General features: G+C 38.3%; 2 protein-coding genes and 2 pseudogenes across 2 annotated transcripts; 1 reads left to right on the top strand and 3 right to left on the bottom strand.

The window, feature by feature from the left end:
- Positions 1 to 62898: 62898 nt before the first annotated feature.
- Positions 62899 to 65771, top strand: LOC122022287 (50S ribosomal protein L18, chloroplastic-like). The gene is made up of 3 exons (XM_042580244.1): positions 62899 to 63222; positions 65053 to 65214; positions 65510 to 65771. Exons 1-3 carry the CDS (start codon positions 63010 to 63012, stop codon positions 65657 to 65659), a joined length of 525 nt encoding a protein of 174 aa, XP_042436178.1. The 5' UTR covers positions 62899 to 63009; the 3' UTR covers positions 65660 to 65771.
- A 362-nt stretch (positions 65772 to 66133) lies between these two features.
- On the bottom strand, positions 66134 to 67032 carry LOC122022995 (annotated as a pseudogene).
- An 8871-nt stretch (positions 67033 to 75903) lies between these two features.
- On the bottom strand, positions 75904 to 105101 carry LOC122022994 (annotated as a pseudogene).
- Positions 105102 to 105453: 352 nt separating this feature from the next.
- Positions 105454 to 109272, bottom strand: LOC122024776 (ABC transporter G family member 22-like). The gene is made up of 11 exons (XM_042583472.1): positions 109231 to 109272; positions 108737 to 109127; positions 108324 to 108406; positions 107999 to 108246; positions 107724 to 107879; positions 107377 to 107560; positions 107002 to 107310; positions 106628 to 106915; positions 106261 to 106545; positions 105872 to 105979; positions 105454 to 105797 (listed from the first exon to the last, which is right to left on the bottom strand). The coding sequence occupies exons 2-11, from the start codon at positions 109119 to 109121 to the stop codon at positions 105546 to 105548; spliced, it is 2298 nt and encodes a 765-aa protein (XP_042439406.1). The 5' UTR covers positions 109122 to 109127; positions 109231 to 109272; the 3' UTR covers positions 105454 to 105545.
- Positions 109273 to 144179: the final 34907 nt, after the last annotated feature.

The following is a 144179-nucleotide window of genomic DNA, read 5'->3' as shown; positions in this document are numbered from 1 at the left end:
ATCGCGGCAAGTTTGATCGATCCGTAGATCGATCAGCAGGCCGGCAGGTAGTTGGGAAGTTAGTTTCTAGCCCCTAGCTCAGTTGGGGCGTTCAGGTTCCCCTCCGTAGCATATGTACACCAGCAGAGAAGGTTTTTGGACCTTTCTTATCAGTTGTATCGGTCATTAGTAGAGTAAAATTTTAATTAGCCCAGCTTTCCGCACAGTATAGTTTAGCAATATTGTGACAATTCGCCTTACAGTCTAGTAGTAGAAGGTGGGTCGTTTACAGAATGGTATCAGAGCAGTGTTCCATACTTCCTACACACACATCAGCATTGTACCTGCAGCTTCCAAGTAAGAACACCTCTACTTTATTTATGCTTCTTGTTTATTATTACAGTTCATGTTTATATACCTACTGCTTGTTAGTATGTGATAGTTTAAACATGATATCAGTAGTTAGATAACTGTGATAGTGTTAGTTATACCTATGTTCTCTATGTCTTTAGAAATGGCACGAGGGCGCCGGAGGGCACTAGCTCTGAGCCCCAAAGAAGGCGGGCGGTTCGGTGCCTCCTCCGGACCTTCTGACACTAGTGGCTCGATTCTGACAGAGCAACAGGAGATAGCCACCTTAAAGGCTAATCGTGAGAATACCCCCACCCGAATCGACGACTCCCGAAGTCTTAGAGGTTCCACCACCAGCCTACAGCACCAAGCAGCCCCAGCAGGTGAGCCAAGAAAGGAAGCCTATCGATCCAGTGGCAGAGAGTCAGAACTTCTCAGCACTAGTGAACCATGGGATGCCCAAGCATGGTTCAAAACACCGAGAGCACGATGGAGCTTCTAGACCGCCGGAACACGAGAAGGTGAAGTGTGCCTCCTTCTGGAGACGCACGCATGTGGTGGGAAAGAATCGGAACGAAGCCAGATGACATGGGTGACTTTGAGAAGGAATTCTTTGAGGAGTTCTTTCATATCGGGTTACAAACCGCCACTATGACGAGTTCACCGAGTTTCGGCGGCAACCTCTCAGTTGAGGAAGCCGTGAAGAAATTCAACAGGTTGCTCGTCTATGCCCAGAGCTAGTCGGCACGGAAAAGGAACGGATCAGGTTGATGCTCAAGATCCGAGGCCGAGATAGCGATGAGCGTGGCGGGTGGCATCATAGGCCACAAACCACGGAGGAGTTAGTGAGCGGTGCCTTGACCACGAACAGCATGAAGCAGCAGAAGCAGGTCTCCTCGAGCCCAAGGGCCAAGGAAACTCTCACACTCAAAATAGCAAGGCCACGGCTCCAACCGGAAAGGGAACTCCAGCAAAGCGCAAATCGGGAGTGACTCAAAAGGAGGACCATCTAGCAAGCGACCCAGTTATCCAAAGTGTGCTGTGGGAGATTCCACCCTGGGGTTTGTCGCAAGGGCACACGAGGATGCTTTGAATGTGGACAAGAAGGGCACATGGCTAGCTAAGCAGTCCGAACAAGACCGGTCTTCCTCGCGCAGATCCAAGATGCAGCCACCGACATCGATGGGCCGCCTAGAAGGTCCACTCATCGCGGGGCGATTAGAAGCCCCTCCTATGGCGAATGCGAGGATCTACTCACTCACCGAGAGGGCGAGCAAATGCCTCGGCAGTCGATTAGCATTTTTCAAGATAGTGCTCTTTATTTGATCGGGCAACCCATTCATATATAGTCGGGTGTTCTCCGAGAAATTAGAAATACCCCCAGAGGTCTATTTTGACGGCACTACCTTCGGGAGAGGTCATGGCATCGACGCACTGGCTCAGCGGTCATTATAGCAGACAGAGAACTCTTACGTGATCCGATCCTGGAAATGATCGACTACGACGTCATCCTTGGAATGGACTTCCCGATCGATACGGTGCTTCCATAGAGTCCGTAAATAGAAAGTCGTATTCCAACCCGGCGAGTACATCGGAGAACCAAAGAGAAAAGCCGAAAATTTCTCTCGGCTATGAAGGCACAAGTTGATGGATTCAGGATGTACGGTACCTAGCACATGTAGTCACTACCAGCCAGGACGAGGACCAGCAGAGGTCCGAGTTGTATGTGACTACCCTTCAAGAGTTACTAGCCAGGGAGATTGAGTTTGAGATAGAGCTCTTCCCCGCACCAATCCTATTTCCAAAGCGCCCTACCGCATGGATCAAGGAGCAACTACAAGAGCTACTTGACAAGGGCTTCATCGCCTAGTCACTCACCATAGGGAGCACTGTGTTGTTCGTGAAGAAGAAGGATGGAAGCATGCGGCTATGTATAGACTACAGAGCACTGAATCAGTCACAATCAAGAACAGTATCCTGTTCGACCAGTTAAAAGGAGCAGCAGTGTTCTCTAAGATTGACCTCGGATCGGGATATCACCAAGTCGAGTCAAGGAGGGTGATATACCGAAGACAGCATTCAGGACCGGATACGGACATTACGAGTTCGTAGTCATGCCTTTTGGCGTGACAAATGCTCCACTACATTCATGGATCTCATGAACAGGGTATTCAGGGAGTATTTAGATAAGTTTGTTATTGTGTTTATCGATGACATTCTTATCTACTAGAACAGGAAGAACACTCAGAGCACCTGAAACTAGTATTGCAGACCCTTGACAGAAACCGACTATACGCCAAGTTCACGAAATGTGAGTTTTGGCTAAATCGTGTCTTCCTAGGTCACGTCATCTCAAAGGATGGTATTATGGTAGATCCCAAGATAGAAGTAGTAAATGAGGAGACCTAAGAACGGATCGGAGCTCGGGATTAGCGGATATTACGAAAGTTTGTAGAGGACTTCTCCAGGATAGCCTCCCACAGCTCTCACCGGGAAGAACAAGAAATTTCGATGGACAGAGGACCTTCAGCGAACTCAAGAGGAGATTGACTAGTGCACCTATTCTGACCTATACAGATATCTTCGATATATATAGTGACGCCTCTAAATTGGGATTAGGAGGCCGATGCAAGATGGCAAGGTAATCGCCTATGCCTCCGACAACTCAAGGATTATGAGAAGAACTACCCTACTCATGATCTTGAGCTTGCAGCAGGAGTGTTCGCTCTCAAAATTTGGAGACATTACTTGTATGGAGCTCGGTGCAGAGTGTATACTGATCATCGAGTCAAGTACTTCTTCACTCGGAAGGATCTGAATATGCGACAGCAGTGGCTAGAGCTAGTCAAAGATTATGACATAGACATCCTCTACCCAGGGAAAGCCAATAGGGTAGCAGATGCACTTAGCGGAAAATCCAGCTACCTTATTATCTCTAGCGACCATGTCACCACCCCTACAGAAGGAGATCGCGGATTTTGGCCTCGAACTCATCGTCGGACAGCTCTCTACTATGACCTTAGAGTCTACCTTGCTTGGTGATATTCAGTCAGCTCAGGATCGGGACCCTGAAATTCAGAAAGTCAAGCAAGGGCTAGCAGAATCAGAAAGTGGAGAATTCAGAGTGTCCAGTAGCGGGGTGTTGTATTTTGGTGATAGACTACGTGTTCCGGATCGGGAGGAGCTACGGAGAAGATTTTAGATGAAGCTCACAGGACTCCCTATGCGATGCATCCAGGCTCCACTAAAATGTATCAAGACATGAAGAAACATTTTTGGTGGCCCGGGATGAAGCGAGACATCGCCAGATATGTTAGCATCTGCCTCACCTGTCAGAGGGTCAAGGCAGAACATCAGCGACCAGGAGGAGTTCTGCAGCCTATACAGATTCCAGAATGGAAGTGGGAGGATATCTCGATGGACTTCATAGTGGGGCTACCCAGAACCACGAATGGTTTTGATGCCATCTGGGTAATAGTCGACAGGTTGACTAAATCAGCTCACTTTTTAGCTATCAAGATATCCTACTCCATGGAGAAGCTAGCTCAGTTGTATCTCCAGGAGATCGTCAGACTACATGGAGTCCCACGAACCATCATTTCAGACAGAGACAGCAGATTCACATCACACTTCTGGGAGTGTGTACAGTCAGCATTGGGCACCAAATTGAAATTCAGCACAGCCTTCCATCCTCAGACAGATGGTCAGACGGAGCGAGTAAATCAGGTACTCGAAGATATGCTCCGAGCGTGTGCCCTAGACTTCAAGGGAAGTTGGTGCAGATAGCGAATTTGCATACAACAACAGTTATCAGGCCACTATCGGCATGGCACCTTATGAGGCACTCTATGGGCGGAGGTGCAGATCACCAATCTGTTGGTATGAGAGTGGTGAACAGAAGGAACTAGAGCTTCAGACAGATCTAGTGGCAGATACCACGGCAGCCATCCAGCAGATCCGCCAGAGGATAGAGACAGCACAGAGCCGCCAGAAAAGCTATGCTGATACACGACGCAGACCCCTAGAGTTTTCAGTTGGGGATACAGTTTTCCTCAGAGTAGCTCCCATGAAGGGAGTCATGCGTTTTGGGAAGAAGGGCAAGCTAGCTCCCAGATATGTGGGACCATACCTTATCACGAAGAGAGTGGGCAAGGTAGCATATGAGTTAGAGCTACCTCAGGAGATGTCAGCCATCCACGTATTTCATGTCTCCATGTCAAGAAGCATATTCGACGCCGCCGGTGATTGAGCCCCAGTACAGTCGTGATGATCTCAATGATGATCGGCCTATTCGGATAATAGACCGAGCGAAAGAAATTACGGAACAAGGAAGTACCATTAGTCAAAGTCATTTGGCAAAATCAGCAGCAAAGGCGACTTGGGAGACCGAGGCCAACATGAGACAGTAGAATTGTTCTAAGTTCGAGGACGAACTTTTATAAGGTATGGGATTGTAATGCCCAAAATTCTCAAAACTATTTTAGAATTATTCTATGACTTTTCTGGAATTTTAGATATTTTTCCGAATTTTTAGATCGGAAGTAGCAAAAATAATTAGACCCGTAAAATAGCTTAGGCGGGAATCGAACCCGAGACCTATGGTTTACGATGAACCAGCAGGGCCGTGCTGAAAGAAAGGAGAACCAAATATATTTATATTAGAGTTGGGTTCATTAAACCACTTAATATAAATAATAAACTTAAGTTGGAGTTGGGTTATTATTATTTTGGTTCGGCACCTTCTCCTCTCAAACCCTCACACCGGCGCTCCTCTTCTTCTCCTCTTCCTCACGCACGGCACACCAAGCCCAAGGTCCATCGGTTCACCTTCCGGCGACGACTCCAACACGAAAGAGGTTCTTCTCCGCGAGAGGAACGCGAAGACGTGATCGGATCGTCGAGAGGATCACCTCCACCGGAACTCTAGCGAATAGAATCGTAAGAAATTACGATCAAGAGGTAAGAAACCCCTCACCTGCGGTATAATAGCTCCGTTTGGTTTCCTACACATTAGTTTTAGCTATATGCAGTTTTTTTCGGCACATAGGGTGTGTTTAAACCCTCCTCGAGGATTAGGGATTTAGTTGAGCACCTCTAGAAGGGCCGGACACGTTGTTCTCCTTTAGTTGGAGATTCTAGACGCTGTCGGGTGCCTAGAGGTGATCTCCCTATTAGAGGAGAGAGTTGGAGCACACCAAGTGTTCGGTAAAATGTTAGGATAGCTAAATACCACCTCAGTTATGTTTAAAAGCTCAGTTAAATGCTTTAGAGGCATTTAAACCAGCACATTAGTTTAGTGCAGTTTTATGGGACTACGGTCCAATGGGTGGGCTCCCACAGTCGCCTCTAGGTTCAGATAACCTAGCTCTAGGTTCAGATAACCTAGAGACAGCATGTTATAACAGTTAGCTATAGATATCAGTATTTTATTTTCAGTGGCACTGTACTGGATTAGATATCCATTGGGTTGGACTCCCACAGTCGTCCCTAGGTTCAGATAGCCTAGACAACCCTGCTAAATTCGGGACTTGCAACCCCGCGCACAGCAAGTACAGTTGCCGGGCCCAACAGCATGTTTAGTATTTTCACCTATTATGTATTAGATTTCAAAACTCAAAAATCAATTATGCTAGTTGAGTTTGTTTCCAGTTACAGATTTAGTTTCAGTTAGTGTAGCCTATATTCAGTTCAGTGTTTATTTGGTTGCTTTGCCATGATTCAGTGCTTATGCCATGCTTATATGTTATGCCTTATGATTTCAGTATGCCATGTCTTAGCAAGTTCAGTGCATATTTTCAAATAGCATGCTTTAAAAACCATATTGCACCGAATGCATGTTTTTGTGAGGTAGATGGTTTCTTACTAAGCTTGATAGCTTACAAATACTACTTTTCTTATACTGCAGATAAAGGTAAAGGAAAAGTGGACTAGCAGTGGAGGCTGGAGGTCAATGCAGATGAGGACGTGTGTGTATGGAACTGGAATCAAAGATCCTTAGGGGATTTAGCAAGTTTAAACGATTGGACTTTTAATATTTCTGTTTTTATGCACTTTCAGTTATTAAATGCTACAAATTAGTAGACAATGTTTATATTCAGTTTAGACTGCTAGTTTTATGTCATTAGAATATGTTCTATAGATTTTAGAATTGTTGTGTGAGGTTTTGGCACGCCAAAGTGCTGAAATCCGAGTCCCCGGGTGAAATCAGACTCTGATCGGTCTCCCGACCGATCAGGGCCTGGTTGTGTCACTGGATCGGTCAGCCGACCGATCCAGACATATACAGTATGCTACTGTATCCTCCTGGATCGGTCAGCCGACCGATCCAGCGCGATACAGTAGCGATCCCAGCGTCTCCAGGTGCCTGGATCGGTCTGCAGACCGATCCAGACCCACCTGGATCGGTCTTGCCGACCGATCCAGCCTCTTCTGGATCGGTCCGCAGACCGATCCAGCCTCTGCTGGATCGGGCAGCCGACCGATCCAGTTGGGAGCAGGAGCTCCCCCAGTTTTGATCGATCCGTAGATCGATCAGCAGGCCAGCAGGTAGTTGGGAAGTTAGTTTCTAGCCCCTAGCTCAGTTGGGGCGTTCAGGTTCCCCTCCGTAGCATATGTACACCAGCAGAGAAGGTCTTTGGACCTTTCTTATCAGTTGTATCGGTCATTAGTAGAGTAAAATTTTAATTAGCCCAGCTTTCCGCACAGTATAGTTTAGCAATATTGTGACAATTCGCCTTACAGCCTAGTAGTAGAAGGTGGGTCGTTACAGTAGCCGAGCGGCCTATGCGCTCGGCTCGGGATATAGGATGTCAGCAGAGACTCGTCTGATGATTAGGCCGTACACAAGATCGCATGATGGAGGATCTCGCCGTTGCATCATGGAAAGGTGGATACAGTAACGGTATGGCCTTAGGGATGTCCTTCTGACAGACCCATACCTGGGCATGGTCGAAATCAGGTGGTTGCCTTGATTGGCGCGCCCAGTCTTTTTCGAGGGGTCTATATAAGGTCTCCATTTCTTCACCGGAGGCAAGTCTTCATCTTGAGGCCACCTTTTTGTTATTCCTCGCCTGACTTGAGCGTCGGAGGGCCGTCGCCGGGACACCCCTCCTGGCTCGGTTTTTGCTGCAGGTTCGCCGGAGCATTCGAGGATTCAGCAGGGAGCGCCACGTGCCCAATGTCCGTTGACTCCTGGTTCGGACAGGATCAAATACTATATATAAATCATTTATATAAAAAAAAAATCAAAATTTATAAAATCGGGCTTCTATTCCCCATTAAAATTAAGGGAATGTCTCATTTAACATAAAATTCTCTTATACTATTTAATCATAACATAGAATGTAGAAGTTAATTGCTAGTTTCCATTATTTCAACGAGTAAAATAGATGATAGAAAATCTATGACATTTACTATATTTTAAATGAATATTATTTAATCATGATGAATCATGTGAAAGTTAACTGCTAGCTTCTATAATGATGATTTTATATCATTTTAATTTTGATTTTATGTAAAATAAATATATAAACTCTATAACATTCATTATATTTAAAATGAAAATGATTTAATCATCATCGAACGAATAGAAGCTTGCATGTAGCTTCTACAACGTATAGTATGTACTTGTTTAGCTTCTACATGTTGTAGAAGTTACTCGGTAACTTTTACAACGATGAATTTATATCATTTCAATTTTGATTCTCTGAGTGATAATCTAATTAAAACAATAAAAAGACATGTAGAGTTCTAAGGCATTGTCAAACACGTAAGCATGTGTATCTGTAGCTACTAAAATTTAAGATGTATCTAATGATGAAGTGGATTGAGTATAAGACACTAATAGTCGATCTATAAGAAGAAAAACATGTGGAAACTTCTCAAGTCCTAATATATTCGGATCCTCAACTAGTAGCTGAGTAATTAGTAGGAAATTTTGAAATAAATAATGATCGGTTGAGGTTGTATGCTGAAGCATTCAAGAAGTTAAAAGTGGGATTTCAAGATGTGGTACTACAGAAAGCTCTCTGATAGAAAAATCAGTATGCAGACGAGCTAGCCAAGTTGGCTAGTTCCCTAAGTCTCTGGACACTGGATAAACCAATCAAACTAACATTACTAATAGCCTACAATGAATGACAAGCTAAAGTACAGATGCAAGGTGATTAGTGAGCACCTCTAATTTTGTTTCTCCAATACAGAATTCTACCGTCTGAGTGGGAGAAAGTGCCAATAATAAAGAAGCAAGTCAGTCAGTTCACATTAGCAGGAGATCATTATACAAGATAGTCTTTTCTCGTCCGCTCCTCAAGTGTGTCGGGTTGAATGGTATATAGTACATTCCACAAGAAGTGCATCAAGGTTCATGCGGAAGTCATCCAGGCGGTGAGTCACTTGCTCGTAAGGCTCTACTAGCCGGGTATTTCTGACCCACTCTGCAAGAGGAATCGACTCAAATAATAGCCACTTGTTTATCATGTTAAAAATACCAAAACATTCTACACTGACCCATAGAACTATTGAAGACCTCTATTGTCTCTTGCCCATTCGACCAATGGATATGAATATTATAGGGTCCTTTCCAATGGCGTCCAATTAGATAAAATTTCTTCTAGTAGTGGTGGATTATTTTTTCAAATGGGTGGAAGCCAAGGTGCTAGACAAGATAACCGAGCGAATGGTCATCAAGTTCATATGACAAAATTGTTGGTGCAGGTTGTACTGATAATCATGTTTTGATGTATGACAAATAGGTTAAAGTTAGATATATTATTTGTCTAACCTTTTTACTAAGTGTGCAGGACTTAATAGGTCTAGAGGACTAGAACACCAGGCTGAAGTCCAACTACATTGATAGCTAGTACGAAGTCCAGATTGGTTGAGATTTGGAAGGAGGAAGTCCGGTTAGGTTGATAGCTGGCACGAAGTCTAGATCGGTTGAGATTTGGCAAGAGAAGATTTAGATTGGTTGAAATCTACAGGATATATTGGTGGGTCCAGGGACTTGAAGTATGCAATTAGTAAGTGGAGGTAAGCAATTGTAGGAGAAATCTAGTGAGGACGCATTCCCGATTGAGGGAACAGTAAGCGTAGATCCAGCTTAAATCTATTTGAAAAACCTAAGCTGAGACCTTGATTAGATCATGGTCCCAGGGAGACAGAATCTAATTAATACTTTTATCTTATTGTGCTAATTTTATTTTGCAGGATAAATATATTATAGTTGTCTGGACTGACTCTTTATTAAGGAAAACAAGGGTGAAAAAGGTTTTCTGGACCCTCGGAAGAGATCCGGGCGCTTGGACTCCAGGAACCTGAATCGAGCGCCCAAAGTCGGGGGGGGGGGGGCCAAAGTTAGTCCTGGTGCCTTGACCAGTTTTGCCTAGACCTTTGCCTGGCTAGGCACCTAGGCGGTTTAAGCGCCCGGAGGTGCTCCAGGCACTCGAACCAGCAAAACTCATCCAGAAGCTTATTTGAAGTGCGTCAACTGGCCAAACCAACATCAATGGTCTAGGTGCTTGAAGAGGCTCTGGGCGCCTAGAGGTAGATAAACTTTGAGGATGAAGTTTCGACAAGAATTCGCCACGTCAGTACAGTCTAGGCGCCCAGACTGGCAATAAAAGAAGCCTTCGACTAGCATCTTCTGTTGGTGCAGGGAGCACCAGATAAAGTTCAAGGATGAAGTTTCAATGAAAGTTCACCATGTCAGCTTCCAGACAACAAGTACTCCAACTTTCACTCTTGCGCACTACTCCAAAAAAGCTTCTACGGCGTTGTAACGCTCCTCTGACAACCGCAAATCAAGTTCTATTTACTTTCTCTATTGTCGGTAACCTTTCATTATAGTTTTTGTACTTAAATTTTATAACATTTCTAACTATTAGTGGATTATTTAACAAAAACACTCAATGAGTGCGGGCCTTGGAGTAGGACTTGTCGAAAACTCCGAACCAAGTAAAAAATTACTTGTGTTAACGCTTGTCATTCTCTTTCTTCCTTCTTTTTCCTTAACTTTATTTCCGCTGCGAACTCGATGTTTTTAAAATCACGTGATTCACCCCTCCCTCTCATGTGTTCACAATCCAACAAGTGATATCAGAGAGAGACACCACTCTGAATTAGTGCAACCGCTAATCAAGCAAAGGTGGGGGGGGGGGGGGGGGGGTTATCTTGTTTTTTTTTTTTTTCTCGTTCGGTTTTAAGATTTTTGACCTAGTTCAAATTAGTACAATCACCACTTTGGACAGTTTTTTTTGTTACAAAACACTTTGAATTGGTGCAACATCAATTGAGTTTTAATACTTTTATTATCTCCCACATTGCTAATCCAAGACCTAGTCTTGGAATTTCTTTATTCCTTTGCTTTATGTGTAAGGTTCTATCTTTAAATGGCTCAAACCGAAAGATACAACATCATTTGTCCCCCGCTCTTCAATGGGGACGATTTCCCGTATTGAAAGAAGTAAATAGAAGTGTACCTAAAGACCGACATCGATCAATGGTTCACCATTCGCGATGAGGATACAAGGTGCCAGTAGGCGAAGTAATTAAGGTACCTCTCGACCCAAAAAGATGGATTCCACAGGACAAGAAGAAGGTCAAGATCAACTCAAAGGCACTGAATACACTTTAGTGTGGTTTAACGAAAGAAGAATTGAACCGCGTCGACCCACACGGGAATGTAAAGGAGCTGTGGGACAAGCTAGTTGAATTACACGAGGGCACGACTGATTCAAAGGTGAGAGACTTACTTTTGAACAATTTATTTAACATTAAAATATAGGATGGTGAGACCGCAACTCAGCTCTATGCCATAATAAAGAATATCCTAAATGGGCTCCACTTAATCGACCACCAAATGAAAAACTAGGATATGATCAGGTATCCTTAAATTCCTTTCCTCAAAACAAATTGTGGGCATCTATAGTTGATGCCTAAAAGGTTTTGAAGAATTTATCTAAATTAAAATTAGACAACTCTTTTGTGAATTTGAACTCCATGAGCAAACTAACTCCAAAATGATCAAGAAAGGTATTGCACTTCTTGCAAGTTTCTCAAAAGAAGTCAAGAATAAGAACAAATCAGAGCCAGAATCTGAATCTGACTCAAAAGCCGACGAAGAAGAACAACTAGTGAACATGGTTAGAAAAATATTCACTAGAGAACAACTTCACAAAGAAGGACTTACAAAAGGTGATCAAATCAACATCTAATGAAGCAAAGGCAAAGATGACATGCTTCGGATGCAATAAGAAGGGTCATTTCAAGCATGAGTGTCCAAAAATGAAAGAGGGCAAACATAAGACAATAAAAAAAAAGAAGGCACTCAAAGCGACTTGGGACGAGTCATCATCGGAAGAATCAAACAACGACAAATCGAAGCATCACAACTACCTTGCGCTGATGGCAACCGAACTCGAATCGGAAAGTGACTCAGATAAAGACGACAAGTCTGAACACGAATTAAGCCATGAGTCCACACTTGTTTACAAAGGTTTGAACGAGGTATCATCTATCTTAACTGCAAAATTCTTTAAAATTATTGCTTATCTTATAAATAATTAATTAAATATGAAAACAAAATAACACACTCCTTAAGGAAAATCAACAACTTAAGGAATAATTTAACTCCCAAACAGAAAACACTAACTCAACTCAAGTTGAAAGACTTGAGAAAGAAAACTCTAAATTGAAAACTGAAGTAACCAATCTAAAAGAATTGTTAGAAAAAATCACAACCAGATCCAAGTACCTAAATATGATAAATCACAAAGAGTTGTGTACAATAAGTCCAGACTCGAATACAAGTCCAACTTGACTAAAAAAACTTTTATATCTCTAGTCACCCAAACTAAGAATCAAAGCAAAGTCTGGGTTTCGAAAGCGTGCCTAAGCATGTAAGTAGGACTCAATCAATACTATGTGCCTAAAAATACACTGCCTAAAATCAAACCAAAATAAATCAAAAACTAAACCTAAATTAAATAAATACAAAATTAATCTAAACTCAAACTATAAAACCAAGTCTATTAAAACTATAAAGCAAATCAACATAAATCTAAAATCTAAACCTAAAGTTAATAATTCAGGAGGAAGCTCCAAATTAGTTTACACCTCCAAAATAATAATTTATCTGACTAGGTAATTAGGACTACGATAAATAGAGACAAAAATTTAACTTGATGAACGGTACTAGAGAAGTTTTAGATGATACTCGGTTAGGGAAGCTCTATGTCTATTCATGTCTAGGAAGATATGGCTTTGACCTAGTACATTTGGCATAGTAGAACTAACTAAAGCTACTCCTTACTAATCCTAATTGGTTAGACCAAAGTTTTGTATTAAGTTCAGTGGATAGGATAGGACTATTTGAAAATTTTCAAAGGCGTAGTTACTTTAATGATGTCCAGGCGACTCGCCACAACTTAGATGTTTATCCAAAGAATATCTATTTGTTAAACATAAAGTAAAACTTGAATCTAACACAAGTTAAATCAAACTCTGAAAGTTAACTTTACTCATCGCACAAAATTATAGGATTTCCTGATTGAAAATATAGATCGGATGAGATGAATAAGGTTAAATTAAATTAAAATTAAAATAAATTAAATTAAATTAAAATTAAATTAATTAAAATTAAATTAATTAAAATTAAATTAATTAAAATTTCAAATAAAATAAAATAAATTCAAATTAATTAAATTAAAATTAAAATTAAAATTAAATTAAATTAAATTCAAATAAATTAATTTAAATTAAGTTAAATTAAAATTAAATTAAATAAAAATAAATAAAGTAAATTAAATAACTAAAACTTAAAAAGCTTTAAAATTAATTGAATTAAACCTTAAATATTAATCCACTTAAGATTTAAAATTAAGTTAACTAAACATTAATCTAACTTAACATAAACTTAACTTTAATTAATCTATCATTAATTGGTAATTTAGGATAACCTTGAGTAAAAACTCAAGTTAAATAATGTTGGATCGAGAAGTGTTGCACAGCGGAATAAGAAAACAAACAAGACACCAAGATTTACTTGGTTTAGAGCCTTGGGCGACTCCTACTCCAAGGCCCGCGATCGTTGATCGCTTTCGGTGGGCAATCACTATCAATCCGTAAATCTTTTACACCTTTAAAATACAAGTGCTGAAGTAAAGAACTATTATACCGACAATACAAAAGATAAAGAGAATGGTCATCAGTTGTTGGAGTAGCAAAGCGCAGTTGAGACGTTCAGAGCAGCGTACAAGAGCACAAGTTGTTTTGTTCGAGTTTTTTTTTGAAGCTGTTTCCCGAGGCTCCTTTTATAGGCTCCGCAGGACTGATCCAGATCCTCAAAGCCCGGGATCAGGTTTGACCCAAGGTGGATCGGTCGACCGATCCCCACGTTCGATCAAGCGATCAGATGATCTCCTCCTCATCCGATCCGCCCGATCCGCTAGCTTCGCTTCGATCTGGTTAACTCCTATCTCCAGTTCAGTCGACCGATAACCAGTTCAGTCAACTGATCCCCTGGTCGAGCCCGGTCCACTCGCTGTAAAACTGTCCTGCTGGTTGGGGGTTTGGTCGACCGATCCAAACGTTCGGTCGACCGATCCTGGTCAGTTCTACCCCTGCACAAAATGTTAGTCTCCTGCAAAACAGAGTTAGAACATAACAGATAATATATTAGAAAAATAAGTTTGACAGTCTTCGGACTGTCTGGTTCTGACTTCGAATTTTCGACCGAAAATCCTAGGTCGAACCGACGCCTACTGTTCCCTTTTTAGGGGAGCGTGTCCTCACCTACTCCACTCAGGAGAAGTTACCTTTTGCCAGTTCGATCCTCTACACCGACTAAACTTTTACTCAGCATCCAATGCTTCCGGTCTTCATGCTGGGCGTCCGGTCCACGACCCGTTCAGACTTCCACCTGGTTCGCGACACCAGGATTTCAACCTAGAGTTACTGCTTTTTGCCCGAAGCTCCGACCCGCCAAGACTTTCCGCCTAGGGTTACCACCCCTTAGGACCTAGGGTTGCCGCCCCCTAGGGTTTTCAACCAGCCTAACCGTAGCTAGGACTTTTGCCTAAGTACACTTAGGACTTTCCTGCAAAGCTCAATCAATATATCAGATAACAAAGCAACTTAACTTTGAATCCTTTGACATAATCAAAATACAGGTTCGATCGTCGGATGCTTCCGCACCAACAATCTTTACCTTTTTTATTATGACAACATGGTTTAAAGTTAAGTAAAAATATGACAGTAAATGCAGAAATTTAAACATGAGCATAAATGAAATAATTTGAATTGAAAACAAAATCTTATACTCCTCCTTTCATTATGTTTAAATTCTTAATTCTTAGCTTAACTTTGACTTTTCTCTCCCCCTTTGACATAAATCAAAAAGACAAACGAGTAGAGAGAGAGTTGTTCAGCTCCCCCTGAAGGGTAGCACTTTATCTAATCTTTAACAATTGAAAATGATTTAGCATTTCAAAAAGAATAGTTTTGAAAAATACTTAGCTCAACTTGAAATTTTAGCTAAAAACTCAGCTTAGCTTTGAAAACATTTAACTTCTAGAAAGGTTTTGATAAATTTGCTACTTAGCTTTCAAAACTTAGTTTTTAAAAAGGAGTTGATTAAAAACATAGATTTAAAAATATTTTTTAAAAAAACTCAATTAAGTACTTATATTAAAAAAAAAATCAAAAGAAACTTAGTTAAGTACTTGGTTAAAAGAAACTAGATAAAAATCATAGTTAAGTATTTTATAAACTTAAAATTTTTTCAAAAGTATTTTAACTGGATTTTTTTAAAGAAAGATTGGGCAACACTTAATAAATTTGATTTTCAACAGAGATTTAGCTAAATTTTGAAAATAAATATTTTAGTCAAGTACTTAGCTTAACTCAAAAAGGATTTTCAAAGGATTTTAATTTTTTTAAAAAAAAATTAAAAAAAAAATTTAAAAGATTTTTAAATAATTTTTATAAACAGTTTTTTAAAAGGATTTTAAATAATTTTTAAAAATTGTTTTAAAAATTATTTTAAAAACCTTTTAAAAATTATTTTAAAATATTTTTAAAAATTATTTAAAAAATTCTTTTAAAAATCCTTTTAAAAATTATTTTTAAAAAAATTAAAATCCTTTTTAAGTTAAGCTATGTACTTGATTAAAATATTTATTTTCAAAATTTAGCTAAATCTCTTTTGAAAGGATTTTAAAATAATTTTTAAAAGGATTTTAAAATGATTTTAAAAGGATTTTTAAAAGGTTTTAAAATAATTTTTAAAAATAGTTTTTTAAAAGGATTTTAAAATAATTTTTAAAAGGATTTTTAAAAGGTTTTTAAATAATTTTTAAAAGTATTTTTAAATGGATTTTAAATAATTTTTAAAAGTATTTTTAAAAGGTTTTAAAATAATTTTTAAAAATAGTTTTTTAAAAGTATTTTAAAATAATTTTAAAAGGATTTTAAAAGGTTTTTAAATAATTTTTAAAATAGATTTTTAAAAGGATTTTTAAAATAATTTTTAAAGGTTTTTAAATAATTTTTAAAAATAGTTTTTTAAAAGGATTTTAAAATAATTTTTAAAAGGATTTTTAAATGGTTTTAAAATAATTTTTAAAAACAATTTTTTAAAAGGATTTTAAAATAATTTTTTTGAAAAAAAAATAAAAGGATTTTTAAATAATTGTTTTTAATAAAATTAAAATAAATTTATCTTAGATCCATCTCACCCGATTCTAAGTAATCAATCAGGGAATCCTATGTAGTTTTGTGAGATAATTATCTTTAATTTAGATTATGTCTAAGGATTGATTTATATTTGTGTTAAACTTTGATTTTCCAATTAGTTAATTAAATATACATTTCAAAGATTGGCTCTGAGGCAGTGGTGAGGCACTAGACCTTCTTGGGTATAAGATCATCCACCACTTTCTAGACAGAGCCTTTCAAAGAAATATATATTTAATTTTTTTTTTGAAACCCCTAGGTTTAACTAACAAGTGTAAATTATGTCTAGATCCTTAATCTATCCTAATCTAAACATGCATATCACAAAAAAATAAATAATCATCAAGCAATTTTATCTATTTATCAAGATAATTTTTCTATTGGCTCCCCTTGGATCATAGCCTCGATATGGTCTATCAAGGTAATGGACTTGATCCTTAGGGACCCAATATTGTCCAAGTCCGACTTGATTAACCAAGTTCGACTTGGGAGTTCATGCTTGGACTATGTTTTTGTTATTTCTATTAACTAGGGATAAATATGATTTGTATTTTCTTTTAGTTTTAAATCCAAGTCCGGTTTTATTGTAAGAGTAATGATATGCTCAAGGAAAAAAACTCAAGGAAAAGCTCAAGGATAGACACATAAAGTCATGACCTACCATTTCACTTTTTGTGGGCCCCATCATTTTATGTGTCTATCCTTGAGCTTTTCCTTGAGTTTTTTTCCTTGAGCATATCATTTTTCTTATTGTAAACGGCTCGCTATTTTCCAAGAATCAGATTAAGATTCTTGGAACCCAGGGTGAACTGTTCAACGTGTCCTTGAGTTCTTTAACTTGAGTTTTCAAATTAGAATTTTCTTCCTTAAGTTGTTGGACTTGAGTTGAACTTCCAATTTGAACCAACTCAGTCAAAGAACTCAAGTCAGTCACTTCCTTAAGGGATGTTACCTCCTTTTGGAGTGACTTGACCCGGACGTTGGATTTAGCCAATTTCTTTAACAAATAAGGAACTAAGTTTTGTAAATCCTCTAATTGAGTCTCGGCGAGTAGAGAACTTACAGTGGGGTTAGGTCCTTCGGAAATGGATACGGATCCATGGCTTTGCTCGGACTCGATTTCTGATTCGCTCTCGAATTTTCAATCAAACTCGGTTTCAACAACATATGCTTGCACTGGTAAAGCGAGGAAGCTTGCCGGTTCTTCTTCATCGGACTCGGATTCATCTGATGACTCGAACCAAGTTGCCTTCAACACTTTCTTTCTTCATTTCTTCTTATTTGGACAATCCGACTTGTAGTGCCCCTTTTGGTTACAACTGTAACAGTGACTCCAGTCTTGACTTTCGTGTTCGTTTGAGTTGCCTTTTTCATTTTACATATCTTTCGTGCGAGCCTTATTAGTTCGGAGGTAATCTCATCGTCGTCTTCTGAGTCCGATTCATCTTTAGACTCGGGTTTGATTTTGTGCTTTGTTTTAGCTTCCTGAGTTCTGCTTGTACCTACAATCAAGGCAATACCCTTCTCGGCTGGACGTGCATTAGTCTGTTCATGTAATTCGAACTCGGAAAAAAGTTCATCTAGTTTAATTATATTAAAGATAAATCCTTGGAAACATTGTAAGCATCAACCATGGATGCCCACAAAGTGTTTCTCGAAAAAGCGTTAAGCGGGTACCTTATTACGCCGCGGTTTTCTATTCTCTGGCCAATTGCGTGAAGACCATTCAGCAGGTCTTGGATGCGCACGTAAAGTTAGCTTGCTGTCTCTCCTTCCTGCATTTTTATGTTATAAAATTTGTTTAAAATTAAATCGCGCTTGCTTACCTTAGTGTCGAAGGTGCCCTCGTGCAGCTCGATTAGTTTTTTCCATAGCTCTTTCGCGCTTGAGAATGACCCGACTCGATTCAGTTCTTCTTTTGTTAGCCCGCATTGTAGCATGCAGGTTGCTTTGGCATCGTCTTCAACTTTCTTCATTATGCTAGCATCCCAGTTGATGCATGAGACTAGTTCTCCAGTGCCGTCACGTGGAAGCTCAAGACCGGTCTGGATAATTAATGATCCACATCTCGACTTGTGTCTTGAGGTGGTATTCCATCCGATTCTTCCAATAGCCAAAGTCCTCGCCAGAAAAGAGCGGTGGGCAGACTCTGCTGTAGTCTTCTTGATGAGCCATTAATCAAAAACAGATATCTCGCACACACAAATACAAAAAAAAGTTCCAAGACTTGGTCTTGGATTAGTAGTGTGAAAGTAAGAATAAAATAAATAAATTATGATCTCGAGTGGTGTTGTACCGACTTCTAGAAGAGAATTCGATTACGAAAAACTAGATTGGAAGACAACAAAAATACCGATTTTGATTGACTCCGAAAAACTTAAAAACACCACGAAAAATGTGCTTGACTGGTGGTTGCACCAAATCGAAGCGACCCCGCTCTGATACCATTTGTTCGATCGAGAAGCGCTAGAGGAGGGGGGGAGTGAATTGCGCTCGTGGCTTTCATGCATTTCACATTCATAACGAGTAAATGCACAGCGGAATAAGAAAATAAACAAGACACCAAGATTTACTTGGTTCGGAGCCTTAGGCGACTCCAACTCCAAGGCCCGCGATCATTGATCGATTTCGGTGGGCAATCACTATCAATCCATAAATATTTTATATCTTTAAAATACAAGTACCGAAGTAAAGAACTATTATACCGACAATACAAAAGATGAAGAGAATGGTCGTTAGTTGTCGGAGTAGCAAAGCGCAATTGAGGCGTTCAGAGCAGCGTACAAGAACACAAGTTGTTCTGTTCGAGTTTTTTTTCGAAGCTGCTTCCCGAGGCTCTTTTTATAGGTTCCGCAGGACTGATCTAGATCCTTAAAGCTTGGGATTAGGTTTGACCCGAGGTGGATCGGTCGACTGATCCCCACGTTCGATCGACCGATCAGATGATCTCCTCCTCATCCGATCCGCCCGATCCGCTCACTCCGCTTCGATCTGGTCAACTTCTATCTCCGGTTCGGTCGACTGATAACTAGTTTGGTCGACCGATCCCCTAGTCGAGCCCGATCCATTCGCTGGAAAATTGTCCTACTGCTTGGAGGTTCGGTCGACCGATCCTGGTCAGTTCTACCCCTGCACAAAATGTTAGTCTCCTGCAAAATAGAGTTAGAGCATAACAGATAATATATTAAAAAAATAAGTTTGACAGTCATTGGACTGTCTGGTTCTTACTTCGGATTTTCAATCGGAAACCTTAGGTCTAACCGACGCATACTGTTCCCTCTTCCGGGGAGTGTGTCCTCACCTACTCCACTCAGAAGAAGTTACCTTTTGCTAGTTCGGTCCTCCAGACCGACTAGACTTTTGCTCAGCGTCTAATGCTTCCAGTTTTCATGCTGGACGTCCGGTCCACGACCCGTCTATACTTCCACCTGGTCCGCGGCACCAGGATTTCAACCTAGAGTTACCGCCCCCTAGGATTTTTGCCCGAAGCTCTGAACCGCCAAGACTTTCCACCTAGGGTTACCACCCCCTAGGACCTAGGGTTGCCGCCCCCTATGATTTTCAAGCAGCCTAACCGCAGCTAGGACTTTTGCCTAAGTACACTTAGAACTTTCCTGCAAAGCTCAATCAACATATCATATAACAAAGTAACTTAACTTTGAATCCTTTGACATAATCAAAACACAGGTTCGATCGTCAGATGCTTTCCGCACCAACAAATAATACCTTAATTCAACCGAATTAAAATTTTAAACTAACTTAATTCAAAATCAATCAAATTACCAATCAATTAACTTGAATCTCAATTAAATATTATCAATCCAAACATAAACTTATTAGATACACTTACTTTGAAATTAACTTTAACTTAATGTTAGAAAACTGGGAATGATAGACTAGGATTCTTGTTATTAAATAAATTTTCAAGTAATTTGCAAATTCCAAAAAAGTTATTTACTTATGTTTTCTAAAAATTTCCTATTTCTCTAGTGTTGCAAAATTAGTTTGGCCTTATTCTAGATTGAACCCATAGAAACCATGATCATATAGTTCTAGGAAATGAACATCTCACAAACACACTAAGTCTACCTTGATTGTGTATTCAAAAACATAAAATGGCATGAGAAGCATAAGCCTTTTGCCTGGACTTTAGATGTTTATATCAGTGTATCAAAACAAGTTTGAGCTATAAATATAACAGCACATTGATCAAGTTAAGTAGTCCTTCTTAAGCAAATTTTTAACTGGACATTAATACTTAACTTGACATTTAAGGATAATTTTTAGGTGAGTATTTTTTTTTAATATCAGGTTCAGGGGGAGGATATTTGAAAACTCCTTTCAAAAGACTTCTATTTCAAATTTTTTTGCAAAGTGTTAATTTAAAAATTCTTTTGAAACCTTACTGAAACTTACTTTGCAAATGATTAAAAATAATATCTATTTTGAAAAATAAAATGAAAATATTTTACAAATTGCATTGAAAACTGTTTAAAAATACTTTAAAAAATATTTTGAAAGATGTTTTCTAAAATACTTTGAAAAGTTTTATCAAATTCTTGTAAAATTTATCTTTGCAAAATAATTTATTTTTGAAAATACCTTTCAAAATTTCCTTCATTATTTTAAAAATCTCTTTGAAAGGTTTTTGCAACGTCTTTTGTTTTGGAAACTATTATATAAATTGTTTTAACAAACTTGCTTTAAAAGACATTCTTGAAAAATACTTTCTAAAAATTATTTAGAAATACTTTGCAAAATGTTTTGCAAAATTTAATTTTCAAAATTTTGTAAATCTTTTATTTTGAAAAACTCATTTCAAGTTACTTTGAATTTTTTTTAACTCCTCCTTTCAATAAATCTGAAAGTTTTTTTTTGAAAACACTCATCTTTGTAAAATTTATTTACTTGAAATAATTATTTTCAAAAACTCATTTTAAAACTACTATTTAAAAACTTGAAATCATTATTTGAAACTTGTTTGAAAAACTAAGTTTGCAAAATCTATTTATTTTGCTAAAACTTTACTTAAGTTGTTCAAAAACTAGCTTTAGTTTGGTAAATAGACCAACTCTTTGATTGAATTGCTATTATTTCTACTTAATGCATTGTATTATTTTTTTGATGTATGTCAAAGGGGATAAATAGTGGGTTATTTTAAAAAAATCAACTCACTTTACTCAATTTTAAATGCTTGCTAAATTGTATTTCTTTTCTAAATTTAATATAGATTGTCATTACATCAAAAAGGAAGAGATAGTTGGTGCAGGTTGCACTGATAATCAGGTTTTGATGTATGACAAATAGGTTAAAGTAAGATGTATTATTTGTCTAACCTTTTTTATCAAGTTTGTAGGATTTGATGGGTCTAGAGAATCGGAACACCAAACTGAAGTCCAGCTAGGTTGATAGCTGGCACGAAGTCTAAATTGGTTGAGATCTGGCAAGAGGAAGTCCAACTAGGTTGATAGTTGGTACGAAGTCTAGATTAGTTAAGATATGGTAGAAGGAAGTCTAGATTTGGTTGAAATCTGGTAGAAAGTCCTGGTGGGTCAAGGGACCTGAAATTTGTAATTGGTAAGTGTAGGTAAGCAACTGAAGGAGAAATCTACTGAAGATGAGTTTTTAGTTGAGGGAACAGTAGGTGTTGGTCCAACTTATGTCTATTTGGGAAACCTATGCTAAGACCTTGACTAGATCCTAGTCTTGGAGAGATAGGATCTAATTAATACAACTACCTTATTGTGCTAACTTTATTTTACATGATAAATATATTATAGTTGTCTGGACTAACTCTTTTTTATAGGAAAGACAAGTGTGAAAAAGGGTTGTCTGGGCGCTTGGACTTTGAGCGCCCAAAGTTGGTCCAAGCGCCCGGACCAATTTCGCCCAGACGGGTGCTTGGCCATGCACGCGGGCAGTCCGAGCACCCGAAGGTGGTCTACGCACCCGAACCAGCAAAACTCATCCAGAAGCTAAGTTAGAGCCCGTCGACTGACTGAACCCACGTCAACGGTCTAGACGCTCGGAGAGGCTCCAGGAGCTCAGAGGTAGATAAACTTCGAGGATGAAATTTCTAGAAGTACCCATTTTTTGATGTGGTCAACTAAATTAAGTTAGGTTCTGTGTATTTGATCCTTATGCCTAAGTGTATAGGACCTTAGAAACACAAGAAGTTGAGCGAAAGACGTAGCTACCGAGAAGGATGACACGAAAAAAGGAGTTGATGGGCTTGGTGCATCTGAGGGATGAAATACTGTAGAAGAGTACACTGGTGGATTAGAAGGATTTTTACGACATTAGAGGGATGAGAAGTCAAGGAGGAAGCTTGCTCAAGGAGAAAGTCGGAGTTAGGTTCAAGTAAGCTCAACTCCGGTAACCAGAGCATCACCCATATGAAGAAGATAAGGCAACTTCAAATGCTTAATGGGTTGGAAGTCTGCTCTGCGAAGACTACCTTGTGGAAGGAACCTTCCATGGCTTGAAAGGTGCCTTCTATGAACAGTGAGAAGGCACCTTCCAGCCCATGGAAGGCGCCTTCTCTAGTTGTTACCCGAGGATATAGTTTTATCCTCTGGAGATAGAATTTATTTGAAGGAATGCGCTTTAAACCACTCTGAAGGTGCCTTCAAGCTGCGGACAACATTTTATAGGGATTACAAAAATACCCTTAGATCTAGGAAATATTTAACAACTCTTATATTCATTTCCTAACACATTTCTAAGCATTCAATGAGTATAACAGATTTCTCCGCCTATACAAAGGAGATCTTTTTAGTGCTTTCTTTTGACTTGGATTAACAACCACCTACGTTGTAACAAAATAATTTCTTAGTCTCTTTTATTTTATTAATTATTCAATTTTATTTTTATAAGTGTGTACTATAATCTAAGTTTAAAGATCGAAAAAGGTTTAGCTTTGTTTTGTACAAGCAATTCACCCCCTCTTGTTGGCCCCGTTGTTCCAATAGTTTCAATGAGAGTTTGTCATGTCAGCATAGTCCAAGCGCTTGGAAGGGGATACAGGTGACCGAATGGGGCTATAAAAGAAGTCTTCAACTAGCATCTTCCAGACAACAAGTACTCTGGCTTTCTCTCATGTGCACTGCTCCAAAAATGCTTCTACAATGCTATAACACTCCTCCAACAACCGCCAATCAAGTTTTATTTACTTTCTCTATTATTAGTAATCTTTCATTATAGTTCTTATACTTAAATTTTATAATATTTTGAACTATTAGTGGATTGTCCAATGAAATCACTCAATGAGTGTGAGCCTTGGAGTAGGAGTTGTCGAATGCTCCAAATCAAGTAAAAATTACTTATGTCAGCGCTTGTCATTCTCTTTCTTCCTTCTTTTTCCTTATCTTTATTTCCGCTACGAACTTGATGCTTTTAAAATAAAAGAACAATTTCAAAATCACGCGATTAAACCCCCCCCCCCCCCTCTCACGTGTTCACGATCCAACAATATCATCATGTGTCATTTCAACATTCCTTATAAGCTTGTCTCAAATAATGGAAGACAGTTCCATGGGAGAAAAATCCAAGAATTATGCTCCAGTTATGACATTCTATAAGCTTTTACCTCCGTGGCTTATCCTCAAAGCAACGACTAGGCCAAGGTCGCCAATAGGGAAATCATCAAGGGGCTCAAAACTAGACTCGATCATCTTGGGAGAAGTTGGATTGATGAATTGCCTAGTGTGTTGTGGGTTTACCGCACTATGCCCACAGAGGCCATAGGTATAACCCCTTTTCATTTGGTGTATGGGGAAGAAGCAGTTGTACTAGTGGAGGTTGGCATAAAGTCCAATCGAAGGCAAGTATATGATGAAGATAATGTCGAGCGGTGACTTATGGAGCTTGATCTTATAGAAGAAATCAGAGATAAAGCAGTTGTCTGGCTAATGACGTATCAACAACAAATGAAGCAAAACTACAACTGAAGAGTCATCCCCAGATATTTTTCAAGTCGGTGATTTGGTCTGGAAGTGGATCAAGCCGATAGGTGATGTTAACAAATTGGAGCCACAGTGGGGCATGCCATACAAGGTGGCACGAAAGCTCACCTCAAGTTCTTATTATCTCCAAGACTCGGAAGGAAAGAACTTGGATCGGCTATGGAGTGTGAATCATCTACAACCCTATCAGACTTGAGAATATGTATGTAATAAATTGATGTAGATTGTGAGAAATTATACTTAATGAATGTAGACAAATTCAACTCAAAAGACTAAGTCCCAGAATCTCGAGCCAATCAGCCGAGTTATAAGTGAGCTTGCTCTTATGACTAAGTCCTAGATTTCGAGCCAATCAGTTGAGTTATAAGTGAGCTTTCTCTCATGACTAAGTCTCAAACTCTTGAGCCATTCATCCTAGTTATAAGTGAGCTTGCTCTGAAAATTAAGTCCCATACTCTCATGTCGATCTATCGAGTTATAAGTAAACTTGCTCTCACGACTAAGTCTCAAACTCTCAAATTAATTGATAACTAGCATTTTTTGTGCATTATTTTGACTCTTATTATTGTCATTTTTACCTTCTCACATGCTTAATTTTATGGTTATATTACATTTTGTGAGGAGAATCTATTTTTGGGCTTAATTGTAAATTTCCTACAAATTGTGAAATTTAATTTCATATTTTTATGTGATTTTGTAGGGAATTCAAAAAACCATGGATTAGGGTCGAGCTGGATCAAATTGGGCTTAATTTGGAGGTCAAATGGAGGAGATCAAGTTTAATTAATATGGAACATTGATCAAGATCCAGTGAGATCCTGCTCCTTCACTCAGATCTAGTCATCCAGCCCTCCATCAAGATTTAAAGTGATCTGGGTCGTTCATAGAGATCAAGGCATCCAAGGGTTCATTTAAAGCTTCAATTAAATTTGGATAAGAGAAGTATCCAATTTCAAAAACTCAATCCAATTCTCAATCTCACTCTTAAAGCCCAATTTCAAAAGCCCAATTTCATCCTTATTGATTATTGGATCCGGATCTCACTCAAACTCCTCACCTCCTTTACCTGACCCGACCCATTAAGAAAACCCCTTTTCCTTCCTCACGCACGGCACAGTCCCGAACATCATCTTCTACTCGCGCGTTTCTTCTTCTAGCAGCTAGGGCACACGAGCTCTCCACCCCGCGCGTCCTCTTCTTCCTTTCTTTTCCCCACCGGCCGACGGCTCTTCCCTTCCCTTTACTGCCACCGACCGGACCTCCACAACCCACTTCATCTTCTTGATTTCCAGCGGCAAGTGACAGCAGCAAACTCGGCTAGGGCACAGCGGCGACAGATCCGATCATCCACTGACCGGAGGGGTTCTCCGGTAAGATCCTTCACCTTCCTGCGTTCTTCCTGCACTTCTTCCTACTGGGGTTCAGGCGGCAGAGGCAGAGGTGAGCGACGGCAGTCCATCTCCATCCATTTCCAACAACTTCCAGCGAAGGGGTTCTTCATTGGAAGATTGCGTTCATCCCATCATCGTCGTAGAAGCGTGCAGCAACCGGCAGTGAGCTACTGCCCACTGGTTCTTGGGGGTTTCGGAGCCAGGTCTTCGTGTGACGACGAGGATAATCGTTGGTAATTGGAAGAAGAAGTGTGAATGTGGTTGGATTAGTTTAGTTCTGTTCTTGTTAATGTTTGTTAATTGTGTCAATTTGCATGTTAATTAGTTTTGTGGTTAAATGTTTGTATTAACTAGAATTTCCATGTTTGAATTGCATATAGTTCGTTTAATTGGTTTTGTGCATATCATGTGTTCGATGAAATGCTTCAACCAATAATTAGGTTTAGTTTAATGCATTTTAGTTGTTTAATTCTTGTTTTATCTTATTCTTTCAATTTAGTTAAGTTCTAGTTTTGATTTAATACAATTAGGATAGATTAGCTTAGGTTTTGTTATATGTTTTAGGTTTCATTACATGCTAGATTTATTACTTGCATTGTCTTTTATTATTTAGGTTAGATTTTATTTGATGCTTCGCTATTTCTTTCCCTAGATTAATCGTGTTTATGATTAACCCATAGCGTAGAGTGACAATGCGTTGTGGATTAATTATTGACACCTAATTAGATTTCATTCCAGCATTAGATTAGTTTCTTTCTTCTTCTGCTTTTTATTTGTTAAATTTAGAATCAAAACCCAAACCCCATTTTCATATTGAAAACCCCCAAAAATATAAATAATATATGATTCTAAGTTTACCATCCTATCGTTGCTTTCGTTGGCGGACGACCCGAGTCATTCCTATGCTACATTAGCATAGGAGGGGTTTGGTATTTCATTATTTAATGCCCAATTCGCGACAAAATTAGTCTTAATCATTAATCAACCAATTATAAGTGAGCTTACTCTCATGACTGAATTTCAGACTCTCATGTTGAGCGACCAAGTTATAAGTAAGCTTGCTTTCATGACTAAGTTTCAAACTTTTTAGTCGTTTGACTGAGTTATAAGTGAGCTTGCTCTCACGACTAAGTCCTAGACTCTCATACCAATTGCCCGAGTTATAAGTGAACATGCTCTCATGACTAAGTCCTAGACTCTTGATCCATTCGGCTGAGCTATAAGTGAGCTTTCTCTTATGACTAAGTCTTAGACTCTCGTGTTGACCGACCGAGTTATAAGTGAGCTTGCTCTCACAACTAATTCTCAAACTCTTGAGTCGTTTGGCCGAGTTATAAGTGAGCTTACTCTCATGATTAAGTCTCAGACTCTTGTGTCGATCAACCAAGTTATAAGCGAGCTTGTTCTCATGACTAAGTCTCAGACTCTCATGTCGATCATCCAAGTTATAAGTGAGCTTATTCTCATGACTAAGTCCTAGACTCTCGAGTCGTTCAACCGAGTAGTGAGTTTACTCTCATGACTAAGTCTCATACTCTCATGTCGATTGGTCGAGTTATAAGTAAGCTTGCTCTTATGACTAAGTCTCAGACTATTGTGCCAATCAACCGAGTTACAAGTGAACTTGCTCTCACGACTGAGTCCCAAACTCTCGTACTGAGTGAACGAGTTATAAGTGAGCTTTCACTCACAACTAAATCCTAGACTCTCATGTCGAGCGAATGAGTTATAAGTGATCTTGTTCTCACGATTAAATCCCAAACTCTCGTGCCAAACAACCAAGTTATGAGTGAGTTTGCTCTCACTACTAAGTCTTGGACGCTCATAGCACGAGTAATCATTGGTTTTTCCAGGACATTTCAACCATCGAGCTAGTTATTCAATGCTTTTCAAAAGGTATAAGTGATCCTTATCCAAGTGGGTGCTTGTTCGAATACCACTCACGCAAGTTTGAACAAGTAGCGCTAATCTAAAGAAAAGTAAATGCATGGCAAAACACTTAAAGAAAGAAAATGTCCAAGGCATAAAAGCTTTTACTTCCAAGAGAAAAACGTATATATTGACAAGGCACTAATTTTTAAAAAATGATTCACAGAGCTTGGCAAAGGAAACTTCTAAGGAAAGATTTTAAATGCGTCAGGCAAAATTGGGAAAGTGTCCTCTAGGATATTCTCGAAGATTTTCTAGAACCAAATGAAGTTTCTAAGAAGGTCCATGGTTAGATGATTGGTCTCCCTTAGCTGTTTTATTGCCCCTTCTGCTCCGTAGCCAAATATTTTGGATGTTCGATCATCGAGCATTTGATTAAATTCCTTGGAACATAGATACTCCACTCTAAAAGCCTCCAGCTGATTGGACTCCCCTCCCTTGTAGCTAGCAAACTTGGCCTTCGATGCCTCCAGCTCGGCTTCTTTTACATCAAGGCCTTATTGTTTCTCCTCAAGTTGAAGGCCCTTGACAATTTTCTCAATTGTTCGGCTGGCCTATTTAGAAATAAGGGCGGCTTCTACTTCTTCCAGCTTCTTTGTAAGAACTCGGGCCTCTTTGTTCTTGATATCCAGGTTGTCTATGGATCTAAGTTTTTGAGTGTTGGCTGATTGAAGGTGTGACTCGAAAGTTTGCACTTGTTTCTAGAGCCTTTCGAGTTGGATGGTCTGGTCATGGATTTTATCTTTTTTCCATTATGAGGGCCCGCTCAGCTCCTAATAGTAGCTCCGTCTGACTCTCCAACTCTCTCTTTAGTAGGACTATTTCAGCTGATACCTGCTAGGCAGAACACTAAGAAGTGGTCGCTCCTCCTACCGAGCCCTACAGGATTTGCTACTCATGGTTTAACTTTGCTAATTTTTGGCACAAAGCTAAGCCATCCACCCAAAACTATCAAGGCAAAGAAAAAATTAAGGGGAGCATATGAAAAAGATGAATGTATAAGTGTGGAGGAACGTTACACCAACAATGTCTTGGTTGAAATGGTCAACTAGCTCCTCCGGTGAACTCGAGATTGTGCGGGCTCGGGAGTTAGCCCAAGTTTGGGCCAAGGGGTCTTGTATTTTTATTATGTGTTCAGAGGTGAGTGACTCGAAGGGGTTAGTAGAAAGTCACTCTTGTGTGGGCAACCTAAGTGTTGCGGTGACCCTTTTGGGTTTCGGTTGCCTGCTCTACCCTGCAGCGCTTAATTTCATCTTGGACTTGGATTTTGGACTGGAGGAGATCTTAGACCGAGGAGGTGTTGGCTCAGTCAGAGGTGGTAGTACAAATGAAACTGGTTGTGCGAGGATAGCCCCAATCGACAACTCTGAAAGTGAGGGAGTCTGCTTGGATGAAGTAGGAGTAGTCCGGTCGGTGTCAATTTCGTGAGGAATAGAGGTGGAGCTCTCCCCTAGTTCAGACAGAGGATGTGTGGTCAGGGGCTCATTGAAGGTCTGCTGCATGGGAGTCACTGATCGCATGGGTGTGGCCGATCGACGCCTCTTGCGTCATTGCCGGAGGATCAGGGGTTCTCCAGAATTTAGGGACGCGAAGGGTACTATTACAGGTAATAAAGAGGGTCGGGGAAGCGACAACTCTTCAACATTTGTGGTTGCATCACTCCCTTCGACTCGGCTGGCTTCTTCTTCGTCGGTCAGCTCTTCAGAGGAGCTGATCGGTAAAAGCTATGGCTTTTCAGTTCGGTAGCCCCACAGTCTGTAGGATTGAAATACGCTAGAGGGGGGGGGGGGTGAATAACACTCGTGACTTTCATGTTTGTTTAAAACTTCGGAGAGAACACATCGGAATAAATAAATAGACGAAAAGTCAATACTAACAAATCCAAGATTTACTTAGTTCGGAACCTATGACGACTCCTACTCCAAAGCCCACACGTGAGAGTGTTTTCTTTGGGAAATTATTAATCAATTGAAGAATACAAATACAGTTTCAAATGATTACAAGTAATTTGAATAATAAAAATATCGATGACTTTGGAGAATGAAATATTCAGCGTAGTTGTCGTCGGAGCAGCTTTAGGTCATCAATGAAACTTTTTCTGAGCAGCGCACAAGAGAAGAACTTCTTTGAATGGTATTCTTGAGCCACTGGTCGAAGCCTCTTTTTCTAGCCCATTTCAGGCACTTGGAACCCCTTCGGGCACCTGAACCGTTGACATGGGTTCGGCCAGTCGTCGCGCTCCAACTCAGGTTTGGGATAATTTTTTTGATCCGGGCCCTCAGACCAGCTACTGGCACCCAGACCGCCCAAGTGTCTTCAGCACCTACCTGGGCGACACTAGTTCGAGCACCCGGACCAGCTTCGGGGACCCGAACCAGCTTCGGGGACCCGAACCAGCTTCGGGGCCCGACCTCCTCTTTTTCACACTTCTCTTTCTTACAAAAAAAAAGAGTTAGTACAGGCAAATAATATATAAAGAATGATAAGATTTGACAATCTCGAATTGTTCAGTCCTGACTTTGAGTTTCGCTAAAATTTTAGGTCGGACGGACGCATACTGTTCCCTCTTTAGGGAACGTGTCATCACCTATTCCTTTCAAGAGAAATTACCTTTTGCTAGAATAGTCCTCCAGACCGTCTGGACTTTTGTTTAGCGTCCGAGACTTCAGGACTTCATGCTAAACATCCGATCCATGACCCATCCAGTCTTCCACCTGGTGTCCATGACCCCCAGGATTTTCACTTAGAGTCCTTGACTTTAGGATTTCGCCCAAATTCCTCGATCCGCCAAGACTTTACCCAGTCCCCCGGACCTGGATTTCGTTGCCTAATCGTAGTTATGACTTTCTGTTGGGACTGAAAAGTAGCTAGAGGGGGGGTGAATAGCTCGTCGCGTGCTAGATGCTCGTCGTTGCTTGTTTCTTCAAGATGTGCAGCGAAAAATACAGAAACAAACCACACAACGCTAACAAGGTTGGTTTACTTGGTATCCACCTCACAAGAGGTGACTAGTCCAAGGATCCACAACTACACACACACCCTCCACTAATAAAACTCTCCTTTATGGTAACTACCAAGGGCGGAGAAGCCCTACAAGACTCAATACAAGAAGAAAGGGAAAGGTAATGAAATACAAGCTTATAAGCTTACAATGAGAGCAAAAACCCTAACCCTAGTTTCTTCTTCTTGCTTTGATCCGCATCTTGACTTGGAAGAACCTCCAAGAGCCTTCAAGAACTGGCGATCTCGAGCTTGAGAAGAGCTGTGGAGAAGCTGGTGAAGGTCTGAAATGAATCGGTGAAGAAGTACTGAAGGAGACGCCCGCCTGCAGCTCAAATACGACGCAACGGTCGGATCCCGATCGATTCGAAAACCCCCAATCGATCGGGGAGGCTTTAGATCGATTCACGGATCGATCCAGAGCGCCTCTGTGCTCTCGCCTAGATCGATCCACGGATCTATCTAGCGTTTATCGCGCGAAGCAGCAGCGTCCCAATCGATCGGCTGATCGATTGGGACCTCTGGATCGATCCACTGATCGATCTAGCTCCTGGATCGATCCACTGATCGATCCAGCTCTTGGTTTTTGCCCAAAACCAAGTCCCAAGCCTCTCAAACCAACATCCGGTCAACCTTGACCTGTTGGTACATCATACCTAGCATCTGGTCACTCTTTTGACCTGCTAGGACTTCCCACCAAGTGTCCGGTCAATCCCTTTGACCCACTTGGACTTTTCTCTTTGTGCCAAGTATCCGGTCACTCCCTTGACCTACTTGGACTTCCCAACACCAAATGTCCGATTATCCTTGATCCATCTGGATTTTCCCTTGCCTGGCTTCACTCACCAGGACTTCCATTCTTCCTAGCTTCACTCACTAGGATTTTCACCTGGCTTCACTCACCAGGTTTTCCTTCTGCCTAGCTTCACTCACTAGGACTTTCCATCTGCCTAGCTTCACTCACTAGGACTTTTCATCTGCCTAGCTTCACTCACTAGGACTTTCACCTAGCTTCACTCACCAGGATTTCCTTCTGCCTAGCTTCACTCACTAGGACTTTCCAGTCAGGTATCCGGTCACTTTTGACCTACTTGACTCTTCTTCATTCATACTGATCAGTCCTTGATCAGAATCTCCCCATATGAACAACTGCACCTGCATTGTCCATGTGTCTACATGTATTGTCAAACATCGAAACTATGACCAAGACTCAAGCTTGGTCAACTCAGTCAACCTTGACCTAAGGGATATTGCACCAACAATCTTCCCCCTTTTTGATGTTTGACAATACCTTTAAGTTTGGACCATTTTGAGTTAAGCTAATCCCATAGCCTTAACTCCATTCATGCCAAAGTATGAATGTTGGTTCCCTTCATTCTCCCCCTATGACCTCCCCCATAGGTAATGAAGGCCTAACTTAAACCACACATTCTCCCCCTATTGAAATTTTCTTCATATAAAAAAGAAAAAGACCGATCAATTCATTACATAAAAGAAAATTTCTATACAGTGTATTTATGGCCGAATCAAAAAGAAAAATTAAAAAATTAAAATAAATTATAAAAGAATAAAAAAATAAATAAAAATATTGATGCATAAAATAAATACAAAAATAGATAAGAAGAAATTCGTCTTGGCACACATCAACCCATCTTTGAGCACACATCAACCCGTGCCTCAATTTTGGGCACACTTCAACAAATGCCCCATTGTTGAAAACTCTCCCCCTGAAGAGTTGCTCATCGTTGTTCACAACTTCACTCGTCGTGACCAACACGATAATGAAGGACTCATTCCCTTCATTTTCAACCAATGCTCGCCCTGGAACATTAACATGGTCTAATGACCCAAATGAAGGTCTCATACCCTTCATTTATCCTTAACCCTACATTCTTCCTCAATGTAGGCAAATGCCCATCCTTGAGCATTATCCACTTAACAGAAGGTTAACCACCTTCCAAGGTTCATGAAAAATAATTTTCATGCCTTTAAAGAGTCCCTCCCCCTAAAGACATGGTGGTAACTTCTGTCATTGCACCAACAATGACTTGGAATCCCTAATCCTTTAGGAAACCCAAATTTAGAAGCTTTGAGGTTCAAATATTCAAAATTTGAAACAAACCTCACCCTAGACTTCAATATAGTCTTCCTTAACCAATCCATCCTTGTTTTCAACATGAAAATACCCTTTTTATGTATACAAATGTATTTTGAGGAGTTTGGAATGGTTACGTAGACTAAAACAGGTTCAAAATACTGAAATCAGGCCTTCCCAGCCAAAATCAGCACCTTGGATCGATTGGAGTTGGGTTCCAATCGATTGAACCTTGCTAAATCGATCCACTGATCGATTCAGGCCTTGTGGATCGATCGGCTGATCGATCCAGCAAGCTTCTGTTTGCGAGAAGCTTGCTCCCAATCGATCCACTGATCGATTAAGACCCTCAATCGATCGGTGGATCGATTGAGGTCTGATAGTTGCTGAAAAATGATTTCAGTCACCTTTAGAGGCCCCTAGAAAATTCTACAAAAATTCAAAAATCATAAAATTTCATGTAGACATTGTTTAGGGTATACTTTATCATGGAAAAATAGTTTTCTATGAAAATACATCATATTTTCAAAGATTGACACAAGCTTGAAAACTTGCTAAAACTTTAGCGTATTCTTCAAGTTTGTGTCTAACTATTCAATGGTGATTACTATCAAAAGATAGCCTTCACCAAGGTTTTCCAAAAGCATTTTTAAAACATCTTTCAAAACTAATATCCCACCATTTTCCTTGGGTTAAATGCACATGACTTGTACATTAGCTTTCCTAATGATGGGAAAATACATAACTATGTGTTTTGATGAACCTGAAACTCTAAAGAATGCACTAAATCAACATCTTGAGTTTTGTTCATCATCTTAACATCTCACTTGTATCTAATGTTCACTAAAACACATACAAGTCATCTTATAGGCCTTTGTGAGATGTAAATTTGGTTTTGCCCTAATCTAGGGATCATGCATCTCTATTTAGGCATTTTGAGTGGTGAACATCCACCAAGGATGTTACTTGTTGATTCCACTTATGTATACCACTTGTTGGTATGCCACTTGTTGATATACCACTTATTGGTATAACTTGTATATAAATGCCATTTGTTTATACCATTTGTTGGTAAAAACATTTGTCCTTAATTTTAAGGAAATCAAACTAAATGCATGATTAATGTTATGACATACATCAATATAATATATCTTTCAAAAGAAAGAGTCCTATAGCTACATGATGTATGTATGACATGACATGGTATTTTTGTATTTTTCATAATAAAACATGAATGCAAAAATAGACATGATGTCATGACATATGATGGGCAAGCAATCATGGCAAGGTTTAGCATAAATAAAATATACCTAGATTTCCTATCTAAGTATCCTTAACCACTTAGCTATTTCCACTTGTTTTAACTTAAAACGTTAAACCTAGATTGCCCCAAATGCTTCAAAGAAGTGCCAAAACCTAAATTGACATTTCTATTTCTCTTGATTTGTTTATGCCACTTAAAAATTAAGCATATCCTCAAATGCTGGCATATTCCATTTTTCCTCAAGAGTAAACACGTAAATCAAGGCCCGGATTGCCTTAAATTTCTAAGAGAATACCAAAATCCCAACTTGGTATTTCTCTAGGTTTTCCCAATTTATGCCATTAAAGATAAAATTAATTTTTCCACCATTAGGCACATTTTACTCTTTCAAAGAGTAAATAATAATTCCATTTCATTTTCAAAGGTTAACGAAAACCTTGAAAATGCTCCTTGAGTGTCAATTTCTTCAAAGTTGGGTTAACTACCCTTCTTCTTAGAGTTGACACTCTCTAACCCATCTATGGGGTAGAGAAGATGCTCCTAGGAACCCAAAACCTATTGGTGCTCCTTGGATGCTCTAGTTGGATGCTCTAGGTACTCACTAGGGATAACTTCCCTAGATACCTTCCTAGTGACCTTGTTGGGCTTCTTAGAAGCCTTGGTCACATTTTCTAGGTCAACTCTAGGGATAGCCTCCCTTGTGACCTTGTTAGTGACTTTCTTAGACTTCTTCGAAGTCTTAGTTACTTTGGTTGCAAAGATACTTCTAGGGATATCTTCCCTTGTATCCTTGACTTGACCTCTAGACTTAGGGTTTGTTCCATAACTATATGGAACCTTATGATAACTAGGCACATCATTTTTTACTTTGATTTTGTATCCCAAACCTCTATGGCCATTTGATGGCTTTTGTACCCCTAAACCTAGGTTATGCTCATTTTGCCCTAATAGGATATTTTTCAATCTTTTTAGGGTATTTTCTAATTTATCAAGTCTTGACCTCAAGACTTGATTTTCCCTCAATAAGTCCTTAGTATTTGATTTTTCATTTGATCCATGAGCATTTTTATTCTTGGGCTTGTATCTATTATCCTTAGTGTTCTTGCCCAAATGTCTATCTACCTTCCTAACCTTAGGTTGGGTAGTCTTGGCATGTAGGGCCACATGTTTTTCCTTAATGCCCTCATGCTTTCTATTCTTATGGTAAATTGCATTAAAATGATAAAGATTAGAACTATCATGCTTATTACCATAACACAAAGGGGTAGGCTCAATGAATGTTACCTTCTTCTTTACCTTGTAGGCTCCCCATTGACTAGTGCCTCCTTGAGCCTTGATCATCTTCTTCCCCTTGGGGCATTGACTTCGGTAATGCCCTTTTTGTTGACACAAGAAGCACACAATGTGCTCCTTGCTCTTCTTTGTCCCGGGGGTGGTCTCCTTGGGCTTCTCCTTGCCCTTTTGTGTCACTTGACCCTTCTTCTTGGCCAAGTTGGGACACTTGCTCTTGTAGTGCCCACTTTCCCTACACTCAAAACATATTATATGATTTTTATTTTTAATTGAAACATTTATACCTTCTTGTGTAGGGATGACACTTGCTCCTCCATTTGATATTTCTTGAATTTTGGAGGTGGCACCATCTTCTTCTTCACTTGACCCGGATGTGGAGGCCTCTTCTTGCTCCGGGTTCATTGATCTACACTCCCCCTCAATCCTAGAGGTGGAGGCTTCATCATCTTGTACATTGAACAAGGAGTATGCTCCCTCCTTGTTCTCTTCATTGCACTCCCTTGAAGATGAAGCTTCTTCTTGGACTTCTTCTTCGGAGGTTGAGCATCTCTCAACCTCGGAGTCCTCCTCTTGGTCTTGCTCCAAAGAGTCACCCTCTCTGGATTCTTCTTGGTCTTGTACAGTGGAGGGGATATCTTCATGAAGTTTGGCCAATTTACTGCATAATTCCTTTGCATCTTCAAATTCTCCAATTTTGCAAAGGATGGTGCTTGGCAATAAATTGACCAAAAGCTTGGTCACTTTGTCATTTGCCTCGCACCTTTGGACTTGCTCTTGGCTCCACTTGCTCCTCTTGAGAACTTTGCCCTTTGAGTTTGTTGGAGTCTTGAAGCCTTCCATAAGAGCAAACCATTGCTCTATCTCCATCATAAGAAAATTTTCGATTCTTGATTTCCAAGAATCGAAGCTCGTGGAAGTGTATGGTGGAGCCACCCTCGTGTCGAATCCGAGCCCATCTCGGAATTCCATCGTAGAAGTTGAGCTTTTGAGTTTCTTTGACTTTGAAAATTTTGCTTCAACTTCTTCACCCTCTAGCTCTTCTTGTTATGATTGACCCTTCCGGCGATGATTCCGGTGAAGAGCGGCCTCACTCTGATACCACTTGTTGGGATCGAAAAGTAGCTAGAGGGGGGGGGGGGGGGGGAATAGCTCGTCGCGTGCTAGATGCTCGTCGTTGCTTGTTTCTTCAAGATGTGCAGCGGAAAATACAGAAACAAACCACACAACGCTAACAAGGTTGGTTTACTTGGTATCCACCTCACAAGAGGTGACTAGTCCAAGGATCCACACCTACACACACACCCTCCACTAATAAAACTCTCCTTTATGGTAACTACCAAGGGCGGAGAAGCCCTACAAGACTCAATACAAGAAGAAAGGGAAAGGTAATGAAATACAAGCTTACAAGCTTACAATGAGAGCAAAAACCCTAACCCTAGTTTCTTCTTCTTGCTTTGATCCGCCTCTTGACTTGGAAGAACCTCCAAGAGCCTTCAAGAACTGGCGATCTCGAGCTTGAGAAGAGCTGTGGAGAAGCTGGTGAAGGTCTGAAATGAATCGGTGAAGAAGTACTGAAGGAGATGCCCGCCTGTAGCTTAAATACGACGCAACGGTCGGATCCCGATCGATTCGAAAACTCCCAATCGATCGGGGAGGCTTTGGATCGATTCACGGATCGATCCAGAGCACCTCTGTGCTCTGGAAAAACGCCTAGATCGATCCACGGATCGATCCAGCGCTTATCGCGCGAAGCAGCAGCGTCCCAATCGATTGGCTGATCGATTGGGACCTCTGGATCGATCCACTGATCGATTCAGAGGCTCTCTGTTCGCTAGGAAAGGCCTGGATCGATCCACTGATCGATCCATCTCTTGGTTTTTGCCCAAAACCAAGTTCCAAGCCTCTCAAACCAACATCCGGTCAACCTTGACCTGTTGGTACATCATACCTAGCATCTGGTCACTCCTTTGACCTGCTAGGACTTCCCACCAAGTGTCCGGTCAATCCCTTTGACCCACTTGGACTTTTCTCTTCGTGCCAAGTATCCAGTCACTCCCTTGACCTACTTGGACTTCCCAACACCAAATGTCCGATTATCCTTGATCCATCTGGATTTTCCCTTGCCTGGCTTCACTCACCAGGACTTCCATTCTACCTAGCTTCACTCACTAGGACTTTCACCTGGCTTCACTCACCATGTTTTCCTTCTGCCTAGCTTCACTCACTAGGACTTTCCATCTGCCTAGCTTCACTCACTAGGACTTTCACCTGGCTTCACTCACCAGGATTTTCTTCTGCCTAGCTTCACTCACTAGGACTTTCCATCTGCCTAGCTTCACTCACTAGGACTTTCACCTGGCTTCACTCACCAGGATTTCCTTCTGCCTAGCTTCATTCACTTGGACTTTCCATCTGCCTAGCTTCACTCACTAGGACTTTCACCTGGCTTCACTCACCAGGATTTCCTTCTGCCTAGCTTCACTCACTAGGACTTTCCATCTGCCTAGCTTCACTCACTAGGATTTTCACCTGGCTTCACTCACCAGGATTTCCTTCTGCCTAGCTTGACTCACTAGGACTTTCCATCTGCCTAGCTTCACTCACTAGGACTTTCACCTGACTTTACTCACCAGGATTTCCTTCTGCCTAGCTTCACTCACTAGGACTTTCCAGTCAGGTATCCGGTCACTTTTTACCTACTTGACTCTTCTTCATTCATACTGATCAGTCCCTGATCAGAATCTCCCCATATGAACAACTGCACCTGCATTGTCCATGTGTCTACATGTATTATCAAACATCGAAACTATGACCAAGACTCAAGCTTGGTCAACTCAGTCAACCTTGACCTAAGGGATATTGCACCAACACTTTCCACCTGCCTAACTGTAGCTAGGACTTTTCTTTGCCTAAAATCAATTAGGACTTTCCTGCACACTTTGTCAACTTATTGGATAACACGACACCTTAACTTTGAACCCCTTTGTCATTATCAAAACATAGGTTCGATTGTCTGGTGTTCTCTGCACCAATAATCTCCCCCTTTTTAATTACGACAACTTGATTCAAAAGTTAAGTAAATATATACAAAATAGTAAGACATGAAAAATAATTAACAAGTAACATTTCAAGTAACATTTTTCAAAGAAAAAATAAAATGTTACTTACTACCCCTTAAGTATTATGTTTTCTCAACATAAAGATCATTTTCTCAAAATAAAGATTTTTTACTTTACTTTTAATATCCTTCTCCCCTTTTAACATATACCAAAAATTATTAAGTAGAGAGAAAAGTTAAAAAAAAAAATTAATTTTGAAAAGTTAACTTTTTAATCCTTTTCTTTTAAGCTCCCTCTAAGTAGCACTTAATTTTATTATTATTTTTTAAAAAAATATGTTTAGCTTAGAAAAAACTTAGCTAAATACTTAACTTTTGAAAATAATTTCTTTGAAAAATACTTAGCTAAATACTTAGTTGAAAAAAAAAAGATTTTGATAAAGACTGAGTTAAGTACTTTTGCTTTAAAAAGAGACTTAGTTAAAAACTTAGTTAAGTACTTAACTTTAAAAAGAGACTTAGTTAATTACTTAGTTTCAAAAAGATTTTGATAAAAACTCAGTTAAGTACTTAGCTTAAAAATATTTTTTTATAAAATCTTAGTTAAGTACTTACCTTTAAAAAAAATTATAAAATTTGGAAGAAGTAATTGATTTTGAAAAAGTTTAACTTATAAATCTTTTGAAATACCCCCCCCCCCCCCCCCCCCCCCACAAAAAAAAATAAATAAATAAACTCCCTATTTCTCTAGGGGATAGTGATCTTAAATAACTCAATTAATCCCTTGATTAATAACTATGACCCTAGAGTCCAAGCATGAAAAAACTTAATTTTAAAAGCATGGAAGTCATTATCTATTTTTCTAATTTTCCATCTCACCCATTCTATGTTATCAAACATGGTCAGCTTATGAGTTTATGTAAGATGGAGTTAAAGTTAATTTTAAAGTTGAGAATATTATCTCTAACTTTTAAAAATATTTAAATTTAAATTTTAAAAATATTGAGTTTCAATATTAAAAAATATTTAAGTTTGAATTTTAAAACTTAAGATTTGAAAAATGATTAAGATTTTGAAGTTTAAAATTTGAAAATTAATTATAATTTAAAAATTAATTAATATTTGAAAATATTTAAGATTTTGAAATTGAAAATTTAATTATGATTTAAAAATTAATTAATATTTGAAAATAATTATGATTTTAAAATTAATTAAAATTTAAAAATTATTAAGATTTTCAAATTATTAAAATTTAAAAATTAATTAAAATTTTGATTTGGTTTAGTTAACCTTGATTAAGTGTAGGTTAATCAAATTGTAGGTTAAGTTTGATTAATTTGAATTATATTTTTGTTGATTAAGTTAGGTTTAAGCTTTAATTAATTAACTTTAAACCTAAATACATCTCACCCTTATTTTAGATTGTCAATCAGGGAACCTTATCTATTTTGTGAGATTGTTAATTTTATCTTCAATTTAGATTCAAATCTAAGAATTTATTTACACATGAGTTAAACTAAGGTTTAACAGTTAGTAAATTAAACATTCATTTCAATAATTGACTTCTAAGTTGTTGCGAGACACTAGGTCTTCTTGGATATTGGAACAACAACTACTTCTAGACAAAGCCTTTTAAAGAAATTAAATGTTTAATTTTCTTTCTGAGAATCCTTAGACTAACTAAATAAGTGTTGATCAATCCTAAATCCTTATCTATCCTAATCTAAGAATGTATAAGGAAAAAGTAGTAAATCAAGCATCAATCAGGTTTATTTATAAAAATGATCTTTTTATTGGCTCCCCTGGATCATAGCCTTGATAAAGTCTATCAAGATAGTAGATTTAATCCTTGGGGATCCAATATTGATCAAGTCCAACTTGATTAGTCAGGTTAGACTTTGGGACCCATGTTTGCACTAAGTTCTTAATTGATCGATTCACTAAAGACAAGTAAGATTTGAATCAATTTCTAGCCTTGTACCCAAGTCCAGTTTGGTTGTATACGACCCTTTGTTTTTCAAGAATCTGATCAAAGTTCTTAGAACCAAGGTAAACTATTCCAACGTGTCCTTAAGTTCATTTACTTGACTTTTCAAGTTCGAATTTTCTTCCTCAAATTGTTTGACTTGATTTGAAGTTCCAACTTCAACAGATTCAGATAAGGAGCTTGGGTTAGTTACTTCCTTGAGGGCTTTGACCTCCTTTTGGAGTGACTTGACCCGGAGGTTGGATTTATCTAGTTTTCTAGATAAGTATGAAATTAAGTTATGCGATCTAATCAAGGAGATACTTATAGTGGATTTAGACCCTTCTAAACCAGATACGGATTCGTGGCTTCGCTCAAATTCGACATCCGATTCTGTCTCAGACTCGGATTTAGTCTCGACAACATGGAATTGTACAAGTATAGCAAGGAAGCTTGCTTGAGTTTGTTCTTCTTCGTCCGACTCTTCCAATGACTCGGACCACATTGCCTTTAACGCCTCCCTTCTTCCTTGCTTTTAGTTTGGACATTCAGGCTTATAATGCCCTTTCTTGTTGTAGCTATAGCAGGTAACTTTGTACTTAGCCTTCGTGTTCGGTTGAGTCACCTTCTTAATCTCTCGTTTGGTGAAGCCCTTCTTCTTCGTGTATAGTTTTTGTACCAGTTTCACGATCTCGATTGTGATTTCATTGTTGTCTTCTACGTCTTATTTATCTTCAGACTCGAGTTTGGTTTGACACTTGTTCCTAGATTCCTTTGTCTTGCTTGTACCTACAACCAACGCAATACCTTTCTCGATCGGAAGTGCATTAGTCTGTTCGTGCAAATCAAATTATGAAAATAGTTCATCTAGTCTAATCAGAAAAGGGTCCTTAGATATCTTGTAGGCATCTACCATCGATGCCCAAAAGGTATTCCTTGGAAAAGCGTTAGCGCGTACCTGATGACGTCGTGATTCTCCACTTTTTATCCGATTGCATCGAGGCTGTTCAGAAGATCTTGGATGTGCGTGTAACTCACTTGTCGACTCACCTTCCTGCATTTTAATGTTATATAACTTATTTAATATTAAGTCGTGTTTGCTTACTTTTGCATCAGAGGTCCCCTCGTGTAGTTCGATCAATTTCTCCCATAATTCCTTGACGCTGTTGAAGGGGCCAACCCGGTTCAACTCTTATTTGGTTAGGCCGCATTGGAGGATACATGTCGCTTTTGCATCCGCCTTGATCTTCCTCTTTGTTTGTGCGTCCCACTTGTTGTAGGGGATGGGTACTCCGGCTTCTATAGGAAATGTGAACCCGATTTAGATTATGATCCACATTTCTACTTGAGTCTTGAGATGATACTCCATTTGACTTTTCCAGTACCTGAAGTCTTCACCGGAGAAAAGAGATGGATGAGTGGTGTTGTAACCTTCTTGGTGGGCCATTTAGAAAAATCTTGCACACAATAAAAAAATGACAAATGCCCCAAGACTTTGTCTTGGATTAATAATGCTGGAAAAAATAAAATAAGGATGTTTCACTAATTTTGAAAAAAATAATAATAATAAAATATTATGACAAATTTTGTTAAATGCAATATTTCATCAACTCTGACTAATGGTGGAAAAATGAAAATAAATTTTTAAAAAAAATTAGAGGGAAAAAAATGAAAAGCGTAAAGAGACAAAAAGGAACCCCCTGCTTAATTGGTGATTTCACCAATTTAGAGCGGTCTCGCTCTGATATCAACTGTAGGATCAAGATACGCTAGAGAGAGGGGTGAATAGTGCTCGTGACTTTCATGTTCATTTAAAACTTCAGAGAGAACACAACGGAATAAATAAAGAGACGAAATGTCAATGCTAACAAATCTAAGATTTACTTGGTTTAGAGCTTATGCTAACTCCTACTCTAAGACCCACACGTGAGAGTCTTTTCGTTGGGCAATCACTAATCAATCAAAGAATACAATATAGTTTCAAATGATTACAAGTAATTTGAACAATAAAAATACTGACGACTTTGGAGAATAAAATCGTCAGCGTAGTCGTCATCGGAGCAACTTTTGGGCGTCATGGAAGCTTTTTCTGAGCAGTGTGCAACAGAAGAACTTATTTGGAATGATATTCTTGAGCCACTGGTCAAAGCCTCCTTTTATAGCCCATTCCAGGCGTTTGGAACCCCTCCGGGTGCCTAGATCGTTGACGTGAGTTCTACCAGTTGTCGCACTTCAACTCAGCTTCGAGATAACTTTTCTAGTCCGAGTACCCAGACCAGCTCCGAGTGCCCGGGCCGCCCTAGTACCTATGGCACTCGCCCGAGCGATATTGGTCTAGGCGCTCGGACCAGCTCCGGGCACCTAGACCATCCCTTGGCACCCAAACTCTCCTTTTTCGCACTTCTCTTTCTTGCAAAAAGAATTAGTCTAGGCAAATAATATGTAAAGAATGATAAGATTTGACAGCTTCGGATTGTCCAATCTTAACTTTGAGTCTCGCTAAAACTCTAGGTCAAACTGACGCTTATTATTCCCTCTTGGGGAACGCGTCCTCACCTACTTCTCTCAGGAGAAATTATTTTATTCCAGAATAGTCCTCCAGACCATCTAGACTTTTGCTCAGCGTCCGACACTTTAGGACTTCGTGCTGAACGTCCGATCCATGACCGGTCCAGTTTTTCACCTGGTGTCCGCGACTCCCAGGATTTTCACTTAGAGTCTGGGACTCTAGGATTTCGCTTAATGTCCTTGACCCGCAAGACTTGGCCTAGTCCCCCAGAATAGGACTTTGTTGCCTAACCATAGTTAGGACTTTCCACCTTCAATTCTTAACCATAGCTAGGACTTTCCTTTGTCTAAGATCACTTAGGACTTTCCTGTGCACTTAGTCAACTTGTTAGACAACAAGACAACTTAACTTTGAACTCCTTTGATATTATCAAAACAATGCTCTTTGCACCAACACGGGCATCCATCTCCTCATCAGCTAGCTTCGTGGAGTTGATAGTAAAGTTTTCCACATAATTTTAGCTACAAAATATAAAAGGAAATCAATTAGATTCAATAGCGAAAAGAGGTTGAATTGCTTACCGAAGCTATCGGGCAATCAAACTTGGATAGGACTCAGTCTAAAAATATATAGTACACCCTCAATTAGAAACTTATGGATATAATATTTTAGACCAGCCAATTGAGCGAACACCGTGAGATAGACCGACTCCCATCGACACACACCTAGCTCGAGAGGGTTGGACAATTCCATTTGCCACCCGATTGGGAAGATCACTAGAGGGGCCAGTCGGAGATAAAAGTAGTGGGACTTCCATCCTTTATGGGACAAGGGCATCTTTTCAAAAACTATTGCACTCACTCGGGCTTAGAAGATGAATACATCCGGCTTAGATTCTTTAGGGTAGTAAAAGTAATGGAAGATTCAGGGATGGAGTAGGACTTTGTACAGGCGAAACAGTACTATAACCCTACACAATAACCTAATGGAGTTAGGTGTAATTGTTATAGGGGGATATGAAAATAAGAACAAACTGTTGGGATATGTCCGATGTGGTGTTATTAAAAACATATTTCATAAATATGAATAGCTAAAGACTTAACGATAAATAAACTAATTTATTACATTGCACACACCACACGCATCCAAGATACAATTGTCAGACAAAATCATAAAACAAAACAAAATTGAATAAAAATTATTTTAAGTATACCTTACGGATGACCTGTAACGAGAAGGGCATCAACCTTTTGCGACGTTATCGAAACTCGCCTCTATTCGTATCCACGCTGAGCTCTTCAAGACAACTCCAAGAAAATAAGCTTCACCTTCAGAAGGTACTAGCCACGAGCGAAGAAGAAGGATCAAGAAGAGGAAGAAGAAGCAAAAGGAATATCTTCTTCCTTTGGGTGGCTCACGACAACAAGAGGTGACCCTCTTGTTGTAGTCAGTGGAAAGAGAGAGGGAGAGGGAGAGAGAGGTATTGAGTTTAGATTTTCAAAACCTAATCAAGCCAATAATAAATTATGTATTAATTATCTCTTAATCATATCAATATATAGTCATCTTTAATAAGTTGAATTAGAAAGCCCAAATCCAACCCATTATGCCTTAACTAAAAATTAGCCCATTAACCCCTTGGTTTGGTTCACAACTAAATCAAGTTAATTCATGGCTAAACCAAATTGAATATGACTCTTTCATAAGAGATGTGACTCATCCACACTTTCGTTTTATATATTTATCTTATGTATGGTCCAACCAAACATTTATCTCTTGATCTGAGAATCTTATTCTTTAATTTGTTTTACATCTTTTAGAGACTCGTAGTACATGTGACCTAATAGGTTCTCGATTTATCTTAGTTGCCCATAATTACTATTTAATTATAGAACGATTATGAGTGACACCTAGTAGTAAATCATGATCCCCAATTAACCAAAAAATCACAGTTGATCTCAAAACTAATTCTAAACCCTTTAGCAGCTACAATGAGTCGTGTCTCATTCCTTTCACTCGTCTTATACCCATTTGGTTCAAGACGTGGTCTATGTATCTGCCCTCTCTAGGTTGACTATGTCACACATAGCCCAAGTAATACTTTCTCGTTCTGCAGATTCAAATTACTCGTATATGTGTACAAGAGTCTCATACTCTTAACATATGATGTTTTGGCCAAATACTTTAAGTAATAATCCTAACGAGTGGTCATAGGGTATATGTCTCCTCGCAAGGAGTGATAAATCCTCTATGGGATATCCAAATACCTTCTGGTACTTTGACTTATACTTAATCATCTTGGGTTCACACCTCCAAGAGATGTTTACTTAAGATATCAAAGTATAAGTCTCCATGACCAAGATGACTTGTATACCTCAAGTCGAAGGAAACTTGCACTCGAGCTGTAGTAAGAATTTCACAAGCACATCCATATATGTAGAGAATCATATAAAATCTTACAACAAGTCACTCCAATGAACTAGTTACCATAACTAGCATCCATGTTTAACTCTCGACATCCTAATATCTCTAGTCAGTGAGAAACAGCTGCTTGGTCGAACTAAGGAGTATAACATATGTTAGTCTTATAGAATTGATGATGTTTGAATGCGCTAATTCAACGACTAGGGAAATTCCAATATATTCATAATTATACATGTAGAGATAATCACAAGTTGTGATTCAATCACAAATTCTATCATGCTATGAATTGTATTACGAACATTAGTAAATGAGTTTAAGACTATTCAAATATATAATATGAACTCAAATAGTGGATCTATATTTATCAAATAAATAGTAAAATCATAAGGCGATTGTCATAGGACATCACTCAAAATTTAACACAAACTTCAGAAGAAAAGGATGCAAGGAAAAATGGAGGTCGATAAAGAATTGGTCTTTGAAGAAAGTAAGATACTCGGCCGGAGGAAGATTGGGGCAATCGTGACCAGAGGGGATAATGATACGATGATCGGTAGGGATGTGATAGTTGAGGCACATCTCGCCCACCTCCCCACCATTGAAGTCAAAGGAGGTGGAAGTGTATCAGAGCCCATGAATAGTGACAGAGGGAATTGAAGCCATAGGAAAAAGGAGAAGGATGAATGAAGGAAGGAAAGAAGTACAACTTACTATTGGTGCAATTTGTACCAACGGTCAAACTCAGGTTTTGATGAATGACAAGTGAGTTAAGTTAGGTATTATCATAATCTAATGCATTTACCGAGTGTGTAGGGACTAACTTGATGGGTCAAGAGGACTTGACACCAGGTAGGAAGTCCAGTCGGGATGTGTGATTCCTGATTGACGAAGTCTAGATGTGGGATTCTAGTAGGAGGTCAGGATGTTCGATTCTTGACAGGAGGAAGTCCGGATGTGTGATTCTGGCAAGAAGACCTGGTGGGTCAGATTGGACGTCGAGGAGGTAATTAACTCGACACTTGATAAGTAAAGGAAAAAATCACTGGAGGAGAGTGACTTAATGAGGGCACGTCCCGGTTGAGGGGACAGTACGTTGGTCCAATTTAGGTCTATTTTGGAAACCTAAATTGAGACTCTAACTATATCTTAGTCTGGAGGATAGGGTCTAAGTCATAAATTACCATATTAATATTGTACTAATTTTGTTTTACAGGTTTAATATTTTTATGTTGAACTAACACATTTTGTAGAATAAAGGAAGCACAAAAGGCCTCGAGTGAACAGTACCCGAGGCGCCTTCTAGGCAACGAAAGGCGCCTTCATTACTATTCAGGGAAGGCACATTCGAAGGTTTGGAAGGTGTCTTCCAACGAATAAACACAAACTTCATCGATGATAAGGAGCGAGCTGCTTGGGATCAGATTTTACACATTAGAGGCGCCTTTCACACCTTAGAAAAGTACTGCTCAACCAATCATTCTTCATCAATTGATCTACGAGCTTTTACGTGTCCATTTGAAGTTTTGACTATTTTGGCTTCCTGCTGTTGCTCCGCTATAATGTTGCTGGGCTCGACTGCTGCCGAGGAGTCGTCCAACACCGAGCCTAAGATGATCATCTTCAAAAGTGTGGGTAATGAAATTAAATTCTATATTTACTTTCTGTAAAAGGAAAAGTGTAGTGTATTACACTTGTTCCTAGTTTCCTTGTATTCGGTCCTCTCTTCTGGTGGTTCCAGAGGAGATATTTAGTAGATTATCGGTCAATAGGTCCACGGAACCTGGGCCAAGTAAAACCGCTTGCGTTCTTATCCTTTTATGGTTCTATTCTTATTTCCACTGCACTTACTTACCTTGATTCTTAAAAGAAAAAAATGTTTTTAAAAATCACATGATTCACCCCTCCCCCTCCTCTCACGTGTGTCTCGATCCAACAAGTAGTATCAAAGCAAGGTTCTACTATGAATTGGTGCAACCACCAATTAAGCTAGGGGAACCGTTTCTCTTTTCAGATTTTGGTTTTTCGTATCTTATTTAAATTGGTAAAATTTACCTCTTTAAATAATTATTTCTCATTTAGTTTTTACTCGAAGTTGGTGCAACACCACTCGAGTCGTTGATATTTTCTTCAAGTACTACTAATCTAAGACCAAGTTTTGTTAACTCTTTCTAGTTTTCTATTTTAGTAATCAATGGCCCAACTTGAAGGATTCAACACTGCTTCTCCTCCTCTCTTCAATGGAAACAACTTTCCATATTAGAAGAAGAGAATGGAGGTTTACTTGAAGACGAACATCAAGCAATGGTTCACCATCCGACGAGGGTACCAGGCACCTATAGATGAATCAACTAAAGTATCACTCGATCCAGAAAGATGGAGTCCAGAAGATAAGAAGAAAGCCCAGATCGACTCCAAAGTGTTGAACACAATCTAGTGTGGACTCGCGAAAGAAGAACTCAACCAAGTCGGTCTGCATGAGAACACAAAGGAGTTATGGGATAAGCTCATCGAGTTACACGAAGAAACTAACAATGCCAAGGTAACTAAATGAGATCTACTTCTAAATTCATTATCTAATATTAAAATGTAAGACTAAGAAACTGCAAGCCAACTACACACATGGATCAAGGACATCCTCAATGACTTGCATATGATCGGATATCAACTCGAGAATCGCGACATTATCAAGTAAGCTTTGAACTCATTCCCTCAAACCTCACTATGGGCATTGATCGTAGATGGCTATAAGGTTTCGAGAAATCTTTCAAAATTAAAATTAGATGAATTGTTTTGTGAATTAGAGTTGCACGTGTTGGATCGAGACGCGCTAGAAGGGGGGGTGAATAGCGCTCGTGGCTATTTCTTTTTCAAATCGGAAAACTATCGGAGTTTAAAAACACGCAGCGGAATAAAGAACAAACACACACAGAGAGACACGAGAGATTTTACTTCATTCGGAGCCTAAGGCGACTCCTACTCAAAGGCCCGCGATCCTTGATCGCTTTCCGTGGGCAACAACTATAAGCTCGTAAAATGTACAATAAGATATTACAATTGAAAGAACTAAAACAAATTATACCGACAACAATAAAGTAGCAGAATCTGAAGCTCCGAGTTGTCGGGGACTTGTAACAGCACTTCTGGGCGTTTCTAGAGCAGCTTGTAGCGTAAGGATTGCTTGGAGTTCATTGAAGAGAGTTGCTGGTCGAAACCCCTTATAAAGGGTGTTCAAGAAGCCTTCTACTGTTCACCAAGGCGCCTTGAATGGCCGAGTCAGCCGCGGAGATAAGGGGCGAACTGGTTGAACCTTATCACAGATTCAAGGCGCCTTCCACTGTTCACAAGGCGCCTTCATCTGTTCAAGGCGCCTTACACTGTTCACAAAGGCGCCTTGAACAGCTTCTCGCAGCCAGCTCCTTGCCTTGCACCCGAGGCGCCTCCAAGCTCCATGGAGGCGCCTCGGACACTGTTCATCCGAGGCTTTAGGTTGCTCCTTTGCACCTGCAAGATATGTTAGTCCCAAACACTATCCTGCAACACAAAGTTAGCACAATAAACATTATAAAAGAAGTATAGACAGTCTCCGGACTGTCCGAGTCTGACTTCGGGTTTCCGACCGGAAACCCTAGGTCGACCCGACGCCTACTGTTCCCTCTACGGGGAACGCGTCCTCACCTACTCCCCTCAGGAGAGATTACCTGATGCCAGTCCGGTCCTCCAGACCGACTGGACTTTCTGCCTAGGGTTACCACCCCCTAGGACCTAGGGTTACCGCCCCCTAGGGTTTTCTCCACCTAGGGTTACCACCCCCTAGGACCTAAGGTTGCCGCCCCTTAGGGTTTTCCTCCACCTAGGGTTACCGCCCCCTAGGACCTAAGGTTGCCGCCCCTTAGGATTTTCCTTCACCTAGGGTTACCACCCCCTAGGACCTAAGGTTACCCCCCCTTAGGATTTTCCTTCACCTAGGGTTACCACCCCCTAGGACCTAAGGTTACCCCCCCTTAAGATTTTCCCTTGCCTAACCGCAGTTAGGACTTTCCTGAAACCTTATTTAACCACGTTAGATAACAAGGAGTCTTAACTTTGAATCCCTTTGCCATTATCAAAACTGAGGTTCGATCGTCGGATGCTTACTGCACCAACAATCTCCCCCTTTTTGATTATGGCAACCGAAATTCAAAGTTAAGTAAAAATGCAATAAAGATACGCATAAATAAGCACAGGCATAAAGCATAGGCACATTCACAAATTCACAACAAAATTTTTGTTTTAATTTATAATATTCTTTGAATTTCTTCCTTTTGAATTTCTTCCTATTCTCCCCCTTTGCCATATATCAAAATACCCAAGAGAGTGAAGAAAATCTGGGCCTTAGCTTAACTTTCAAAGATAATTTTTAATCTTATCTTCCAATCTTTTAATTTACTTTTGATAAACACTTAGTTTTTCTTGTAAGACTTTTAGATAGGTGAAATCATAATTTTGAATGCAAAATTCTTCCTTTAGTTTGAGAGATACTCTTAGCTGAGATAAAGTTATTTTGTCTTTAAACAAATTTTTGTACTTAGCTAAATCTCTTTTTTTTTTTGTTTTAAACACTTTAAAAAGTACTTAGCTAAAAAATATTTAGCTATATTTGAAAATACTTAGCTATGTTTTCAGCATAAAACTGATTGCGTTGAGAAAATATCTTGCCAAGTAGCTAAGTTTAGAAAATAATTTAACTAAGTTTAGTTAGAGAAAACTTAATTAAGTACTCAGCTTTGAAAACATTTAGCTTATAGAGGAGTTATAATTTAAAAGTCAGGCCATAAATAATTTTAATTTTAAAGCTAAGTTAAAAATAGCTTGAATTTTCGAAGATATGCCAAAAATAGTTTTTAATTTTAAGGTCAAGTCAAAATTTTTAAAGAAAAACTAATTTTAAAACCGACTCAAAATCACTCCCCCTTAATTACTGCCTTAATAAATTTTTGAGTTCAGGAGTTCAAGTATGAGGTTAAATAGATTTTAAGTTGTCCAGATTGTTTTGTTCAGGTATCAGAGCCCTAATAAAGTATGAGCATGCTCAAACTTCAAATCTCCATTTCCTTCAAGGCTAATTCCATATTCTTGTAAGTCTAGTAAATTTAGGGGAGCAAGATTTTCAAGTTAGTTTTTAAGTATTTTTCAAAGGTTTTAGAATAAATTTTTCAAGGATTTTTCAAAGGTTTTTGAATAAGTTTTCCAACTATTTTTCAAAGGATTTTGAAATAAGTTTTTCAAATATTTTTCAAAGGGGTTTGAAATAAGTTTTTCAAATATTTTTCAAAGGGGTTTGAAATAAGTTTTTCAAATATTTTCAAAAGATTTTTAAATAAATTTGAAAGCGATTTTGAAAAGATTTTTAAATAATTTTGAAAGAGATTTTGAAAAAAATTTTAAAAGATTTTTTTAAATAATTTTGAAAAAGAATTTTGAAAAGATTTTTAAATAATTATGAAATTAATTTTGAAAATATTTTTAAACAATTAATTTTGAAAAGATTTTTTAAACAATTTTGAAATTAATTTTGAAAAGATTTTTTAAACAATTTTGAAATTGATTTTGAAAAGATTTTTAAAAGAATTTTTTTTAAATAATTTTGAAAAAGATTTTGAAAAGATTTTTAAATAATTTTGAAAAAGATTTTGAAAAGATTTTTAAATAATTTTGAAATTAATTTTGAAAAGATTTTTTAAACAATTAATTTTGAAAAGATTTTTTAAACAATTTTGAAATTAATTTTGAAAAGATTTTTTAAACAATTTTGAAATTAATTTTGAAAAGATTTTTAAAAGAATTTTTTAAATAATTTTGAAAAAGAGTTTGAAAAGATTTTTAAATAATTTTGAAAAGATTTTTAAATAATTTTGAAATTAATTTTGAAAAGATTTTTAAATAATTTTTTAAATAATTTTGAAAAAGAGTTTGAAAAGATTTTTAAATAATTTTGAAAAAGATTTTGAAAAGATTTTTAAATAATTTTGAAATTAATTTTGAAAAGATTTTTAAAAAATTTTGAAATTAATTTTGAAAAGATTTTTAAATAATTTTGAAATTAATTTTGAAAAAAAATTTAAATAATTTTGAAAAAGATTTTGAAAAGATTTTTAAATAATTTTGAAAAGATTTTTAAATAATTTTGAAAATAATTTTAAAAAGATTTTTAAAAGATTTTTTAAATAATTTTGAAAAAGATTTTGAAAAGATTTTTTAAATAATTTTGAAAAAGATTTTTTAAACAATTTTGAAAAAGAATTTTGAAAAGATTTTTTAATTATTTTTGAAATTAATTTTGAAAAGATTTTTAAATAATTTTGAAATTAATTTTGAAAAAAAATTTAAATAATTTTGAAAAAGATTTTGAAAAGAGTTTTAAATAATTTTGAAATTAATTTTGAAAAAAAATTTAAATAATTTTGAAAAAGATTTTGAAAAGATTTTTAAATAATTTTGAAAAGAATATTGAAAAGATTTTAAAATAATTTTGAAAAGATTTTTAAATAATTTTCAAATCAATTTTGAAAAGTTTTTTAAATATTTTTCAAATCAATTTTAATTTCTTAGTCATCTCACCCGATCTAAATTTTCAATCAGGGAACTCTATAATTGTTGTAAGATGAATTGAGGTTCAATTTAAGGGTTTAGTTTAATTTTGTATTAGATTCAGGTTTAGCTTTGGGTTCAACAAATAAGCATTCTTTGGATAAACTTCTGGGCTATGGTGAGTCACAAGGAACTCATTAAAGTAACCATGCCTTCGAGGTTTTCCAAATAGTCCTACCTATTGAACTTAATACTAAACTTTGGTCTAACTAGTTAGCATTCATTTAAGGGTAGCTTCGGTCAGTTCCACTTGGCCAAATGCACCAGGTCGAAGCCATATCTTCCTAGACATGCGATGCCCAAGCTTCCCTAACGTACTATCATCCAAAAACTTCACCAGTACCGTTGGTTAAGTTAAACTTAACCCATTTTAATCTAACCTTAATTACCCTGCCGGGTAATCTACTCTTATTTACCCTTATCGGGTGGATTAATTTCGGAGGTGTCAGCTATTCTGGAGCCTCCTCCTATGTTATTGATTTACGTTTTATTAAGTTAAATAAATAAAAGGTACTTGATTATAACTTGGTTTGTACTGTTTAAGTTTTACTTTAGACTTATAACCCAAGTCTAGATTTCGTGATTTGACTAAATTATTAACAATCTTCTCTAATTTATCAATTTTATCTTTTAAAATATTATTTTGTATTTCTACTTTTCTAAGAGTTAATTTCTTATTTTTATTTGAATTAATTTTGTTCATTACATTATTAGCATGCATATCTAATTTTGAAGAGAAATCTATACTAGAGCAAGCAGGATTAGTTAAGCTAGTGCGATCATGTGTTGCAAAAACTGGATTTTCATATAATGTAAATGTACTAACCTTGATTTCTCCCTCTGGATTCTTGGGTCTTCTTTCTGGGCATTGTCTTTTGCAGTGACCCATTAGTTTGCATTTGGAGCATTTGATGTATTTCTTCCCTCTCCTGATCATTTTCTCCTTCTCCTCCGATTATGTCGGTCGAGTCTTACGAGTGGGGCAGTCGTTTCTATAGTGCCCTCTCTCTCTACACTTAAAACAGATTATGAGAGATTTACAATTTTACCTTTTAGATCCGTGATAGGATCCTCCCCTTGACTGTTGTCATTTCAAATTCAGACTCAGATATCTGGCCATCAGTGCTATGATATCGGTTTGCTCTGATTTTTCTGAGTCTGGTTCGGAGGTTGACTTTGAGGATTCAATTTCAAATTCGGACTCAGGTTCTATTCGATCTTCTAACTCTGAAGGGATCTCATAAAGCTTGAGCACTTTCTCCCAAAGATCCTTAGCATTGTTGAACTTTCCAACACGATCAAGATCTGAATTTGTTAGTCCGCATAGGAGAATGTAAGTTGCTTTTGCATTTACCTCGAATGTCCTTATTGTTTGTGCATCCCACTTGTCACAGGTGATGGGTACACCTTCTTTAGTGGGAAGAGTGAATCCAATATGGACTATGGTCCATATTTCTGCTTCGGTCTTTAATTGATGCTCCACCTGGTCTTTCCAGTATCTGAGGTTCTCGTCAGACAGCAGTGGTAGGCATGTGGATTTGTACCCATCTTCGTAGGCCATTAGAAGGAATCTCGCAAAATAAACACAATAAAACTTGTTCCAAGACTTGGTCTTGGATTAGTAGTGCGGGAGAGAAAAAAAATAGTAATTCAGGAATTTCGAGAGAAAATAATAAAATATTATTAAAATATTATTAAAATATTATAAAAAAATATTACTACAAATTTTTGAAAACACGATATTTCACTAATTCCAATCAATGGTGAAAAGATGAAAATGAATTTTTTGAAAACAGTTTTGGAGGGGAAAAAAAAACGAAAGGCGTAAGGTTATATTTTCAACCTATACAAACGACAAAGCCACGAAAAATGCTTGAATGGTGGTTGCACCAGTTCAAAGCGACCCCGCTCTGATACCAATTGTTGGATTGAGACGCGCTAGAGGGGGGGTGAATAGCGCTCGTGGCTATTTCTTTTTCAAATCGGAAAACTATCGGAGTTTAAAAACACGCAGCGGAATAAAGAACAAACACACACAGAGAGACACGAGAGATTTTACTTCGTTCGGAGCCTAAGACGACTCCTACTCGAAGGCCCGCGATCCTTGATCGCTTTCCGTGGGCAACAACTATAAGCTCGTAAAATGTATAATAAGATATTACAATTGAAAGAACTAAAACAAATTATACCGACAACAATAAAGTAGCAGAATCTGAAGCTCCGGGTTGTCGGGGACTTGTAACAGCACTTCTGGGCGTTTCTAGAGCAGCTTGTAGCGTAAGGATTGCTTGGATTTCGTTGAAGAGAGCTGCTGGTCGAAACCCCTTATAAAGGGTGTTCAAGGCGCCTTCTACTGTTCACCAAGGCGCCTTGAATGGCCGAGTCAGCCGCGGAGATAAGGGGCGAACTGGTTGAACCTTATCACAGATTCAAGGCGCCTTCCACTATTCACCCAGGCGCCTTGAACAGCTTCTCGCAGCCAGCTCCTTGCCTTGCACCCGAGGCGCCTCCAAGCTCCATGGAGGCACCTCGGACACTGTTCATCCGAGGCTTTAGGTTGCTCCTTTGCACCTGCAAGATATGTTAGTCCCAAACACTATCCTGCAACACAAAGTTAGCGCAATAAACATTATAAAAGAAGTATAGACAGTCTCCGGACTGTCCGAGGATTTTCGACCGGAAACCCTAGGTCGACCTGACGCCTCCTGTTCTCTCTACGGGAATGCGTCCTCACCTACTCCCCTCAAAGATTACTGTTGCCAGTCCGGTCCTCCGGACCGATGGACTTTCTGCCTAAGGTTACCACCCCTAGGACCTAGGGTTACCGCCCCCTAGGGTTTTTCTCCACCTAGGGTTACCACCCCTTAGGACCTAAGGTTGCCGCCCCTTAGGGTTTTCCTCCACCTAGGGTTACCGCCCCCTAGGACCTAAGGTTGCCGCCCCTTAGGATTTTCCTTCACCTAGGGTTACCACCCCCTAGGACCTAAGGTTACCCCCCCTTAGGATTTTCCTTCACCTAGGGTTACCACCCCCTAGGACCTAAGGTTACCCCCCCCCTTAGGATTTTCCCTTGCCTAACCGCAGTTAGGACTTTCCTGAAACCTTATTTAACCACGTTAGATAACAAGGAGTCTTAACTTTGAATCCCTTTGCCATTATCAAAACTGAGGTTCGATCGTCGGATGCTTACTGCACCAACAGCACGAACAAACTAACTCCACAAAGATCGAGAAAGGAATTACATTCCTTGTAAGTACTTTGAAGGGAGCTAAACCCAAAATGAAAACTGAGTCTGAATTGAAATCAGATAAAGAAGAGCAGCTGGCGAACATGGTAAGGAAGATGTTCATTAGATGCAAGAAACACTTCACCAAACACGACATAAAGAAGATGTCCAAGTCTGCATCTAACTACTCAAAGGTGAATATCACGTGCAACGAGAAGGGACATTTCAAATATAAATGCCTGAATAAAGACAAGATCAAGAATACAATAAAAGACAACACTCAAGGTGACTTGGGATGAGTCTTCGTCGGATGGATCGGAAGCTGACGAACCAAAGCAAACTAGCTATCTCACGCTGATGGCAATCGAAGGTGAATCGAATCAAGAAGAAGAGTCTAAATACGAGTCGAGCAATGGATTTGCATCTAGTTCGGATGAACCAACTGGGGTAACATTTAATTATACCATAAATTTTTTTTAAATTATTTCCTACTTAAGTAAAAAAAAATTAACAAAAACTAAGGAACACGCTAAACTCCTCCAAACTCCTCCTTAAGGAAAATAATATCCTTAAGGAACAACTGAGCTTGATCTCCTTAACTGACCAAGTTCAAGACAGAAATTTAACTCAAACTGTAAATCTTGAGGAAGAAAATTTTGTCTTGAAAAGTCAAGTTAAAGAGTTAAAAGAACAGCTTGAAAAGTTTACCATAAGAGATCAAGTATAGTTTAACATGATGTTTGGATCTCAAAGAGCTGTGTATAATAAATCCGAACTTGGATACAAGTCTAACTATACCTTAAATCATTTCTAACCCTAACTCAAAATAAAAAAACTAACTAAAGCTTGGGTTTTGAAAGTGTGCCTAACCACGCAAGTGACTTAATCAATACTATATACCACAAAATAAAATACACTACCTAAATCAAAATAAATCAAATAACTCACTCTTAGTCTAAAAAATTAAACCTTCAAAACTAAATTCAAACCTAAAGAATAAAATCAAATCAAATAAAACTAAACCTAAATTAAATAAAAACAAAATTAATCTAAACTCAACCTATAACCAAGTCTATTATAATTATAAAGCAAATCGACACAAACCTGAAACCTAAACTCAAAGTTTAATAATTCAGAGGGAGACTCCAAATTAGTTGGCACCTCTAAAAATAATAATTTATCTAGCTGGGTAATTAGGACTAGGATAAATAGGGACAAAAGTTTAACTTGATAAATGGTACTAGAGAAGTTTTGAATGATAGTAAGTTAGGGAAGCTCTGTCTATGCATCTCTAGGAAGATATGGCTTCACCTGATGCATTTGGCTTAGTATAACTAACTAAAACTACCCCTTACTAATCTTAACTTGTTAGACTAAAGTTTTATATTAAGTTCAGTGGATAGGACAATTTGAAAATTTTCTAAGGCATGATTACTCTAATAATGTCTAGGTGACTCACCATAGCTTAGACGTTTATCCAAAAAATGCCTATTTTTTTAACCCAAAGCTAAACTTGAATCTAACACAAGTTAAACCAAACTCTAAAATGTAACTTAACTCATCTCACAAAATCATAGAATCCTGTTGTCTGAAAACTTAGACTAGGTGAGATGAATAAGGGTAAATTAAAATAATTTTCAAATGGTTTATAATTTCTAGGAAAATCTTTATTTTCTAGAATTTTTTTTTTTTTTAGTAATTCAAAAATTATTTTGGCCTTAGACTAGATCGTACCCATAGAAAGCATGATCCTATATATCTAAGTAATAAACATCTCACAAACATACTAGGTCTACCTTGATTGTATATTCAACAACTTAGAATGATATGAAATACAAAAGTCTATTGCCTGGACTTCAGATGCTAAAACAGTGCATCAACATAAGTTTAGGTGAAAAATACTAAAATTACAGTGATCAGATTAAGTAATCTATTTTAGTTAAACACTAATTGGATACATTTACTTAACTTTACTAAATACGTGAACACTGCTATCTTCTGATAGTTAGTTAGTAATTAACGGTTAGATATTTAAGATAAATTTTTAGATGAATATTTTTTTAAAACAAAAAGATATTAGATTCACGGGAGGATATTTGAAAATAATTTTCAAAATAATTTATTTCCTTTCCTACTACTTATTGTAAAAATTACTTCTAAAATTAACTTCTGTGTGACAAATATTTTGCAAAATATTTTCAAAAATACCTTTCAAATACTTGTTTTGCAAAAACTTCTTATGCTTTTTCAAACATGTGTAGGTCTTTTGAAATTTGCTTAAAAAATACTTTAAGTATTTCGAAAACTAGCTTTGAAAAACACTTGAAAAGTTTTCAAAAAGTATTTCCTCAAAGGTTAATTTTTTACTTTAAAACTTGTGTTTATAATTTCAAAATTATTTTTCTTGGAAAAATTCTTTGAAAACACTTTCACAAATATTTTAGATAATTTGCCAAACTTTTCAAAAGAAGTCTTGAAAAATTGAAACTCTAAGTAATACTTTGCAACAAATCATTTATTTTTTTAAGCAAGTGTTTTGAAATCTATTTTGATAAATAGTTATTTCTTGCAAAAATTTATTTTTACGTATGGTTTATTTTGCAAAATCAATCTTCAAAATGTTGAAAACCATTTGAAAAGTTTGAAAATTTCTTTAGATAAATCTTTTTAACTCCTCCCTCCAATAAACCTGTAGATTTTTTTTATAATTACTTTAATAGCTTTATACTTACTACAGTTTTATTATAATCTACTACATTTATCTGTATTTTTTGATGAATGGCAAAAAGGGAGGGTAAGGGTTAAGTAAGAAAAAGACATAAAATCTTAACCCTAAAATGATTAAGAGAATAAAACAAAAATTTAAATTACTCCTGAATCATGTCATTACTATTTTAATTTTGTATATCTTTTTTCTAATTTTAACATACGTTGTCATTGCATTAAAAAGGGGAGAGTGTTGGTGTAATTTGTACTAACAATCTAACTGAGGTTTTGATGAATAATAAGTGAGTTAAGTTAGGTATTATCATGATCTAATACATTTATCGAGTGTGTAGGGTTGACTAACTTGACGGGTCAAGAGAACCTGACACCAGGTAGAAAGTGTAGTCGAAATGTGTGATTCTCGATTGGCGAAGTCCAGATGTCAAATTTTGGCAAGAGGTCGGGATGTTCGATTCCTGACAGGAGAAAGTCTAGATATGCGATTCTGGCAGGAAGGCTTGGTGGGTCAAATTGAACATCAAGGAGGTAACTCGACATTTAGTAAGTGAAGGTAAGTCATTAGAGGAGAGTGATTAAGTGAGGACATGTCTTGATTGAGGGGACAGTAGATATCAATCCAATTTAGGTCCATTTCAGAAACCTAAATTGAAACCTTGACTAAATTCTGATTTGGAGGATAAAGTCTAAGTCATAAATTAATCATATTAATATTGTGCTAACTTTATTTTATAGATTAAATATTTTTATGTTGAACTAATATATTTTACAGAATGAAGGAAATACAAAAGGTCTCGGGTGAACAGTACCCGAGGCACCTTCTAGGCAACAGAAGACACCTTCCTTACTATTGATGGAAGGCGCCTTCAAAGGCTTGGAAGGCGCCTTCCAACGAATAAAAATAGACTTCATTGACAATAAGGAGCGAGCTATTCGGGATCAGATTTTGCACATTGGAGGCGCCTTCAAAGTTATGGAAGGCGCCTTCCACACCTTATAAAAGTGTTGCTCGACCAAGCATTCTTCATCAATTCTTCTATGATTTCTAAGTGTCCGTTTGAAGTTTCGACTGCTCTGGTTTTCTGCTGTTGATCCTCTGTGGCATTGCTACATCCGACTACTACTAAGGAGCCGTCCAACACCAAGCCTAAGACGATTATTTTTGAAAGTGTTGAGTAACGAAATTAAATTCTGTATTTACTTTCAGTAAAAGGAAAAGTATAGCGTGCTACACTTATTCCTATTTTTCTTATACTCGATCCCCTTTTCTGGCGATTTTGGTTGAGGTATTTAGTAGATTACCCATCAATAGGTCTGCGCGACCTGAGTCTTGGAGTAGGAGTTGCTAAAAACTCCGAACCAAGTAGAACCGCTTGCGTTTTTATCTTTTTTTTTTGTTTCTATTCTTATTTCCATTGTACTTACTTTAATTCTAAAAATAAAAGAATAGTTTTTGAAAATCACGTAATTCACTCCTCCCCCCTTTCACGTATGTCTCGATCCAATACTTACATGGAAAACAAAGAGTTCGAACAATCACCAATGACAGCAAGTAGAAAACGGAGAGGGAGAAGATGTAGAGAAGAACATGAGAACGATGAAGTGGCTTCTAAACGTGAGCCTTAAAAACCCTACTGAGGGTCCTTGAGGACCGTCCGATCAAGGGTACAAAAGAGAGAGATTTAATCTGAATCATTAAATTTGAATCGCTAGCAGTCACATCAAATCTTAACAGACGCCTATTACATTAGATGTTCTTTTCACCAGTGTTCGATACGTGGCAGCAAACTATAGGTAGCATTTATGAGGGACGAGAGCCAATAAGTAGGCGTATGATGAAAATGTTGTATGTAGTTTGTCCTATGTATTTGATCCTTGTGTCTAAGTGTGCAAGAACTTAGGAACACAATAAGTTGAGCAGAAGATGTAGCTAGCAAGAAGGATGACATAAGTCGACGGACTCAGTGCATCCAAGGGACGAGGTGCTGCGGAAGAGTACATTGATGGACGAGAAGGATGTGCATGACCTTCAAGGGATGAGAAGCTAGGAAGGAAGTCTGCTCAAGGAGAAGGTTGAAGTTGGGTTCAAGTGAGCTCAACTCCGGATAGCCGGAGCATCACTCACGCAAAGAAGGCCAGCCTGGTCTGCCTTGTGGAAGGTGTCTTCCATGGGCTGGAAGGCGCCTTCAATGCTTCATGGAAGGCGCCTTCCAACTATGGAAGGCGCCTTCACTAGCCATTACCCATATCCTTGGTGGATAAAATCTATCCGATGGAAGGCACCTTGGACTACTTTGAAGGTACCTTCAAGCTGTGGATAATATTTTTCAAGGGCTATAAAAAGACCCCTGAAGTTACGAAATATTCAACAACTTTTGTATTCATTTTCTAGCATATTTTTAAGCGTTTAACGAGTGTAAGAGGCTTCTTCGCCTTCAATGAAAGAGACTTTATAGTGCTATCATTTGCCTTGTATTAACAACTACCTAGGTTGTACCCATGTAATTCTTCCGCCTCTTTTATTTTAGTTGTTAAATTAATTTATTATAATTGTGCTACTAATATAAGTTGAAAGATAGGGAAAGAATTATTTTTTATTTTACAGTCAATTCCCCCCCCCCCCCCCCCCCCCCAACTCTTGCCAGTCTACCTGCACCAACAAATGCATGCTCATCATGTTCAACATTAATGATAAGTGATGTGTCATGTTTCCAAGGCGCTAAAGTGATGCCAACTCAAGCCAAGCAATATGGTTCAGAGAATGAACGAAGGGACTCCATAAGCATCAGTAGCAAATTATAACATTCAAGTGAGATGAGCGGAGGAATGATAATTGAACGTCCGATCGGAATTGGCACAAGCGACATAAATGTCCACTCAATCGAACTTATAACCTCCTTCGACTAGACTTGAAGGGGAGATTTGTGATGCGGTGAATAAGGTGGGTCGTCGAGTTGAGTCAAAGTCCAGGAGACCAGTTGACATGACGATCAAAGTCAAGGAAGGGCAACATTTGGGACCAGCTTAGACGATCATCCCGACCAAAAGGTCATCCAATCGGACCCTAGGGCCGGCTGGACGCCGAGCCCTTCATCCGACCAGACCCTTGGGTCGGCGGGATGTTGAACCCCTCAAAATTAATAAAAGAACTCTAACTTGAGTTAGCACCATCCAGGGCAAGGCCCGCTTCATCACTCAGGATTAGCATGGTTAACTATTTTGGCCGAGTGATCTAGCCGATCAGTCCTATGATCCAATAGAACAAACAGGACACTCAGACTAACAAAACTCTGGTGCCAAATGGAGGTGTTGAGCAAAGGATAGATCCCCGACAACATTCCTCAAGTCCAACTGGGTCACTCTTGTAAGCGACAGCCGATCAGACTACATGAGAGGCTTAGTCAGTTGGCTAGTTACGTATATTGAGGGTCCCTCAATCCAACGACCTCAAATTTCTTTTTGGTGTTTTGTGCTACGTATGACAGAGAATATTTTATATGCAAGTTGTACATTAAAAGCTTTCACCCTGTCAAATATAAGGATTGTGGATCTATTTTGGGAATGATATCAGAGCATCTTTACATGTCTATCCTTTTTTATAAATGCTTTGAAATTCATGTATAGATAAAACTAATACTATAAAAGGGGATCTCTCCATTTATAGGCACAGGTATATGACTCTGCACAACTTTACATACTCATAGCCATTGTTTATTTACTATTCATTGACTTCAACCGGATCATTGAGTTGAGTGTCGAATGACCTGCGTCAGGGACCTCTCTCTAACCCCGGTTACTAACACTCCTTTAAATGCGCATGACCATTCGGAAGTCATCTTTTCTAGCTTAAAGTCTTTACACAGTTAACACCAGGGTCACCTACTCATTGTACCGTCTCCATCGATTTCAAAGCAGACCAATTAGCTAGGCTTATAATGATGTGAATACTTAGATTAAAAAAATTATAATAATAACTGTTATATTGTATTAGCTATTTTAATATATTATAATATTCACACCTATAATAAAATTAGAGTAATGTATTTTTAATGGAATATTCAACGGAAAAAGATTGTGTTTGTTGAGTTATCATCCGAACTAGGTAGATCTTAATTTGGCTTTTGACTCTCCGTTCATCAAACGAGTGTTGCTGCATCGGAGCGGGCTGAAGGGTTGATTGTTGATTGGTATGTTGTCGACGAGCAAGGAGTCTCCAAAGCCTACGATTTTTTTCATTCGCAGATTACAAGTTTAATCGGATGTTGTTTGAAAGCATTACCTCATGCCAAAACACATATTCACTTTGCGGCTTTTTTTTTTTTGCCAATGGAAGGATGCAAACTAAGGATTTGCAAACATACGTGCAGTGCAAGAAATGCGCCAATGTTGTAGTTAATGTTTTTAAGATGATAAAAGGTGAATACTTTCGTCTAGCGTCTCGTCAATCTATCTCAGGATTAATATAGAGAAGATAAATCACGGATGATTATTAACCTTTAGAATAGTAACTAGCACATAAGGGAGATATTTACCTCAACTTTGTCAAGATTCGAATTCCAGATCTCATGATGACAACACCTCATGTGCTAACCACTGAATCATCCCGAGAGAACTATGGCTAATGTTTTCAAGAGACTACGAGTGAACCATTGTCGACTTAGGTTTTTGATTAAGTCATGTATACTTTATCTTATTTGACAAGCGAGAAATCGATGTAATTTTGGTAAAGATGTACCAACATATTGGATAGGATGAGAGGGTATTCAATACGGTACCTAAGTACCGAAATCTTATATTATCAAAATTTAAATATACAAAAAAATCATGGCATATATCAAAATTTTAATATATTAATTTTTAGTACCGTATAAATTTTATATCGTTTATATTTAAATTTTGATATCGGTACGATAAACTGAATATTGAACCATTAAATTAAATATTGATATCGTACTAAAAAATTTTCAATAGGATATAATTAAAAGAGATCAAAGAGAATTATTAGAATAATCCTAAAATTAATTTGATTTGATTTGATGATTTGATCCGGTCAATTTTGATAATTCTCTTTTATCTCTTTACAGAATTATTAGAATAATCCTAAAACTAATTTGATTTGATGATTTGATCTGGTCAATTCTGATAATTCTCTTTTATCTCTTTTAATAATATCGTTACATCATATTGAAATTTTTGATATATTAGATTTTTAATATAATTTAATATATTTTGATAAGAATTTTTTATAATAATAATCTTAGATTTCGAAAATTAAAAAAATAATGGTATTTTTAGATGAAAAAAATATATTTTTTAAATGCTTTTATCGTTAATAAAAGGTTGTGTTAAAATGTAAAGTTAGGGTGCAAAATGAAATATTTTCTCCATGGATAGAGAGAGATAAGGTATCCTTTGTTGCTAATCGTCTGTCTTCAGCGAGTAGAACTCAAAAACCGATTTCTTCTTCTTCTTCTTCGATGCTTCTGTCCTCTTCACCAGCGGCAGCTGCCGCTCTCAGTTTTCCGGCAATGACGGGAAGAAGCACCTTCCTCGGCGGGCAGCTTCTCTTCTTCCAACCGAACAAGAATCCCTTCACTAGTACCCTTCCCGCGACTGCCATTTCTATCGTAGCCAAGGTCACCACCCGGAGAGAGAACCGTACCGCTCGACATGAACGCATCCGCAAGAAGGTACACGCACTCTCGCTTCCCTGGCGCCGCCGCCGCTTGCGCCGCCTAGATTTGATGATCTTTTTGCTTGCTCTAGTATCAAAATGGACAATTTTTTTGCTTTTCCTGGTTGGATCGATCTTACCATTCTTCAATTTCATCCTTCTATTATGTGAAAAATAAGTAATTAGGGTTCGAGCAGCTAGCATGCCCTCTACGTGTTCGGTAAAATGCCTGAATGAAACAAGCAGCAATTTTTGTCACTACATTCTCTCTCTGAGAGCTCTTGTTCCCATCAGCTCTTGTTCTCACTCAACCTGAGCTCTCACACGCCTTCATTACATGTGTTTGTGTAGGCATTCATGCACACTCATTCATGATGAAACTAAATGTGCAACATTGTGAATGGTAATCTGAATTATACTTTTGCCAACTAGAGTTCAATCCGAATACTTAAATCTACATGTTTCGATTGTTACCTTTTGCTATCTTATGATGTTTGTGTACTGCAATCTGATTTATCAGGACTTTGATACTGTAGAATAAAGTATATTTATCATTTTTCGATGTTATGTAGCTTGCTCATGTGTGCCTCTGTGGAACAGTTCCACTAAGTATGCAACATTGTGAATAGTAATCTGAATTATACTTTTGCCAACTAGAGTTCAAGCTGAATTGTTAAATCTACATATTTTGATTGTTACTTTTTGCTATCTTAAGATGTTTGTGTATTGCAATCTGATTTATCAGGACTTTGATACTGTAGAATAAAGTATATTTATCATTTTTCGATGCTATGTAGCTTGTTCGTGTGTGCCTCTGTGGAACTTTTGATGGAATGAAAATAACACGGCAAATGTTACATTTGAACTCCAATCATGAACTGCTTGGCACTAGACCCAACTTGATATTGCAGAATTGAACAATTTCATCATTTTTAGAAGATGTTAATTGTAGACTATCTAGCTATGGAACTTGTAGTCTTTAGCAGATACTTCTACCTAAATGGAGCCTACCTTTGATTTAAACTTAACCAAAAGAACTGATATAGTGTCAATTTTGCTATTTTTGCCGAGTATTGTTACCGTATATGCAAACAAAATTTATATGTTGTTGGCGATAGTTCCTCATGCTTATTTTTCCTATGACAAGCATGCTTATTTTCGAATAAGTTTGTGGTTTCTTGCATGGATTGAGGTTTCATTAAGCATATTTATTTGATATATACTTGTGCAGTTTATTATTTTGCGGAAGTATTTTGTAAATGCATTTGATATTCCTTGTGTCAATTGAACTCATCATGTTTGCCATGATCATCAACATGTATTTGTGTTTAGATACATTCTACTCTAAATGATTTGAAAGTATTTCACTATTCTAGTTAGAGTATGTTTGTTGCTTTTCTTTTTAATTCGTAGACATTAGTACTTTTTACTTTGTCCTTGTATTGATTGAAGAGTAAATAAATATGTGCATTCTACTAATTCGCTAAAATCTTTCACTTTTTACGAATATTGAAGGTTTCTTATGGTGAATGAAGTTTAAACTTGAAAGCAGTTTGTGCATATTGTCCTACCTTTCACAAACCGAAAAATCATCATTTTTGTGATCATCTATAATGGGAAAATGTGTTTACATTCATGCTTTATTGTGGAAAGTTATTTGAAGATTTAAGTTTTATGACCATCATCGGTCCTTCAAATAGGAATGAGCATTCGCTCTAATGCATATAGCCTATAGTTATCCACAATTAAAATGTGTATTTCTTAGCATTTTTTTTTAATGTCTCATGTCGTGAAGCTTCCATTCAATTTGTGCTTTTGGTTACCGAAAGCATTTCGTCTTTGTCAGGTGAATGGTACCTCGGAGAGACCAAGGATGTGTATTTACCGCTCGAACAAGCATTTGTACGTCCAAGTCATCGACGATTCCAAGATGCACACACTAGCTTCGGCTTCTACAATGCAGAAACCTATTTCAGAAGAGCATGATTACTCTTCTGGTCCAACTCTCGTAAGCCTTCGACACCCCCTACATGATTATGGAAGTCTTATCTAGCTATTACAATCTTTCTTTGCTCATTAACATCCTAATGCATTCGATCCACATATCAAATGCTCTCTATAGAAAAGTCGATGTTTGAGTTGAATAGATGAAGGGGAAGCCCTCACCAAGACTAGAAATACTCGTAAGTTATATTCAAGTGATGGCAGCACCTCGAAATGATAGTAACAAGAGACAACGGGCATGGTTGTGGGTACATATCACTCGGCTTGTGCTAATTTAAGTGTCGTAATCTTGTTATCAGGAAGTGGCAAAGAAGGTGGGCGAAGTCATTGCAAAGGCTTGCTTGGAGAAGGGAATCGCCAAGGTGGCTTTCGATCGCGGTGGCTATCCTTATCATGGGCGCATTGAAGCTTTGGCTAATGCCGCAAGGGAGCACGGTCTCGAGTTCTAAAAAATTGTTCCATTGATCAAATTGGAAGAACAAATATGTATGGTTTTCTTGGGAACTATAGTATGATTTCCAAGTGATTGAATGTCAAGTAAATACAAAATTGTCTTCATGAGATGATGCTTCCCTTGAACATGGCGATCACAAATCTCTCTGCCTTTGTCGTGGAGGGGATCATCTTGATGCATGGTCCTTGTCGGCATGAAGGACGTAAGAGTTCGGTCGAGGAATCAGAATTGTGGCTTTCATTGCGACCTTGTCCTTTCGGGGACAATTGTTATATCTAACTTGTTGATAGTAAGAAGTTCTTAGCCTTGTCCCTTTCCATCATGGGAGTTGTTTTCCTGAGAGCAAGAAAAATCCTCAACAAATGAGGTGGGAAAAATGAATTTTAATAATAATTATTATTATTGTTATTTAAAAGTATCAGATTAAAAATAAATAAAATGAAATGAAATCACCAGATTGCCATCTTAATCAAACGGGGGAGAAATTTGGTTGCTGGGCACGTGCTACGCACGTGCTCCCGGCGATCGGCTCCCTCTGCGCCGTCTCCACAACTTCGCCCACGGATAGCGCGTCGATGACGGGGCGGAAGACGAGGATGGCCTCGCCGACGGCGACCACAGCCACGACGGAGGAGGTTTCGATGACGGACAGCCACTGGAAGGCGTGGTCGTCTGGATTCCAGAGAATGGAGAGCGCGAGGGCGGCCACCTGGACGGAGAGGCCGACGACCACTGCGGCGCAGAGCACGTAGAGGCGACGCCGGAGGCGTCGATTGATCACCACGGAGACGGCCGCCCATGAGGCGGAGACAAAGATGGGAACGTAGACCGCGGCGAAGGCGGCGATGAGGACGGTACCGAAGAGGGGGTAGGCGCACCGGGCGGAGGAGGAGGAGGAGGCGAAGTTGTAGTGGGACAGACCGAGGCGGGGGGTGCTTAGGGCGAGGAAGAGATAGAGGGAATGGAGGAGGAGGAAGGGGAGGACGGCGAGAAGCGCAGCGGCGATGGCTGCGGCGAAGGCGGAGACGGAAGAGGAGGAGGCGCGTTTGAGGCGCGTGGAGGCTCGGACGAGGAAGAGTAAGATGACAAGGAAGGCCGGCTCGGCGAGGTGTTGAGAGGAGACGAGGTAGGCGTGGCAGATGAGGTCGGGGTGGCGGCGGAGCACGGGGAGGCGGCGGCGGAGGACGGGGGAGCGGAGGAGCTGGGATAAGGACCAGAGGCAGGCGAAGAGAGGAAGGAGGAGGCGGACGGGCCAGAGCGGGCTGAGGAGGTCGTGGAGCCGTTGGCGGCGGCGGCAGCGGAAGCGGAGAAGCACGGCGGCGAAGGAGGCAGCGGACAGGAGGAGGAGGAACGAGGCGAGGGCGACGGAGATTAGGTCTTCAGAGGAGTCAGAGGGGTCCAGAAAATCCAAAGGCATCTCCTTTACGTCCCTCGCCGGCGCCACCTCCTCCGCCGGCGATGTCACTGTTGCAGAGACCCAGTTGGCGGTGGTACACGGCCGATTATGATACCGATGCCTTCTCCCTTGCCCTTGCCCTTGCCATCGTGATCGTCTTGCTCCTCTTCCTCCTCCTCCTCCTCCTCCTCCTCCTCCTGCGCCTCCTCCGTCGTCGTGGGCTTTGAGATGCTTCCTGTTTTCTCGGGGAGAAGGAGGAAATGGGAGGGGAGGCGGAGAAGACGCTTCCATTTTATTTTGGGCGTTAAGCCAACGGCCAATTCCAACCATCTTTCGAGGTCCAAACGAATCTAACTTAATTAGAACTAAACTCGTACATGTTCAATTTTTTTTTTTAGTTTAGTATAAATATGTTTGAATTAAGATTGAGCTCGAATTTCATTTCAAATTGAGCTTAGTCAGAACAATAAACGAGCCTAATTTTATGATATTCAAATTTGTTTAATAAGGTATTTAAATCAAACTAAATCAATCAAAAATAAATTAAATTACTAAAATTATTGTTTAAGTTTGACTTGATTTTTTTTTTAAGAGCTTGAGTTTCATTCAAGTTTGGTTTGAACTTAATTTATTTAAATGTTATTCAAGTTTTTTTATTTATTACCTTATTGATATGAGTGAATATTATTCAGGAACAATTCACACTCATTATTTTTTTTTGGTAATTTAGCTATCCAATTCTTATGATCCAACTAATTCTGAAAATGATTGAAAATTTTCTAGCGACTACCAAAATAAATCACACCATCTTTATTCATAAATATTAACAAACTAAACATATTTTTGCTCAAATTTATTCATTTATTGAATAAGCATAAACAAGTTTTTATCAAATAAAACATCATATCAAACTTACTCACAAATTCATTTATAACCGTATATATTTCAAGTTGAATTAAAATATTTATATTTTTAAACTATTGGATCCGGTATGTTTGCACGCCTAATCTCAATCACTCTTTATATATACTAGTATGATCGTGCACACGCGTTACGTGTGTAATATAATAATATATAAATTATTTGGGTCTTTGAAAATCCAAATTGTTTAGATTTTCTAGTGTCAACCTTATAAACCAATAATTAATTATTTGAGTAAGATTCATAATAGTGACGCTAGAGAATCCAGCAACAAACTACTGTAACGGGCTTCCCTATGAAAAAAATTATTTTAATTTAATATTATACTTGTCTTAGTAAAAAAAACTAAGAAAAGTATATTTTTTAACATCGTCGGTCTAAAATATTTATACAAGCTTCTTTGATCATAGTGTTGTCAATTCTAAAGATATGAGACTAAAAAGAACTATATTTTTTTTATATAAAATAACCAGAGAAAATTAATGATGAGAAAAATTCATAATAATATGCTGTAGCTGTGTTTTGAACTCTATATTACTGATTGTTTCGCTTGTGGAATTACTAATAAACCTTAGAATTATTTTTAGTGTAAATAGAAAAAAAAATGACATTAACGTAAATGTATTTAAGGCTTCACCAAAGTTAGTTAGTAAAGGGGGGAGATTTTTAATAAAATAGTAAGATATATATGCTGCGGTGCCTTATGTGCGGTTTTGCTACGGTACTTGCCACGTCAGCGGCCTGGACCGATCAGGCTCCAACCTGATCGGTCTGAGAAAACACAAAAAAAGGTAGGGGGATCGATCTGTGGACCGATCCACTAATAGCCTGATCGGTCCACAGATCGATCAGGCTTCGAAGCCAACTCTCACAGAGAATTGGTTGATCGGTCTGGGGACCGATCAGGAGACTCCCAGACTGGTTAGGTTGGAGCCTGATCGGTCCAGGCCGACCGATCAGCCTAGGGCCTGATCGGTCCACAGACCGATCAGGAGACTCCCAGACCGATCAGGTTGGAGCCTGATCGGTCCAGGCCGACCGATCAGCCTAGGGCCTGATCGGTCCATAGACCGATCAGGAGACTCCCAGACCGATCAGGTTGAAGCCTGATCGGTCCAGGCTGCTGACGTGGCAAGTACCGCAGCAAAACCGCATATAAGGCACCGCAGCATAAGATTTCTCTCTCTCTCTCTCTCTCTCTCTATATATATATATATATATATATATATATATATAGTTCTCTCTTTGACGAAATCCTCGCCTCCACTTTTTGACATCGTCCTTGTCGCCACTCCTTGTCAGATACCTCACCTTGACTTCCAAGTTCCCCTTCCCTTCTCGACGAGCCTATCTTCGTCGATACTCCGAAGTTCCCTCTCCTCGCCAGTTGCGACACTCTTCACCCATCCTTGCCACGACTCTTCACCCATCCTTGCCACGACTCTAAAGTTCCCTCTCCTCGTCGCGACTCTACCCCGCCGCAATGCTTAAGTGGTTCTATGTCTCAGAACAAACTCAGCCAGCGCCGCTCAACATGAGGACTTGTAATGGCTTCTTTTCTTCCCTAATGGTTTCTTTTCATTTGTTACCAACAACAATTCAGCCTATTAATGCAACTGTAATATAATAAAATTTAGATGATATGTTTTCTAGCGATTCTCCGAATCATTATATTCTTATATGTTTTTTTTTCCGTGCCTTGCATTTTAATCTCCTTCCAATATGATATGCTTTCATTTTTTTTACGGATCTTCAGATGGATTTGGAGTAAGATGAAGGGACTAAAGATCCCAAAGAAAGGTTATGAGTGCTTTGTCTCAAAATATGAATGCGTAACACGTGACCAAGGTCTCGCGACCACAAATACTCAAACAGAATAAGAGCAAGTGACCGATCCAACAATTTGGACAAAATTTATTGTTATAAGTGGAACACCTACAAAGTGGCTTTGAGAAAGATCACGATCCAACAATTTGCCATTACCAAAATAATATGATAAATACTGTGCAAAGCAATCAAGTCCAAATCCACTACCTATCGGAACACAAAATCAAATAAGCACAAAAAGAAAAATACTTCATACAAAGTACAATCTTTCCTATTTTTATCCGGCATATGATAGTATCTAGACGTCCAGCATAGCATACAAAATATATCACACATATATAACGATATATTCTTTTCAAAACCATATTTCTCTAAATTGTAACAAAATTTACATCTATTCTTTCTTCCTTAAATATCAATTGAATCATAGATGAAGCTAATGGCATGAGCGGACTTTTCCAGCTTTCCGTAGCTCGTGGAAGTTACTGAAGAAAAAATAGCACACTTTGGAAAGAATGAAAAGGCAAGTCTCAAAATCTACCAGTGATTCTTTCATATATTGAAGCTTCTTCTACTAACTGAAAAAAAAAAAATCAAATTAAAAACACATAATGTTAGAGCTTGAGAGAGGAGAAATAGGATAGATATACAGATAAATTAGGGGGGCGTTTGGTTCTTTATTAGGAATAGGAATCGGAATGGAATCATTGTATTGTGGAACGAGAATGGGTATGAGCATGGATACCACTCTTAAAAGTAATATTTGGTTAGTTGCATATTTTCTATCGGAATAAATCAAAATTTTCTTTTTTACCCTTAAAGAAAAATAAGAGAAAAAATTAGATATGAGAGAAAGATGAATGAGAGAGAAAGTATGATGAGAGAGAAAGTGTGATGAGAGAAAATGAGAAAAGAGAGTGTAATAGGAGAGAGCATGATGAAAGAAGATGAGAGCGAAAATATGATGTGAGAGAAAGTACGATGGGAGAGGATGAAAAGAGAGAAAATGTAATGAGAAAAAATGAGGAGAGAAAGTGATGAGAGAGATTGAGGAGAGAGAAAGTATGGTGAGAGATAAAGTATGATGAGAGAGAAAGTATGATGAAAAAAAGAGAACATTGAGTGTGATGTGAGAGATTGAGGAGAGAGAAAGTATGATGAGAGAGAAAGTGTGTTGAGGAAAAAAAGGAGGGAGTGTGACAAGAGAGATTGAGGAGAGAGAAAGTGTAATGAGAGCGAAAGTGTAATGAGGAAAAAAGAGAAAAGGGAGTGTGATGGGAGAAATTGAGGAGAGAGAAAGTATGATGAGAGAGAAAGTATGATGAGAAAAAAAGAAGGAAGAGAGTACGATGGAAGAGATTGAGGAGAGAGAAAGTATTATGAGAGAGAAAGTGTAATGAGAAAAAAAAGAAAAGAGAGTGTGATAAGAGAGAGAAAGTGTGTGATAAAATGATAAGAAAGAAAATATGATGAGAGAGAACAAGGAGAGAGAAGTGATATAAAAAAATAAATAAATAAATATATTTTGATATTTGATATTAAGGGAGAAAATTTTAGTTTTAGCTCAAGGGTATTTTTGGAATAAGGGAATATTTTGATTGATGAAAATAGGGTAATAGCTCATTGAAGAGGAGGTACATGGGAATGAGTTATTACCCAATTTCAAGGATTCATTCCATTATTTGCATTCATATTCCTATAATCCAAACATTAACAATGGCAATCAATAATTCTCATTCTTATTCCCCACTCCTATTCCCCTAAACCAAACGCCCCCTAGATCAGTGAAAAATATGCAACATGCAACATTTGATCATATCCAAAAGAATAATATTTAAATTTGAGCTCTATGGATAGACTTTGTGCCTCCCTTTCAAGTGGTAAAAGGTGATTCGCTCATCCGAGTATCCCCGTCAATTCGTCTTTAGGTCAACACGAATGAGGTAAATCATGAGTGACTACTAGCCATTAATGCAGATGATTAAGACATAAAGGAAGACATGCTCAGATGCGTCATGTTTCAAAAACAATACTAATGAAGATAATTACCTCTTAATGGAGGTGTATATACCTAAATAATAAAAAATGAATGACTTTACATATGAAGGGGATTTCATCCTAAGACATGTTAGAACCTACAATAATAAAGATTATTATTAATTTCAATTTCTCAATCAATCAACCACTATAATTTCATAAAATGAAACTTTGATAGTACCGACTATAGATGCTAAATTTTCTTCATATGTATCGTCATCATTGTTATGTTGATCATTTATAGTTGATCTGATAATTGACACATCATTATATTTATAAAATTTTATAAATTTAATTAATTTATAAATAAAATTATCATACAATTGCAGAATTAATAGACACACTCTTGCTGACAGTTGCATGTTTCATGTGACACACCGCAATGCCCGCATTCACGACATAGCCGGGACTTTGAGATTGATATCTCCTTTGATGATTTCAATCTTTTGCCACATCCCTTTATTCTTACTGAAGTCAGGATCAAGAATAACAGGGGTCCATCCATGAATTTCTTCCTTTGACTTTCATTATCACATATTCTACTAATGTTCATCTCTTGAATTTTTCTATAGATACAATCGAATTGTTCATCCAAGAATTTTATCTCCTCATCAGTCAAAGATGAATCATCAATTAATACTAAAGATTTATAGGATGACCTCAAGTGTCTTGACATCAAAACTCTTTTAGGATTATCGATGAAATTTTGTTCCACCAAAGCATATATTGCTCCAACCTTTGCAACTCATGTCCATCGTTTGAGTATATACTTATCAGGCAAATGAAACATTTGGATGATACGAAAAAAAAGTTAACATATGCCTGCATGAAATGCCGTCAAACTCAAATTTCCTATAGCTACAGGATATGTAGTCTCTTTGTTTGTCATGCATGAGGACCCTTGGTTTGGAGGAAAAATAACTTTGAAAATACATGACATGATAAATGACTAACTCAACTCCTATAGATACTTATTGCATATAATAACTATAACTTTCACTCATTTCATTTTGAAACTCCACCCATTTCTTTTTTGTATACAATTTAATCATTTGAATTTTCATTAGCCAGTTCGTCTTAATTTTGGGATGCTCATTTATATCAATATGGTTAACAACTAACTCATTATGCCTTTGGTGTCTTAGTGTTCTACTAAAGCAGATGATAAAATTCATCAATGAGTTCTATTTGAGATATATCTCTTGAAAAATGCATGTAAGCCTTCAGATCTTTGACCACTTGACATTCAATCACAAAATACATGGCTAAAATATGTTGACATCCACTTGTGTCGCAATTCATACATCAATAACAACCAATCATTTTTCTCTAAGTTAGCACACTTAATAACTTCTTTCCATGAATTCTCAAATTTATCAAGTGTTGTAGAATTTCCAATGACATTCTTTATGCTTTGATAGTAGTCACAGAATATCAAAGGCAATAATTTTTCTAGGAATTTGTTCATATGTGCCATAAACAATATTGATGCATTGTTTGAGGGAAAACTTGAGCAATGACTTTTGTCATAGCAGAATCTTGATCAGTGATGATCACATTTGGTGCACCTTTAGGCATTACTTGTATGAATTTATGAAGCAGTCAAATAAAAGACTCAATTTTCTCATCACTTATAAAGTCGCAATAAAAAATAATTGTTTGATGATAATGATTAACTTCTACAAATGGTGCAAAAATTAATCTATATTTGTTGGTGTTATATGTCATATCAAATATAACTACATTACTAAATACACTATAAGTTATCCTTGATACATGATCCGCCCAAAAACATTTACTAAATCGGTTATCTGAATCAATCCCGTAATCAAAGAAAAAAAGATGAATTCTTCTCTTTCTCAGATGAAAAAAACTCAGTCAGTGTTTCAACATCGATACCCTTTTGTTCACCTCTTAGCTCTTTCTCAAAGTTTCTAATATATCTTTTTGTGCAATCTACCCTCTAGGCCCTTCATACTCTATCTCCAATAATCACATTTGTTGACAAGTTAGCACATTGATATCTGAAAACTGTCGAGTCAATGCTTTCTTTGCTGCTGAAACATTATGATGTGAGCGTAGCAAATATACCTTTGAAAGAGTTGAGAGTGGATAATTATGACTCTCCATGAAGTTACTGACCATCCAATTAGGTCCAGTTTATTTCTTGATAAGTGAAATCTTTGACTGACAACCACTTCTAACTTCACCACGCTCTCTTTCATTTTTTTGCTGATCACCTTTTGTATGTTGATTCCGTTGATCATCTATATGACCTTCATTAAAACATGCAAACATTTTCCAGACAACTTCATTTGTCCTCTTTTTTTTCTTAGTATTATTTATTCTTGCGCTAAATCTGGCTTCTCGTGCATATTGGTTATAGAACGAAAATGTCTCACCTAGTGATACAAATTCCATCCTAGATTTTGGCTTTCGACCATCTGAAACTTGGGGAATATATAGCTGCCCCTCGCTGTCATGGCCTTCCATTGCTAGGGAATGTCAAATTTAGATGAAGTGAAGCTAAGTCAAAAGGCTTGATAGAGGATAACTACATGATTAATTAAGAAAATGAAATATAATCATCACAGATATTGGAAAAGAGATTGAACAAAAGAAAAGTTATAAAAAAAAAACCTAAAAGTGGGGGGAAATTTAACACTGGTACCCAAATGGTGCCACCCAACAAAGTTCTTTATTAGTTCTTGCTTAAAAAGTATGCAACTGTGCATGCTTCAAATCTGAACAGACAAATAAACTGCATAAAAATAGCTCTGTATAGAAGGAACAGATGATTACTAATATTCAAAGTCACTGAGAGATGTCAATCTTAATGGAGGCATCTATTATGTTATCATCTATTAGCATACAACAAAAACATTCACTACACAAATATGTCTTAATTTTTTATACAATTCAAAGTAGCTTTAAATATCCTACTATTTTTTGTACCACCAATACCCAAATCGCACCACGCCAACTTTGTTAATCCGTATCTTAAATGAATAGGAAAAAGATTAAATTAAACAAAAGACAAGTAACGCCCACAACAAACGTGACAAAGTTCATAACCATTAGGGAAGAAAAAAGTCATTACCGGTCCTAGTGTTGGGCGGCGCTAGCTGAGTTTGTTCCTGAGACATAGAACCACTTAAGCGTCGTGGCGAGGAAGAGTCACGGTGAGGAGAGGGGACTTTGGAGTCGCGGCGAGGATGGGTGAAGAGTCTCGATGACTGGCGTGGAGAGCGAACTTCAGAGTCTCGACAAGGATAGGCTCATCGAAAGGGGAAATGGAACTTGGAAGTGGGGGTGAGGTATCCAACGAGGAGTGGCAACGAGGATGGCATCAAAAAGTGGAGGTGAGGATTTCGTCAAAGAGAGGGAATAGATGAAAAGGAAATTTGGGTGGGGGAGGGTGAAGAAGGTAAAAAAAAAAACAAATAAAAAAAGATGACATGATTGTGTTACAGTACCAGACGCCTACAATTGCCAGTTGCACACACCATGGCGCTCAGAATAACTATATTGTGCCACTCAGGAAGGACTTGTTGGTCCATCAACATAGCACGAAGGATGGGCTGATTGAGCCAAATCATCTTACCGACATCGCAATACATGTAACTGCTCCCAAACAACAATACTTTTATTTTATCATCGAAATAATCTCAATCATCGATACAATGTGGCAAAAGTCGATTCACTCACCCCTAGCCCCCGCCAACCCGTCCCTAAGCTAACACGAAGGAGATAAATCACGGGTGACTATTAGCCATTAGTGCAGTGGCCAAGGCATGGAAGAAGGAATGCTCGGACATGTCGAGTTTCGACCCTATGACCTAATATAATAGTACCCCATGTATTAACCATCGCACCATCCCGAGAGAACCCTCAATCATCTATACAAGGACTTATAGAAAATGACCATAGTTTCTCGCTAAACAAAGTAGAATATCAATGTGACGTCACATAGTGATACAAAAGTCAAGAATACACGATACAAACTCGAATCAAAAGCAATGATTTCATGTCTAAACTGCTCTTCTAAGTGTGGGAGATTACCAATCGAAGAAACCAGGGCCAGCTTTTGAAAGTAACCTTTCCCTGCATCTTTTCCCATTGCCACCATGTTGTCAAGAGCATATAGTCCTCTTCTCGATGTCTCTAGTACTGATGGTTAACAAAATTATGGTCGATTAACAAGTAATAAAACAAATGAACTGATAGATCTTGAATTCCTAAAGTTACCCCTTTTCCCATCAGGCGAAGCAACCAAACATTGTAGAACACAATATCCGTCAACATCGCGATGAGCATAGCTAGCAATTGGCGTACGACAAGACCCATCAAGTGTCTCAAGCAATGCCCTTTTGCAAGCAACAGCTAACCAAGTATCATCGTGGTTCATTGAAGCTATGTAATTAGCCTAATTCACATACAAATGCATTGTATAAAGCATGTTCATAGGAAAGAAAAATCGCATCTCTGCTACTAATGGAGGTAAGCCGGTTACAAAATGTTGATTAAGCAAGATCAAGGGAAAGTTCTATTGATTACCATACGACTCGCCATTTTATCATCATACGACTCGCCATTTTATCATCATACGACTCGCCATTTTATCATCATTGCTTCTACAAGCAATTCCAATAGCACCTTGGGTAATTGCCGGAAGCATATCTTCAATAGAGAGTATCGTAGTGACCTTGTCAGTCATATTCAATCGTTTCAGTCTTGCCAATGCTAACAATGTTTCTTGAACTTCACCTTCATTGAGTTTTTTCAATTGGGTCTAGACATTCCCTCTGAAGTTAACTAGCTGCCATTTGTTTTAGCGAATGTGTAAATCTATGTGATCAATCACATACATGTTCTACCATCACACGAAGCCATAAAGAGACTCATGCATATTTACATGTATGTATTTTTGGATATATGTGAATGGAGAAGAGGTGGAAGAGACATGAAGCTCCATTGTGAATAAGATTTTAGTCCCACATTGGGACTTTCAAGGTATATTGATTCATATGTATTGATGATGTGAATAAATGTATGAGGAGAGACTCTCTCTCACGCATGAGTGTATAGGGGGAGTGCAAATCCAGGGCCCGGATTGCACTAAACAATGTTGACTTGTGTGCGAGCACGACCTACGCGCGTCGAATGTTGGACCAGTCGAGACAAAATTTATCCAAGTGAAATAACCAACATTTTGCTACATAAAATTTTTATTGTTTATTTAAGGGTGTAATAGATGCATTAAATTAAAGATTAATGCAAACGATTATTAACACTGCCCCATTGTTTTGAGCTCCTATATAAGGAGGTTGTGACCACAGGCAAAAGGTTACTACCTTGCCGACTCGTTGTACCAATATATATCATGAAGAGAACGACTAAGGAACTGTGGAAGTCCCTGCATATGAAGTACAAGATGAAGGATGCAGGGGCAAAGAAGTTCATCGTGAGCCGATTCTTGGACTACAAAATGGTTGACTCCAAGACAGTGATCAGCCAAGGCCAGGAGCTTCAGGTGATCTTGCACGAGAACCACTCAAAAGAGATGATTCTGAGTGAAACCTTACAGGTGACTACTATCATTCAGAAGCTGTCACCTGGCTGGAAGGACTTTAAGAACCACCTTAAGCATAAGAGGAATGAGATGAATGTGGAAAAACTCATTGTTAGACTTTGCATTGAAGAAGACAACAAGAGTTCAGAGAGAAAGTTGTTCTCTCAGGTTACTGTGAAAGTCAACGTGGTCAAGCACGGTCAAAACTCAAAACAAAAAACCCCAAGTCTTCCAAGATGGGACCCAGAGGAGGCATCAGCAAGAAGAAATTCTCTGGGAAATGCTTCAACTGTGACTGATTCAGTCACAAATCTTCATAATGCAGAAAGTCGAAGAAGAAGCAGGAGGCCAACCTGAACGAGGGATCAGAAATGGATGACCTATGTGTAGTGGTCTCAGAAATGAACCTGATCAGTTCAAACCCACGACAATGGTGGATCGATATTGGAGCCACCAGACATGTGTGCTACAACAAGGAGCTGCTTCACAACTTTGAAGAAGTCAATGGAGACAAACTGTTCATGGGGAAATTAGCAACCTTGGACATCATGAGCCAAGGAAAAGTGGTGCTGAAGATGACATCGGGCAAGGACCTTACTCTGAACAATGTGCTATATGTTCCGGAGATTCGAAAGAATATAGTGTCCGGATCACTGTTAAGCAAGCATAGCTTTCGCATTATTTTTGAGTCAGATAGAGTTGTACTGTCTAAGAATGGAATGTTTGTCGAAAGTGGCTATGTATCTGATGGGATGTTTAAGCTCAATGTAATGACCATTAGACCTAAGATAAATAAAAATGAAAGTTCTTCCACTTATTTGCTTGAGTCTTTATGTTTGTGGCATGGTAGACTAGGACATGTTAACTACAATATGTTGCGTAGATTAATAAATATACAAAGCATACTTACATTCCACCTTGACCTAAAACACAAGTGTGAGATTTGTGTTGAAGAAAAAATGATAAAGTCTTCCTTTTAACATATTGAAAGAAGCAACGAACCACTCGGGCTAATTCACACCAATGTATGCGACCTCAAAGGTACACCAACATGTGGTGGGAATAAATACTTCATCATTTTTGTAAATGATAATATAAAATACTATTATGTATATCTTCTCAAAAGTACGGATGAAGCTATAGAGAAATTTACACTTTATAAGAATGAGGTTGAAAATCAGCTTAATAGAAAGATTAAGGTGATTCGAAGTGACCGTAGCGGTGATTATATATCACTGTTCATCGAGTTGTGTGCTGAACATGGGATCAGACACGGAATTATAGCTCCTTATACTCCTCAGCAAAATGGGGTTGTTGAGTGCAAGAATCAAACTCTAAAGGAGATGATGAGTGATTTTATATTAAGCTCTAGACTGCCAGAGTTCATGTGGGGGGAAGTTGTGTTAACAGCTAATTATCTTTTAAATAACGTACCCTGAAAGAAAATAGATAAGAGCTCTTATGAGTTGTGGAATGAAAGACAGTCATCTTACAAATATTTATGAATATGGGGGTGTCTTGCCAAAGTTTTGGTGTCTGATCTGAAAAGGATTAAGATAAGAACAAAGACTGTTGATTGCATATTTATTGGATATGTACAGAACAACAGTGTGTATCAGTTTTTTATGTATGAGTCACAAATATCGAAGATATACAAGAAGTCGATAATAGAATCGAGAAATGCCTCATTCTTCGAGCATGTATTTTCGTATAAGACCTGAGAGGATGCTAACTTCTCGAAGCGGGCATATGAAACATAAGGTGAAGATGATGATAAGGAATCATTGGAGATTGAGCTTAGACGGAGCAAAAGAGCTCGGGTATAAAAATCCTATGGATCAGATTTTATCACTTACATGTTGAAAAGTGAGCCCCGAAGTTACTCAAAAGCTGTAGACTCTTCTAATAAACCTCACTGGAGAGAGGCAATTACATCTGAGATAGACTCTATCTTGTAAAATCACACTTGGGAACTTGTGGATCTTCCTCTTGGAAGTAAACCACTAGGTTGGAAGTGGATCTTCAAGAAGAAAATGAAATCAGATGGCACAATAGATAAGTATAAGGCCAGATTGGTAATCAAAGGATATCGACAACAAGAAGATCTTGATTACTTTGATACGTATTCTCCGGTGTCGAGAATAACTTCCATTAGAGTATTATTGGATATTGCCGCTCTATGGAATCTCGAAATACGTCAGTTGGATGTAAAGATAGCCTTTCTAAATGGAGATTTAAAAGAGAAAATCTACATAGAGCAACCGGAAGGGTTTTCTATGTCAGAACAGAAAAATAAGATTTGTAGATTTGTGAAGTCATTATATGGCTTGAAACAAGCACCAAAGCAGTGTCATGAAAAATTTGATAATGCCATAAAAGAATATGGATTCAAGATTAATGAATATGATAAATGTGTCTACATGAAATACATAGAATGACTACGTAATCTTGTGCATATATGTAAATGACATACTTATCATTGAGAGTAATGATAAGATAAACAAATCCACTAAAGATATGTTGAACTCAAGATTTGATATGAAAGACATGAGCATAACTGATGTGATTCTAGGAATCAAAATTCTTAGAATAATAGAAGGGCTTATTCTTAGTCAGTCTCATTATGTGGATAAGATTCTTGAGAAATTTACCAAGAGTGATACTGTGTTGGCACGAACGCTGATAGATACGAGTCAATATCTATCAAAAAATCGAGGTGAAAGTGTCTCTCAGATAGAGTACTTTCAAGTGATTAGAAGTCTAATATACCTGATGAGTTGTACACAACCAGACTTGGCTTACGCAGTAAGTAAACTAAGTAGATACACGAGTAATCCCGGTGTTGAGAACTGGAAAGGGATAACAAGAGTACTGAAGTACTTAAGGTATGCTCGTAAATATGAACTGCATTATATGAGATATCCTACTGTGATCAAAGGATACAACAATGTGAGTTGGATATCTGACATAAAAGAGTCTAAGTTTACGGGCGGATATGTATTCGCTCTTGGGACATAAAATACTCTAAGTCTACGGGTGGATATGTATTCACTCTTGGAGGTGCAGTCATATCTTGAAAATCTTCTAAACAAACGGTAATAACCAGATCCACAATAGAATTTGAGTTTGTATCTCTTGACAAATGTGGTGAAGAGGCTGAATGACTACGACAATTCTTAGAAGATATTTTGAGATGGTCAAAACTTGTACTAGCAATTTGCATACATTGCGATAGTCAATCAGCAATCGGTCAGGTACATAGCCATCTATATAATGGCAAATCTAGACATATATATCGTAAACATAATACCATTAGACAACTACTCTCAATGGGAGTTATCGTTGTTGACTATGTGAAGTCAAAAGATAACCTAGCATATCCGTTAACTAAGGGGTTAAACAGAGAGTTAGTTGCAAGCTCATCGCGAGGGATGAGTTTGGTGCCGATGAGAAATGTTGGTGTAAAGGAAATCCAACCTATGAAGACTAGATATCCCAAGAACTAGGTTCAAATGGACAACCTAATTGCACCGACAAAGTTACTCACTGTGAGGGAACGACCCAATAAATCAGTGAAGGATGGAGGTTAAGCATACAACTTTTTGTTGGTGCGGTTAACACTGACGGTCTAACTTAGGTTTTGATGAATGACAAAGTAGGTTAAGTTAGGTGTGTTGTGATCTAACACTTTGACTGAGTGTGCAGAAGAAATCCATCTAGGTCGACGGGTCGACCAGATAGTTAGTATGAAGTCCAGATAGGTCGACAACCGACCAGATAGCTGGCACGAAGCCCAGCTAGGTCGACGGACCAACCGAATAGCTGACATGAAGCCTAGCTTGGTTGCCCGGCCAACCGAATAGTTGGCACGAAGTCCAGACAGGTTGATGAGCTGATCGGATGTCTGGCAGGTAAGTTAAAGTAAGTCACTGGAGGGGAGTGACTTGGTGAGGACATGTTCCCAGTTAGGAAACTTAGGCGTCGATCCAACATAGAACTATTTCGGGAATCTAAGTTGAGATCGTGACTATATTCTGGTATAGGTGAGACGGAATCTAATTACTACTCTATTTTACTATAATTGTGCTAACACTTTATTTTGCAGGGTAGTATAATTTGTATTTGCCTAAGACTAACATTTTCTTGCAGGAAAAGGATTTGCTGAAAAATGGTTGTCCGGGCGCCCGGACCTAGTCCAGGCGCCTCGTAAGGCACCCGGAATGCAAAATTCTATCTCGACGTAAACGTGAAGCGTGCTAGTTGGCTGGGCCTAAGTCATAGTCCAGACGCCTGGAAGGGATTCGGGCGCCTGGAGCACTCCTATAAAAGAAGCCTTCCACCAAAGCTTTGGACAACAACTTCTACTATGATTGCTCTATTACGCACTGCTCCTGCAACGCCGCGAGGCTTCTCCAACAACCTACGATTTAATCTTCTGTTTCTGTTGTCGGTATTCTTTTAATAATTCTTGTACTCATTTTTGTACTCATTTTTGTAATCATTTTTGTGAGTTATTAGTGATTGCCCAACGAAAGCACTCGACGAGTGCGGGCCTTCGAGTATGAGTCGACGAAGGCTCCGAACCAAGTAAAATTGGTTGTATTAGCATTGTCTTTATTTCCGCTGCATACTCGAATCGGTTTTTGAATTCTTAATGATCACTATTCACCCCCCCTCTCTAGCGAACTCTACGATCCAACAAGTGATATGAGAGCAAGTACCGCTCTGATTTGGTGCAATAATCAATCAGGCAAAGGGGTTGAAAGTTTTTTTCTTTTCTCATTTTTTGATTTTAAGTTTTTCGAAATAATCCAGATTGGTATCACTACCTCTTTGGATTTTTTTTTTGTAGCAATTCAAACTGAACTAGTGCAACACTAATTCAATCTTAATTTTTTTTTGTTTTTCTCCCACACTGCTAAATCCAAGACTAAGTCTTGGGATTCTCTTCTTTATTTTTTGTGTGTGCAAGAATTATGGCCCAAATCGAGGGATTCAGTACTATTCGTCCTCCCCTGTTCAACGGTGACGACTTCCTGTACTGGAAGAAGCGAATGAAGATCTATCTAAAGACCAACTTCAACCAATGGTTCAGCGTCACCAGAGGATACAAGACTCCTGTTGACAACTCCATAAATTCATTAGACCCTGAACAGTGGAATTCAGAGATGAAGAAGAAAGCCCAAACAGACTTCAAAGCCCTCAACACACTACAATGTGGGCTAACAAAGGATGAGCTGAACAGAGTAGGGTCACATGAAAATGCGAAAGAACTATGGGACAAGCTCATCGAACTACACAAAGGAACCAGCGACGCTAAGGTAACTAAACGTGATCTTTATTTAAATAAATTATTTAATATAAAAATGCAGGAAGGAGAATCGACAAATCAACTCCACGCGAGGAAAAAGGATATCCTCAACAGGCTTCACACCATCGGCCACCAAATGGAGAACTACAATTTAATAAGGTACGCCCTAAACACGTTTCCTTGAAATACATTGTGGGCATCCATCGTGGAGGCCTACAAGATTTCGAAGAATCTTTCAAAATTAAAATTAGATGAATTATTTTGTGAACTTGAGCTACACGAACAAATTAACGCCAGAACCAAGAAAGGTGTTGCTCTTTTTGCAAGTTCTTCCAAAGAAAAGTCAAGAACCAAACCTAAATTTGAAAGTAAGTCTGACCAAGACTCAGAAGACGAAGAACACCTGATGAACTTGGTAAGGAAAGTGTTCACCAGGAGAAAGAAAAACTTCAGTAGAAAAGACCTACAGAAGATCAACTCCACTACCGAACCAAAGAATGTGACCTGCTTCGGATGCAATAAGAAGGGTCACTACAAGAACGAGTTCCCGAAGATGGAAAACGACAAAACTAAGGCACCCAAAAAGAAGGCACTCAAAGCAACATGGGACAAATCATCTTCAGATGAATCGGATGCCAAAGATCAGAAGCATTGAAGCCATCTCGCACTGATGGCACGCGAATCAGAATCGGAAGATAAATCGGAGGGCGGGTCCGAACCCGAATCAAGTCATGAGTTCGTACTTGTTTTCAAAGGTTTTGATGAGGTATATTTTAATTTAAGCAAGAAGTTTTTTAAAGTAATTGCATGCTTAAATAGAAAATTAATCGAACATGAAAATCAAAATAAAATGCTCCTTGAGGAAAACCAACACCTTAAGGAACAAATTGAAAAATCCAATCCAAATCAAGTTGTAAAACTTGAGGAGGAAAATTCAATGCTAAAAATTAAAATTAACAAACTTAAAAGTTTGTTAAAATATTTCACAACTAGATCTAATATTCAATAATCAAAAAGGAGTATACAACAAATTTGGGCTTGGATACAAGTCCAGCTCGACAAATAAATCATTTATGTTACTTGTAACTCAAAACAAAACACAAACTAAAGCTTGGGTTTCAAAAGTGTGTCTAACCACGCAAGTATGAATTAATCAATATTATATACCTAAAAATAAAGTATATTATGTAAAATCAAATAACCCAATTCAGAATCGTAACTATAAAACTAAATCAACTAAACCAAAATCAAAAAATAGAAATAACTACAAAACCAAATCAAACCAAACTATCATCAAGTTCATTATAATTATAAAAGTAATCGACATAAACCCAGAACTAAAATTTAATCCAGATCAATAATTCAGGGAGAGGCTCCAAACTAGTTGACACCTCCAAAATAACCTACCCAACAGGGTAATTAGGATTAGTTTAAGAAGGGACAAAGTTTAACTTGACCTACGATATTGATGAAGTTTTGGATGATAGTAGGTTAGGGAAGCTCAGTCTATGCATGTCCAGGAAGATATGGCTTCGACCTGGTGCATTTGACTGAGTGGAACTAACTGAAGCTACCCCTTACGAATCCTAACTAGTTAGACCAAGGTTTTGTATTAAGTTCAGTGGATAGGACTATTTGGAAAATCTTGAAGGCATAGTTACTCTAATGATGTCCATGTGACTCACCATAGCCCAGAAGTTTATCCAAAGAATATCTGTTTATTGACCCCAAAGCCAAACTTGAATCTAACACAAAGTTAAACCAAATCCTGAAATTAAACTTAACTCATCTTACAAAATTAAAGGATTCCCTAATTGAAAACATAGATCGGGGTGCCACGACTAAGGACATAATTTAAATTAAAATTAACTTTAAATTAAATTAAATCAAAATTAAACTAAATTAAAATTAATTTAAATTATAATTAAATTAAATTAAATTAAATTAAATTAAAATTTAAATTAAATTAAAATTAAAATTAAAATTTAAATTAAATTTAAATTTTAAATAAATTCCAATTAAAATTAAAATTAAAATTAAAATTAAAATTAAAATTTAATTCAAATTAAACTAAATTGAAATTAAATTAAAATTAAAATTAAAATTAAATTTAAAATTAAATTTAAATTCAAATTTAAATTAATATTAAATTAAATTAAATTAAAATTAAACTAAATTAAAATTAAAATTAAATTTAAATTAAATTAAATTAAGTCAAACTAAATCACATTAAATTTAGCTTAAAATTAAATTAATAATTCAATTTCAAATTATTTTAATTTAAAATTATTTTAACTCACAAATTATTTTAAAAAATTATTTTAGGTTAAAAATTTTTATAACTTAAAAATTATTTTAAAAATTATTTTAACTTAAAAATTATTTTAAAAAATTATTTAAGCTTAAAAATTATTTTAACTTAAAAATTATTTTAACTTAAAAGTTATTTTACCTTAAAAATTTTTCTAAAAACTATTTTAACTTAAAAATTATTTTAAAAAATTATGTTAACTTAAAAATTATTATAGCTTAAAAATTACTTTAACTTAAAAATTATTTTAAATTATTTTTAAAAAATTATTTAACTTAAAAATTATTTTAAAAATTTATTTTAATTTAAAAATTATTTTAAATTATTTTAAAAAATTATTTTAACTTGAAAATTATTTTAAATTATTTTAAAAAATTATTTTAACTTAGAAATTATTTTAAAATTTTAGTTTAGCTTAAAAATTATTTTAAACACAATCATGTGGCAATGTATATATTATTTTAAAAATTATAAACACAACCACACAGTTAATAAACAGCCCACATGGCTGTAACATAACACAGCGGAAGTCACAAAATAACGAACGTGAACCCAACAAAACAACTAACTGCGAGTCGGTCCAGCTTGACACGATAACATCAAACCAAATACAAGAAACACAAAGCTGAATTCCATACAAAGATACATATACATGAATGAGTCCAAAACCAATAAAGCGGACGGAAGCAATAACGGAAGAAGAAATCGCTCGATGCAACATGGGACTGGCGGACAGGATCTCCAAGCGACTCCATAAATCCTTTACCTGCTACCTGGCGAAATAAACCAGTTCATGTGGTGGTGAGTGTTGGGACTCAACGGGTAATAGACAGATAGTGCATGAACATAATAAAGAACTAGAGATACAAAGGTATATAGTCTCGTGCGAAAAATAGCAGATACTACAATGATATCATGTAAATGTCCATACCTGAAACCATATCCTAAGGTAGTAATAAAAGGTCAGGAGTAGTAAGGATTTACTACAGTACTGCTCATAACTATAAGGGTATCATGTGAGGTATATACATATTATCAATAAGTAAACCAGTGTCTAAACACATACCATAGGTATATAACTCAACATATGTAAGCATATCTATCATATGGATATACTAAAACCATAACATAAGTAAGCAACAGCAGCATAAGTATAATAACAACATCGTATGCACAGATGGTCACCCCACCCACCTCTTTGCACCACGATCCCTGTATGGTCGAGAGGCCAGATCGATGACAACTGTACCACTCAAAGGTCGCCACTACTCTCGAGTGACCGAGTGGGCAGGTGCTGAGTAGTTATCTAGCTACAAAATGAAGGGGGTCCCTGCTGCTCGCAACTCCAGCTACCACTACCCATGAGTGGTCGAGTGCGGCACGACAAGACAAACGATATCTCCTCCAGCTACCACTACCTATGAGTGGTCGAGTGTGCGGCGCGGCTCGACAACTCACTCACCCACAAGAAAGACATGGTCGCCTGCATGCATGTAATGACATGATGTGCAAGATGCAGCAATCATAACATATATAAATAGAAATCAGGTATGTTACATGAAGCCAGCATGCTCAATAAAAAACATGAGTAAACAACAATCACAACAGGTAAACATAGTATCTAGTATCTGCTATATATATATGGATAACAACAAGATACTGTATAGATATGAATTTGATTATCACAAAGATCAAGTGGATAAGTATCAAGCACAGGAAAAATATGAGTGGAGTCAAGATAAATACAGCAACTATCCAAATATCGTTCATGCACTAAAGTTAAAGTACTAAATAGAAACAAAGCGGAAGTACCCGCCTTTATACGTAGATCGTGTCAACCATCTTCAACAAGTCCAAAAGATCACATCCAACTCGAATCCTACAAATACAGGAGAAGAGACAAAACTAAGGATCCATAATTAATATATCGACTATTAATCAATTTAAACTGATCCAAACTCTTCACATGTTTCACTTTAATCCAAGAAAGACATAAACTAACAATCCACTTATCCAATCAAGTTTAATTCCATCGACTACTAAGCATCATGAATCAAGCATGCATAACTCATCCACATGATCCTAATATCGGTCATGCAACAAACTAAATCAATCAATCACTAAATAACCATCATGAATCAACTCCAAAACTTACCCAAACTCAAGTGGGTTGCTGGTAGCTCACCATCGAAGAGTGATTTTAGGTCAGAAAGATGGCCGGAGCCATGGATCGCCCATGAACAGCGACATCCGGAGTTACCATGGTTGATCCATAACTACAAACATTCCAAAACAAATCACAATCCTCAATCCACATCAACTACAATCCAAGAAGAATCCCTAAATCCAAACTCCCCAATCGTTACCTTGTTTATGCCAGAGGTTCACTATTATGGTGTCAATCCGACCAGAAGACAGGGCGGCGATAGCACTAGGGCCAACCGATAGCAGAGAAGATTGGCCGACCGATAGCAATAACCGTGCTTCTAGTTGCTGCTATGGTTGGCAGCACTAGATTGCTTGACGAAGGGGTGGCGCAACATGAACGATGACCAAGTGGCACTGGCTCGATCGAGTGGTAGTGTCGAACAGAGATTCGGCGTGATCGGATGGCGGTGGATCGACGACTAGAGCTCTGCCGGAAAAGTGGGATCGAGTGCTTGGCTCCCGACGAGTGCTTAGTGTCCATGGCTAGGGCTGGGAAGAGTTGGCAGCCGAATCAGGGTTCAGGTGGTCAACGTCGATCGGAGCGGAAGGAAGAGATCTAGGGCACGGGGTAGCGACAATGATGCGACCATAGTGAGGGAGAAGGGAGAGGAGGCGGTAAATGACGATGTCTTGTTTGTTGTCGGAGAGGGCTGGTGACGACGAGTCGCACGGTATTGAGCGGCAGCGCAAGGAGTTGAGGGGGTCGGTGCAAGGGTGAAGGAGAAAGGGAGAAAGCTTCGGCCAATAATTTGGCACGGTAACTTATACTTAGGTTAAATAAATCAAACCCCAAGTTCATATTTCAATCAATTCCCAACTAAAATGGGTATTCCGAATAAGCTTTCTCTAAGCTTAACAGTTTTATCCCCTTAAACGGTTCATACAAACTCCGTTTAAATACAAAATAATTTCTAAAAAATCTAATAAGATTATTTCTCCAATAACACTTATTATTTAATTTTACCGTATCTTACACCGAGCGCCCCGCCTCGCTCTGCTCCAGGCGCCCAGACCCTGTCCGGGTGCCCGAATCGCCCTATATAAGGGGCGGCAGGGGTGCCCCCAATAGATGCACTTTCTTTTTCTCTTTTGCAAAGGCCTTCACCAGGCTTTAACACAGAAGAAATCAAATTTTAAAATTTTCTTTTCTTCCTCCGGTTATTATGCTGCTATGGAACAACTGAGGTCATCAGTTCTATTATTTCTAGTAACGATGCCTCAGTAAATTCTATTTCCCTTCCTAAGTTTTAACTTATTTTGTTTTAGTATTTTAAGCTTAATTTAGTTTTCTTTGATAAATTAGGAAACGTTCTAGACTTGGTGCTGGGCCCTCTACCGCTAGTATTGACCCTAGATTTCCTACTGAGATGCTTAGGATTAGGTTTGCTAGTACTATCTACAGTCCTATATGGACCAGGTGTTTAGATAGATAATTCTTTATGCGTTCATGCATTCCTGCTATAGAAGTCATCGACTACTACAACTTGCATCATCCGGTTTATTGTACCAGTTCAGTTAACATAGGTTTATGTGATGAACTATACAATAACTTAGTTAGAGTAGATGACGTTATATACACCACTAGGGTAGCAGGTATTGATATCATGCTATCCCCTGCTGTCATCCGTACATTTCTAGGTTTACGTCCATCTGCATGCACTTTTCAATGTTATCCCCCTAGGGATTCACCATTTGGTGATCCTTATTCACACATCACACTTGATACGATTTACTCGTATTTTTTTAGGGAAGAGTGAGTACCTACAGTTTCCCTATTCAGGTCAGTCTCCCTTAGAGTTTAGGACTATGCCCTTTATAGAGTTTTAGTCTCTTGAATTTTGTTGTTGACCACTCGGGACATCACGATGATGCATCATTTTCACTCATTCTTACTATATGTCCTATGTCATAGATTAGAGATAGATATTAGTGTTGGTTGCTACTCAGAAAGCCTAGAGGTTCCACTGTACAAAAATTTTGTACAAAGGTCTGAACCTTTTCCTAGCTACCATGTGTTCTTTTAAATTAAATTTTGGATCGCCTGCGGAACTTAACACGTTTGATCCAAAACTTAATCTATTTGTTCTTTTAGGTTTTGACTTGGATCTCCCGCGGAACTTAACACGTTCGACCCAAATCACCTTAAGTTATTAATTCCATTAAATATTAATTTCCATAATTGGTTCCCAGTACTGACGTGGCGAGGCACATGGCCTTCTTGGATATGGGAGCAACCACCACCGACTAGACAAAACCTTTTATGGAAATCTAATATTTAATTTCCTAAAATAACTTTAGGTTAACCGAAAAGAACAATCAAATCACAAGGAAAAATAAAAACAAAAGAACACAACTTCGAAAAACATATTCGAAATACTAGAATCGTAAGCCTCTTGTATTTGGTATTATTTCCAAAAATAACTAGTATGATGCGGAAAGAAAAAATACTAGTTATACCTTTTAGAAAGACCTCTTGATCTTCTACCGTATTCCTCTTCTAACCTCGGACGTTGTGTGGGCAACGATCTTCCGAGATGAGAATCCACCAAAGCACCTTCTTCTCCTTTCTTCAAGTTTCGGCCAAGCACAATGCTTCCAAAAGATGAAGATCTTTTTCCACCAACCAAGCTCCAAGGGATACAAGCTTTCTCTCCTTCTTCTTCTTCTTCTCCAAGTAGTATCCGGCCACCACAAGAGCTCCAAGCAAATAGAGAAGGTTCGGCCACCACCAAGAGGAAGAGAGGAAGAGAGGTTGGCCGGCCACAACACCAAGGAAAAGAGGGAGAGAAATAATAGAGATTGTTCACCTGAAGCCTTCTCTACCCCCTCTTTTATAATCCTTGGTCTTGGCAAATAAGGAAATTTAATTAAAAACTTCCTTAATTCTTTTTCCATGAAAAAGAAAAAATTTATTTAATTAAAAATAATTTTCCTTTTCTCAATTTACATGGCCGGCCACTAGTTAAACAAGGAGAGTTTTAATTAAAACTTCCTAATTTGTCTCGAAATTTATAAAATTTCTTCAATAATTTAATCCCTTCATGATTGGTTTATAAAAAGGAAATTTAATAAATTAAAATCTTTCTTTTAAACATGTGGATAAAAAGAAAGTTATCTCTAAAAATTAAAATCTCTTTTAATCTACAAATAAGGAAAGATATCAAATCTTTTCTCAATCTTTTGTAGAAACTAATAAAAGAGAATTATTAATTTTTAAACTTTCTTTTAAATCATGAACATGGTTAAAAAGAAAGTTTTCTTAAAATTTAAAATCCTCCTTTAATCAACAAATAAGGAAAGATTTCAAATTTTAAACTCTCTTTTAAACATGTAGATGATTTACAAATAAGAAAAGTTTTTACCAAAAATTAAAACCATCCTTTTAAACTACAAATAAGGAAAGAGATTAATCTCTTCTCTTAATCTTTTGTAGAAAGCTATAAAAGAAAATTTTTAATTTTTAAACTCTCTTTTAAAATCATGATATCCACATAAGAAAAAATCCTTTTTAATATTCTAGTGGCCGGCCACCTAAGCTTGGGACCCAAGCTTTGGCCGGCCACCTACATGGCTCATCCACTTGGTCTTGGCCGGCCCTAGCTTGGCCGGCCCTAGCTTGGGTTCCAAGCTAGCTTGGCCGGCCCCATTGGATGGGTAAGAAGGTGGGTATGCGGTGGGTATAAATCTCTATATACTAGAGGCTACGATAGGGACCGAGAGGAGGAATTGGTTTTGGTCTCCCGATGAAATTAAGCATCCCGTGCTCGCCCCGAACACACAACTTAATTTCATCAATAATAATTCATTCCACTAAAGAACTATTATTGAATTACCACCAATCCCAAATTACATTTTGGGCTCCTTCTTATTATGAGCGTGTTAGTCTCCCTGTGTTTAAGATATCGAATGTCCACTAATTAAGTGAGTTACTGACAACTCATTTAATTAATATCTAAGTCCAAGAGTAGTACCACTCAACCTTATTATCATGTCGGACTAAGTCCACCTGCAGGGTTTAACATGACAATCCTTATGAGCTCCTCTTGAGGACATTATCAACCTAGTATCTCTAGGACACAGTTTCCTTCTATAATCAACAACACACACTATAAGTGATACCATTTCCCAACTTATCGGGTTTATTGATTTATCGAACTAAATCTCACCCATTGATAAATTAAAGAAATAAATATCAAATATATGTGCTTGTTATTATATTAGGATTAAGAGCACACACTTCCATAAAAACTGAGGTCTTTATTCTTTTATAAAGTCAGTATAAAAGGAACGACCTCAAATGGTCCTACTCAATACACTCTAAGTGTACTAGTGTAATTATATAGTTAAGATAAACTAATACCTAATTACACTACGACCTTCCAATGGTTTGTTCCTTTCCATCTTGGTCGTGAGCTACTGTTTATAATTTATAAGGAACCGATAACATGATCTTCTGTATGTGACACCACACACCATGTTATCTACAATATAAATTAATTGAGCAACTACATTTATCATAAATGTAGACATTTGACCAATGCGATTCTTATTTCTAGATTAATGTTTATACCAAAAGCTAGGCTTTTAGTATACACTCTAACAATCTCCCACTTATACTAAAAGACTAAGCTGCCATATCTGCTGCCATACATCTGATTCCCAACCCTTCAACATGCCCATCAAAAGCTCTTGCCTTAAGGACCTTAGTGAAAAGATCTATAGGTCATCACCTGATGCAATCTAGGCAGCAACAACTTCTCCTCATTTATACGATTTCTCGTATTGGGTGGTACTTGCGCTCTATTGTGTTTACTTGCCTTATAGACTTATGGTTTCTTCGAGTTTGATACTGCACCAACATTATTACATTAAATTGTAACAATCTTTGGACAAATCAGAAATCATATCTAAGTCTATCTTGAGGTTATTGAGTCATTCAGCTTTTATGGCTACCTCAGAGGCTTTCCATATACTAAGCTTCTATGGTGGAGTCCAGAAAAACACCTATGCTTATCACTCTTCCATAGTTATGACTATACCTCCTAAAGTAATCACAAAACCCCGAGGTTGACTTATTATTATCCCTATCCGATTGGAAGCCAAAATCCATGCAACCCACTAGGACCAAATTAACTGCCTTGTAAGCTAGCATATAATCTCTAGCGCCTCTAAGGTACTTTAATATATGCTTTACTGCAGTCCAATGTCCTTGTCAAGGGTTACTTTGATATCTGCTAACTATGCCCTTGGCAAAACAAATTTCAGATCTCGTGCATAGCATACATTAGGTTGTCTAACTGCCGAAGCATAAAGAACTGCCTACATGTCCTCAATCTCCTTTAATGTCATCGGAGACATCTCTTTAGATAAAGACACTCCATGCTTAAAAGGTAAGAAACCTTTTGAAGAGTTTTGCATGCTTAAAACGAGCAAGGATTTTTCCGATGTATCAAGCTTGGAATAAATATATTTTTTCTTGTGATCCCTTATTACTTTGATCTTAAAAATATATACATTCTCCCAAGTCCTTTATATCGAATTATTTGGACAACCATACCCCTACTTCTGACAACATTTTGATATTGTTTCCAACTACCAAAAATGTTATCTACATATAGTACAAGAAATACCACCACGTTTCCATCACATCTTTTGTATACACAAAACTTTATCCGTTTACTCAATAAATCCATAGGTGTGGATTACTTTGATAAACTGGATGTTCCAAGACCTTGAAGCTTTGTATCAGTCCATAAACTGATTGAGCTTGCACACAAGATGCTCTTAGCACTTTGCAATGAACCCTTCTGGTTGCTTTATATGGACGCTTTCTTCAAGACTTCCATTAAGGAATGCTGTCTTGACATCCACTTGCCAAATAGATAAAAGAATCTGGATAGACTTAAGCATGGCTACCAGTGAAAAAGGTTTCCTTTTTCATCAAGCCTTGCTTTGAAGGTTTCTACCTTCCTGTTTATCTCTCTTTTTCTATTATAGACCTTTTACACCCAAAGGCTTTTACACCACTTGGTGGTTCTACAAGCTTCCAGATTTTATTAGAATACATATATTCTAATTCTATTATTCATTACTCTTTGCCAAGATGCTTCATATTTATCTTGGAGTACTTCGTCATATGTCCGGAGATCAGGTTCATGTCCTTCAGGGATCGAGTTCAAAAACTCTCCCAAAACATGAATCTTTTAAGGTTGCTTAACAACCCTCCCACTACGACAAGGCATTTTCTGCAATTGTGTATCATTTGTGATACGTGTTGCAGTTTTCTTGTGGTATCTCATCTTGTACAGTTGGTACTAGATTAGACATGTCTTTTATTATTTTCTTAAGAACAAATTTACTTATGAGCACGTGGTTCATTATATAGTCCTTTTCTAAAAATCAGTCATTGATGTTATCAATGACCTTCTGATTTTTAAGACTATAAACCTACTTTTGTTTATCTAGGATAACTTACAAACAAGTGAACTCCTATCCAACTTATCATTATCTCTCTTTAACATATATGCTGGATTACCTGAATCCGAATATGCTTCAAAATAGGCTTACGCCTATTCAGCAATTCTATATGAGTAGAGAGTTATGACTTGGAAGGCACTATGTTCACTTTCATTTTCAGAGTTTATCCTTAAAACAAATTTGGTAATTTTCTTAATAACTCATCATCTATCTAATTATTCCATAAGAGTTCTTTTCCTTCTTTCTACTACACCATTCTGTTGGGGTGTACCAGATGCAGTTAGTTAGGATTGAAATCCAACTTCTGATAAGTGACTCCTAAAATCTCTCAAGAGGTACTTGCCACTACGATCTTCCATAGTGACTTTGTACTTTATTCCTCCGCATCAACCTTGTACTCTTTGAACTAATCAAAGTACTTAGTCTTGCGGTACATTAAGTAAATTTATTTGTATCTTGAATAGTTGTCTATAAATTAGACAAAATATTCAATACTACCTCTTGTCTGGATAGTCATAGGATCACACAAATCAGAATGAACCGATTTCAACATATCTTTGACTCCATACCCCTTGGACTTAAAAGCTTCTTGGTTATTTTCCTTCCAAGTAAGACTCGCAGGTTGGAAAGATTTCCACTACCAATGAACCCAAAAGTTCATCAGCTACCAATGAATCCTACTCAAGTATAACCTAGCTTTAGATGCCAAAGATATAATTGGTTCATTTCCGAAGGTTGCTTTCTCTTAAAATTAGAAGATGTGTTACTAATTTCCATTTGTTGCATCGTGGGAGTTATTGGATTATAAATTGTCAACCATCATACCGAATAGATAACTTTCCTATTTTTCTTGATAACAACTTTGTTATCAAAATAGACATAATATCTATAATAGTTTAGAAACTGAAATCAGGTTCTTTCTAAACTTGGTACGTAAAGACAATTACTTAAAATCCATATTTTATTCTTATCAAAGGATAAACATCTCCTACTGCAACAGTTACCACTTTTACAGTAGTGCCCATGTGGACGGTGATTTACCTTTCATTTAGTTCGGGTTTCCTGGAACCCTGCAATGAATTGCAGACATGATTAATGACATCTTGTATCTACACTCCAGGTTCTGGTAGATAACACCACTAGACATGTTTCAACTAATGAATTAAATACACCTAAATTGTTCTTAGTTCTAAGAAGATAGTCTACCTTAATGTCCAAGTCCTATTTCCAATCATTACAATTGGGACTACTAAGTCTTTTCTATAGTATGACTACTAGGGATTGACAAACATCCTAAGAATCACAAAAACATTTGGTCAAGATCAACTCCTTAAAATCTCCATGAATTTTGTGTATACAAAATCGAAGAGGAGATTTTATTCATTAATTTTATTATCTCGTCAACTTTACTTTATGACGAATAAAATTAATAGTTGATATGTCTTTGATCAAATATTTGGTCAAAACTCTTTGAATTTAAAATAACATTGATTCCTCAAACAATATTATTTAAATTTACCAACACCTCAAACACCGTGAATTTTGCATGCCACGTTAGTGTGGACGTATACAAATTCAACATTTGTAAAAGGAGGGTTTTACCCATTAACTATCTTGTCAACGTATCTTTATGACAAATAAAATTATCTCAAACACCGTTAATTTTGTATGTCACGTTAGTGTGGACGTATACAAAATCAATCATTTGTAAGAGGGGTTTTAACCCTTTAATTTTATTATCTTGTCAACCTAGTTTTATGACAAATTAATAGTTGGTTTCATTTGGTCACACAAATAATAGCAGTGACTCTGGGGAGGATACTATTAGATGTGTCTAAGTGTATACCATTACTTGACACTAAGTCCATTAATAAGATTATGCCCCTTCCGTTGGGGAAGATCACACGCTCTTAATTAACTTCCTATAGTCATCCAAAAATGGAAGTCTGTTCTAGTGATCCATAAACAAGCTCATCCGTTATGGAGGAAGGCACTCAGAGCCAACGCGCAAGCTTGTTTGCATCACTTACAAACCAGTAATGGAGACCATGGGATTTATTTAAAAATCCCTCTCCCACTTAGTTATTTATAAATGAGGAATTTTAACTATGCTAGCCTACTAGTCATGTATACTAACATGCACACACAGCACAATATAAAAGCAATAAATAGAAAATCTAATTTTCAACTATTATGGCTTTTATCTCTAGTTGTCCTCCGTGTGTTGTCATCCCAAGCTGCTGCCATATTTGGCCACCGCCACCGGGTCTAGCTGTCGCATCCATCTTGCTCCTAGTTCCGCTGCGCCTCTGGGGATTAAATATCAGACAAATAGTAATCAAGTTAAGTACTTCAGCTTAGTTAAACACTAACTAAATACAATTAACTTAACCTGACTAACCAAGTGAAAACTGTTATCTTCTGATAGTCAGTAAGTAACTAATGGTTAAATAGTTAAAGATTTTTTGTTCTATTTTAATGTCAGGTTTAGGGGGAGGATTACTTCAAATTATTTTCATACTTAGTAAAACTATTTGTAACAAAATTATTTTCTCTTCTTTGAAAATATTTTACAAAATTATTTTTGAAAAGTGTTTTTTATTTTCTTGAAAATACTTTAGTAAAATTATTTTAAAATTACTTTAATTTTACAAACTTATTTTTAAAAATTATTCTGAAAATTACTTTAATTTTGCAAAATTATTTTTGAAAGTTGTTTTGAAAATTACTTTAACTTACAAAAATAAGTTAACTTACAAAATTAGTAGGTTTTGCCTTAATACTTTACAAAAATTATTTTTGAAAATATTTTTTTAAGTTAACTTAAAAACTAAGCTATTTTGATAATTATGAAAAGGTAGTAGATTTTTGAATATGTGTTCAAAAGTTATCTTCCAAAATTTGGCTATTTTGAAAATTAGAAAACGTTAGTAGATGTTGAAAATTATTTCTAATATAAAAGTTTAAAGCTTATATTTTTTTTTTACAATTACTTTAGCGACTTTTCCAAAATTTTCTTTTAACTTGTTTTCTACATTAAGCTCCCCCAAGTCACTCTGAATTCAGTTAGCAATCTATATTGATTTTTTTTAGCTGATTATTCTTATCTTTTCTATATTTTTATAATGAATGTCAAAGGGAGAGGGTTAGATGTCATTGCTTACTTTTTGCATATTTTTCACTAACTTAACCCAGGTTATCATTGCATCAAAAAAGGGGAGATTGTTGGTGCGGTTAGCACTAACAGTCTAACTCAGGTTTTGATAAATGACAAAGTAGGTTAAGTTAGGTTTGTTGTGATATAACACTTTAACTGAGTGTGCAGGAGAAATCCAGCTCGGTCGACGGGCCGACCAAATAGCTGGTGTGAAGTCCAGCTAGGTCGACGGACCGACCAGATAGCTGGCACAAAGGCCAGCTAGATCGACGGGCCGACCGGATAACTGGTATGAAGTCCAGACAGGTCGACGAGCTGACCGGATGTCTGGCAGGTAAGTTAAGATAAGTCACTGGAGGGGAGTGACTTGGTGAGGACGTGTTCCCAGTTAGGGAACTTAGGCATCGATCCAACTTAGAACCAATTTGGGAATCTAAGTTGAAATCGTGACTAGATTCTGGTCTCGGTGAGACGAAATATAATTACTACTCTATTTGATTATAATTGTGCTAACACTTTATTTTACAGGGTAGTATAATATGTATTTACCTCGAACTATCATTTTCTTGCAGGAAAAGGATTTGCTGGAAAATGATGGTCTGGACGCCCGGAAGGGATCCGGGCGCTCGGAATGCAAAATTCTATCTCGACGCAAACGTGGAGCGTGCTAGTTGGCTGGGCCTACGTCATAGTCCAAGCGCCCGGAAGGGATCCGGGAGCCCGGAGTGTTGGTGCAATCATGCCCTGGAAGTTTCAATGTGTTGACAATTATTTAAGTTTAGGTTAATACGGTAGAACTAACATGCATTGTGAGTTTGCAGGAGGAGTTTCTTGCAGGTCAGAAGACCAGATGCAAGGGAAGTCCAAGAAGGTCGAGGACTGGATTCTTGGCAAAAAGAGTTCTTGCGGGTCAGAAGACCAGATGCAAGGCAAGAGAAGTCCAAGAAGGTCAGGGACCGGATTCTTGGCAAGAGAAGCTCCTGCAAGTCACAAGATTATGTGTGTGATAGCCTCACTGTGAGAGATCGACTGGTAAATCGATTCAGACATAGCTGTGCGGCAGATTGCCTCTGAATCGATCAGCCGATCGATTGAAGGTAAGGAAATCGATTGGCTGATCGATTGGTAAGGTTCTGCGCAGCACAAAATGCGTCTGGATCGATCAGCCGATCGATCTGTGAACATTCTGTGTGAAGTACAGAATCGTTCTGAATCGATCAGCCGATCGATTCAAGGGATTGAATCGATCGGCCGATCGATCCATGAACATTCTGTGCGAAGCACAGAATCGTTCTGAATCGATCAGCCGATCGATTCAAGGTATTGAGTCGATCAGCCGATCGATTCAAGGTATTGAATCGATCGGCCGATCGATTCACGAAGCTGCGATTTCATGAGCAAGTGGCTGAATCGATTCAAACGCTGCCCCAATCGAACCAAGTCAAATAAAAGAATCTGCACCGTTGATCTTGACGCGATGGCTTCCAACGGATACTTGTGAATCGATTAGGATATAACCTCAATCGATCCACGTCGACAGCGGCGTGAGAAACGGCTAGTTTTCTCAACGTTTAAAACACGGGAAGAAACTGGAAAACAAATACACAACGAAAATCATATTGTTGTTCCATTGCTTTCCAAGTCTTTTGAAAGCTCTCAAGTGATCAAGATTCAAAGAAAAAGGTTCAAGCTCCTCTCCACTACGTACTGAAGTCTCACCTGCAAAGAAGAAGCCGGTTAAAGCTTGTAATCCTTCTCTTCTTCTTCTTTGTAGTGTTTGTAATATTTACTTTGAAGAGAAGGGAGAGTTGTATTTCTGTTAAGGTTTCTCCACCTTCGGTGTGATTCTGAGAAGGAGGGTTTTTGATAGTGAAAGAGTGTGAGTAGTGTGGATCCTTGGACTAGTCACCTCCTTGAGGAGGTGGATACCAAGTAAATACCGGTGTTAGCATTGCCTTCAGATTTCCGCTGTGCAAAACAAAGTTGGTCAGCAAAAGAAGTGAGCCATTCACCCCCCCCCCCTCTAGCTCAACCGATTCTAACACGGAACACTCGTATAAAAGAAGCCTTCCACCAGAGCTTTGGACAACAACTTGTAACGCCCACCCTTGTTACCCTAGGGCGGCGCTACGTTCGTACATGCTTCAGTTATACTATGGCAGCGGAAGAACAAAAATTTTTCTTTTTAAACATTCATTTTATAACATGATATCACAGATTAAATGTGCATATGTTGATTCTATAACTAATCATATTAATTTGTCCGGATCGTACTTTGCCGAGCCACCACCACACACATCACTATCTGCTCCTCCTGTTGCTCCTCTAGCTCATCCAGCTTCTTTATCTGCGGTACAAGGAAAGTAAGCTGTGAGCACTCATGGCTCAGTAAGTTCCTTTCCTACTCACTAAAACCGAAAATCATCGTATATTAATATCATGCGTAGTATCATAAGCATACGACATACAAGGGTATCATATTCATATCATGACATTATATCATCAGATAATTCAAGCACATATGTAGGCAATGCATCATGAATTTGAAAGCTTATACTTATAAGTACTTGAAATTCATATCATCATTAGAGGGGATCCCGGTTTGTACCACATACATAATGCGCGCGCTTCTTAAGTAGGTCCAAGGTAGCAAGTCTTGAACCCTACCATACATACATACTAGGTCCGAGTCTTACTCCATCGACCTAGGGCATTCACAAGAGGCCCGAGTCTTATTCCATCGACCCCGGGCGTTTACTGAGCCCACCCTTGGTACAAACCATACAAAATAATTTATCATGCATAACTATCATATCATATCCCTAACAAATCTTTCATGCATTTCATTTTTCATTTCTTTTCATTATGTATAGCATTTCCTATGCTATCACATATCATGGCATTTACATAACATAAATTTCATTCTTTTCTCATTATGTATAGCATTTCCTATGCTAACACATATCATAGCATATACATAACATAAATTTCATTCTTTTCTCATTATGTATAGCATTTCCTATGCTATCACATATCATGACATATACATAACATAAATTTCATTCTTTTCTCATTATGTATAGCATTTCCTATGCTATCACATATCATGACATATACATAACATAAATTTCATTCTTTTCTCATTATGTATAGCATTTCCTATGCTATCACATATCATGGCATATAAAACAAATACATGATCCTTAACAAGAAAACAAATACATGATCCTTAACATTTCATAGGGAGAACCTCGTACTAGTTGGGTAAAACAATAATTTCCCTAGCCTCTTAAAATTATTTTTGGCCGAAATTCTAGGGTTAAGTACTCCTTTGATCAAGCATCATATAAGTGTAAAAACATGAAGAAGATCCTTTTTCCATGGCATAGAAAATCTATCATGTAGTGTAGACTTAGTTACACCTCACTAGATTTCGAAAGCTCTTCTTAACTGAATTTTCTCAGACTTGTTTCTAGGTTTTAAAATCCTCATAAAATCTGAAAAATATATAAAAAGCCTTGTACCACAGGTGAGGGGAAGCTTACCTCCTTCGCTTAAGTTTCCTAGAGTTGAGAACTTGCTTGGACCTTTCTTCCTTGCTTGCTTTGCTCGGCACCAATGGAGGAGAGGAGTGGCTAGGTCTTTTGGTGGAGAGGAGGAGGAAGAAGAGGCTTCTCTTTCCTCTTGTGTTGCTCGGCAACAACAAGAGAGAAAGAGGGAGAGAGTGAAGAGGAAGAAGAGGTTCTTCCTCTTGTGTTGCTCGGCAACAAGAAGAAGAAGAGAGCGAGAGGTGAGTCTCGGCACAAAAGGGAGGAGAGGAGGAGAATGAGTGGGGGATGAAGTTGAAGTTACCCCTCCATGCCTATTTATACTAAAATGAGGGGAGGAAACTTGACTTGATTCATCATCCCTATTCATTTCTCCCCTTAAATGACAAGAATATTCTAGAGAAATGCCTTTTGAGTTCTCTCTTTTCTTTCCCTTAATTTCTCTCTTTTCTCTCCTTTAATTAAAATTCCTATCTCTCCTCTTACAATATCCTCTCCTATCCCACTTGGTTAACACATGCATGCATCCACAAGAGAACCAAGGATCAAAACTTGTTTATGTATATTTTTATTTCTTTTTACTTCCTTTTCCTTTTAAGTAGAAAGAATCCTTTCTTATTCTTAACTACTTAATCCTTTCTCTCCTTATCAATAATTCTCCTATCCCCTTTGGTATCCTATACATGTTCCTTACAAGAGATCCAAGGTTCAATCTCTCTTCTAACATTTTATTTTCTTTTGTACATAATAATTCGTATATTACTATATTATGCATTATGCATAAATATTTCATACATATATATATTATCTCATATTTCTTCCTTTTGTCCATATTAATTCCATACATTTTAAATCATGCATAGATGATTTATATTCTCAACTTTATTTTTCTTTCATAAAGTTTTAATCATCTAAATTCATCTTAATATTTAACTTAGAATATTTACACCTTCTTTTCATTCGTACTCTCATTATCCTTACTTTCTTATCTAGGCTTTCTAGGGGTGTTACACAACTTCTGCTACGACTGCTCTGTTGTGCACTGCTCCTGTGACGCCGCGAGGCTTCTCCAACAACCTACGATTTAATCTTCTGTTTCTGTTGTCGGTATTATTTTAATAATTCCTGTACTCATATTTGTAATCATTTTTATGAGTTATTAGTGATTGCCCAACGAAAGCACTCGATGAGTACAGGTCTTGGAGTAGGAGTCGACGAAAGCTCCAAATCAAGTAAAATTGGTTGTGTTAGTAGCATTGTCTTTATTTCCGCTTTCCGCTGCATACTCGAATCGATTTTTGAATTCTTAACGATCGCTATTCACCCCCCTCCCCCTCTAGCGAACTCTACAATCCAACACTTTTAATGATCCAAGAAGAGTAATGTAGAATACTCTTAAGAGATCACCTATGTGAGAAAGAAGTGGGGGTCACTTCGAAGAGAATTGGAGGCACAATTCTTAGAACTTCTCATAGAACCAGACATGATCATGGCCAAAAATGAACACACTCATGAGAACTAAGTTTTATTAGGGAGAGTCTTCGGTGAAATATGGCAATGCTTACATAGACGACAAAACAGTTCAAGGACATTGCGTCTACTATCAGTCAGTAAGCTAACAGATCTTCACAAGGGAAGGTTCAAAGGGTAAAATCTACATGTCCTATACTAGACTCAACTGCTGAATACTATCACATACCCTATCTCCATTCATGTGGGGGATTATTGGATATATGTGAATGGAGAAGAGGTGGAAGAGACATGAAGCTTCATCGTGAATAAGACTTTAATCCCACATTGGGAGCTTCAAGGCATATTGGTTGATTTATATTGATTTACATGCATTGATGATGTAAATAAATGCATAGAGACTTTCTCTCACGCGTGGGTGCGCAGGGGGTGCAAATCTAGGGCCCGGATTGCACTGAACCATGTTAACTCGTATGCGAGCATGACCTGCACCCGCTGAATGTCGGATCGGTCTGGGCAAAATTTGTCCAAGTGGAACAACCAATATTTTACTACATAAAACTTTTTGCTGCTTATTTAAGGGTGTAACAGATGCATTAAATTAAAGATTAATGCAGCCGAGTAAAACGTTGACGTTTCGCAGCTGACAAATAATGATCATTAAATGATAATTAACGTTGCTCATTAGTCTAAGCTCCTACATAAGGAGGTGCGACCACAGGTAAAAGGTTACATGCTCAAAAAGTTGAAGCTCTCACCTACGTTCCTCTTCTCTTCTATCGTGCATCTCTTGCTAGGCGGAGTGTATTGCCCGTGATAGCAGTCGGGTACCTCTCAGTTCGTCGTGACCATTAGTGCTTAGTGGGGAATCACGATTCACCGTTGTATCCTAGGAAACAGAGGACCCGAGAAAACCTCGAAGCACAGCTAGAGGTGAGGGTGAATCTGTTTCAAGGAAACTGCGACCCTCCCAGGCCTTGGTCCATCCGCCCACTCGAATTCTACGTTTGCTGGGCTGCTAACTCGGTCGGCCTCTGCATTCGCTTGGCCCTCTACTCGCTCGACCTCTTCTTCGCTCGGCTGCATGCCCATTCGACCTCTGCTCACCTGACCTCTTCTTCACTCGACTGCACGCCCATCCGGCCGCAGCTTGCTTGGCCCCTTCTTCTCTCGGCTGCACACCCGTTCGGCCTCAACTCGCCCAACCTCTTCTTCGCTCGGCTGCACGCCCATCCAGCCGTAGCTCGCTCGCCCCTTCTTCGCTCGGCTGCACGTCCGTTCGGCCTTAGCTCGCTCGATCAGTTCACTCGGCCTCTCATTTGCTTGCTCGTTCGGTCGCTCGTTTGCTTGTTCGCTCGGCCCTCGGTCACTTAGTTTGTGACTTGCCCGTCCGGCCGCTCACTCGGTTGGCCTCGTTGCTCGTCCTGCTTCTTACTCGCCCGATCATCCACTCGCCCGACCGGTCGCTCAGTCTGCTCGGCTGTCTGCTTGCATGCTCAAGCGGTCACTCGTCTACATTTAGCACTTGGCAGAAATCAACCCCTGTTGGCAACGTAAAATTATTTGCTCAGGTCATATCAATAGATAAATTGAATTTAATTTAGTATATTTAAATTTAGCTAATTCTCAAGAGCACTAATGAAGGAAGACGAAAACCTAGAGATTTACCGAGCTCTATGTTTGCAAAAAGAGCTTTTTATCTGGAGCAAAATGGGATCCTTACAATACCTATAATCTGTATAAGATTTGAGACTGTCGCCCGAGGGAAGCTGTTCCAACAACACTTCCAGCAGGTAATTCCGACAGAGAACTTGCAGATAAGGAAATGAATGCATCCCTTGCGTCTTCTCGGGGAAGGTTGCAGGGCAAGATGGTGTCTTGTGGAAGATAAGTAGGAACATCCTTCAATATTGAATGAACTGCGATGTCAATTCCACCTTCCAACAGTGCCTCATCGATCTATCTCTTCAAACAATTTCGGTGAAATCTCACTTTACCGTCTAATACAACCATTAAATGGCTATCGTAATCATTTTACGTCAGCATAATTGTAGACACATCATCAAACCATATAAACATGACACAAAGCTTTTGCAGAGATCTTATTATATTCATCGAAAGCAAGCTTTTGTAGGAACAAACTTTTGGGGTTTGACCCTTGGTTCAGAAGCGCAAATATCAGTTATCAAGATGCCTGAAGACCAATGTTACTAAGAGCAACAGATGTTATCAGCCTAGCATTTTCATCTGGACCAAGAGAAATCTGCAATGGGATTTCACCTGCCACAGAATGAGAAGAATATTGCGAAGTGTGCTGCCTCAAAACTGCACATTTGGAGTAGAAAACACGACGAACCGTGAAGGAAACAAAGAGGAGGGGCGAATCCTAAAACAAAACACTAAAAAATCCCTACTTTTAACTAGAAAGCTAATATCTTGCGTCAAAGATTATAACTTCTACTAGAGCTAAGATCATTCTAAACTCTCTAACTTTTTCAATTGATTTTAATCAAAATCGATTGATAAATTTAGAAAGGTTAAAATAATATAAAATTAAGTCTTTTGTCTTCATATGATTATTATGATTATATCTATATATTCAAATCTTACTATTTTATTAAAAATCTCCCCTCTTTACTAATTAACTTTGGTGAAGCCTAAAATGCATTTACGTTAATGTCCTTTTTTTCTATTCACACTAAAAATAATTCCAAGGTTTATTAGTAATTCCATAAGCGAAACAATCAGTGATCTAGAGTTCGAGACTCAGCTACAACGTATTATATGAATTTTTCTCATCATTAATTTTCTCTGGTTGTTTTATATAAAAAAATATAGTTCTCTTTAGTCCCATATCTTAGAATTGACAACACTATAATCAAAGAAACTTCTATAAATATTTTAGGCCGACGATGTTAAAAAATATACTTTTCTTAGTTTTTTTTTTAATTAAAACAAGTATAATATTATATTAAAATAATTTTTTTCATAAGGAAGCCCGTTATAGTAGTTTATTGCTAGGATTCTCTAGCGTCACTATTGCATGGGTTTGACGAATCTTACCCAAATAATTAGTACTTGGTTCATAAGGGTGACACTAGAAAATCCAAGCAATTCGGATTTTCAAAAACCCAAATAATTTATATATTACACAGCAACACGTGTGCACGATCACACTAGTATCAATTGAATATGTTACCATGCGAATAACATATTTTTAATTATACAAGACTTTTTAATATTTTTTAAAAAGCTTTTAATTGATCATTAGAACAATCAATTAAATTTACTATTTATTATAGTAAAAACATTTCCATTGCTCGAATTGAGGATAAAAATAAAATTGAGTAATGATTTGATAATTTTAAAATTACAGTAAGTGATTTAGATATTTCAAAATTTTTTCAGGTTTTAATAATAATAATAATAATATTATTATTATTATTATTATTATTATTATTATTATTATTATTATTATTATTTACTTTAATTTGGTGATCTACCATAGATATTTCTTTGCATCATCATACAATTCTAAGTCTGATATGTGTTGAGCAAACTTCTCATTACTTACTACAATGTTATGTAGAAAGCATAAAGTAGCTGAAGTTCTGATGAAGCTCAATTCTTGTTCATGGTTTTAGCCTTAGGAACTTTGGACTATTGTCTTCTTTAGGAAAAGATAAGCTAATATTCTGTACCCAAATGCCATAGCTATCAAAGCTCCCACTTCCATCCCTCCATTGTCAAGTCTGAATCCTTTTATGTAAGGTGACTCGCAAGGATCATAGCTGTTGTGGCTCTTGTTTGTGCATCGATACTGTGCCTTAAGGAGCAAACGATAGGCATGGTAGTTGAGAGACAAATAGCGGATCCATTCCATGAAGAATGGGGTCTTCTGCAGGGACAAGCAAAGTTTATTTAATAAAGTTATGCTACATGATCAGTTAGGAGCTTCTACAAATGAGTTACCTCTATGAAGTAACCTCCAGCTAATATGAAAGTAATAATGATGACAGAAGCTAATGTCGTAGCTTTCTTGACGTCCATCAGAGATGCACCTACGGCCAGTCCCAAACCCTATCAAAATAAAACTTAGCCATGAATCATTATACTCCTTTCTTATGGGTACCCTACAGTCATTGCTACTGCTCGGTGAGTGAATATTCTTGATGAATTCTCATAAAATTATGTAGTCCCATATATACAAGCTATTAGGTTATTAAGATTTATGATTTATCTGCCCTGATCAAGATAGTTCTATTTGTATGGTGTAAGAATTCTCTATTATACAACAATGATACAATAATTTCGTATCTCTTAACTTATATTTTGTAATATAACAGTAGTGAATGAGTTACCTGGGCAGCCACAATGGTCAAAAATATAGTTAGCATACTATTTAGAAATGCCACAAAGTCGGATCTCAATCCTGCCATGAAATAGACAATGAGCAAGAAGACTGTTGGTAGGATGAGATCCAAAGGTAGATCACTCATGGTTCTAGCAATGAAGTATGCACTGAGTTTGTACATGTCCACTGATCTCTCTTTAGATAGCATAGCTCGTTCTTTAGGAAATGTGAAAATAGCAGCAAAAACTGGGAAGTGACCCCAAAATACAGACATGAAGAACAGCAATCCTACCTGTGGGTTTTACTGTCAAAAGTTAGAAACTCGAAACTGATCTTTGTTTATCAAAGACAGAATATTTTGTGCAAACACCCACCTGATCTTGTAGTTTTTTTGGTGAAGAAGCATCAGAATCCCACCAGAGTGACCCAATAATTGTTGCGGTTGTTATGACTTGAGTGACCTGGATGCAGTTCAAGTATTCACGGCGCCTTTCTTTTAGACCCCTGCAGAAAAGAATGTGGCACTGCTCCAACCAATTAACCCTTAAGTCATTTGAGCTGGTTCCTCCTTGCACTATCCACCTCCTGTCAAATGGAGCTGGTGCAAGAAGCTTCTGCTTTTCTACATCCGCAACTCTGGTTTCATAAACTCCCAGAAGATACTACCAAAGCATAGTGGAAAGAAATAATTAATAGCATGAGAGTAAAAAAGTTTAAAAGTGAGCACATACTTTGCTTTTCTACATACTTCATGAATGTCTATTGGAGAAGGGCTGTCTTCATGGCATTTGATTTGTTGACTCCCATTTAAGGATTTAAGTTCCAGTTCCATAGGTATTGATTTGTCATTGATGTTCCCATTGGCTAGATCTATCAGAAACTCGGCTGGGTTCATTGGTATGAGAGGGCGACAACCAATTGAGGAGAAATATATCATTGCTTCTGATGCTTTTCCAAAATACAAGGAACTGCCTTTGCCCAAGAGAATTAACTTATCAAACATATTGAATATTTTACTGGAAGGCTGGTGTATAGTAATAACCACAGATTTTCCTGCCTGCATGAACCACAATGATAATTTGCAAATATGGAGGTGAGTTGTTAATATAAGTATATAACATACATGGGCAATGTTGAGCAGCATCTGAATTATCCTAATTGCTGTAGTTGAATCAAGACCAGATGTTGGTTCATCTAAAAAAAGAAGTGATGGATCAAGCAGGATTTCACTCCCGATACAAACTCTCTTCCTTTCGCCACCTGAAATTCCTCTTGCACTAGCTCCACCTACTATCATATCTTGGCACCTGTAGTGGATCATATAGCTGTTAGTAGCAGCTAGCATGATGAGGGATGGCTTGGCATATATCAAAACTATGCTCGTCAATGAGTTATCATCCAAAAGAAAATTTTTAGGTAAACCTCAAAATTTTCATTGTAGTGATAATGTGTTGAGGCTCAAGTGGTTACCTTTCAAGTCCTAGATCAAAGATGACATTCATGACCCTTTCTTCCTTCTGCTGTTTAGTTAATGTTTTGGGAAGTCTAAGAAGAGCAGCATAAGTCAAGGTCTCTCTCACTGTTAGGCTGGTAAAGACTACATCATCTTGCAGCACGAATCCTATCCTGCTCACCACCAAGTATTCTCTTTAAGTGCACCAAGTAGTAGGGAAGAAGATTAAATCATTGTCTATAGAAATAAGTCTATAACAGAGATTGGATAGTTTATGCATGGAGTTTGATACCTTTGCTTGAGTGCTTTACTGTATGGTTGGTCGTTATAAGTTATGCTTCCGCTGTCACTCTTAATTTTTATTCTTCCACTCAGGATATTAAGCAGAGTTGTTTTACCACCTCCTGATGGCCCCATAAGAGCTAAAATCTCACCAGGTTCCACTGACCCTGTAACTCCTTGAAGAACATACTCCATCGAATTTGAAACTGGACTAGGCCTTTCATTTACTCTTCTGACCTTGTATCCCACATCTGAAAACTGTATGAAGTGGGTGGTCAAACCTAATAGCTTGAGATGGTTTATCATTTAGGGAATATGTCTGATTGTTACGGTACCTTGAGATATATAGGGAAGCTAGGCTCTTTCTTGATTTTCATCCACAATGCTGATTCTTTGTCTTTGTTGCCATCCATGAACCCTGCCATGCCACTTCCCCATCTTTAGTATAAATGTTTGTCAGTAGATGTATTTTTTTTATATAGATTAATCAAAGCTTGCTTGAAATTTGCATCATTCTATCATCAATTGAAATAATACATGCATTTGAAATTCTTCCTACTTCAAAAGTTGAGCATGAAGAAACTAACAGTATCATTTGGTTAGTTGAGTTGTCTCTACACTGAGGCAAGTCTGCTGTTTCTGCTGCTATTGCTAGAATCAAGTGGTACTAGATAGCATTGTTGACAAATATGGTTATAGAGCTTCATAATCAATTAATCATAATATTACTTCAGCAGGCAAGTTTTACCATGTGTTGCATTCTCTTGTTTTTCAGGTGATGACAAGATAGTTCTATAGTTAACCACATGCTCGCTTTTTCCTGTGCTTCTTGTGCCGTTATCGATCGCTGCAACAGTGACTAACAAGTTTTGTGCAGTATTTCCACCATCAGCAGTCAAATCTGATCTCTCTGAACTCACCTTCCTAACGAAGCTTCCGTTCATCCTTGAGCTGAACCAGGGAAAATGCCCATCATTTGGCAATTTACCCATGATTGAATCAGCACTCCTTGCTTTTCGTATGCCGTCATTATAGTCCTGCACTGGCCTTGATCTCGAAATCAGATCATATACTTCATCCATACTTTGGAAGGTTTGTTGAATTTTTGGTGGCATAAGCACTTTAGCCTCCATTAGTACCTGTATTTTGCAAGAGTGGATATGATTCAATAAATTCAATCTGCTCACAAAATGTTGTTACTATACCATGAACTACATAAGGATCTGTAAACAGAGTTATTACCTGTAGAATTAAGCTTGAAAGAAATTGTACACCCCTTGTTGAAGTGAGTGGTTTGCGGAGGAGATGCTTTCTTCTCAAGCTAGAGTCTGCCTTTTATAGACATTGGATGGGAAGCAAACATTCCTCCATAACTAGTAAAGTCTAGTCAGTCGAGTGAAATGAAATTTCTCAGATATGTTAGTCATTTATATCACATCTATGAAAAGTAGAAAAGGAGGAGCCACTATACTTCCTTTAGTATATATATACAAAAAAATTGTTGAGTTTTTGTAATTATATATCTTTAGTAGGCATTTGCAAATTGATGTATAAAAGGGGTTAGGCCCCTATGTAATAGCTGCCTAACACTCGCTATGACAAGCTGCCCAGCCAATGGTTCCTTAGCTATTACATTCAATAGCTGCATCTTCTTATGAAAAATCAGATTTGAATGTTTCACCGTTTAGTTCAGAATTCTTCAGGATACAAAGCCTGTCTAACAAATGATGGCGATGCACATAATCAATGCTGGTAAATGTACATAATGAATAAGTTGAGCTAACTGCTACATTTTGGTCATAATTTGCAGGATTGAGACATAAAGGACACATGAACAGTTGCACTGAATAGAAGGTTGCTATCGTATCTCGAAGCTGAGTGAATAAATGATAAGTTTGTGGAGAAGGAAGCAATGCCCTATTCCTTGGGGAACCAAGGCTGCCCACATCTTTCATGAACCTTCATCTGTGCCTCTTATTCTCGAGGTACAATTATGTAGCTTAGTTTGGAGCCATAGAACTTCTTAGCGCAACTACTTGTGTACTATTTATCAATTCTATTCTTGAGAAATAGCATCACACCATTGGCATATTGAGGCAAAAATTACCTATGTAGTCCAACTCATGTTTTGCTCAGCGCGCAATAATAATGGCTATTGAAACTAAGGCTGCCCACATCTTTCAACTTTATTTTTATTTTTATAATCTAGGTATCTAAGCTCGTCCCATTAATCTTAGAGGTAGACAACAACTTATTCACATTTGGAAGTTGACCTCTAGATTTTTTTTTTTTGATAATCCAACTATCCAAGCTTTGCCCGATTAATCTGGAGGCAAATAGTCTTCCCTCCTAATTTGCCTATCGGGTAAGTCCGGAGCCCAACTTATGCACATTTCGAAGCTGACCTCTAGAATATCATTCGAACTATGATCCTCTTATTTGTTCCCTAAAGTGTTTTATCCATACACCACATTCATGAGGACATGTCCACATCTTTTATGCAATTACGTAGCTTAGTTTGGAGCCATACAACTTCCTAGTGTGACAACTTGTGTACTATTTCTCAATTTGATTCTCTAGGTATCATGCAGGAAAGGCGATAGCGATGGAATACAAGTTGCTGCGATAAATATGGAAGAAGTGCTTTATGTGTGTACTGTAGAGTGGTGTGAGGGGCAGATCTATGGCACTGTGTTCTTCCCACAGAGTTGGAGTGGGAATCTATACAAAAGGCTAAAGAATGTGATGCAAGCTTGCACAATCACAGAGGTGTTTGGGCATTTCGATATCAAAGTTTCTATGGCTAATATTCGAGATCAAACTTGATTTCGCGCTTAGGAAAATGAATGGATGGGTAGGGTTGGACCGGAATCATTTCCTTTTCCCTCCTTTTTTGTGAATAAATTGAGGGAGTTGATTAACTTTTCTTTGTTGTTCACATAAATTGATTTTTGAACAATATATTACCAATCAAAATGATAATAAACTATTTTTTGGGTAGTTTATCTTGAATAATACTTTCTTATGGCGATAAACATCTTTAAAATAATTATGTATTTCAACGATCAATCTGTGAATTAAGAAAAGGAATTGAAAACTTGAGATAACAATCTCATTCTAGTCAATAGGTTAAATCGACATGATTTATGTAAAATAGGACTTGAAGCCTCGCATGAGTTCTCAACCCAATTTGGATTCTCAAATTCCTCATTCAACTCAATCTATCGAGTTCTACATATAGCTCGGTCTTTTGAGTTCCCCGTGCAACTTGACTTATTGGGTTTCTCATACCATTCGATTTTTAAGTTCTTGATATGACTTAACTTTTAAAATGTGTTTGGTTCAAGTTATCATATGTAGAATCTTGATAATATGATTATCTAGTAATCATATAACCAAGGTTATGAAGAATAAAATAAAGTCTTAATGGTGTTTAGTTCAACTTAGGATATAGAACAATCTAGTTTTATATTGACTAATTCACCCTTGTCATTGACCTTCTACCATGGAGAAGCGGGTGGAGAAGTTGAGGTTCACTGGTGTCGGGCTAGCTTTCTCCTAGAACTTTATGGCTTGCACAAGTAGAGACTAAGATCACCCTCTAACCAATTGGGCACAGACTAAGGTCTAATCTTTCTAAGCCTCAAGCTCTATGACACTCAAATTATGAGCTGCTTGTTTTGGCTTGTAGACCAAGACTCCTTCTCATTCCCCACTAGATACTGCAACAAGAATTTGTCTCTCTTTCTTCTCGCCGATTCTCTAGCGAAGAGGCAAAGTTGGGTGACCCTAAGTTCTTGAGTTATTGGTTATGTGCTTTAAATGCTTGCCTAGGTTTTTTTGTGTTCACCAAATTTGATCTTATTGATTGTGTGACTAGTTTTTAAAATTGGATTAATTTCTAAGAGCAATCCTTTTATGTCTTCAATGGATTCTCGTGTATAGATAGACTCCTATACTGAGTTACTCTAGAAAGTGTTGGAAAAAATTAATAGGGATAAGACGGTTATTTCTCGAGTAGACCGTCATAAATTAATTTTTTGAGTAAATGAAAAATTAATGTCTAATGAAGGGATGACCCGATATGATCGGACAGAAGCTTGACTCGTACACGAGTTGAATTCATAGATTAGATTACATGAACGCTAATTTGAGTATACGGAACCATTGAGGGTTGTGAAATTATAATTAATTTAATTAATTAATTAATTAAAAGATTAATTATGATTCTAATATTAATTAATTAATAATTATAATAGATTAAGCAAATAATTAATCAGATTAATCAATTAAATTAATTAATGATAATTGATAAGGTTTAAGTGAAAAGACACACCCCATGTCTATTCACCTTTTGGAAGAAACCTTTCATCTTTTAGGAGTAACCCTTCTGTAAGTACCCTGGGTTGGTTTGATATGATCAATCAGGTTAAGTTAGGTTTTGTGTGTAATTGCTACCTTTTGTCTAAGTGTACAGGGACTTAGAAACACAAGAAGTCAAGTGGAAGACGTAGCGAGCGAGAAGGATGACACGAGAAGCGAGTCGATGGGCTCGGTGAAGCTGCGGAAGAGTACACTAGCAGATAAGAAGGACGCGCATGACACTGCCAAGGGACGAGAAGCCGGAGTGGAAGACTGTTAGAGGAGAATGCCGGAGTTGGGTTCGGGTGAGCTAAACTCTAGATGACCAAGAATCACCGAAGCAATCAGAACAGCAGCCAGACAAGTCAACATGAAGTTGACTTGTTCAAGCTCCTAGACCAAGTCCAAGCGCCCGAACTGTAGGCGGTCGGAACACCTTGGGCCAGCAGAGTCACCCCAATAAGCCATTGCTGCCAGGATAATGTTCGGAGTCCACGTTAATAAAACTCTAGGTGCTCTGAACGATCTAGGCACCTAGGCGAGGATAAAGTTTCATCACTGAGCCATTGAAGATCTATTACGAAGCAAATAAGGTGCACCGTTGGGGGTGTAAGTACCCTAGTGAAGTTTTGATAAGATCATCCGAGTTAAATTAGGTCATGTTGTATTTAATCCTTATGTCTAAGTGTACAGAACTTAGGAACACAAGAAGTTGAGCGGAAGATGCATCTAGCGAGAAGAGTGGCACGGGAAGTGAGTTGACGGGCTTGGTGCATCTGAGGGATGAGGTGATGTAGAAGAGTACACCGACGAACAAGAAGAATACACATGAGGCTTCCAAGAGACAAGAAGCCAGAGAGAAAGACTGCTGGAGGAGACAAGGCCGGAGCTGGGTATAGGTGTGCCCAATTTCGGATGCCCGATCAATCACCCAAGCGACGGAGCAGCGATCAGATAAGTCAACAAGGGGTTGACTTGTCCAAGCGCTTGGACCAAGTCCAGGCGCCGGGAGTTCGGGCGCTCGGACCTGTTTGGTACAAAAGAGGCACCCCTGTGTAGACGTTGCAGTGTGGATATATTTATGTTCACGTCAGCAGTGATCCGGGTGCCTGGGAGTGGATAAAAGACTTATCACTTAACCATTGCGAAGCGGATTGCTAGGGTACCTGGACCTGGTCCGGGCATCAAGAATGCACCACATCAGCAAACAGTCACTTTGACCAGTGAAGCTATAAAAGGAGACTTAGAGCTTAAGATTCATGACAACACTTGAATTCGAACTTCAAATTTCTGTTTATTGCTTTTATAGTCTTTTTTGTACTTAATTGTTGTAAGAGACTACTCTGATATGAAAAGATTTTCGATGGAGCTTTCAAAGTCTTGGATTAGCAATTTTCTGATTACAAACCAAGTGAATCAATCTTGTCTCTTACTATTTTTTTATATTTATTTTGATTAACTTTTGCTCAACCAACTCTGTGTTATCTTTACTAAAATAAGAAAGCAAAAGAAAATCTTAAATTTCTTAACAGGGCAATTCACCCCCTCTTGTCGGTCACCCCGGACCTACAAGTGGTATTAGAGTGAGGACACTTCAGAAGGACTAACCACTATATAAAGCACAAGAAATGGCCGAAACTAGCATTCATCCATCAAAGTTCGAGGGAGACTTCACGATATGGAAGAAAAAAGATGGAGGTATTTTTTAAAACGGAATTTAAAATACTGTTAACTATTAAATATAGTTTTGTAGAACCCAGAGCATGGAGAGGTGAAGGAAGAATAACTTTGGAATAAGAAAGAACAGAGTAATTCCGTGGCAAATAGAAAGATAGAATATTAGAATTTTATCTGCTCAGTATTCTGCCATATCAAGAGGTCAACCATATCGAAAGCTACATCTCAGCCAAAGAACTCTGGGAGAAATTTCTGGAGCTCCATGAAGGCACATCGGAAGCAAAGCTAATGAGAAAGGACTGTTGGTGCAATCGACCTCCAAGGTTTTAATGTCAGACAAATATGTTTAAGTATGCTTAAGTTGTTTAAGTATAGAGATTGATCAAGGGAAGTCCTAGTTGTAGGCTAGGCAAGGAGAGGAAAATCTCGGTATATCGTGGAAGCCAGGTGGATAGGTCTGGAGGACTTGATCCCTGGGTAGCCGAATATTGAGTCCTAGTTATAGGCTAGGTAAGGGAAATCTCGGTATGTCGTGGAAGCCAGGTGGATAGGTCTGGAGGACTTGATCCCTGGGTAGCCGAATACTGAGTCTTGGTGAGTGAAGCCAATTGGAGAAAATCCTAGGGGTGGTAACCTTAGGTAACGAGAAGTCTTGAAGGAGTGAACTCCAAGCAAGGTTGATCGGATGGTTTCCGGTCGACCGCGCGTGGTCGACCGGACCAACGGATCTCGATAAATCTAGGTTTAGGTTTACCATTATTTTCTGTATTATTATTGCTGTTGGCTAACATAATATTACAGGAAAAGTCTTAGTGGATCAGACGATCAGACACTGAGCAGGCAAAAGTCCAAACAGGTCTGGAGGACGATGTTTGGCAGGTAAGTTGAGGTAAGCAACTGGAGGAGCGACAGTGAGGTCGAGTTCCTGAAGGGAACAACCTAAGGTCGCTGATCCAACTGAAGAAACCGGGAAGGTTTCCAAGTTGAGATCAAGACAGTCCTAACTGTTATACTCATGCATATTACTACACATGTATTATGACTGTACTAACTTTATTTTGCAGGAATATTATTGTTATATCAAACTAACATTGTGTTGCAGAACCATATGACCCCTTGAGCTTCAAAGGGTCATAACTTTTGACTCAGAACTCAGAATCAGGCTCTGTCAGCGGCAACGCGTCCAGCACTCAGAAAGCTTCATTTGACCAAGGGTTCAGTCGACTGAACAGGAGGTTCAGTCGACCGAAAAAGTCATTTTATCAGTCGACCGAACAAAGGTTCGGTCGACCGAACAGGCAACTTTGGCAAAATAGAACAGGCTCAGAAATATGGTATTACAGCATGATCGGTCGACCGAAAATGAGGTTCGGTCGACCGAACATTGAAGACATTAATGGCGCATTAATTCAAGATCTCGACGAACAGGGAAGGAAGTTGTTCGGTCGACCGAAAAAGAGGTTCGGTTGACCGAACCATTAAAGACCAGTAAATGCAAAACATCGAGCCATCTTTGGACTTCAGCCAGGAAGGAAGGGAGCAGGTTCGGTCGACCGAACAGAGGGATTGGTCGACCGAACGTCCAAGATTCTTATAAAATGTGCTCAAAGTCAGAAGCTAAATATACAACTTTCTGATCACAAGTTACTACTCTGCAAGCGACTCATCTTCAGTGCAAAGCTACGTCATTTGGAAGAATCGACCTACGCTACATCTTCGATTCATTTGTCGGTATACTTGTTTTTTGTTTTATACTTAATTGCTAATAAGATAGTAGGTTTGTTACTATCTTATTCTATTGTACTTGTACGATCTGCTTCTCTCCGAGGAGTTCGAAGAGAAGGGTTTTAGTGCTTTGTCCATCGGTGCGGTCAAGGACCGTGGGCCTTCGAGTAGGAGTCGAGCTAGGCTCCGAACGAAGTAAAATATTTGTGTCTCTATTTACTTTCCGCTGTGCACGACTTTGATTTAAATACGAAAAGAATAGTTTTTAAAAAGAAGCGATATTCACCCCCCCCTCTATCGCGCTACTCGATTCTATCAAGGACATCCTCAGAAATCAACTAACAAACCTTCGGATGAACAAGGGAGAGAAAGTGGCCCAACTCCATGCAAAGATCAAGGAACTAATCACCTACCTCAACAACCTCGGAGAAGTAGTAATTGTTAGGATCCTTCGTACGGCTAGAGAGGGGGGGGGGTGTGAATAGCCGACCCCAATCTTTCGCGTTTCTTCCTACGATTAGGTTAGTGCAGCGGAAATACAACGTAGAAAGAAAACAGGAGAAGAAAGACAAACCATATAACGAGGTTCGGAGATGAACTCCTACTCCTCGGCGTGTCCGTAAGGTGGACGAAGCCTACCAATCCGTCGGTGGATGAGTCCCCGAAAACCCGGCTAATAGATACTCCTTGTGGGTGGAGAAACCTCACCACAATCTTTGCAACAGCAATAGGAGTACAAATAGGAACAAGAAAACAAGAACAGAAATGTAAACAACACTTGCTTGCCTTCTTGAAGTCAGCAGGAACCCTGGTGAAGCAGCAGCTTCTCGGATCCAAGCCTAGCTAGAAAACCAGCAACAGGAAGAAGCTCACGCGAAGCTTTAGCACCCAACGAGCTCAACAAAGCTCAGCAGGAAGAAGAAGCAGAAGCTTCAGGCAGGAGAGAACTTCCAGAAGGAAGAAGAAGTAGCTAAAAAGAGCACCTTCACCGAAGTCCTGTAGCCCTCTTTTATACCTGCGAAGAAGAAGAGCAGAGAACTAGCCGTTGCGTAGCAACGGCTAGAACCTGGACTGATCAGGCTTCAGCCTGATCGGTCTGGGGCTTGCCTGATCGGTCCCCAGACCGATCAGAAGGCTTCACAGAGAGTTGCCCAACTCTCTGTGTGGAATCTGATCGGTCCTCGGACCGATCCCAGCGTCCCTGATCGGTCCCGGGGACCGATCAGGCTCCATGCTGATCGGTCCCCAGACCGATCAGTAAGCCCACAGCCAACGTATCACTGGATCGGTCTGCAAACCGATCCAGAGCTTGATTTTTGCCCAAACCAAGTCTCAAACCTTCCAAACCAATACCCGGTCAACCTTGACCTATTGGTACTTCATCCCTAGCATCTGGTCATTCCCTTGACCTGCTAGAGTTCCTCGCCAAGCATCCGGTCAATCCCTTTGACCTACTTGGACTTTCCTCAACACCAGATGTCCGATCATCCTTGATCTATCTGGATTTTCCCTTGCCCGGCTTCACTCACCAGGACTTTCCACTTGGCTTCACTCACCAGGATTTCCACACTGCCTAACATCCCAGTTAGGACTTTCTCACTGCCTGGCTTCACTCACCAGAACTTTCCAACTGACTAACATCCCAATTAGGACTTTCCCATTGCCTTGCTTCACTCACCAGGACTTTCCACACTGCCTAACATCCCAGTTAGGACTTTCCCACTGCCTGACTTCACTCACCAGGACTTTCCAGCTGCCTAACATCCCAGTTAGGACTTTCCCTCGTGCCAAGCTCCCTGCTTGGACTTCTCCGTGCCAAGTCTCCATACTTGGACTTTTCCAGTGCCAAGTCTCCATACTTGGACTTTTCGCGTGCCAAGCTCCCTGCTTGGACTTTTCCAATGCCAAGTCTCCATACTTGGACTTTTCGCGTGCCAAGCTCCCTGCTTGGACTTTTCCAATGCCAAGTCTCCATACTTGGACTTTTCGCGTGCCAAGCTCCCTGCTTGGACTTTTCCAGTGCCAAGTCTCCATACTTGGACTTTTCCCGAATCAGGTCAACCAGGTCAACCTTGACCTAAGGTTGCACCTACAATCTCCCAAACACCTATTCTTGTCAAACATCAAGAATAGAACTCTCTCACGAGTGTCAAACATCAACATGCAACTCAACTAGGTCAACCTAGACCTAAGGCTGCACCGACAATCTTCCCAAGTCAAACATCAAAATACAACTCGAGTCAAGTCACCTCGAGTCGGGTCAACCAGGTCAACCTTGACCTAAGGTTGCACCAACAATCTCCCCCTTTTTGATGTTTGACAAAACCCATAATCAAGTTAGGTTAACCCGATAACCTAACTCAGGTTTTCCAACCATCTTCCAATGTCCAATGTTCTTTCCTTGAACATTCTCTGGACATTCTCCCCTTAGGTTAACCCGATAACCTAACTCAGGTTCTCCAATAATTCTCCCCCTTTTTGACACACATCAAAAAGAATGCCAATGTTCTTCCTCGAACATTCCTTGACATTCTTCCCCTAGCTTAGGTTAACCCGATAACCTAACTTGGGTTTCTCCAATAATTCTCCAATGAACACTCTCCCCTTTTTGACACACATCAAAAAGAAAAAGGAGGGTATCAAGGTCAAGAGTTTCTTCCTAATGAAAGTCTCATACCTTTCATTGAAACTCTTAATTTCCCCCTTGATACTAAACTCAACAATCAACTTAGTGACAATCCCATATCACTAATCCTCAAAAGTCTTAAGGAGTAAAAACTCCCCCTAAAAGTCAACTCCCCCTTGACAATTAGGTAAAACTCCCCCTAAAGGTCAACTCCCCCTTGACCATTGCACCAACAATGTCTTTGTGAGTTCCAAACCTTTAGAAATCCAAAAACACCATTTCCATAACTGAAATTTCAGACAACAGCTGAAAATCAGAAACTGGCACGCTCTGATCGGTCCCCAGACCGATCAGCCCTTCACCAGATCGCACTCGTGCTACTGGAACTCACTGGATCGGTCTGCAGACCGATCCACAATACTCTGGATCGGTCCGCAGACCGATCAGATCTTCCCTGGATCGGTCCCCGGACCGATCCAGCCACTAAAATCAGAACTTCTGATTTTCTCCCCGGGAGAAGTTCAGAAACTCACAGAAAATTACAGAAAATTCGAAAAATTGTGAAATTTTGAAGATACATTCCTTATAACATATACTATCATGGAAAAATAGTTTTCTATGAAAATAACTTCCATTTTTCAATCTTGATACAAAGTTCAAAAACTTTGAAATCGTTCAAGTTTAACTCAACTTTGTATCACAATGTTCAATGATGAATGCTATCACTAGGAAAGCTTCATCAAGGTTTTTCAAATCAATTTTAAAATACTTTTAAAACCATTTGAATTTAGGACCATAATCTTAGGGCTTAAATGTACATGACTTGTACACAAGCTTTCCCTATGATCCTCCATTTCTTGAATTAGGCTCATCTAGGTACAAGAACTATGCACCTTGATCCTAATTCATGATCCTAATATCTCACACACATCTAAGGTGTATCAAACCACATTCAAGTCAATTTGATGTGAGATATGAATTAAGGTCAACTTAGGCTAAGTTCTCATGCATTTTCTAAACACCAATTTGATCTCAATATCAAATTATATGTTTGTCCTTAAATCAATTTCATTGATTATAATGCAAGAGATGATGACATGGCATATAATGATATCATAAGTAAAAACATGTGCCAATGTCATGATGTCATGGCATAAAGTTTGAAAACTTAAATAAAGCATGACATATAAACTAGCCTAAGCATTATCATGACATTTCAAATGATAATAAAACTAAACATGATGTCATGACATGTGAGGGCAAACAATCATGGCAAGATTTAGCATAAATAAATATACCTAGATTACCTATCTAAGTATCTTTAACCACTTTGCTAACCTAAAATTTAACCCTTGATTGCCCTAAAATGCCAAAATCCTAATTTTGACACTTCTTGAACTCTAGATTAATTCATGTCACTTAAAGATCAAATTTATCCTCAAAACTTGGCATGTTTCATTTTTCCTCGAGAGCTCTCTAGATTTTTCCCAAATTGTGCCAATTAAAATCATTCTTTTCCATAATGGCACATTTTACTCTTCCAAGGAGTAAATGATAATTCCAATTCATTTTCAAAGGTTCACAAAACCTTGAAAAATGCTCCTTGAGTGTCAATTTCCTCAAAGTTGGGTTAACTACCCTTCTTATTGGAGTTGACACTCTCTAACCCATTTATGGGGTAGAGAAGATGCTCCTAGGAACCCAATATCTATGTGAGCTCATTGGGTTCACTAGATATTCACTAGGGATGACTTCCCTAGCAACCCTCCTAATGACCCTCTTAGGCTTTGAAGCCTTGGTCATTTGGGACTCATCAAGATCAATTCTAGGGGTGACTCCCCTTGTGACCTTGGTGGTGGTCTTCCTAGCCCTAGGTTTTGTTCCATAATCGAATGGAACACTATGATAAGTGGGCTTGACCACTTGGGACTTAGGTTTGTGACCCAAACCTTTCTTGTCCTTGGACTTGGATTTTTGACTCTTAAACCCTAGAGATGACTTCTCCATGTTCTTAAGAGTCTTTTCCAAAGTATCAAGTCTTGACTTCAAGACTTGATTCTCCTTCTCTAATACCTCAATTTTTGATTTATCACACTTCCTTGAGGTATTCCTAGGCATATGTCTAGTTGATTTAGGATTCCTACCTAGGTTATCCTTAGCCTTAGATGGGTTGATCCTAGGGTTAGCCTTTCTAGAATTATCCTTATCTAGATTCGCATGTTTAGCTCCTAAGCACATGTATTGATTCCTAAGGTTATCATGCTTGTTATTATCGACAAGTGCAACAAAATTCCTAGCATGCATTTTATTAGAATTACAAAAATGAACCTTAGAGGTTACCTTAGGGTTTGCCTTAGCTCCCCCTTTACATGTGTTTGGTCTCTTGTCCTTGTGAGGTTGCTTCCCCCTTGGACATTGACTCCTATAGTGTCCCCTTTGCTTGCATTGGAAGCACACGATGTGCTCCTTGCCCTTGCGTTTCGGGACTCCGGCTTCCTTGACCTTTGGCGCCGGTGGAGTCTTTCTTACCCTCTTTGGACACTTACTCTTGTAATGTCCATGTTCCCTACACTCAAAACACATTATGTGTAATTTGCTTGAAATCACAGTGTTTGAGTTACCTAGGGTTGTGGATGGAGATGAGCTTTCTTCTTCAACCCTTCCGGAGGTGGAAACTTCTTCTTCTTGCTCCGAACTTGAGCAAGAGGAACTCTCCTCCTCTTCTTCCTTGGATGTTGAGTAGCCCTCAACTCCCAATTCGCTCCCTCCATGACGTGAGCTACTTGACTCACTAGGCTCCTCTTCATGGCTTGAAGTGGAGCTCTCCTCATGGTACTTGGCCAAGTTATCCCACAACTCCTTGGCATTGTTGTATTTACCTATCTTACACAAAATATTAGTAGGTAATGAAAATTCAATTGTTTTCGTTACCTCTTCGTTGATTTCGGATTTGTGAATTTGTTCTCCGGTCCACTCCTTCTTCTCAAGAGGTTTTCCTTCCCTATCCACCGGAGGAGAAAAGCCTTCTTATACACAAAACCAATTCATTATGTTAGTCATAAGAAAGTACTTCATCCTTACCTTCCAATACGCGAAGTCGCCGCATTCGTAGAAGGGTGGAATGGTGACATCTTCTCCGAGTAGATCCATCCTCTAGCTCGTGCTCCCCGGGTGTTAATCCGATGAAGAGCAAACCTTGCTCTGATACCACTTGTTAGGATCCTTCGTACGGCTAGAGAGGGGGGGGTGTGAATAGCCGACCCCAATCTTTCGCGTTTCTTCCTACGATTAGGTTAGTGCAGCGGAAATACAACGTAGAAAGAAAACAGGAGAAGAAAGACAAACCATATAACGAGGTTCGGAGATGAACTCCTACTCCTCGGCGTGTCCGTAAGGTGGACGAAGCCTACCAATCCGTCGGTGGATGAGTCCCCGGAAACCCGGCTAATAGATACTCCTTGTGGGTGGAGAAACCTCACCACAATCTTTGCAACAGCAATAGGAGTACAAATAGGAACAAGAAAACAAGAACAGAAATGTAAACAACACTTGCTTGCCTTCTTGAAGTCAGCAGGAACCCTGGTGAAGCAGCAGCTTCTCGGATCCAAGCCTAGCTAGAAAACCAGCAACAGGAAGAAGCTCACACGAAGCTTTAGCACCCAACGAGCTCAACAAGCTCAGCAGGAAGAAGAAGCAGAAGCTTCAGGCAGGAGAGAACTTCCAGAAGGAAGAAGAAGTAGCTAAAAAGAGCACCTTCACCGAAGTCCTGTAGCCCTCTTTTATACCTGCGAAGAAGAAGAGCAGAGAACTAGCCGTTGCGTAGCAACGGCTAGAACCTGGACCGATCAGGCTTCAGCCTGATCGGTCTGGGGCTTGCCTGATCGGTCGCGGGGACCGATCAGGCCCTGTGCTGATCGGCCCCCAGACCGATCAGAAGGCTTCACAGAGAGTTGCCCAACTCTCTGTGTGGAATCTGATCGGTCCTCGGACCGATCCCAGCGTCCCTAATTGGTCCCGGGGACCGATCAGGCTCCATGCTGATCGGTCCCCAGACCGATCAGTAAGCCCACAGCCAACGTATCACTGGATCGGTCTGCAGACCGATCCAGAGCTTGATTTTTGCCCAAACCAAGTCTCAAACCTTCCAAACCAATACCCGGTCAACCTTGACCTATTGGTACTTCATCCCTATCATCTAGTCATTCCCTTGACCTGCTAGAGTTCCTCGCCAAGCGTCCGGTCAATCCCTTTGACCTACTTGGACTTTCCTCAACACCAGATGTCCGATCATCCTTGATCTATTTGGATTTTCCCTTGCCCGGCTTCACTCACCAGGACTTTCCACCTGGCTTCACTCACCAGGATTTCCACACTGCCTAACATCCCAGTTAGGACTTTCTCACTGCCTGGCTTCACTCACCAGAACTTTCCAACTGACTAACATCCCAGTTAGGACTTTCCCATTGTCTGGCTTCACTCACCAGGACTTTCCACACTGCCTAACATCCCAGTTAGGACTTTCCCACTGCCTGGCTTCACTTTCCACACTGCCTAACATCCCAGTTAGGACTTTCCCTCGTGCCAAGCTCCCTGCTTGGACTTCTCCGTGCCAAGTCTCCATACTTGGACTTTTCCAGTGCCAAGTCTCCATACTTGGACTTTTCGTGTGCCAAGCTCCCTGCTTGGACTTTTCCAATGCCAAGTCTTCATACTTGGACTTTTCGCGTGCCAAGCTCCCTGCTTGGACTTTTCCAGTGCCAAGTCTCCATACTTGGACTTTTCCCGAATCAGGTCAACCAGGTCAACCTTGACCTAAGGTTGCACCTACAATCTCCCAAACACGCTGACTTGTCAAACATCAAGAATAGAACTCTCTCACGAGTGTCAAACATCAACATGCAACTCAACTAGGTCAACCTAGACCTAAGGCTGCACCGACAATCTTCCCAAGTCAAACATCAAAATACAACTCGAGTCAAGTCACCTCGAGTCGGGTCAACCAGGTCAACCTTGACCTAAGGTTGCACCAACAGTAATGAATCGAGACAAAATTTGATATGCGCTTAACGCCTTCCCAAGAACAATGGTGTGGTCAACCTTAGTAGATGCATATTATATCTCTAAGGACTTGGAGGTAAGTACCTTAGAAGAACTTTTTTTAATTTTCGAATTACATGAATCTAGATGTGCATGAGTAACAAAAGAAACAAAGATAAACTATAACCTGGCACTAAGAGCCAACAAGAAGGATGAACTTGAGTCAGACTCATCCCTTAACGAAGATCAAGAAGCATATATAGTAAGAAAGTTTTAAAAAAATTTTAAATCTAACAAGTTTAATAAGATGTAGGCCAAGAAAAATCTAAGGAGCAAACGAAAGGTTCGATGCTATAATTGTCAAAAAGAATGACACATCAAGGATGACTGCTCAAAGCTCAAAAAGGAGAAAGACAAAGGGCCAAGGTGATCTAAGCACAAGAATCTCAAGGTTACCTAGGATGAAAGCTCTTCATTAGAATCTGAGATAGAAGATTTCATTAGACTGGCACTGATGGCGAGTCACAAAGAATCAAGTAACTCAGAAGTAAGCATCGATGAAGGAAGAGCTACATCAGAAGACAATAGTGATGTAGGGGGAGAATTAAGCTTCAAATCTGATTTGATAAGTGAGGTATATCTTCTATATCCTAATCAATTGTATTTAGACATAAAATCTATGTCTAAGTCTCTATGGTAGCTTAAAATAAAAAAATGAATAATTGAAAAAGGAAAGCCTAGAAATAAGAGTTGTGTTGGCCAAAGCATGTTCACTAGAAGAATTCAACAAACTGAAAATTGAAAATGCTAAGTTAAAAAAAAAAGGGTGATGCATGTTCACATGTTCAAAATTTTATAAATAATTAAGGACTAAATTGGTATTTCAGATATTACAATGGTTAAATTACAAAAGTATCACAAAAATACATTTCCAAAAAATATCTTATTAATTCAGTTGGTAAAAACTTATTTTGGATTCCTAAATCATGCTTAGTTTAATATTTATGCATCTTTTAATCTTAATTTACCTTAATTTTTGGCATGTTTAAAATTGTCTTATAATAAAATTGATCAAATAAATTATTTTATAAATCTTCTGTTTGAAATTAATTATATTTTAATTTTTTTGTGAAAATAAATATGTTATTTACCAATAGGAAAAAATTTAGAATTTTGTGACCATTAAATAATTTTTTAATGAAAATCATATTTTAAAAATTAAAAATATTTCATGAGTTAGTTTATAAAATTTATTTTTCTTTTATAAAGTATTATGTTCTCTATTACAAGAAAAATTTTTGATATTTTTTTTTACTGTTATATAATTTATTTTGAATTATTTACTAAAAGTAATGTTATGGTAATTAAAAATTCTCTAAACATTATTTTTGAAAGCTTTAATTTTTCTGTGAATAAAAATTCAATTTTACATATTTAAAAAATTATCATGATTTTTAGATATCATATTTTATTTTTAAAATATTTAACTTCAAAAATTATTATTTTTGATTAAATAATTTATACGGGTCAAAATAACTATTTATTTGTCACAATTTTTTTTAACTAATCTATTTGTTTTTTTTACCACTAGAAAAATTTTCAGTAATTTTTGAAACTTAAAAATAATTTTTAAATTATAATTTTTTTTAAATCTAGTTGTTCAAATTTTAAAAATTTGAATATTCAAAAAATTATTCTTCAAAAATATTCCTTAGAAAAATTTAGGGATTTTTTAATATATGCCCCTAATTTTTTTTATTTGATTAAAAGGGGAGAGAATTATATTTAGGGGAGGCCTATTAATTTTGCAAAATTGCTTACTTAAATTGCAAAATTTTTATAGTAAATTGCAAATTCAAAATTTACTTTATGTTAGTTTGTTTTTATTACTCTAACTTGGGGTTGATACAGATCAAAAAGGAAGAGATTATAAGTACCTTGGTGAAATTTTAATGTGATTAACAGGGTTAAATTAGATTTTGTTGTATTTGATTCTTGTGTCTAAGTGTGTAGAAACTTAGGAACACAAGAAATAGAACGGATAACGTAGCTAGTGAGAAGGGTGGCATGGGAAGTGAGTCGACGAGCTTGGTGCATCTGAAGGACAAGGTACTGCAGAAGAGTACATCGATGGACAAGAATGACGCATGCGACACTTCCAAGGGACGAGAAGCTGAAGAGAAAGATTGCTTGAGGTGATAAGGTCGGACATAAGTTCGGGTGAGCTCAATTTCGTATGTCCGATCAATCACCCTAGCACCGAAGTAACAGCTGGACAAGTCAACACAGAGTTTGAGCCCTATGGGAGTGACGGCGAAAAGGCATCGGCGGAGATTGAGGCGGTGTCACCAGGGGTCATCCAATGACGGAGGCATAGAGGCTCCGGCACGGGACAACCATGGGGCTGCTGATATGACTTGAATCGTTGATTATCAAAAATCACTCATTACCAAAGTTTTTATTAATACCCTATTAAGGTTATCAACTGTAACCCTTAACCAAACACTTCCCAGCTGAATTGATGGTAGATTTGCATGACAGAGTTTGCCATGCAACTCGGCTTTCAAATTCTCCATATAGCTCGGCTTTCAAAGATGCTCATACAATTTAGCACACGAGTTGAATCATGACCATCAGATTTCCTTGGCAAAAAAAATATAAATAATGTAGTTCTTTAATGCAGTTTCCATGTCAGATTATTATCATTCCAAAATTGCTCCTGCCCCCGTTTAAAATTAAAAAAAACAAAAAATAAAGGTAAAATAAATCAAAACTAAGGCATTCCGATAATTAAACTCTGGGAACTCTCGCACCCTAAAGTGAGCATCACATCCTAAATGAAATCACACCACTAGACCAAATACCCTTTAATATTTAACATAATTTGTTATATAAGAATTATTACTTTAGAAAAGGAATATAATAGCTACACTTTTGTTTTTTTGTTTCTTTCTTTTCCGTTTTCCACTTATTGTTATACACGCAGATATTCATTCCCTTTCAAAGAAGCCCTCGTTTGCATGTAGGGCCGATCATGAGGTATATCATTGGGGCGATGACTAAGGGATCTTGAATTTTGGGGACCTCCAAACTTAAAAAATATATTTGATTGGATTATTTTAATAAAAGTCTAAATATATATATATATTGTTGAATTATTTTTAATAAAGGTCCAAAAAAAATATATTTTCTATTAAAATTTAAGAAAAAAATTTAAAAAGAAAAGAAAAAAAAAAAAAAAAAAAGAAAGGTAAACGATCTTTTTTTTCTCTTTCCAATTAGATTTTATTTTTTTTGTACAATTCTTTCTTCATTAATTTCTTTAATGAAGTCATAAGACTCTAAACAGTAAAATATGAATCTTGAACACTAATTTCCTCTTTCTCCTCTTTTGAATTTCTTCTAATTAAATTAGAAAAGTTTATTAATTTTAGTTTCATCAACATCATCATTCATCAATATATAAACTTACAACTATAAATTACTTACTTATCTATATTTTTTCTTAATGTTAATATTCAATATTGATTTTTAATATTGTATTGAACTCAATATTTTATTATTTTTATTACAGATTTGAAAGAGTATAAATAAATCATCCCAATTTTAATCATCATAGAATAAATTATATCGATGGCTTGAATCACAAACAAGCTTTATTGTTCTTTGACTATTATTTTCATTGCTTGTGTTTGTTTCATTGTTAGCTTTATTACTGATTTTGTGTGTTTTATTTTTACACTTAAACTTGTAATAGAAACATGTTTCTAAAAAAATATCAATATTAGAGTTAGAAAATAAATAAAAGAAAAAGAGTTGAACAAATTATTAAACTCACAAAGGTGGTCTTCATAAGTTTTTTTAAAGCTAGCTCTTCAATTGAAGATTTAGTTGATGAATTGCAAAAAGAAAGTCAAGAAGAACTAAATAATCATGCAATAAATAAGCAACAATCGAGTAATCAAAAATAATTAAATAATTATGCAATTAATGAGCGAGAAGAATTGAGAGAAAATAATGATTATAATCATGCAACGAATGAGCAGGAAGAATTGAGAGAAAATGATGATAATGATTTGAATGTAAATGACTTAACAATTTTATGTATAAAAAAAATGAGGTGTTAGAAAAACTTAATTTTGAAGACTTTATTGATGATTTTGCTTTTCAAAATACTATAAGATATAGATTTTTTCAATGATTATTTCATACTTATTTTTTTTTTATTTGTATGCATTACACTTTTTTGAGAACTTAGGAAACATATTTTGTATGATGTCGCACTTTTTGAAGAATCTTAAGAAATAAATTTTGTATGAAGTTTACCATATTTTAAATAAAATATATTGATTTTTAAAATTTTCTATTAAATTATATTCAAACGGTGCGATAGTAAATTTTTTTATTATAGAGGTCACTTTACTCTTTTCATCTAAGGACCTCTAAAAGTTAAGGTCGGGTCTGTTTGCATGCCCATTGGGGTGAGACTCATCTCATGCCCATTTCTTTAAGGGGGTTTAAAAATTAATAATTTATTATATCATTTAATATTAAAATTTTAATTTGAACGAAAAATGTCGATCCTCATCATCTTAATTTCGCCATGACCTCTTCCTCCTCGAGGGTTATTGTCTCTTACACAGTCGGCGATAGCAAGCTATCAACTTCTTCGATTCATCTTCTTTGAAAAGTCTTTGTTTTATTTGTCTAGCTTTTATTTCTGATCAACTTAATTATTCTGGTTTGCGAGCTAGTTCTCTTGCTTTTGAAGTGCTATCTGTTTTGTACTGTTACAAAAGCATGGAAAGAGGTGAGAGGGTTACAAATTTGGGGTCTTTTTCATAGGGCTTTCATGAGGATCTCTTGAAAATGAAGGCTTTATTTTGTCATTTTAGAACACAATTCTCTAAACTAAAAAAAAATAAAATTTACGTTCTCAGATGGAACTTCAATTAAAGTTGGGTAAGATTTTGTACCTTAAATTTTTAAGAGTTAATATTAAAGGTGATGTGTTTGATTCAAATCATCATATATAATTTTAATTATGTAATTAGCAAATAATCACATAATTAAAATTATGAAGAATAAAACATAATTTAAAATTATTTGGTTTAACTTTGGTAATATAACGAAACTTATTTATTTAATATTTTAATGTATAAATTAATTTAATATTTTACTGTACCTCCATTCCAAAACTAACTTTACATATTATTTTTCAAACATTTTTTATTATACGTTTTTTTATTTTTCTTTATTTTTTAGTTTATGTTTTTTTACGTTGTTTTTAGTTCTTTTTTTAGTTTACGGTTTTATTTTTAGTTCGTTTTTTTAGTTTACGTTTTTGTTTTTTTTTTTGTTTTTTCTGAAGTTCTTGTTTTTTTTTAATTTTTAAATTTTTTTTATTTACATTTTTTTTTTTAGTTTACGTTATACTTTATTATTATTATTATTTTACTTTATGTTTTTTTTACTTTAAAATGAATTTTTTTGTTATAAAAAATTTTAGGGGTATTTTTGATAAAATAACTTCGTTAACTCCGAAATCAAGAAAAACTTCATTTTTTTGAGATTTTCTGATTCCAGGTTATATGCCCCTTTTGGTGACATGTCGGGTATTGATCATTACTCGGGAATCGCTGCTTACCTAAATCAAACAAGATTTTTATTGATAATCTTGGATGGATAACTAAGATTATCAAGGATAATCTTCAACCAAACGCACCCCAAGAGTATTTCTTGAAACTCTTTTAGGCAGTCCGCTCGGATGGGTCTAGTGGCTAACGCATGAGGTATTGCCACTATGAGATATAGAGTTCGAGTTTCGGCAAAGTCGAGGTAAATGTCTCCCTTATATGCTAGTTACTATTCCAAAGGCTAGTAGTTGCCCGTGATTTACCTCCTCCGTGTTGACTCGGGACGGATTGACGGAGACGCTGAGGGCGAACGTATTCATCTTTTTATCACCTTGAAACTCTTTTAGCCTCTGTTTGGATGGGGTGAGGTAAGGTTCATTAATGGAAGGAGATGGAAGGGGAAGGGAGGGAAAGGAAAGGAAAGTAATATATTTATCTTACCCTTGTTTGGAAGGGAGGGAAAGTTTATGTGAGAGGAAAGGGATGGAATGAAAGTTAAATATACAAATTTACAAAAATATCCTCTTATTTTTTTAATAAATCTGCATGTGAAAAAATAAATAAGGATATAATTGTAATAATTTCTCCTTACCCTTCCTTACACCCCAATTTGGAGTGTAAGGAATTTCGCTTATTCCCGAGCATGCAAGGGGAGGCTTTACCCTTCTCTCCCCTTCCCCTTCATAGCTCACTCTCTCCCAAATAAGGGTAAAAATTCATGTTACCCATGTTTACCTTTCCCTCCCCTTTGTTAGGACCAAAAGTAACTAGAGGGGGGGGGGGGGGGGGGGGTGAATAGCTCGTCGCGTTTGCTCGGTGGTCGGCGTTGTTTGTTCCTTCAAAGATGTGCAGCGGAAATACAAAGAAACAATCACACAACGCTAACACGGTTGGTTTACTTGGTATCCACCTCACAAGAGGTGACTAATCCAAGGATCCACACCAACACACGCACCCTTCACTAAGTAAAACTCTCCTTTATGGTAACTACCAAGGGCGAAGAAGCCCTACAAGACTCAATACAAGAAGAGAGGGAAAGGATACAAGAAATACAAGCTTACAAGCTTACAATGAGTATAAACCCTAACCCTAGCTTCTCTTCTTGGCTTTGATCCGCCTCTTGACTTGGAGAACTTCCAAGATCCTTCAAGAACTGGCGATCTGAGCTTTGTGAGTGCTGTGGAGGAGCTGGCGAGAGATCTGGAGTGAATCGGTGAAGAGATGCCGAAGGAATCGCCTACCTTTATCGATGCCAGCGGTCGGATCCCGATCGATTCAATGTTCCCAATCGATCGGGAGGCTTTGGATCGATCCACGGATCGATCCGGGCGCTCCTGGGACCGCTGGATCGATCCACGGATCGATCCGGTTATCGCCACGCTAGCGTCCCAATCGATTCACTGATCGATTGGGACATCTGGATCGATCCACTGATCGATCCAGAGACTTTCTGTTCGCTGGAAAAGGCCTGGATCGATCCACTGATCGATCCAGTACTTGGTTTTTGCCCAAAACCAAGTCCCAAGCCTACCAAACCAACATCCGGTCAACCTTGACCTGTTGGTACATCATGCCTAGCATCTGGTCACTCCTTTGACCTGCTAGGACTTCCCACCGCGTGTCTGGTCAATCCCTTTGACCCACTTGGACTTTTCTATTCATGCCAAGTACCTGGTCACTCCCTTGACCTACTTGGACTTCCACCAGATGTCTGGTCAATCCCTTTGACCTATCTGTATTTCCTCGTGCCAAGTATCCAGTCAATCCTTTGACCTACTTGGACTTCCCAACACCAGATGTCCGATCATCCTTGATCCATCTGGATTTTCCCTTGCCTGGCTTCACTCACTAGGACTTTCACCTAGCTTCACTCACTAGGGCTTTCACCTGGCTTCACTCACCAGGGTTTTCAATCTGCCTCGCATCCCAGTTAGGACTTCCCAGTCAAGTATCCGGTCAACCTTGACCGACTTGACTCTTCTTCAATCAATTTCTTATTGTCAAACATCTAAACTCAAACCAAGACTCAGCTTGGTCAACCAGGTCAACCTTGACCTGAGGGATGTTGCACCAACAATCTCCCCCTTTTTGATGTTTGACAATACCACAATAACACTTACAATACCACATGTAAGTTAGGCTAATTCTATAGCCTCAATCTTCATGCCATTAGGTAATGAACACATAAATTAAGCTCTTCATTCTCCCCCTAAGAGGGCACACTCCCTCTAGGTAATGAAAGCCTAACTTACACTCATTCACAGATCCTTTCATTCTCCCCCTATTGGCACACATCAACTCATCTTTGGGCACACATCAACCCATGCCCCAATTTTGGGTACACATCAACAAATCCATTTGTTGATGACTCTCTCCCTGAAGAGTTGCTCATCGTTGTTCACAACATCACTCGTTGTGGTCAACACGATAATGAAGGTCCCATACCCTTCATTTATCCTTAACTTCTCCCTCAATGTAGACAAATACCCAACCTTGAGCATTTTCTAACCACTTGAGTTCCCACTTGAAATAATGAGGATATCCACTCCCCATTACAAGTTCAAAAGCTCATACATGAGCATTTTATTTAAAGAAGGTTAACCACCTTCCAAGGTTCATGAAAAATAATTTTTCATGTCTTTAAAGAGTCCCTCCCCCTAAAGACATGGTGGTAACTTCTGTCATTGCACCAACAATGACTTGGAATCCCTAAACCTTTAGAAACCCAAATTTAGAAGTTTTGAGGTTCAAATACTCAAAATTTGAAACAAACCTCAACCTAAACTTCAATGAATCCTTCCTTAACCAATCCATCCTTGTTTTCACATGAAAACACCCTTTGTATGTATACAAATGTATTTTAGGGGTTTGGAATGGTTACCTAGACTCAAAGAGGTTCAAAGATGCTGAAATCAGGCCTTCCCAGCCAAAATCAGCAACTTGGATCGATTGGAGTTGGGTTCCAATCGATTGAACCTTTCTGAATCGATCCACTGATCGATTCAGACTACCTGGATCGATCGGCTGATCGATCCAGCGAGCTTCTGCTCGCGGGAGACTTGCCTTCTGAATCGATCCACGGATCGATTCAGGCACTCCAATCGATCCATGGATCGATCGCAGCTCTGATAGTTGCTGAAATTCCATTTCAGTCAACTTCAGAAACCCCTAGAAAATTCTACAAAAATCCAAAAATCATAAAATTTCGTGTAGACATTATTTAGGGCATACTTAATCATGGAAAAATAGTTTTCTATAAAAATACATCATATTTTCAAAGATTGACACAAGCTTGAAAACTTGCTAAAACTTTAGCGTTTTCTTCAAGTTTGTGTCTAACTATTCAATGGTGATTACTATCAAAAGATAGCCTTCACCATGGTTTTCGAAAAGCATTTTGTAAAAACATTTTCAAAACCAATATCTCATCATGTTCCTTGGGCATAATGCACATGACTTGTACATTAGCTTTCCCAATGATGGGAAAACACATAACTATGTGTTTTGATGAACCTAAAAACTCAAAAGAATGCACTAAATCAACATCTTGAGCTTTGTTCATCATCCTAATATCTCACTTGTATCTAATGTGCACTAAAACACATACAAGTCACCTTATAGTCTTTGTGAGATGTAGATTTTGGTTTTGCCCTAATCTAAGGGATCATGCATATCTATCTAGGCATTTTAGAGATATTAGACATCCACCTAGGATGTCACTTGTTAATAAGTGTTGTTAAATGCCATTTGTCCTTAATTACAAGGAATTAAACTAATGCATGATAATGTTATGGCATACATCAAAATAAAATAACTTTCAAAAGAAAGATTCCTATAACTACATGATGTATGAATGTCATGACATGATATTTTTGGATTTTTCATAATAAAACATGAATGCAAAAATAGACATGATGTCATGGCATATGATGGGCAAACAATCATGGCAAGATTTAGCATAAATAAAATATACCTAGATTAACTATCTAAGTATCCTTAAAATCTTAGCTAAACTCACAACTTAAACCTAGATTGCCCTAAAGTGCTTCAAGAAAATGCCAAAGCCTAAATTGGCATTTCTAATTCCCTTGATTAATGTATGCCAATTGAAAATAAGCATATCCTCAAATGTTGGCATATTTCATTTTTCCACAAGAGTAGCACCTTTAAATTAAGGCCCGGATCGCCTTAAATTTCCTAAAAACATACCAAAATCCCAACTTGGTAGTTCTTATGAATTTCCCTATATGTGTCATTTAAGATTAAAATCAATTCTTCCACCAATAGGCACATTTTACTCTTTCAAAGAGTAAATAATAATTCCATTTCATTTTCAAAGGTTAACAAAACCTTGAAAATGCTCCTCGAGTGTTAATTTCCTCAAAGTTGGGTTAACTACCCTTCTAATCGGAGTTGACACTCTCTAACCCATTTATGGGGTAGAGAAAATGCTCCTAGGAACCCAAAACCTATTGGTGCTCCTTGGATGCTCTAGGTATTCACTAGGGATAACTTCCCTAGATACCTTCCTAGTGACCTTGTTTGGTTTCTTAGAAGTCTTGGTCACTTTTTCTAGGTCAACTCTAGGGATTGCTTCCCTTGTAACCTTCTTTGTGACTTTCTTAGTCTTCTTAGAAGTCTTAGTCACATTTGTTGCAAAAATACTCTTAGGGATAACTTCCCTTGTATTTTTGGCTTGACCACTAGACCTAGGGTTGGTTCCATAACTATATGGAACCCTATGGTAAGATATTACATCCTTCTTAACCTTTGGTTTGTATCCCAAACCCCTATGGCCATTAGATGACCTTTGTGCTCCTAGACCTAGGCTATGCTCATTTTGCCCTTTTAGGATATTTTCCATCCTTTTTAGGGTCTTTTCCATTTTATCAAACCTTGACCTCAAGACTTGATTTTCTATCACTAAGTCCTTAGTTTTTTGTTTTCCATTAAATTTATGAGCATTTTTATTTCTAGGCTTGTAGCTAAGGTCCTTAGTGTGATTGCCTAGATTTTTATCTACCTTCCTAATCCTAGGTGTGGTAGTTTTAGCATGGTAAGCTACATTATTTTCCTTAATTTTACCATGCTCTCTATTCTTATGGTAAATAGCATTAAAATGATATAAGTTAGAACTAGCATGCTTTTTACCATAATGTAAAGGGATAAGCTCAATAAAAGTTACATTCCTTTTTACCTTAGAGGCTCCCCCTTGACTTGAGCTTCCTCCTTGAGCCTTGACCATCTTCTTCCCCTTAGGGCATTGACTCCGGTAATGCCCCTTTTGATTGCAAGAGAAGCACACAATGTGCTCCTTGCTCTTCTTTGTTCCGGGGATGGTCTCCTTTGGCTTTTCCTTGCCCTTAGGTGCCACTTGGCCCTTCTTCTTGGCCAATTTAGGGCACTTGCTTTTGTAGTGCCCATGTTCCCTACATTCAAAACATATAATATGATTTTTATTATTAATTGAACTATTTATACCTTCTTGTGTAGGGGTGGCACTTGCTCCTCCATTTGATATGAATGTAGAGGCTTCCTCTTGATCCGAAATCGATTTCCCTCCAATTGATTTATCTTGACTTGTGGAGGTGGAAGCTTCTTCATCCTCTTCTTCTCTTGACCCGGATGTGGAGGATTCTCCTTCTTCTTGATCCGGTGTCACCAAGAGTTGCTCCCCCTCAATCCTAGAGGTGGAGGCTTCACCTTCTTCTTCATCCTCTTGTACATGAAACAAGGAATATGTTCCTTCCTTGCTCTTTTGATTACACTCCCTTGAGAATGAAGCTTCTTGGATTTCCTCTTCTTCGGAAGTTGAGCATCTCTCAACTTCGGAGTCCTCCTCTTGATCTTGCTCCAATGAGTCACCCTCTTTGGATTCTTCTTGGTTAGGTACAGTGGAGGGGATCTCATGAGCCTTTTCCAATTTGCTCCATAGCTCTTTGGCATCTTCAACTTCTCCAATTTTCTCCAAGATGTTGCTCGGCAATAGATTGACCAAAAGCTTGGTCACTTTGTCATTTGCCTCACATCTTTGGATTTGTTCTTGGCTCCATTTGCTCCTTTTGAGAACTTTGCCCTTTGAATTCCTTGGAGCCTTAAAACCTTCCATTAGAGCAAACCATTGCTCTATCTCCATCATAAGAAAGTTTTCGATTCTTGATTTCCAAGAATCGAAGCTCGTGGAAGTGTACGGTGGAGCCACCCTTGTGTCAAATCCAAGTCCATCTTGGAGTTGCATCTTGAAGTTGAGCTTCTTGAAATCTTTGACTTTTGATGAATTTGCTTCAACTTCTTCACCCTCTAGCTTTTCTTGTTATGCTTGACCCTTCCGGCGATGATTCCGGTGAAGAGCGGTCTCGCTCTGATACCACTTGTTAGGACCAAAAGTAGCTAGAGGGGGGGGGTGAATAGCTCGTCGCGTTTGATCGGTGGTCGGCGTTGCTTGTTCCTTCAAAGATGTGCAGCGGAAATACAAAGAAACAATCACACAACGCTAACACGGTTGGTTTACTTGGTATCCACCTCACAAGAGGTGACTAATCCAAGGATCCACACCAACACACACACCCTCCACTAAGTAAAACTCTCCTTTATGGTAACTACCAAGGGCGGAGAAGCCCTACAAGACTCAATACAAGAAGAGAGGGAAAGGATACAAGAAATACAAGCTTACAATGAGTATAAACCCTAACCCTAGCTTCTCTTCTTGGCTTTGATCCGCCTCTTGACTTGGAGAACTTTCAAGATCCTTCAAGAACTGGCGATCTGAGCTTTGTGAGTGCTGTGGAGGAGCTGGCGAGAGATCTGGAGTGAATCGGTGAAGAGATGCCGAAGGAATCGTGCGCCTGCGGCCTTTATCGATGCCAACGGTCGGATCCCGATCGATTCGAATGTTCCCAATCGATCGGGGAGGCTTTGGATCGATCCACGGATCGATCCAGAGCGCCTGTGTAAACGCTGGATCGATCCACGGATCGATCCGGCGCTTATCGCGCGAGCAGCGTCCCAATCGATTCACCGATCGATTGGGACATCTGATCGATCCACCGATCGATCCGGAGGGCTTCTGTGAAGGCTCGGATCGATCCACCGATCGATTCGGCTCTGGATCGATCCACTGATCGATCCAGTACTTGGTTTTTGCCCAAAACCAAGTCCCAAGCCTAGCAAACCAACATCCGGTCAACCTTGACCTGTTGGTACATCATGCCTAGCATCTGGTCACTCCTTTGACCTGCTAGGACTTCCCACCGCGTGTCTGGTCAATCCCTTTGACCCACTTGGACTTTTCTATTCATGCCAAGTACCTGGTCACTCCCTTGACCTACTTGGACTTCCACCAGATGTCTGGTCAATCCCTTTGACCTATCTGTATTTCCTCGTGCCAAGTATCCAGTCAATCCTTTGACCTACTTGGACTTCCCAACACCAGATGTCCGATCATCCTTGATCCATCTGGATTTTCCCTTGCCTGGCTTCACTCACTAGGACTTTCACCTAGCTTCACTCACTAGGGCTTTCACCTGGCTTCACTCACCAGGGTTTTCAATCTGCCTAGCATCCCAGTTAGGACTTCCCAGTCAAGTATCCGGTCAACCTTGACCGACTTGACTCTTCTTCAATCAATTTCTTATTGTCAAACATCTAAACTCAAACCAAGACTCAGCTTGGTCAACCAGGTCAACCTTGACCTGAGGGATGTTACACCAACACCCTTTACTCACCTCCTCCCAAACAGAGGATTAGGCAATTTCATTCCTGGTTGCGCCTTCTTTGTGCTTTATCTGTCCGCAACTCCACCTTTCTTTTTACAAATATCTTATCAGGATTATGAGAATTCTTTTGAGTTGAAGGTTTTCTCATAATTTGTGAATTGGATAACTGATTCTTTGATTTTAGTTTTGTAATTTGCTTCTCAAATTCTCCCTTTACCTTATATAAGGAAGTAATGATGTACCATACTATCAATTAAAAAAAAAAAAGGTTGTTGAATCAATGTAGCAATTCTTGTTAAATATGTATTGCCAATACAAAAACGGGAAGCAGTTATTAGCTACACATCAATCTTGTAGTAATTGCTCCAGCTCACACTATACACACTGATATGAGTCATATGACAATGATAGGAACAGCAAGTCAGCAATATGTTGATAAAGAGGAAACATACCAGTTGCAGTCCCATCTCCAGCTCACACTATCGGCAGAAATGAGCTTTTCTAAATTGGAATTTATTAAAACATATCTTTGATAATCATGTCATAAGAAAGATTAAATGATTTGATGATATTATATTATATTAAAAAGAAAATAATTGAACATTTTAATTATACAAACTTAATTGATAATTTCACCGCCAAAACAACAAGACATGTCATTTTCAAATAATTATTGATAATATTTATATTTTTATTTAATTATATTTTACAATAATAAATGTAATTTTACTTTACATGTTGCATTCTTATTAAAAATGACAGCAATTTGTATTGCACTTTTATAATTAAAACGTAAATAAGTTGTATTATATTAAATGATTATCGGTAATATTTAATTTTTTATTATATTTTGAAATATTCATGTTATTCAATTCTTTATTTTATTGTACATCTTGTAGACTCGCTAAAATTTGTTTATCGCATGTTGAAAAGAGGATCATATTTTAAAGTGTAGATGATTTTTTAAGCTAAAATAGCAATAAGAATTTCTAAGGGACCTTTTTTTTTTTGTTTTATTAAAACTCAACTCAGGACATCAAATTCTAAGTATGGCACTATCCTTGTTTGACGATATTTGCCGAAGATAAATTACATGAAATTAATTTGAGGCTTATATATTAGATGGCCTAAGTAGATGATCACAAGCACTACCAACGGGGCTAATTTGCCAAGCATGAGTGGGACGTCACTGCTACTAAGTCGAGCACTCCCGAGTACTTTTCTAGTTCGAGTGAGAAGTCATTGCTATTGAGCTGAGCAATCTCAAGTGCTTCCCAAGTATGAATGGGAAATCGAGTGTCGCCCAAGTGGGTTGCTGAGTGTCTCGAAGTCCGAGCGCCAAGAAGGCCGAACGACGAATGCTCCCGAGTGTTTCTTGAGCTCAAGTGGAATTGTGGAGTGTTAAGTCGACCGAGCTACCTAGCTACCAAGTCGGGAGAGCAATGCCGAGTCGAGAAGTTGCATGCTCGACTACCAAGTATTGATCGTGTCAAGTGGGTCATTGTACCGAGCTGGGAAAGCTATGCCAAATCAGGGAAGGAAACATCTGTTGGGTGCTACTCAGAATTTCGTTCTGTTTCCCCTGTATAAAAATTTGTACAGGCACAGAACTTTTCCTAGCAACCCATGTGTTCTTAAATTTGGATTGCAAACGAAACTTAATATTTTTACCTCAAGTTCAAACCATGTGTTCTTCATAAGTTAAACTTGGATTGGAAACAAAACTTAACATTTTTACTCCAAGTTCAACTCATGTGTTTTTCAGAAGTTAAACCATATTATAGAAGTTGATTAAATATCTATTTCAAGGATTGACTTCCAGGTCGTTGACGAGACACTCGACCTTCTTGGTTATGAGATCATACACCACTTCCTAGACAAAGTTTTTCAAAGAAATTAAATATTTAAACTCCTCACAATAAACCCTAGGTTTAACTAAAGAGACCTCAATCGAAGCACAAAATCGAAATACAAAATTGAAGCACAAAATCGAAACACAAAATCGCTAGCATCTTGTGTTGGTATTTCAGGATCCATACAAAGAAAAACTAAACTAGTTTGCAGCGGAATAAAGAACTAGTTGTACATTTCCTTGTAGCTAAAGACTTCTTGATCTTCTGCTGTATTCCTCTCCTCTTCTTAGCGACAATCTACCAAAACGAAGACACCTGACCTTCTCTTTCTTTTCCAAGCTTTCGGCCACCAAAGAATACAAAGTGAAGAGACCTCCTTCTTCTTCTTCTTCTCCTCCAAGCAATCGGCCACCAAGGTAGAGTCTTCTCCAAAGGGGCGCCGACCCTAATGAAGAAGAAAGGATGGATGCCGCCGGCCTTTAGGGAAAGAAGACAATAGAAGAAGATAGAAGAAGGGCCGGCCATACAAGAGAATAAAGAGGAGCCTTAGGTTGTGTTAGTTTTTTGGGCACTTCCCTCCTCCTCTTTTATAATTTTTGCTAGCGGCTAATAAGGAAAGTTTTTAATAAAATTTCCTTTTATTTACTATTGTAGATGGTTACAAAAAAAGAAAGATTTTAACAAAATTAAAATCTCTCTTTAAAATCATTGTAAATAGCTATAAAAGGAAAGATTATAACAAAATTTTATTTTAAACAAAATCTTCCTTTTATTCCTATAATGGTTGGTTACAAAAAAAAGAAAAGATTTTAACGAAATTAAAATCTCTCTTTTAACCATTGTAGATAACTACAAAAAATGAAAGATTTTAACAAAATTAAAATCTCTCTTTTAATGCATTGTAGAAGGCTATAAAAGGAAAGATTTTAACAAAATTTTATTTTCAACAAAACTTCCTTTTCTCTTCTTGTATGGTCGGCCCTATGCTTGGGCACCAAGCATGGCTTGGCCGACCCACATCTTGGGCACCAAGAGAGCTTGGCCGGCCCCTTGCTTGGGCACCAAGCAAGGATGTGGCCGACCCCTCATTTGGGTAAGAAAGAAAATCAAAACGGGTGAACGCGAGACTTTATAGAGGCTACAAAGGGACCGAGAGGAGGAATTGGTTTTGGTCTCCCGATGAGCTTGAGCTTCCTGTGTTCGACCCGAACACCTAACTCAAGTTCATCAATAATAACTCATACCACTAAAGAGTTATTATTGAACTACTGCACCAATCTCATATTATATTATGGGCTCCATTTTATCATGAGTGCATTAATCTCCCTGTGTTTAAGATATCGAATGTCCATTAATTAAATGAGTTACTGACAACTCACTTAATTAATATCTAACTCCAAGAGTAGTACCACTCAACTTCATTGTCATGTCGGACTAAGTCCACCTGCAGGGTTTACATGGCAATCCTTATGAACTCCTCAAGGGGGCATCATCAACCTAGATAACTAGGACACAGTTTCCTTCAATAATCAACAACACACCATATAAATAATATTATTTCCTAATTTATCGGGCCTATTAATTTAACGAATAAATCTCACCCATTGATAAATCAAAGAAATAAATACTAAGTATATGTGCTTGTTATTATATCGGGATTAAGAGTACGCATATCCATAATAACAGAGGTTATGTTCTTTTATGCAGTCAGTATAAAAGGAACAATCTCAAATGATTCTGCTCAATATACACATAGTGTACTAGTGTAATTTTATAGTCAAGATAAACTAGTATCAAATTATACTACAACCATTCCAATGATTTGTCCCAATCCATCTTGGTTGTGAGCTACTATTTATAATTTATAAGGAACTGATAATATGAGCTTTTGTGTGACACCACACACCATGTTATCTACAATATAAATTAAATGGACAATTGGATTTTACTAAATGCAGACATTAGACCAATGTGATTTTCATTTCAAAATAAATGTTCATACAAAAAGCTAAGCTTTTAATATACATCCTAACAACACCAAGGCTTGCATTTGATGCATTTCCTTAAAACAGATTAAATTCGTCCCCTTTGGCTATACTTTGAGATCATATTGAACATCTGAGACCAAGTATACAATCAAACATTGGTTGTTCATGGTGAACTTAGTGTGTACCCGACACTATCACGAAAGTTTTGTCAAATGGGGATGCACGAAAGAGGGGAACGAAGTGGATGAATTTCCTTGCGTCTCTTTTGCTTAAGTGCTTGTACCTCTCCCTACTTGAGATCACAATCTTCTCTTTTATAGGAGCTTCATCTTTAGGCAATCTGGTTAATGGTCATTTACTGTCTTTCTGTAAAATACCGGAAAATAGGCGAATATTAATAAGGGAATTTTCCGGAATTTTTGGAATTTTTTCAGGAATTTTTCGGAGCTCGTACGGACGATTTGACGGGGATAAAAACAGGGTCCGGAAAAGCCTGTTTAGGCTACCCCATTTAAGCGAGGAAATGTTTATAATTACTTTTCCTTTTTACTTTTCTTTTTCTTTATTTTATATTCTTCTTTTCTCCTCGTCGAAGCCTTGCGCCCGAGCCTCTTCTTCCCGAGCGTTTTCTTTTCTTCTCCCGAGCCCTAACCGAGCGGTTCCTTCTCCCTCTCCGCGTACAAAACCTTCCAGCCAAGGGCTTCGCCTTCTTCTTCCTTCCCCCGAGTCGGACTCCTCTCCTCTTCTGCCCTAGCCTTTGCACAACATCACCGCTGCCCTCTCTGGACCAAAGCAGCGCCGGCCACCACGACTTCCTCCTTTCTTTTTCCCGAGACCTCGCCGGCCACTAGGTTCGACCTAGCGCCACCGCCCCTCTCCGATCTCCTCTGTGCCGGCCTCCTCCACACCGTATCCTAACTCCCCGATCTCATCTCATCAGAGTCGAGCCTTCCTCACAGCGATTCGTGCCCTAGATCACCGGGGATAGGGAGTGTGCGCCGAGGACAAGGCTGATCACCAAGTTCTGTCGTGCCATCTACAAACCCTTGTTTGGTCCGGTGCCACCAGATCGAGTCGGTGCCTTCTTCCGTACTTCTACGCGATAATGGATCTGTGCCATCGTTGGTCCTTGCACTGTTGACACTCATCTGTGGTAAGGAGGTCAAATTAAACTTGTGTTGGTGATGGGTTGATGTGTTGGATTCTAATCTTGTCCTCTGTATCCGGTTGTTTTCAGTGAGGCAAGGTTTTGTTCTGTGGGATTTCTGGTAGAAATTCCCTCCAATAGTGTTGGTGCGGGAAGCATCCGACGATCGAACCTAAGTTTTGATTATGGCAAAGGATTCAAAGTTAAGGTGCTTTGTTATCTGACAGCTTTTGCTGAGTGTTTCAGGAAAGTCCTAACTGCGGTTAGGCAAGGTAAAACCCTAGGGGGTGGTAACCCTAGGTCATAGGGGGTGGTAACCCTATGCGGAAAGTCTTGGCAGGTCGATGGCTTCAGGCAAAAGTCCTAGGGGGTGGTAACCCTAGGTGGAAAGTCCCGTGTCGCGAACCGGTGAAAGTCTGAACTGGCCGGGAAGCGGATGTTCACAGAAAGTCCGGAGCATCGAGTGCGAGCAAAAGTCCATCGATCCGGAGGATCGTACTGGCAAAAATCTCCGAGAGGAGTAGGTGAGGACGCATTCCCGTAGAAGGAACAGTGGCGTCGGGTCGACCTAGGGTTTCCGGTTGGAAACAGTCCAGAGACCGTCATAATTTCATATTCATACTATTATGTTGTGTTAACTTTGTGTTGCAGGTATCTTTGGATTAACATACTTGCAGGTACCAAAAACACAAAGAAGGACTCGGATGAACAGTGTCCGAGGCGCCTCCATGGAGCTTGGAGGCGCCTCGGGTGCGAGCCAGGAAAAGGCCAGCGCAACAGACTGGAGGCGCCTTGAATGGAGATCAAGGCGCCTTGAACCGGAGGTTGAAGGCGCCTTAAACCAGATAGAGTTCGACCAGGTCCGTGCTGATCCACGCGGGTGACTCGGCTTGTTCAAGGCGCCTTGGTGAACAGTGTAAGGCGCCTTGAACCCCCTTTATAAGGGGTCTCGACCAGCAGCTTCGAAACACAACTTCCAAGCAATCCTTGTGCTGCGTGCTGCTCATTCAACGGCCCTGAAGTGCTGTTACAAGTCCACGACGACCAGGAGCTTCGAGATTACGATTCTGTCGTCGGTATACTTGTTTTTTACTGTACTAATTGTAAATCTTGTACTCCTTTTTCGTACTTATAAGTGTTGCCCACCGAAAGCGATCAAGGATCGCGGGCCTTCGAGTAGGAGTCGACCTAGGCTCCGAACGAAGTAAAACTACTTGTGTTCTTCTGTGATTGCGTTCGTTACTTCCGCTGCGTAAATTTACTTTGATAGTTTTACGATTCCGATAATCGAACGAATAGCCGCGAGCGCTATTCACCCCCCCTCTAGCGCGTCTCGATCCAACAATTGGTATCAGAGTGGGGTCGTTTTAAATTGGTGCAACCACCTTTCAAAACAAATTTTTCGCAGTTTTTTTTCGTTTTCGGAGTCGAATTAGAATTTAGCCTTATAGCTATATTCTAATTTTTGTTTCCCTCGAATCGACTTTTGCTCGAAGTAGGTGCAACACCACTCGAGTTCGTTTATTTCATTTTCTCCAGCACTACTAATCCAAGACTCGGTCTTGGAATAGATTTTGTTGTTTTGTTCTTTTAGATCTAAATGGCCCAACAAGAAGGATATAGTACCGTTCGTCCCCACTATTTTCCGGAGAAGACTTGGGTATTGGAAGGGCGAATGGAGATATATCTCAAGATCGATTCGATACGGATGATCATCAAACAGACTGGACCGACTAAGCCTACACCGTGAAAATTGGGAGCCAAGATTTATCAAAAGGTGGAAGGCGGCGAAAAGCCACCGCACCATCCAATGTGGTCTTACCAAAGAAGAGCTCAACAGTCGGTCCATTCTCCTCCATAAAAGAACTCTGGGAAAAGCTCATCGAACTCCACGAAGGCACTGACGACACCAAGGTAAGTAAAAGAGATCTTTTACTTAATAAATTATATAATCTAAAAATGCAGGAAGGCGAAACAGCGAGTTCTCTTCACGCGAGAATACAAGACATCCTTAACTCTCTTCACGGAATTGGCCAGAAGATAGAAAATCGGGACATAATAAGGTATGCCCTAAACTCGTTTCCAAGGAATACATTGTGGGCATCAATGGTAGATGCCTACAAAGTTTCCAAGGATTTATCTTCTTTAAAACTAGATGAACTTTTTAGTGAATTTGAACTTCATGAGCAGACTAATGCACAGCCTACCGAGAAAGGTATTGCGTTGGTTGCAGGTACAAGCCGAACCCGGGAACCGAGACCTCGACGGAAAACCGTGTTGGTGCAACCTTAGGTCAAGGTTGACCTGGTTGACCCGACTCGAGTTGACTTGACTCGAGTTGTATTTTGATGTTTGACTTGGGAAGATTCTTGATGCAACTTTAGGTCAAGGTTGACCTAGTTGAGTTGCATGTTGATGTTTGACA

Source organism: Zingiber officinale, chromosome 9B (assembly GCF_018446385.1).
Source record: "Zingiber officinale cultivar Zhangliang chromosome 9B, Zo_v1.1, whole genome shotgun sequence".
Classification (NCBI taxonomy): Eukaryota; Viridiplantae; Streptophyta; class Magnoliopsida; order Zingiberales; family Zingiberaceae; genus Zingiber; species Zingiber officinale.
Note: the sequence above shows the minus strand (reverse complement) of the source record. Positions and strands in the feature narration are given on the sequence as shown.

Coding starts and splice junctions, on each gene's coding strand:
- LOC122022287 (XM_042580244.1), top strand. CDS start 63,010: ATGCTTCTGTCCTCTTCACCAGCGGCAGCTGCCGCTCTCAGTTTTCCG. Junction 63,223..65,052: donor ATGAACGCATCCGCAAGAAG/GTACACGCACTC, acceptor CGTCTTTGTCAG/GTGAATGGTACCTCGGAGAG. Junction 65,215..65,509: donor ACTCTTCTGGTCCAACTCTC/GTAAGCCTTCGA, acceptor TCTTGTTATCAG/GAAGTGGCAAAGAAGGTGGG.
- LOC122024776 (XM_042583472.1), bottom strand. CDS start 109,121: ATGGAGGCTAAAGTGCTTATGCCACCAAAAATTCAACAAACCTTCCAA. Junction 106,916..107,001: donor CTCCAATAGACATTCATGAA/GTATGTAGAAAA, acceptor ATGCTTTGGTAG/TATCTTCTGGGAGTTTATGA. Junction 105,980..106,260: donor TGACCATTGTGGCTGCCCAG/GTAACTCATTCA, acceptor TTATTTTGATAG/GGTTTGGGACTGGCCGTAGG.